Raw genomic sequence first — 144,179 nt, forward strand, 5'->3', positions numbered from 1 at the left:
AACTCTCAGGTTGCATCTTCACTAGCCAGCAGGGAGATTCAAATTAAAACCACATTGAGATACCACCTTACACCAGTTAGAATGGCCAAAATTAGCAAGACAGGAGACAATGCGTGTTGGAGAGGATGCGGAGAAAGGGGAACCCTCTTACACTGTTGGTGGGAATGCAAGTTGGTGCAGCCACTTTGGAGAACAGTGTGGAAATTCCTTAAGAAATTAAAAATAGAGCTTCCCTATGACCCTGCAATTGCACTACTGGGTATTAACCCCAAAGATACAGATGTCGTGAAAAGAAGGGCCATCTGTACCCCAAAGTTTATGGCAGCACTGGCCATGGTCGCCAAACTCTGGAAAGAACCAAGATGCCCTTCAATTGACGAATGGATAAGGAAGATGTGGTCCATATACACTATGGAGTATTATGCCTCCATCAGAAAGGATGAATACCCAACTTTTGTAGCAACATGGACGGGACTGGAAGAGATTATGCTGAGTGAAATAAGTCAAGCTGAGAGAGTCAATTATCATATGGTTTCACTTATTTGTGTAGCATAAGAAATAACATGGAGGACATGGGGAGATGGAGAGGAGAAGGGAGTTGAGGGAAATTGGAAGGGGAGGTGAGCCATGAGAGACTATGGATTCTGAAAAACAACCTGAGGATTTTGAAGGGGTGGGGGGTGGGAGGTTGGGGGAGCCAAGTGGTGGGTATTATGGAGGGCATGTATTTCATGGCGCACTGGATGTGGTGCAAAAAAAATGAATTCTGTTATGTTGAAAAGAAATTAAAAAAAAAAACAACTCTCAGTTTGCTTTCATGGGGTCACATATAAATTGGATGATCATATACTTATATGGATCAAATCGGGACATTTCTGAGAGTAAAAAGGCATAATGTTTGAGATGAGACAGAAGTCTGGGATTGACCTGGACACACTGGATTTAGGATTACACATGGGCTGAGATCTATTTAATTCAAGTATCAATCCTCCTTATGAGATGATGAAACTGAGGGTCAGGAAGGTGACATGTATTCCTCAAGATCATCTGATTAGTAAGTACAGAGTCAGAAGGTAAATGCAGGTGTTCTGAAGCTGAAACCTGTAATTTCTCTAGGAGAATAAAATTTGTTCTAAAAAGGATTATGGGAGGTGTGCCTGGGTGGCTCAGTGGGTTAAAGCTTCTGCCTTCAGCTCAGGTCATGATCCCAGGGTCCTGGGATGGAGCCCTGCATCTGGCTCTCTACTCAGCAGGGAGCCTGCTTCACCCCCCACCTCTCTCTGGCTGTCTCTTTGCCTACTTGTGGTCTCTTTCTGTCAAATAAATAAATAAAATCTTTAAAAAAAAAAGGTTATGGGAATGTCTGCATTCTTTGTTTTGTTGTATTTTGCTGTATTAAATATTGCATTGGCTAGAATTCAAACACTTTTTCATATATAGCTTTTTGGCTTAGGCTTCATTGTAATTAGACTGAAGAAGCACCATAACTATCTTTGCCCACTGGGGTACTATTAAGAGCTGTACAGCATTATGGAAATGCAAATTTCCATAGCTGGAAGTAATCTTTGCTACTGAGTTGAAGTAAAATCTCTTAGCCTGATACTTAAGGCCTATTACTACTAGACCAGAAGTCCTTGACTCCTCTCTCCAGGCTTTCACAGAGAATGGAACTTCCAGAGAAATTGTGTGTATGTGTGTGTGTGTGTGGGGGGACATTTCTGATCTCTCTATTTCCACTTTCTTCCTTATACCACCTGGAGAGAGCCTTCTAGGTCTGCCTTCCAGAAGCAAGTATGTTTTCCAGATCAGACTGCTATCCTGACATCCTTATGGGCCCTACAGGCATGATAATGCAGCCATATCCAGACTCAAAAGTTCAGAAATATCAGGAGGAAGAAACCTTTCCTTTTGCCTCTGTTGCAACATTTACCAGAAACAACTGAATGGGAAGTTGCAGAGAACTTGCAAAAATGTATAAAATCGACACTTACTCCCTTATTGCTAACTTTTTATGTACATTGGCTTTATAGGTCAAAAACTTGGAGAGAAGGAATGGTAAAAAGATTGGTTCCTTGAAGCCCATACAGTTCCTCTAAGATATCCATCACTGTGCTTTGTCATCCAGCCCATAAAATAACTTGCCATTCTTAAGCATAATGTGGATTTTATGTTCCCAATAACTTGCTCCCTTTCTCAAAATGGCGATGGATGCCACTATGGCAAATTTATTAGTTTCCTAGGTATGCCAAAACACAATACCACTATTTGGATGTCTTAACAAAACATAACAAAACAAAACCCAGACACTTACTCTTTTGTCTGAAGACCTCAAGACAGATCAAATGGTGGCAAGGATGTGCTCCCTCTGAAGCCTCTAAGAAGAATCCATCCTTGCCTCTTGTTACCGTCTGGTGGTTGCTGAGAATCAATGGTACTCCTTGGTTTATAAATGCATCATTCCAATATTTGCCTTCATTGACACATGGTATTCTCCCCTGTGTGTCTCTGTGTCTTTACACGACCTTCTTAAAAGAGCACCAGTCACTGGGTTTTTAGGGCCCACCATAATCTAGTAGGATCACATCTTAACTTGATTACATCTGAATAGACCCTATTTCTGAGTGAGGTTACTCAAAAGTACTGGGAGTTAGGACTTGAACATGCATTTCTTGAAGGATGCAATTCAATTAAATACAGCTGGTATCTCTAATTGTATGTGAGATCAAGTCCCTTCCCTTCTTCCCAAGAATATCATGGCAACTCTTCTCCTCTTCATCCTACATCATCTATTCTCTCTCCTTTCCACAGGTCCTTGTTCATCAGAATTCAACATGTAGTTATTATTATTTTTTTTTACAGATTTTAATAAACAAACCAAAACATAAATCTCTCTTGACCTTTGCATATCAGGATTCTCCAGAGAAACAGAACCACTAGTAGGATGATAGATAGATAGATAGATAGATAGATGATAGATATATTGATAGATAGATAGAGTGGGATTTATTAAAAGGAACTGGCTCATGTGATTATGGAGGCTGAAAATACCAACATTTGCAGAATGAGTTGGTAAGCTGGAGACCCAGGAGAACCAATGCTATAGATTTTATTCCAAAGACCAGCAGGCTCCCAGGAAGAGACAATCTTTCAGTTTAAGTCCCAAGGAAGGAAAAGACAGTATCTCAGTTTAAGGCTGGCAGACAGGAAGAATTCTCTTACTCAGGGGATGATCAAGGACTGATGGCCTCCACATACTGAATCTTGTGGTCAGATCTTTGTTGACTAGGAGGAAAACTCCATTAAAGGCAAGGTACTTAATCTGTTTTGTTTGTTGTTATATTTTTGTCTCAGGACAGTGACTAGTATGTAGTAGGTCTTCAATTATTATTTGTTGAATTAATAAATAATCATTTCCAGACTTTTCATTGGCATTTGACACATTTGATTTCTCTTGTCTCCCCTTGGCTTCCAATCCTTTCCTATTTGTCTTTCTTACTTGCTGGCTGTCCTTTATTGATCTTCTTTGTTGATTCCAAGGGGTCAGTCCATGGTCTCCTCATCTGTCTCCCATTCCTGAGGGGATCTCATGCACTGCAGTGGCTTTAAATTCTATCCATATCTCGATGACTCCAAAGTTGGTGCCATCACTTCTTTCTTTAACTCAAGTTCTAGTCACTTAATGTTTAGTTGATCTGAAATTAAATATGTTTAAATATGAGCTCTCCATCTTTTTCCGAAGATTCTTCTGTTAATACCCCATTTTGATTTCATCAGCATTGCCTATCTGCTCTAACTTCAGAATGTATATCTGAACACTTCTCACCACTTCCATTGTTTACAGCCTGACTCAAACAACTTTTCCAGATTTTTAATCAACTATTACTTTCTTAGTGAGGTCTCTCTGCTACTGTATTTATAATTTCAATTTTTTATTCCCTGAAAACCAAGTGATGAAAATCCCTATCTATCCCCTGCTTTACTGTATTTTTCCCTATTCCACTTATCACTAACTAGTATATTATATACATACTACATATAAATATGTGTGTGTGTGTGTGTGATCTATGGTTTGAATGTTTGCATCCCCTTAAAAATCATATACTGAAATATTAATGCCCAAGGTATGGCATTAGGATGTGAGCCTTTGTGAGATAACTGGGTCATGAGAGCAGAGCCTTTATGATGGTTATTGGTGTCCATATAAAAGACACTCAAGAGGACTAGACCATTTCTTCTGCTATATGAGGCTTCAGCTACAAGGAATCTTCTAGGAAACAGGTTCTCACAAGACACCAGATCTGCCAACACCTTGATTTTGGAATTTCTAGCATCTAGAATTGTGAAAAATAAATGTCTGTTCTTTATAAGTTATCTAGTCTGTGGTGTTTTGTTATAGCAGCTCAAATGGACTAAGACAATGCATAAACTTAGTTGTTTATAGTCTATTTCTACCATTAGAATGTAAATTTCATCAGGGGTTACACTTTTTCATTAATGACTGTATCCATGGCACCTAGAATACTGGAGCATAATAATTGTTCAATAAATAAACCTTGAATAAATACATGCCATTCTACTCCTTTTAGAAATCAAAGTCCTACCTCATCTTTCAAGGTCATGCTTATATAATTACCTTTTTTCTAAAGACTTTCCAAGTGTCTTCAACTGGAATTAACCACTCCTTCTTCTGGCTTTCCAATAAACTTTGCTTTTGTATTGTATTGAATGCCTTCCATGACCTTAGACTCACATATGTTCTTTCATTTAATAACTTATTCCTACCACTAGTCCAATGCCTATGAACTTATCCTCTCTTCGCAGAGGATAAATACATTCTCACTAAAGCTTTGTAAGATGAAAATAATCATTCCTAATGTAATGAAGAAATGAGTTTCAATAACATTAAGCATCTTGTAGAAGATGCTTATAGATGGTAAATGAGACTCAAAATGAAAATCAAGGTCTTTGACCTTAATTCTAGTGCTTTCTTCACTTCTGCACTCTCCTTCAACCATATGGGTCATAGTTTCTGTCCTAGATCTACATGAACGTGTTCCCTGCTTAGACTCTCATACCACTGTGCTTTATACTATAGGTAAAAATATAGAGCCACTTTATGACTTGGGAACAAAAGGATATGAATTTTGTATTGCTAAATCAGAGCCTTATATTACTTACCAGTTTGGCTTTATGATTTTCTCTGGTATTCATTTATTGTTATGAGAAAACATAAAATTAGAAGCAATGAGTGTGGTAAAGAAAGGAAGATTGGTACTGCCAGATGTCAAAGCACCAAGAAATGGAAACAAAACAAAACAAAGCAAACAACAACAACATCAAAAATAAAAATAATGAGGGGTGAGAAGTAAGATCAACATTAAGAAAATTATAATAGAAAGCATGTTCAAGAAAGGAAGCTAGGAAAAAAAAAAAGGAAGGAAGCTAGGGCACCTGGGTGGCTCAGTGGGTTAAGCCGCTGTCTTCGGCTCAGGTCATGATCTCAGGGTCCTGGGATCGAGGCCCGCTTTGGGCTCTCTACTCAGCAGGGAGCCTGCTTCCTCCTCTCTCTCTGCCTGCCTCCCTGCCTGCTTGTGATCTCTCTCTGTCAAATAAATAAATAAAATCTTAAAAAGAAAGGTAGCTAAGTCTTACATATTTCTCAAAAGTCAAAGGGCAATTTTGTACTAGAATACCATACGATAACTGGTTTAAAATATTCTGGTTAATGGTACAGATGTATGTATAATACAATTTTCCAAAATAATCCCATTCCATTATCTTTTGACAGGTAACATGCTCTTCTATCGCTAACTCTTGTTTTAATCTGAACAGAAATCAAGTCTCCAGGTTATGGCTAAAAATAATATAATTTAATAGTATCTCAAAATCACATTGGAGAGACTTCTACATCTGATCTAGATGGAATAATAAAGACAGACCTACCCACTTTTCCAGAAAAGCCAACAATTTCTAAAAATGACACAGTGGTCTTCAAGACATTTAACATCAGGCAAAGTAATCACTGCGAGACCGGGAATGAATGAAGTTAAGTGCTACTAACCTCATTACCTTGCCTCACCTTACCACAGGAAGGATGTTTTCCACTTAGTAATTCATGTTCCTAGTGTATTCAACACTGGGTCCTGTATTTTTATCCAGTTTACAAACACACACTGAGCTTCTACTATGTAAAAGACACTGCTCTAAATATTTGGGGAAAACCATGTACAAGCCAGAAAGGTAGGAAGGTTGCATATGCTTTTGCCTTTCGTTCCTTGTGTAAGAGTGACAAGGCAAAGGTCAAATATGGGCAGAAATTTCACTGGTCCTCATACTCCCAAATGGGCTCTTGCTGTGGGGGCTTCACCCATTTAGGCTGACCTCTACTTCGACTGCCAAAGGACCTGTAGCAGGATCTTACAGACATGGTTCAGTTTCTATTCTTATTTAGCTTGCATGTTAAATGGCAGAGACATATAAAAGCATATAAAGAGGACCATAGTAAGTGATAAGTGCTATGCAGATAATTACAACAGGGTAGTGAGAAAGAAAGTCATTAAGGACTACCTGATTTATTCTTTGACTAATTTCTTTATCTTTATATTTCCAATTCTTTGTTGCTATTAAAACAGCATGGAGGTTCCTCAAAATGTTGAAAATAGAACTGCCCTATGACCCAGCAATTGCACTATTGGGTATTTACCCTAAAGATACAAACGTAGTGATCCAAAGGGGCATGTGCACCCGAATGTTTATAGCAGCAATGTCCACAATAGCCAAACTATGGAAAGAACCTAGATGTCCATCAACAGATGAATGGATCAAGAAGATGTGGTATATATACACAATGGAATACTATGCAGCCATCAAAAGAAATGAAATCTTGCCATTTGCAACAACATGGATGGAACTAGAGCGTATCATGCTTAGCGAAATAAGTCAAGCAGAGAAAGACAACTATCATATGATCTCCCTGATATGAGAAAGTGGTGATGCAACTTGGGGGCTTAAGTGGGTAGGAGAAGAATCAATGAAACAAGATGGGATTGGGAGGGAGACAAACCATAAGTGACTCTTGATCTCACAAAACAAACTGAGGGTTGCTGGGGGGAGGAGGTTTGGGTGAAGGGGGTGGGATTATGGACATTGGGGAGGGTATGTGCTTTGGTGAGTGCTGTGAAGTGTGTAAACCTGGTGATTCACAGACCTGTACCCCTGGGGATAAAAATATATGTTTATAAAAAATAAAAAGTTATAATAATAATAAAAAAAAGATAGCATTATATACGTTTAGAAGTCAAATGGACAAAAGAAAATACAGGAAAAATTAATCCTTTGCCCTCCCTCATGCAAGATCTTAACTCACCACTTCTCCCTTCCAGTAATAATTAGGGTTACCGGTTTCTAATGCAGTCTTCTATAGATAGCCCGGGTATGTAAAACCATACATGTGGATGTTTGAAAACTTTCTCTATAGATACAGAACACGTGGTTCTTCATCTAGATTTCCCCTCTTAAAGTCCTATATTGCAGGTTGTTTCAGATTAGCTTCCTCATAGACAGCAATCTCATTCTTCTCTTTTCCTTTTATTTTTGAAATTTGTATTTTAATTCCAGGTAGTTAACATACAGTGTTATGTTAGTTTCAGGTATACAATAAGAACTGCCTCATTCTTTTCAATGTCTGCTTAATATCGCATCGAAGAAAAGGTTCTGGATTTATTTGATTTGTTTTCATTTATTTACTTTTAAGGATTTTATTTATTCATTTATTTATTTATTTCAGAAAGGGAGACAGAGAAAGGGAGAGTGCACATGCAGGTGGAGGGGCAGAAGGAGAGAGAGGATCTTAAGTAGACTCCCTGCTCAGCATGGAGCCTGACATGGTGCTTGATCTCATATCTTAAGATCCTGACCTGAGCCAAAATCAAGAGTTGGATGCTCAACTGGCTAAGCCACCCAGGTGTCCCTTGATTAGGTTCTTATTAACGGAATTTGAGGTTATATTCAATTCGTTGCTGTTTAAGAGACAAAGCAGAATTGGGTATTATTGAACATATGCTGTTTCAAATCTGTAGAATAGCTTCCTACATGAAATTATGGACTCCAAATCTTTGTGGGGTCTCACTTAATCTGAATTGTCCTCAATTTCTTCCTGAAGTGGTGCCAACATGAGCTTCTATTGCCCATGTATGGAAGTTTGTCACCACGTGCAGGTCTCACCAAACTTTTAAATCTTTTCTCCCAAATTAGGTTTAGAAATGATATTCCTTGTTTCAATTTAAGTGCATTTATTGAGGTGGTTTCATACTATTTGGAGCTTTTTGATCTTCCTTTCTCAAAACTGTCTGTGCCTACCCCTTATTCATTTTTATACTAGGTCCTTGGTAATTTGTTCTTCCTTTACTGAGTTTTAGTAGATCATGCCCTATCTATGATACATTCTGCCCGTGTTTCCCCAGTTTATCAATTTCCTCTTGATCTCTGTAGATTTTTTTTCAGGCAGGATTTTAAATGTATTTTTATATAGTCAAATATTCATCTTGAGTAAGCCATGAACAGAGACAAGGGGAGATGCCAGGGGTCTGTAGTGGAAAAGTAGTTCATTGATGGATTGGTGATCAATGAGGCTCCAAGGATGAATTACTGGATGAGGGATCACAAGATTAAATGGGCTGATAGATCGAGGCAGACAGAGAGCGAGATGATGTCCTACTCCAGCTGTAAGAAGAGTCCTGGTGATGACAGGGTCTGGATGTGACTGTGGTAGCTGCCCGAACATAGATGACTAGAGATGCCAGGGGGGGAAGAATGGAAAAAAAAGAAAACAACAACAACTAGGTGTTAGGGAAAGTTTCTCTGCGGACACCGAAGTGACTACTGGCTGAGTGGAAAGGTATCAGGGAATAGCGATGGAGGCAATGTTGAAAGCAACATAACAGTATTCAGTAAATGCTCAGTTGTAAGGAAAAGTTAACAAGAGGCAAAAGGGCAGAGTTTTATTTCATTTCCCTATTTTAATCCCACCATGGTGTAGTAGTATACCGCTCCAGATCAAGGACTGGATGGCAAGTCAGAAAACAGATTTCTGTATAAGACTCTGTTCCCTAAGCCTCTGTATTCTCATCTGTAAAATTATCTGCTGCACTAAGTGAATTATTCAGTCACGTCTGGCTCATCGCCTTTGAGACTCCAGTGCCCTGGGCAGCAGCACCACAGACTGATGCTTTTCCTAGCAGACGCATGATGGGGACAGGTCTGGAATCCCAGCATGCTCACCAAACTATCAGACTGGGTAGACAAGTTCTCCTGGTTGGCATGGGGCCATCTTCTTAAGTAAGGCTCTCTCCAAGGGAGCCTTTGAATTATTGACAGCCAAGTTGGATCGAGGCCCAGAATTGAAAAGAGATCAAAAGCATAGCCTTAAATAAAACCAGCTGGAAACACAGCTACGAAAAAAGAAGAAGAAAAAAAAAAGAACATTTTTTTTTTTTTCCCTGGTAGGCTGGGACCTTATTTTAACATGTAAAACACAAACACTGGAGGCCGGGAATCAGACCCTTTGCAGAGAGCATTTATGGAAGAGGTTGAGCGAGCATTTTGATTTGCGTAATGAGAGCCGGCTGTTTAAACATGTTTAGTCTCATTAACCATGAGTAGGAAGAGATGTCTTTTCTCTCCTGCTTGACAGGACTGTGGCAATTTTTTTTTTCTTCCAAAAAGGACTTAGAGGTGAAAGTGATAAAGCTGCCTGCCCATTATCTCATTTAATTTTCTTTCATTTTTTCTTAAAGATTTTATTTTTTTATTTGATAGAGATCACAAGTAGGCAGAGAGACAGAGAGAGAGAGGAGAAAACAGGCTTTCTGCAGAGCAGAGAGCCTGATGATGTGGAGCTCAATCCCAGGACCCTGGGATCACGACCTGAGCGGAAGGTAGAGACTTTAACGCACTGAGCCACTCAGGCACCATCATTTAATTTTCATAAGAAAACTTCAAAGATGGGGCAATAAAGCTCAGAGAGGTTGCATGTGTTTCTTAGTAACTGAGGATCAGAATATTTTAATAACTCAGTGAAATAACTGGCAGAGCAGAAAACCTTAACAGGACAAATTAGGCAGCAAGGATGTGAAATAAATCCTGGAGTCGTGTTAGTACAGCATCTGGGAAAGGGTGAGCTCCTGGGGCAAGGGGAAAGACCTAGAGGGTAGGGTGCATAGCCTCCACAACTAGTGACCTCGGAGCCAAATCATTCCTTGTCATGGGGACTGTCCTCTGCATTGTAAGATGTTTAGCAACACCTCTGGGGTGGTCACAATCACTCTCTTCCTGCAGTGACAACCAAAAATGTCTCAGATACCCTCAGCAGAGGAGCAAAATCACCTCCAGCTGGCAACCACTGAGATGGGGAGTACAGGAACTCTCTCACACGGTGTGAAAAGATAAAAGGCACAAAAACAGGCCAGGTGGTGGGGACCAGAGGGCTCTAAGGAGGGAGAAAGTTGGATGCTGGAACAAAGTCCTCATGAACAAGGGCCTAACACCCCCATCTCACTAGGTTCACTTTGGAAACTGGCTCAGGGTTGATGCAGGCTTTGTTCTCCTGTGGGCTATGATGAGTCCATCTGTCTGTCTGCATGCCAGGGTCTCATAGGGTGTGCAGCGCTAGTCAGGCCACGCACCCGCCGTTCCCCACTTGTTCATATGTAAACTTGAAATAGGAACATGGGCTTTCACCGTGGATGAGAGCTTTAAAAAAATAGATGTATATAAACACACGGGCATCTGATAGGCTCTCAGTGAACAGACTGTGTCTGTGTGTGTTCGCTTGTTTATTCAATTAGAGGACAGGTTGTATAGAAATAATGTCCAAGTCATTCTTATAGCTCCTTTTCCTTGCCTGGTGCCTTGTACATATGTCAATGTTAAAAACAATGTTAGTAATAAATGTTAAGAAAATAAGAAAATGTTAATAAGCGTTAAAAATGTTAAAATAAATATTAAACATGTAAAAAGATGTTGAAAGATGTTAAATGTCAAGATAAATGTTAAAGTGTTGAAAAACAAATAAGTTAATGTGAAATAATAATAAATGTTTAAAAATGTTAAAAAAATAAATACTGTAAAAAATAAATAAGAACTCGTTTCCTGCCAGCCTTAGAAGAGTTAGTTTTCTAATCAATACTTAATATATTTTTAATCATCCTTTTGAAAGAGAAAATGCCAGTATCATGCCAATAAAAAACCAAACCAAAACAAAACAGGTTTTTACATTTTTTTCATTCTTGAGGATTTTGCTTAAATTGTTCTCCTCTCATGTGGGCGGGCCTCAGTTCATGAGGACATAAGGACTGGTGTGTACAGTGGGGTTCTTCAGTGGACAGCAACAGGTTCCTCACTGAAGTCAGTTGGGTGGGAGAAAGCCAGAAGATGCTGAGGCCTCAATGAGGGGCTGAAGTTTACCATCACCACTGCTTGGGGGGGGGGCAAGATCTTGCCAGGAGAGGCACCCCAGCTGTCAAAATCCAAAGACACAAGACGGCACATTGAAATTCAGCTAATTTAAGTGAGGCTTACTTACAAGTAAATGAATTTAAGGTGCGTATGTGGCATAGGGGCCTACAAAGGATAGTTCAAAGACTAAAACTAGCATTGGTGAGCCTATTACCTTCCCAGGTCCAATGCACAAGAGGAGAGAGAGCTTGCTGGAATCTGGAAGACTGAGAGAGAGTCTGTGTATAGAGTAGGCTGCCTCAAGGGGTCCTGGCAGAGGACACAGCTACTCTGAAGGAACCTCACCAGGAAAAAGAATCAGTGGAAGAAATGCTTGCTTCCCTTCACTCTCCTGCCAGGCCTCCCTATTTGGCTGAACTCAATCACAGGCCAGAGTGCACAGGAGGTTGTTGGTATCACCCCAGAGATCAAGGTCCTAGATAGAGATGAAGGGTCTGATGGGCAAACGGAAGATATCTACAGAGTCACCAGGTCTGACAATGTACCTGGAAGAGGAAATACACTAGTAAGTAATAGAGTGAGTTTGGGAGTATTTTGAGCTAATATTTAGAGTCTGTCTTATGAGCCAAGTAAGAGTTCATTGCTTGGTTTGCCAAATGTAACATCTCAGGGGTGGACAGAAACCTGGTCTGTTTTATTTCACCTGAGGTCTGTCCTTTAATTTTTAAAAATAAAGGCACCCACATAATGCTGGAACTTCCAAGTACTGGCTGATTGGGGCTGTATTTGTGGACAGATTCTGAAAATCCTCAAATAACTCTGGGCCATGTGTTTTTATGTGTCTTGACCATTTGCAGAAAGCCTTTGCAAATTCATTTAAAAGTAATTGTAAGCAAATTCTCAACAGATGCAATTTGAATAGTTACTGTTAATTGAGTCACCGCTAAGCTTTAATGGTGTCCTCAGATACACCGATGGGATATTTTGCCCTTTTCTCTGCAAAGTCAGTCCCACTGCTGTTGATAGGAATGTCTGTAAATCTGGATGGCATACAGCTCTGTGGCACAGGGCTGCCATTTCTGTATCCTATGTCCATGGCAGACATCTCTAATTATTCTACCATGCCCATACTACTCCTAAACCCAGGGCCTGCATGCACAATGGAAGTAATTTGTAATACCTGCCTTAAATTGTGCTTAAAACAGGGTAGTGTTCATTTGGCCTGCTTCTTCAATAGGGAGTATATGTGTAGATGGTCCATACTTGAGAAAGTAAATTTAAAAACCCATTTATGAAAATGAACACTTAGTGAACACCTACTGTGTGTCTGGCTCTGGAGTGAGAGGTGTACAAGTGATGAGAGGTATACCAGTGAGCTGTGCTGAAGCTAGCTACGTCCACGAGTTTAACGCAACTTTAATAAAGATTTGTACAAGAGAGTAGACTCAATTCTACCTAGAAGCTACACCCCAGACATGGTGCTTTTACCTCCAAGAATACTATTCTTGATCACTATTAGTATGATCTTATTCTTTTAGAGCTTTATCCTTTGACTTTAAGAAATTGAGTATGACTTAATCATGTATGAGGAGGCCAAAAGACATTCCACTTGACCCCGAGAGATGGTTTTTCTCTTATTCTGAAATCGTAAGTGCAGACAATCTGGAAAGGCTTAAAAAGGATTATTTCTTTTTATTTATTTACATGGTCATTATTATCATTATTATTGCCACATTTAATATTTATTGAATGTCAAGCAATGTTGGGTTAAGAATAGAGTAGAATAAAGGAGAAAGCTGGTGGTTTGACCTACAAAATGAGTTTTCAAAATGGAAACTGTGAGATTCTTCTGTGATGCTTGTGCTCGTGCACAAGAGTGGTAAGTGGCTTCAGAGCAAGAACAGACCACAGAATGGGCTTCGCTCCTACTATGGACAATGGTGCTCTAGCTGGATTCCTTTCCAGAGCCGCTTTTCATTACTTTATAAAGTGCTAGTGTCTTTTAAGCCAATCTCTAACAAAATGATTATTATATGCTTGCACTTTGTCTAGGAAGTCAGGCTAGTTTTATATAAGATAAAGCAAATATCTATTTCTCAGAGGGGAAGATAAGAATATTGTAATCAGGCAGAAAAGGTAGAGAATAAAACAGCTACTTTCACTGTGATTTCATTACTTAAGTTTTAAGTTTCTAAAATGTTAAAAAAATGGAAAGAAAACAAGCAAACACAAAGGAAGTTCAGTTCTTCCTCATCAAACTGGTAAATGATATCCAGCGTGTCTCCACTGGCCATATTTCAGCTCAGGGGTTGAAGCAAAACAGAATGAAATAGAGAAAACTGTGTGAAGACTTTCAGGAGAAGATTTTTTAAAAACCAGGTTAATTCACCTTCATAATGTACAACATTGATGCATGCACTCTTCACCAAACACTGAAGGGGTTGACTACATACAGTACACATCTGTTGGTTGGCCTGGAGCTGCCAATTTTCTCATTTTCGCTCTTTGAAACCTTTTGATTTCCACTTGGGGACCATGTAGCTTGGGGAGAGCTGACTCCCCACCTGTCTTCAGGAGTCTGGCATTGTATTTAGCTGACATTTGATTCAGGGCTAGAGCTGTGACCTAAGCTAGCGTTCATATTGGAACCCTTGCTTATGCTTCTGAAACACAGGGGCCAACTCTGTCTCTGAGAGTCGTAGGTTATGAACACGCAGCCTGAAATTGCCATAGCCAGTTTGGGTAGGAATCCAGCATCCAGCCTGGGGAAGAAACCATAAGAAAAGTCAGAAATTCAGAGTTGCTAAGAGAAATGAAGCTGTAATCTTGATAACATGGTAAACCTTTGAACCAAACTGTGCCTGAAATTCTCCCAATTTTTAGGGTTCGAAGTATTGTAAGTTAAAAATTATATTTATTTCTTAGTCAGTTTAGATACAGTCTTTATTAGTCATAGCTAAAGTGGTCCCAACCAATACATTTTAGTAATGGTAACTCAATTTATGCAGACTTCACAGTGTGTCCTCACCTCTGCAAATTAACAGAACTTACAGGAAATAAACTATATGGTTCCATTCTCTCTTATCTTCTTCAAACACTTAAAAAATTTCTACTTACTCTTTATGGCTGTGTTCAAATCTCCATTCCTGTGTGAAGCTAGCCCAATCTTACTCCTGAGTTTCATAAAATTAATAATTTCGTGTTTGTATCCACATAGTATTACAATTATTACAATTCACATAAAACACTCACCTCAGTGTCTTCTGGTTGGTTGGTCCCATGACTATTTTCTTCACAGTATTATATGTCTCTGAATCTTTAGGGTATGGAATAAAACTGCGTAACAGTATCTGTTCAACAAATATGTTCATATCTTTTGTTTATCCCTTCATTTTTTCCAGACCATGAGACATTACACCAGAAACTTGAGATTCAAAGACGAATGCCTTCATCTTGACTTTTAAAAAGCCTACTCTCTAAGAACACAACATTTTTTTTTGATTGTACATTTTTAGTAGTTTCTATGTTATCTGTTTCTACATACCATAGTAATTAAAACACAACTGCAATACATAACCTCACTTATAAATTATATAGCTGTACTACTATGCTAATATATTATTTACATTACAGAATTTAATGTAAACATGATATGCGCTAGAAATAAGTGTAAATCAAAGACCTACTAATTTATCATTGCATCCTGATGTATTACCTTGTGTATGCCCTGGATCTTTACTCCCACTTTGAGGACCTCTGCCCACTGGGGATGAGATCTGTGGGACACAGACAGGATGGGAATTCCATATGAGGTTTATCCAGTATGAAAGGGAAGAAATGGAAAATGAACACCCGTGCTCCGAGTCTGAGGCTTCAAGGAGATTGGGAAGAGCTCACAGTGCGTTATTCAGATGGCTTCCCTTCTCAATCTTCATGTTCCTAGGCTGTAAAGAGGGTAAGGTGGGAGTCCTCTTTAGAAATGCATCATATTTCTCCTCCTCCCAGGACAAACCCCACAAAGCAGGCTTCTTGTGGGATGAAAGGAAAATAACCTCTGGTGAGAATTAATCCTTTTCTTTCTACTGATTTCTCCCTGCTCAGTTCCTGGCAATACAGATGGCAAAATGTGTCTGTGTTTCTACACTGCTGAAACAGGGTCTTTTCCCATTTAGCCATTAACTCTGTCCATCACCCGTGGTAAACACAAAGGGTTTGACTTTAACCTTGACGCCAAGAGATCTTTATTAGCTCCCTAACTCCCAATGTCTCCAACCAGGCAGAACTAAGGGGTTCAGGATTTCATTCGCCATATGCTCACTGGATGCTTGTAGAAAGGCAACACCAATGAACTAAAATGTACTATCTCATGTAGATTTCTCCCCTCATATTAGTCCCATATAAATTAGTCCCATTTTAAAAACAAGACAACTGAGGCCAAGACAATTAAATAACTTCTCCCATTAACATGCCGAAGCCAGGGTTCAAACCAGAGTTCTCTGGCTGTGGTTGTTTTAATTTTTCCTACCACGTTGCACTGCTCTATTTCATTACTGATGGTGGAATTGATTGTTAGAAAAGTACACAATTCTATTTTATTTAGAATGGGTAGTAGGTACATAGAAATCATGCAGCTTTAGAATTTTAAGGGATGGTACCAATAGCTTATTCTTCTTGTAGTTGCGTGTTATTTATTTACTTGTTAGATGAGTGTTTATTTCATTTGCAATGTGAACTAACTTAGTGTGGAGCTGGGATTATAATCACTTCAGGCTCCATACCCAAATTTCCTTTCCAATTTTCCCTATATGTCTTATCTGATTTTCCCATAGAGGACAGGGTGGGACAATTGCAACATACATTAACATTTTATAGCATCTCTGTATTTAACTAGTACTTTCTGATATGTTGTTATTATTATTTTTTTTTATCTCCTCACCACTCTGTGAGGTAACTACTATTTTTCTGCCCAGTGTGCAGGTTAAGACAACAGATTCTGAGACCACAGATACATTCAGGATTTGACTGGGAACCCCAAACTGTAAAACCACAGGATTCTTCTGCCCCTACCTAAGTATACTTAACAGTCATGTGTTCAACTTTATTTTCACATCAAAATTTATAATTCCATGTATTATTTCAGTTTCCAAAGCTGCGAGTATTGGCTCATGCATGAGGAAGTCTAAGACACAGAATCAACCTGATTTGTCCCAGATCATACTGAGAGTTAGTAATGAATCTGTCTTTTTATATAATTGGGAGAGTGAAGGGACTCAAGTTATCTGTTGATGCGACATTCCATTTAATTTCCAGATTTAAATAACCATTTAAGTTTAATAGATAGGAAATAAAAGCATGATAAAAATTTTGAAACTATTAGAGAAGCATAACAAGTAAGGATGAAGATGGGATAATCAGAAGAGCCTTGGCCTAACTGACAGGGATGAACCGAGGCATCAGTTGCTAGGATAGTCATAGCAACCAAAGACAAGTTTGAGAGGCCTAAACATGTTTTATATATTATATACTCACGTGCTCATAAAATCCTATGAAGTAGATTGATATTATGATTATTACTGTTCTAATTTCACAAAGACAATAATCAAGCTGATCCAGGACTCCCGAGAGTCTGTTGGACCATAGTCTGGACTGGTTAAACAGGGCCCAAGTGCTATGGGGCTTCCTGCACAGTTTCTTCCTTTGGTAGTGGGTTAGCTCCCCTTAGGCAGAAAGGGTATTACAGAGCTATTCACACCCTCATCTTCTTTAAAAGATCTCTTTGGTAGTTGAAGATGCAAAGAGCAATAGATTTAAATGCCAGTTGGGGGAGCACCTGGGTGGCTCAGTGCGGTTATGCCTCTGCTTTCGGCTCAGGTCATGATCTCAGGGTCCTGGGATCGAGTCCCACATCAGGCTCTCTGCTCAGCAGGGAGCCTGCTTCTCTCTCTCTCTCTCTCTCTCTCTGCCTGCCTCTCTGTCTACTTGCAATCTCTCTCTGTCAAATAAATAAATAAAATCTTAAAAAAAAAAAAAGCCAGTTGGGGTCATATCTTCATCAGAGAACAGGTAAGACAAAGCTTTTTGTTATTTTTTTCCCAATCAAAAGGGAAATGGAAATTGCTTTTATTGAGTGTTAAGGCCAGATACAGCTCTAGTTATTTAACACAAAACACTTAACTTGCTTTATAACTGTGGTATGTTCTGAGGCCCAGAGAGTTAATAGGGCCACACAAGACGGGAAAAAAAAAAAAAAAAAAAAAAGCGTGGGGGTAGAGGAAAGTCCAGAGTTTATTTATTTATTTTTTTTAAGATTTATCTATTTATTTTATTGAGGGGAGGGGCAGAGGGAGCTGGAGAGAGTCTCTGCGCTGAATACAGAGCCTGATGTGGGGCTCAATCTCAGGACCCTGAGATCATAAACTGAGCTAAAACCAAAACTCAGATGCTCAACTGACGGCACCACCCGGGTACTACAGAAAAGTCCATCGTTTAAGGAAGATCTATGTGAACTCAAAAACTATGCCTGCCCCTCTGCACAATACTGCTCAGCCGTGTTTTAAAACACAGTGTTCTTTCAATTAATTTCAGCAAACATTAGGCACCCATCATGTGTGAGAACAGTGCTGTGGGAACACACTGATAAGAAAGGACCAGGTTGAGCAAGTCATCCAAAAAAATCATGTTCAGTAGGATGATTACATGTATTCCAGGTCAAGTATGGCTAGTACTGTGAGAACCATCTCAGCCAATTCTGCTGGGTAAGAGTAAAGAACTATCACTTAATTTGGGTGAAGGGCACAGCATGGAGTGAGCTAAGAAAGGCTTTCCAGAGCAGACAGCTTTTGAATTGAATCAGGAAGAGGAAATGGGATAAAGGCAAAAGCCACCCTTACTGAGTACAAAGATATGGAAATGGGAGAGGGCATATTTAGGGTGCTAGAAGTATGAACGCAACTAGTAGCTGTCATAGTGGCAAATGGAGCAATTTCCTCAACAGCTCAGGACAGGGCTGGTTACAATCAGAGAACATTTAGCCTTTACCACTTCTTCCCCTTAAGCTCACTCTGTGGGCTGTTGTTATATTCTGGACACCCAAAATGTCACACCTCTCTTCCCTGTCTGAGCTTGGGACAGTTTAAGAAGTGAGACAGAGGGAAACACATGGAGACCAAAATATGGCCTTCATGTTGCAGAAAGGCTGATCATAAGGATCAGCTGAAAGAGAAAGCCAGATGCACCAGAGATGTGGCCTCTTTGTTTAAACAGATGTCCCCTACTGTCACAGCTTTGCTGGCTCGGGATGGGGTCTTGCCTGAGGAAGACTCATTGCGTGGAAGGGCAGAGGCCTGACCTCTGAAAGCTTGCTCCCAAGAGGAAGGAAGGAAGCAGTAAGGTGAGAGGCGCAGTTTGTCCTAGTCCTTGTCTTGTCATTGGGAGAACTCTGCTTCTTCTGTGAAAGGTGCTTAAGATGCCAGCAGTTTGAAATTCAATGACTCCTTCATCTGTGTGGAGGGGAGTCTTTCTTCTCACATGGACCTATGATTCTCTGACCCTGGACCAAGACTTAGGTGTCCCCAGATATTCTGGGCTTCTGTTAAGTCAAATTGGAGAACTTTTAAATAATTTAAATGTCCAGAAGGACATTTAAAACTCAAACCTTATTCAAATATCTTTCTCTTCCCTTGCACTGAATCTGGACAACCCCAGGCTTGGAAGTCTGGGGCCGTGTATAAGCCATGAGTGTCTTATCTGTTTTCCCATTATGCCTTTCCACCTCCTCCTGCTCCCTACAGTCTAGATATCTGAACTCTCCCTGGTCAGGAACAGCATAGATGACTTTAGGGAAGAAGGGACTATGGTAATGTGGCCATGGTGGGGGGCAGACATGTGATTGGGAGTTGGTTCTTGCTACACATGCATAGGTACTCCCTGTTCATCTCTCAAGGGATCCCCTTTTGAGGACATACTTCAGAGATACCCACAGGTCCCTTAACATATATGCTGCTGCATCTCTCGTCAGCCATTTTCAAATTGTCTTATCCCTTAGGCTTCCCACAATCCTCCCTACATAGACTCTAGGCTGGCTTCCAACTTTGAGGTCATGTCTGGTCCCCTAGAAAACACTGCTTGCCCATGGGTGAGACTCCATGTTTTTCCTATTCCCAGATATCTGAGATATATAGCCCTGGCCACAACTCTCCCAGATGAAGTTTACAAATTTCTCAAATCCCATGCACACAAACAAACGTAGTATTTCTCCAAAGTCCCTTTCACCTGATTTGAGGTAGGAGCAAGTAGCTTCCTCCTCCTTGTGGGTTTTGGGAAGAGACCCATAGCACACAGATACTCCCCTAAAAGGAAACACTTAAAAAAAATTATTTATTTAATTTATTTTCAGTGTAACAGAATTCATTGTTTATGCACCACACCCAGTGCTCCATGCAATACATGCCCTCCATAATACCCACCACCAGGCTCCCCCACCCTCCCACCACCCGCCCTTTCAAAACTCTCAGATTGTTTTTCAGAAGGAAAAAGTTTTCACCTATTTTTCTACTCATATCTTACTCCTTTGAGGTGGGTGATGGATATTCTCAATTGAACAATTTTGTAGCAGATAAAGCCTCATCTTTATTTTTGATCTGGCTCCTGTCTTGTAGAATTCTTCTGATGAAGAGACAGAGGGGGTCCCACTTATCAGACTTTATGCTAACACTTACTCAAGTCTTATTACACACCAAGCACTTACCTTTGCTTATTTCATTTAATCTCACAACAGACTAGGTAAGCGTTGTCTTATTGATGAAGAAATTTTGACATAATAATCCAAGTTAATGTGATTATAAGCATTAGAGCTGGACATTAATCTTGGCAGTCCAGTGATTCCCAAATGGTTAATCATTGCATCGAACTTCTTCCACCACAACAGCAGCAGGATTGGGAATCATGCCAGGACCAACTTCTTAGAAGGAAACTAATCACACCAGAGCTGAGCACAGTGGTTACTTTAGACAGAGTATAAAGCAATGAAGTGAAAGAAGGTAAGAGGGAATTATTGGGTAGACACACTTAGAAACCAATGAATGGGGCAGGGTGTAGAGAATGTGTATGGACTTGACATCCAACAGGCTTGGCCTTGACCCTGAGATTTTCCTTGCTAGAATGACCATGGGCAAATTATTTTGCCAACCTGAGTCTTGGTTTCAATTTTATAAAGTAAGGATAATAATATTTATTATAGGACTGATCAGAGAAATAAATGAGATGTTGTAAGTGCTCATAAAATAGGTGAAATATTAGATAATCTAGGGCTATGATGATGAGGAGGAGGAGGAAGAAGAAAAGAAAAGGGAGAAAGAGGAGGATAGCTAATGACAATAGCTAACAGTTATTAAACAGTTATTATACACCAAGTAATGGTCTAAGCACTTCACATGTGCTTGTTTAATCTTTACAAGGTATGATGAGACAATACTATTGCTATCTCCTTTCACAGGAGAATGAACTCAGGCACAGATGAGTAATTTGCCTAATGTTAACATAGCTAGTAAGTGGCAAGCTGGGACATGAACACAGACAGCCTACAAATGGAGCCCTTGTTGACCATCACTGCCATAGCAATATCTAGCACACGTTAGGGACGCCCATGATTCTCTTTAGCCACAATAAATAGTAATGGCATCACTATAATTATTTTTATACTGTCAAAAGGCAAATTAAAGTACAGGAGTTTTGAAGTATAGCAATATCATTGGAGTATAGTTGAGGAATAAATATTTGTGAAGTGAACTCATAATTAAGAGAAGGCCAGACTAGTTAACTGTCTATTATCTGACTCATTACACAAACTATTTGAAAATTATCTGGTGGATACAAAGAACTTATCCAACTTTTTATTTTTGTCACAAAAGAGGAAAAGAAAACAAATATTCTGTGATTTTGCAGAGATTCAGAGTTTGTTCTTGACCACTGCATTTGGAGTTTGTTTATCTGGAGGATGCCTTTGGTATAAGATCCATACGGTATAAATGCTTTGGGAAGCAGAATAGATTTCACTTTATTACCCCTTTCACCAACAGAACCTAATCTGCTTGCAATGATTTAATCAGCAGCAGTGAATTGTTTGCAGAAAACCTGCTACATAAATCAAAATCTTCTGATATGCATTTGCTCGTGACTTCTCTAGTGCCCTCTGACCAGATGGGTGAGCCATCTGCAACTCCGTGTGTGTGTGTGTGTGTGTGTGTGTGTGTGTGTAACAATAAACTGAATAATCATAACATCAGGACATATCCTTTTTTTTTTTTTTTGTAAGTCTAGTGATCACTGACAAACACACTGGTGTTTGGAAATGCATTTTCTTTTAAATGTGGCAATCGGAATCTTTTTTTTAGATGAGAGTTAAGAGCTCAATATCCTTCCTTATTTTTTTTTTCTTCCCTCTGTTTTGACCTTCTTTCCCTCTTTCTGGCCTGCTACAGTTATGTTTCTTTAGTCTCAAGCAACATACAGCAACGCACAGCAACTCAGATTAATTTAAATATAAAAAAAAGGAAGAATGTGTGTGGATTTGGAGTCACTCTCTGTATCAAAAGACATAGCATAGACAAAACACATCTTTTTCCAACTTCCACCAGTAGGCTGCTCCTCTTTTTCCAATCTCTGATGACACCCAACCCCAAAGCCATTTCTAAGTACCAATATCAAGTTATTATGCTTTACACCTTAAACATATACAATGTTATATGTCAATTATATCTCAATAAAAATGGGGAGAGAATTATCCATTGTTATGTAAATAACCACTCCAAATGTTAGTTACTTAAAGCAGTAGACAATTGTTAGCTTGCACTTTGGCTGGGGAGGTCATCTGGTCTGGGCCATGGTCAGCTGTTGTGAGGTAGACAGAGGTATTGTCTATGCACCTGGGAGAAAGAGGGAGACTCTGCCCTACTTGATCTCTCATCCAAAGGGGACTTATTGGGGCTTGATCAAAGCCAGTGGTTGGGGTCCAAGGAGAAAAGCAGGAGGGCAGGCAACATCTTACAGCCTAGGCTTGGACCTGGTGAGACACCACCTTCACCACATCCATAGGCCAAAATAAGTGCCTAAACCAGCTCAAGTTAAAGGTGAGGAGTGGAGAAAAATGTGTTACTTCTGTAAAGTCATATAGCAGGGGCCATGTTTGCAACCAATCCATAAAGACAGGAACCACAGCCCTCAAAGGATCTGGGTAACAGGGGGAAGAATGAATGCTTTTTTTTATGGCATCACACTGGTGTGAACCAATTCCACCGATTTCCACCTTTTCATTCCACTGAAGATTCAACACTCTCATCCTTGAATTAGTGGCATCAAAGGAATTCACTTAAGTTGGGAAAGGAGAACCCTAAAGGGAAAAAGACAAACAAACAAAAAACCTGAGGTTTCATTGCAAACTCAGAATGAAAAAAAGAGTACAGAGCAGAAAAAATCGAAACCAAAACAAAACAGAACAAAAAACAAAACTGCAAATGGCTCTCAGGGACCTGAGTCTTCGGGGAGGTAGAAATGTACAGCATTGAGCAATGGGATGTTATCAGGCTATGCTTGTGTAGGTCTTGATACACAAGTTCTATGGAACTTTTATTTAGAGAACTCTCTGTTGATGATGCTTGGGTGAAAATTTGATATATAAAAATTGTTTATTATAAAGATAAGACCACACTAGGAGTGATGTTGGTGAGGAACACTTCCTTCTCACGTCTAACATTTTTAACATGTGAAAGTAGCCCAATTAGCATAATTGGGGGCCTTCTTTTGCTTCTTTAGCTTAGGAGTTGGTGGAATGACCTACCTGGCTGGGATATTCAGAAGGAATAATCAGCTCAGTTAAACCATCTATATTGTTGGAGTTCTAAGCAGGGGACGCCTGGTCTGTCTAGCACTGCCTGAATTTGACTGAATAGGTCTTGTAGATACAGAGTTTGATTTTATCAAGTCTACTTGACTAATCCACCTAAGGATGTGTCTTCCATCTTGGCCTCCATGTTTAATAAATATGCTTAGGTCCCATATTTTTCTTTGCTGTACTTATTTCTGTACTTGTTCACAATCTAGATAGGAAAGGGGAATTTTGTGTGTCTGGGCGGGGGGGGCTTTGGCAACCTCAATAGAGAAAAACATGTAAACAAAAGATCAGCAGCATAAAATAATTCGGAGCATTTTGAAAACTCTATGATTCATATACTTAGGCTAGATAGAGGTGTGGAGTGGGATCTAAAGGTAGAAAGACATGTGAGAATCAGACCAAAAGACTTGCATGCCTTATAGGACAGTGTGGGCTTTATACTGACAGCATTATGTAAGAGCCTTTGTCTGTTGTTGATGTTGTTTAATTCTGGGGATGGAAATTAAAATACCAGTGTTTTGAAACACCCACTCAGGCACAATGATCGAAAATGTTGTGCCAGGGTTTCAAACACAGTGCAATGGAGTCATAGCAAAAAGGAGGCAGAGAGATAGAGGGTTTTCAAGTAGTACAGATGATTTTACTTTCCATTTTTACCAATTAACACATTGAGCTTAGGAGGCTTCTTAGGGCTAAGTTACAAAGACCAAAATATCAGGGTGCCCACAACACCAAATTCAACATGAAATCATTGATCTCTGGATCCAAAAGAGCTAAAGGATGATTCAATCCATTCCTCACACAGGTTCAGCGATTTTCCCAAAGTTCCACAGTTTACAGTTTCACAGTGTCTTTTTCAGCTCTTTAACCAGCTTTGCTTCCCACATTCAATATGCCACATCTCTGTTCTATAGGCCAGACTTATAGGTATTATCCTCCACTCCATCTCCTTCTCTCCTCTGATTAGATTAGTTACCTTGTTACTTGCTTATTCTGCCCTAAGAGAGCTGCCACGCACTTCTCTTACAGTAAAGCATGATATCAATCATGTCACTTTTCTGCTCAAAATTTATTGTTTAACAAGGATGTGAGGGTATTGAGATAGGAGAGTTCCAGAATGTCTTTTACCCCAGTATTGCATGCTTCCTTTTAATGAGCATATCATATATGACTAAGCTCAGGCTGGGTGCTTGGAGGATTCCTGATGAGGTCATTGCTCTCAAGTAAACACCAGACTTGCTCCAGACTTCTCCCAATCTTGCCTCTGTTTATGCCATTCCTTCCATTGCTGTTGTCATCTCTCCAGAACACTGCAGTTTTACTAAACTAGTATTCATTTCTTTTTTTTTTAAAGATGTTTTTTTTTTTATTATTTATTTGACAGAGAGAAATCACAAGTAGATGGAGAGGCAGGCAGAGAGAGAGGGGGAAGCAGGCTCCCTGCTGAGCAGAGAGCCCGATGCGGGACTCGATCCCAGGACCCTGAGATCATGACCTGAGCCGAAGGCAGCGGCTTAACCCACTGAGCCACCCAGGCGCCCCAGTATTCATTTCTTATAGCCACCCTTCCCATAATTGTCCATTTAGAATAGGAATTGAAAAACTATGGCCCACACTGGCCTCCTGTGTTTATAGACCTATCATAGCACAACCACACCCATTCATTTAAACATGGTATATAGTTTCTTTCATTCCGCAACAACAGAAATAAGTCAACATGAGACAGACCCTATAGGATACAGAGCTGAAAATGTTTACTATCTAGCCATTTACAGGAAAAGTTTGTCAACACTTAATTTAGAAGTTTGACCACATAGCACTTTGCTTTACATCTCTTGATAATAAATAAAGGCTATTAACAATAGTCATCACTGAATGAGTGAGTGAGAACTTAAGTAAAGGTTGAGTTCTTCATTTTACGCGATAGCATTCAGTGTTCATGATCCATCTGAGGACTAAGTGTAATTTTTTACGTAATAAAGGAAAGTAAACAAAGGCCTAGAGTAGTTTAGTAATTGGACCAACAGAGTGCAGGCGAAACAGCAGAAGTGGGATTTGAACTCAGATTTTTCCTGATGTTGAAATCTGTGCCCTGTTCTACTCTACAGCTGATTGCATGACTCTTCTGTCTTGGGATGAAATTTAATTTCCTCTTTGCACAGTACTTAACAGTGTCTTGAATGGGGTATGCTGTTAACCTATTCAGTTACTAGATAAATGAATGGCTGCTTTCACACATGCAGAAGGAAAGGTAGATAGGAAGCATGTAACCATCAGCTATCTCTTGGTAATTTGCATGTGTCTAGGGGTAGTTCTTGGTGTTGTTTTATTGGAATCTAAGACCCTTGAAGGCACAGATGCATGTCTCCATTGAAGCAACCAGGACATAGGTCAAATCTGGGCTTGGGGAATGCCTGTGAACTAGGATCCTAGAGACTATGTCTACCAGCCCTGTTTCAGCTACAAATTAAGTACTGTCTTGTGCGAGTCATATACATTTCAAAGCCCATTTACTAATTCATACATGAAGAAAATTTGATTTGTTGACCTCCAAGTTTTATTGCAAATCCTATTCAAATATAAGAATTTGTGAGAATGACTATAACACTTATTTTAGTATATTTATCATACAACTATTGGTCTAAGACAGAGTGGGTTAAAGGAAGAGAGTAGATTTTACAAAGTGCCTACTATGTGCAGGCTCAGGTCTGGGTGTATTTCATGCATTATCTCTTTGAATCCTCAGAACAGTCCTGGGAGGAACGTGTAATAACTATAATAATTTAAAAAGAAATTCACAAGAATTAACAAAGTTTCCTTAGATCAAGCCAAAATAAGATCCTCAGGAGGAATTTGAACCTCGGTCAGATTCATGACAAACAATATACTATTTCCACCACATCAAGGCTTTTTATATCACACCTTCTACACCAAACTCCAACATGCCATTCCATACCACACACTAACACACCATTCCACTCCAGATACTAACATGCCATTTTACACCATCATGCTATTCCACACCAGTCATTAACAAGTCATTCCATGTCAGGTGCTAAACAAAGGCTGTCCCTCATTCCTTTGCTTTCAGTTCAAGATGACTGATCCAAAAACACAGACGAAGGGAAAACTATAGCAAAACCATAAAGCATTATTGGTGAGAGACTTCAAATTTCTGATCTTCTGAATCACAAGTTGCCTGCTACCTAAGTCTGTTGTGTTAAGTGATAAAGCTTATCAAATGTCTTAAAAGTAATACATTTATTTTTATCATCACCACTAGCATCTGAGTATAGGCCTTCATAGTTCTAATCTGACAATTATAGGCTGAAGGAGCCTCTGCTCATTTCTTTATTTTATTTATTTATTTATGTATTTGACAAACAGAGATTACAAGTAGGCAGAGAGGCAGGCAGAGAGAGAGAGAGAGAGGAGACAGCAGGCTCCCTGCTGAGCAGAGAGCCTGATGCAGTGCTCTATCCCACGGCCCCGGGATCATGACCCGAGCCGAAGGCAGAGGCCTTAACCCACTGAGCCACCCAGGCGCCTCTCTGCTCAGTTCTTTAAAAAAAAAGCTTCAAACTTTTCCAACAGTTTTCATAGTTATTAATTCTAATTACATCACCCCCAAATTAGGCAAAATCTAAATACCTAAGCATTCGTTTCATGTTCCTGAAAATAATGCATTTTTAAAAAGCATTTTATTTATTTTTTAAAAGATTTTATTTATTTATTTGACAGGCAGAGATCACAAGTAAGCAGAGAGGCAGACAGAGAGAGGGGGAGGCAGGCTCTCTGCCAAGCCAAAAGCCTGATGTGAGGCTTGATCCCAGCACCCCGGGATCATGACCTGAGCTGAAGGCAGAGGCTTTAACCCACTGAGCCACACAGGTGCCCCCAAATAATGCATTTTTTAAAAAGATTTTATTTATTTATTTGACAGAGAGAGCTCACAAGTAGGCAGAGAGGCAGGCAGCGGGGCCGGTGGGGGGTGTGGAGCAGAGAGCAGGCTCCCCACTGCGCAGAGAGCCCGATGTGCGGCTCGATGCCAGGACCTGGGATCATGACTTGAGCCAAAGGCAGAGTCTTTAACCCACTGAGACACCCAGGCACCCCAAAATAATGCAGTTTTATATGATCAAATTTTCTGCTGGTATATAGAGGGTAACATGTTCCTTTCAACTTTGGTATAAAAACACGGACTCCAATTAAAAGTAAGAACAATAGCCAATTTGTAAATATTTCATAACTTCCATTCTTATATATCTCTATATTTAATCCTTCTTCAGTAGCCTGTGAAGTAGATGCACTGATTCATATTTTATAGACAAGGAATAAAACTTCATAGAAGTTGAACAGCTTGCCAACTCTCACTAACCTTTGCTGACGTTATTATGGCCAGGCAAGTTTCCCGATAGTTAACATGTATTGACTCACTGTATTCCCCTGAGGGGTAGATTCAGACTAGAATCCAGACTCCCCAAATCAAATTTCATAATTTTCCTTCCTTTTGATCCATTTTGTTTGGTTTGTAGGCTATTTTGTCTTATAATCACAAACAAAATAGAGGTGCCTGGGGGACTCAGTCAGTTAAATTTTTAAGATGGAGTACCACACTGGGCTCCACACTCAGCAGGGAGTCTTCCTGAGAGTCTCTCTCTCCCTCTCCCTCCACTTCCCCTGCATTCTTTCTCTCTCTCTTGCTCTCTCTCTTCCCCAATAAGTAAATAAGTAAATAAATAAGTAAAAATCTTAAAAAAAAAAAAAAAGGACACAGCATGATCAATAATTTCATGGTGCTTTGTAGTTTATAAATCAATTTTGGTAGAAAATGTATCATGTTTTCTTTTTCCTTATAATAACTCCAGGAGATAATTATCATTATATTCAAGATTTACAGATTCAAACAGACAGACAAAAATGAAGGCTTAGAAAAGTACCAACATGAAGGTTTATATACCTTCAGTGCTGGTCCCTATCTTTGCCTCTCTTCTTGTCATCTCTCTTTGCCTACCCTCTCCAAATAACCAGTAATTCATCTTGACTCCATATTCTCATCAATGTTCAGATGCTGGTTAGGCAAAAGAGAAGACGCCATCCAGACCAAATAGAGTGAATATTTAACCTGCTACTTCCTTCTTGCTTCTACCTTGGTGCTATATGATCAGGCAGCACAGGTTTTGAAGACTAAAATTAGAGAGATTAGATTTTATGATGATGAACATTTTACTCTGGAGGGTTGCATTTTACTTTGTGTGCACTGGAAGCCTGTTTTGACAGTTTCAACTGTAAGAAACATTCTACCACTAACGGCTTGGCCATGACTCACCTCCAATAGTTTCCATCTGCAACATCTGTCCAATTTGTTTTTCTTTTTTAAATCGTGATTTTAATTTTATATTAAGCATGCTTTAAAGCAAAACCCACATACTGCTGTCCTACCAGGCAACTATTTAAAAAAAGCATGGAAGTTGGAATGCGAAAAATATGTCATCTTCCAAAGTTTTGCTAAAGAGATTCTGGTCTTGTGCATCATTAACAGCAGAGGAATAGAGATAAGAGTTGGATTTTATGCTCTCAGCAGCTGTGAACATTTGGTAGACAATGTGCATGCATTCATAAACTATGGACCTACCAGGACAATTCATCTCTTCCTTCAATATTTAGATACCTTCCCTTAAGTTCTCAGAGAGGCTTTAGTGTGTAGTCCCCCATCACATATAAGAGCTAGTTTTCCAGTATAATATTCTTCTGCCTTATGTCTACCATGATTTATGCATTGCCTCTACCACAGGATATATTCTCTGAGATTTTCTTAATAACCATTCCTGAAGATGGTATGGATTTTCTCCTTCTTCTTCTCCATCTCCTCCTCCTCCTCCCTCCCCCCCCCCCCGTTCTTCTTCTTCGATTTTATTTATTCATTTGAGAGAGGGAGAGAGCACAAGCAGGGGGAAAGGCAGAGAGAGTGGAAGAAGCAGATACCCCACTGGGCATGGGCCTGGCGAGGGGCTTAATCCCAGGACCTGGTATTGTGACCTGAGCCAAAGGCAGATGCTTAACCATCTGAGTCACCCAGGTGCCCCAACGTATGGATTATCTCCTTAAAAATTTAAGAAATACTACCATCTTATGTAGTTACTTAAGAACTTTAACCTTAGGTAAAACTAATCCTGAATAAACTTTTGCTTCAAAAATCACTGATTTTCAGACCAATGTTTATTGTGATAGTGCAGTTACTTCCATACTAAACCTTATTTTAGAGGCCATGTAAGCTAGATAAGTACAAGGACAATGTCTTATTCACCTCAGAATTCCCAGAACCTAAACTCAACTATACCCCATGTAGTCGTGGCCTTACTAGTTGGATTGCTTAAGAACAACTTCTGGACCAGTCTCTAACTAGCTATGTGACCTTAGACCAGTTTCTTAACCTCTTACGCCTCAGTTTCCTCATCTATAAAAAAGGACTAATAGTGGCACTTAATACCTTTTGGTGGTGGATTAAATAAAACTCAGTAAGCTCATTTATGTTGTATTTATGTTTATAAATGAGCAGAGGATTTTGCCTGACACATAGCAGTTGTATTAAAATGGTAGTTATGTTATTGGAGAAGGAATGCATTTAAAATATGCTGAATTAATCTTGAATAAAGTTGGGAAATATTATATTCTACAAGTCTAAAATTTTCTGCTAATATAAAATTTCAAAGTCTCTGAGATGTAGTAGAAAGAATAAATGTATTTATGATCAGACGTCCTACCTGTGAGTCCCTGCTCAGTGACTTATTAGTGAGCAAGTTTTTTCATCACTCTGAGGTTTGCAGACCTTTGTTAGTAACAATGGATAATATTAATTACTACTACATGAGTCTGTCATGAGGAATATATCTGTGGCAATGTTCTCTAGGGCAGGGGCTTTCAAATTTTTTAACCCCAAAAGCTCTTTCTGAAAGGAATTTTCTTCACAAATAACCCAAAGAATAAGCAAAGAAAATAAGTAAGAAAATAACTAAGTTTGTGAACTTGAACCAGGCGTAAGTGAGAGTTTAATGCACTGATTCTACCCATCCCCCAACCCCCGTCTCATCTCACACTTTCTCCAGCTATCCCACAGTTAGAAAATTATTTATCTAGGGTGAATAAATCCTAAACCAATGAAAAGATTATCATGCCACAAGGAATGAGTATGCTGGTAAATTTTTTCTTCTCTCTTTCCTTTTGTGGTTACAAATATTTCTTGTGATGCATCATATTCTTCCTGGATTTGGGAAGAAGATCCCAGTGACCCTAACCAGGGGGTCTTTGTGGAAGGCCAAGACTTTCATTGGCTTCAGGGTGACTAAGCATCGCACCAGTAATAACCAGGCTGTAGATACTAATGGAGTAAATGTGGAAAATTGTTCCCTGGGCTCATCTCTGAACTAAGAACATCTCATATAATTAGGATTTGGGTGGTAGAGACCTGGTATTGGGGAGTAGTTTCCTTCTGTTTGCTCTATCTGATTGACGTTTTACTGAATATCAATTCAAAGATGATTGATACATTTGATAGAGAAGGAGGGGGATGGTAGAATGAGAAGATTTGACATCGAAAGGGTTTCCAAGACACTCATTTTACAAGTAGAGATGTTAAGTCCTAAGGAATTCAGAGGTTTTCCCAAGACCACCATATGAAATTAAGTTACTGAGAACTGGAGACTGTATGTTGGCAACACTCTCAGCCATATAGACATCAATGAAGGTGGGTCTGGGTGGGTCTCTCAGTGTCCCCGCACTTGTCAAGATCCACCTCTACCTCTGAGACTAACGAGTTGTTACTATTTAACCTTCCCACATCCAACACTAGTCAGGACTGTCCTCTGGGAAGCTCATGACCAAGAAGGAGTTAGAAGAAATGAGTCAGGGAAGTCTTCTGTGAAGAAAAAAAGGAAGAACGCATGAGTAGGTGGGAAAAGTCTGCCAACTTTAGTGTAGGTCTGGCTCTTGCAAGGGCTCAGATATCATTGCAGCTCTGAGAGAGTCTCAGTCAAGAACTGGGAGCCTCAGAGCAAGGGTCCTGCATTGTGCAGATTGGCCATTCACCATTAGCCCTGGGAAGTGTAGCCATTGACTCAGAGCAGCCCCAGGGGGTGTAACCTCAGATTCAAGCACTGCAGCCCATTCCAAAGGTGTAGCCAATGGAGACTGCCACTAACTTGCCTCCTTGCCCCAGGTTCCATCTTGAAGGGAACCCTAGGTGGTGACATGTCTCCACAGCTGCTAGAAGGACAAGGAAATAATGCCTAAGATAGCACCTGACCTTAACATGTAATTGTGTGGCCACAGTGCTTTGGGTAAACTGCCCGGCCCACAATCCACTATTATTTCCTGTGTTTAAGAATTTCCCCCTCTTAGGGGGCCTGGGTGGCTCAGTGGGTTAAAACCTCTGCCTTAGGCTCCAGTCGTGATCCCAGGGTCCTGGGATCCAGCCCCACATCAAACTCTCTGCTCAGCAGGAAGTCTGCTTCCTCCTCTCTCTCTGGCTGCCTGCCTCTCTGCCTACTTGTGATCTCTATCTGTCAAATAAATAAATAAAATCTTTTAAAAAAATTGCCCCCTCTCATGTTGGGGACAGATGAGCTGAAGCATTACCATGACATTTTTCCTATACATTTTCCCCTTAACACAGGACTAGGAATGGAACCCTGGACCAACTGTGTTAAAGTGTTTCTCTATTTGATAATTTGAAAATGAAAATCTAATAAAATAATTCAATACATTTTTTATGTGTCTATTTAGAGTTATTGCAGCACAGCGGTTAAAGACACAGACTCTGGAGAAAGGTTGAGTGACAGAAAATCCTATTTCAGCTACTGTAATGTGTAAGCTGGCTCAGAGAACTCATCATAGCTGTATCCCCAATAGGAAGAATACCCAGTCTGGGGGATCAAAGAGTGGAAGCAAGAATGGCCTCACTTTCCTTTGTTCTCAGTGACCAAAGGGGAAAATTTGTATTTCTTATTCTTGCAACTCTTGACTTAGTAGGTTGAAAGGTTTTGTCCCCAGAAGAGGGAGGACTCTCTTTCTAGAGGACACAGCAAGGGTCCCATTGAACAACGTGATTTAGCTGCTGCCCAAGCACTTTGCCTGGGATCCTGTATGAGAGAAGAATTACCATAGAGGCAAGAGTAATTGATCCTAACTAGCTGTACTTCCTATGGCTATCTTTGCACAATGGAGTAGGGATACAGGTATAGACCTCAGGTGAACCACATGTGGAATTTCAGTAGTCCCTATTAGCTATGACTGTGCAGTTCCAGCAACCCTAGTCAGAGAAGGGAGTGGTTTCCAGAGCTCAGGCACCTAGGAAGTGGATTCTGGGTCACATTCACATGTAAACCTCTGTGATGGTTAACTTTTTTTTTTTTAATTTATTTTTTATTTATTTTCAGCATAACAGTATTCATTATTTTTGTACCACACCCAGTGCTCCATGCAATCGGTGCCCTCTCTAATACCCACCACCTGGTACCCCAACCTCCCAACCCCCGCCGCCACTTCAAACCCCTCAGATTGTTTTTCAGAGTCCATAGTCTCTCATGGTTCACCTCCCCTTCCAATTTCACCCAACTCCCTCTTCCTCTCTAACTCCCCATGTCCTCCATGCTATTTGCTATGCTCCACAAATAAGTGAAACCATATGATAATTGACTCTCTCTGCTTGACTTATTTCACTCAGTATAATCTCTTCCAGTCCCGTCCATGTTGCTACAAAAGTTGGGTATTCATCCTTTCTGATGGAGGCATAATACTCCATAATGTATATGGACCACATCTTCCTTATCCATTCGTCAGTTGAAGGGCACCTTGGTTCTTTCCACAGTTTGGCGACCGTGGCCATTGCTGCTTTATGTGACAACTCAACTAAGGTTTTATAATCAGTTACTTAAACATTGATCTAGGTATTGCTTCAAAGGCATGGGATAGATGTGGTTAACATCTGCAACTAGCTCACTTTAAGTAAGTAAGACTACTGTTGATAATGGTGATGGCCTCATTCAATAGTTGGAGGGCTTAAGAGCAAATAGTGAGGTTCCTCTGGGGAAGAAGAAATTCTGCTTCAAGACTGCAACAGCAACTCATGCCTAAATTTCCAATTTGTCATCATGCCCCAAAGAGTCCAGACTTACACAGTCAGCCCTGCAAACATGTAAGTTAATGAGAATTGTGTCAACTGATTTCTTCAAAGAAATTTCTTTTGATAGATGGTGATAGATGATAGATTATAGATAGATAGATAGATAAATGATATGACTCACAGTGAGACAGAGAGATCTCTCTAGATCCAGCACCTATTGGTTTTAATTCTCTGGAGAGCCCTGCCTAGTACAGCTACTGAGACCTATTGATGTGGTATCTGAAGGGCTATAGGGAGTTTAGAATGGGCAATGGGGTGGGAGTGATGGGGATCAGTTGCAGACTAAGACCAATCACAATAAGGAGGTTGCTCATGCCATGGTCTTCTGACCATCTCTTAGCCAATGACTGAGTGTCATGGATGTACTAGAGCCAGGCCATTTCTTTACAACCCAGGACTCCGCAAAGGGGAAATACTAACTCCAGATTCCCATTGAATTGGCTGAGACTTTCAGATCTGTATCACTCTGAGACTCTCCCTGTTCATTCTTTTTCCTCCCCCTACATTGTCACATGCCACCCTGTCAGATGGTCCTCCTCCACCTGAAAGCTTTCCCTGTTCAATCCTCTTCTCACTCCTTTTTTACCTTCACAGACCTTATCCCCTAATAAATTGCTGTACTCCTAACTCCATCCCAGCATCTGCCTCACGGAGCACCCAGTAGACACGTGTCCTTCCATCCTTATCATATATTTCCCATTTCTGTGAAAGTCAGCTCAAGCTACTGTCCACTGTTTGCAAGGCAGAGTGGTTTGACTTGGATATGTAGTATATTTCTCTGCCTTTGTTACATTTCTGGGAGCCTCTAACATTCATACGCCCTTCACTCATCTTAAATCTGACATGACCTATACCTACAAAATCTTGTAGTCAGTGACTGATTATCTTATAGTGCTGTTAATCATTATGCTTGCTTCTTCTACTTTTTCTAACTTTTTCTAAGGCTTTAAGCACTAAAATAAATCTGGATACAACTGCTACTTTTTCTATATTTCTCTTAAGGCCTGGAGCTCTGTGTGTGTGTGCATGTGTGTGCATGCGTATGTGTGTGCGTGTGTGTATCTAAATTGGAGGGATGAGACTAAATAGAGGAGGTAAAGTCATATTTGCATCTTTGCTATATCAGAAAACAGTCTGCACACAGATTTACAGATGGGACATTCTGGATGTTTTTTAGAAAAAAAATTTGGAATGTCCTCCTTTTGGGAGAGGATTCCAAAGATTTATTGCATACTTAAACCTTATAGACTAAATATCGACACCAGCTACCTAACAGTAATATATTTTTAAGTGCAAGAGTTCATGCAAACACACCATATTATCAGAGCTGTATGTTCTGGTTTTATCTTTTAGAGGAAGGACTGCCCGCGTTTTAGGTCATGCAGACCCAAGCTGAGTTTAGGAACTAGCTTTATGCATTCTATTCCAGGTTTTATCTCTGTAAATAGAGTTCAGAGCATTAGGGATGTTTCTAGAACAGTGCCATAGTTCAAATGGAGCCTCCACTCAGGGATTATGTCATCAACAAATATATTGGTTATCTCCTATGTACTAAGCATTTTTCTGAGTATTGGATATGAACATGTTATCAAATGGACACCATCTCTTAACTTCAGGGGATGGGCAGTTTATTAAGCCAGTTTTAAAATTAGGTGCATGGTTTCTTTTAATTAATAAAAATGTTCAGATTTAGAGTTAATAATAGATTATGTTATTTATCTGTGCCACATACTTAGAAAGTAAATTAATTTGTCTGAGTGTCTTTCTTCATCTTTAAAATTGGATAGAAATATTTATTTTTCTAAGGATGTGGTGAACACAAGATGAGGTAACACTACATGAGGCGAATGATAAAATATCTGGATAAACAAAACATACTCTTTCCTAAACTTTTATTTTAGTTTCCATTCTTCACCATCTAATTTGCCAATTAACTCTATATACATTATATATTGTATAATTATATAATTAAACCATATGTTATATATATATAATAGTTACATATGAAATTGTAGATGGGTTAATTATGTATTATTACAAATATATAATTTTGTGTGTATACACATAGATATATATATAGATGATAGATGGATAGATATCTATGTGTGTATATATGTGTATAACTGAATTTTGGGGGAGGACACTATATACGTATAAATATATAATAGAATTGTAGATCGATATATATATTTGTTCCTTAGAAATATATATATATATATATATAATATATATATATGTGTATACACACACACACACACACACACACACACATATATATATCTCCCCTATAAATATAGCATTTTCCCTATAAATCCAGATTGGTATAATTGTCACACAAAATAATTTTCTAATGAGAAAATACTTCTTCACATCAAAAAGGGGACATTTGGTCTGTAATTATGGACTGACTAAGAGCTCATTCTCTCCTTCTAATTCTGGCAATCTGTTATGGTTGGAGAGGTCTGGAAGAAAGGAAGCAAAATTTGCTAACATCCAAACAGAATGATATTGGGTGATATACTCCTAGAAGAAATATTGTGTTTACCAATGTCCCAAACTGACTGAACATTGTATGGTCATCTGCCAGTTTTGTTGTTGTTATTTTAAGTAAGTTCTGTACCCAGTTTGGAGCCTGAACTCACAACCCTGAGATCAAAAGTCAACATGCTCCACAAATTGAACCAGTCAGCCATCCCTTCTGTCTTTAATTTGGGCAAAAAAATAAAATAGCATATTCTGTGAATATGCTATAAATGGAGATATCTAAGTGATTGGGAAGATCTCTCGATCTCTCTCTCTCTCTTTTTAATAATTATTATTTTCTTTTAAAAATTATTTTTTTCTTCTTCTTAGTTTCGTTTTTACTATTAATTATTTAATTAACATACAATGTATTATTTGCTCCAGGAGTACAGGTTTGTGAATTGTCAGGCTTACACACTTCACAGCACTCATTCCCCAATGTCCCTAACCTAACCACTCTCTCCACACAGCCCCTTCCCCCAGCAACCCTCAATTTGTTTTGTGAGATTAAGAGACTCTTAAGGTTTGTCTCCCTGGGAAGATCTCTCCTACAAGCACAATGATTTGGGTTTGTGGAGAATTAACACTGTCACTTGCATCTTCTTGGACTGGCCTCTCTGAAATGCATGTTCTTTAGTAAGACATGGATAATATGCCTCCCTTGCAGAAGTGTTATGAAGACCTAATGAACACTGGAATGGGGTAACCTGAGGGTAAACACGGGCTCCACCTAGTGCATAACACTCAGAAGATGTTACTTTCCCTGTCCCCTCCCTCTCTCTGTTTTTCCATGGTTTTATTATTATTTATCTGCTGTATAACCCAATCACCAAAACCCCATCAGCATGGGATAGCACAATAAAGTTGCAAATTAGAATGGCTTAAAGTTCTATTTACCCAGCAGAAATTCAGCATTTCACTTCTTCAAATTCGTAGGATTCCTCTTAAAATTGTTTTGCAGCTGGTTAGGGTTCTGTGTTCTTACTGAAAGTTGCCATTAGAATTGGCTCCTAGGACATGGGGAGATGGAGAGGAGAAGGGAGTTGTGGAAAATTGGAAGGGGAGGTGAACCATGAGAGACTATGGACTCTGAAAAACAATCTGAGGGTTTTGAAGGGGCAGGAGGGTGGGAGGTCAGGGTACCAGGTGGTGGGTATTATAGAGGGCATGGACTGCATGGAGCACTGGGTGTGGTGCAAAAATAATGAATACTGTCATGCTGAAAATAAAAATAATAAACTAAAGAAAAAAAAAGAATTGGCTCCTATACTCTGATTACTCTGATGTTCATATTTGCAGCTACTAACCCTATGGACAGTCCCTCCTTCTGCTTTTGGTGCCAGGGCCTCCTTTTTGCAGCTTGGTGTTGACACCTGGTACCCCAAATCCCTTCCTTTCTGCTCCTGCCTCTTGCAGGCCATGGCAAGTCCTTGAGTTGAGGGAAACACATCTTCTCACTGTGTCCTGTTTAGTTATTCTGCTTAGGTCATTAGGTACATCTTTGATAAGATAAAATTTTAGATTTATATAATCTAACCATTTTCTTCAAAGATACATACTTGCAGTACCACAGTTGTGATCTGGACAGCTTTTCATACCTAGGCACATTGGAGAGAGAGCAAGCTCCCACAGGTGTCCCAGCCTCATAGTCTGCCCTCTGCCTCTTCTCATTGGTAGTGGTGGTGGGGGGGTGCTCCTTGTTCTTTCTGTGACTTGGGTCAGGGACACTCTAGTCTATCACACTTTTTATTACTTTGAACTTCAAAAGGAAGTGAGCAGAGTTCTGATAATTTTCCCCCTACCAGGCTCCTCTATTTCTATATAAATCGACTGAATGCATAAGATATGTGCTTTGGATTCTTGCCCTATATTATTCAGAAAAAGTCTCTAAGCCCCAAATACCAGTGAATACATTGGCTTTGGGTGAGGACAGTTCTCCTCTGCCTGCCCTGGAGTAGCTAAATTCCCTTGATCTAAATGCATCTTAACTTTTTAAGACTGTTGTATTTGAGGGAATGGAAGGGCAAGTAAGCCACTAAGCAGATGCAGGCTGGAATGCTTTGTGGACAAATGGAATGTACAGAGATGAAAACTCATAATGTACTGGGAGAACAGCAAATATTTCATTGCTTGCAGAAAGTAAGGTGAGCAGGGACTCATTAGCAGATAAGGCTGAAAAAGTACCAAATCCTATAGAACTCAGAAAGATTATGAATACTGCGTTAAAGAACTGAGAGTTTGTCCTGTGGCTAGAGGGGTCACTGCAGGAGATTACTTGTAGGTTACTGTTAAAGTGTATGTTTCACACAGCAGTGGTACCCACTGAGAGGATCATCATAGGCCTTTTTCTTTGCACGTAAGAAGTTAGAGTCAAGGCCTATTCTATGGATCACCAGTTCTGCTTGCTATTCTCCCATTCTGCTGGCCATTGTGACTCCTGTCTACCACTAGATATTCTGCTGCACATTCACGGAAGTAGATGTATGAAGCAGTAATGTCTTGTGCAGACATCTATGCCAGCCTCCTTCACAGCCCAGTCCAGTGCTGGGTATCCTAGCAAGAGCTTCCCCAGAAAGCTCTGACTCACTCATTCATGTCTGGGCTGGTTAGGGAAAATCATTTGTCTAAAGTCTAGTTATTATAAAACTATAATTCCAGAAGGCTCACAAAAGTTCTGCTTCTCGGGGGAGGAGTCAAGATGGCGGAGAAGTAGCAAGCTGAGACTGCTTCAGCTAGCCGGAGATCAGCTAGATAGCTTATCTAAAGATTGCAAACACCTGAAAATCCATCGGCAGATCGAAGAGAAGAAGAACAGCAATTCTGGAAACAGAAAATCAACCACTTTCTGAAAGGTAGGACCGGCGGAGAAGTGAATCCAAAGCGACGGGAAGATAGACCCCGGGGGGAGGGGCCGGCTCCCGGCAAGCGGCGGAGCAACCGCGCACAAAATCAGGACTTTTAAAAGTCTGTTCCGCTGAGGGACATCGCTCCAGAGGCTAAACCGGGGCGAAGCCCACGCAGGGTCAGCGTGGCCTCAGGTCCCGCAGGGTCACAGAAGGATCGGGGGTGTCTGAGTGTCGCAGAGCTTGCGGGTATTGGAACGGGAAAGCCGGCTACAGAGACAGAGCTGACAGTAAGCTCGCAGCTCCGTGTTACCTTGAACCGGTCGCAGGCTCGGTGAGCTCGGAGCGCGGCCGGAGGTCAGGCAGACGGGAGTGACTGGGCGCTGTTCTCTGAGGGCGCACTGAGGAGTGGGGCCCTGGGCTCTCGGCTCCTCCGGGCCGGAGACCAGGAGGCCGCCATTTGTATTCCCGTCCTCCGGAACTCTACGGAAAGCGCTCAGGGAACAAAAGCTCCTGAAAGCAAACCCGAGCGGATTACTCACCCCGGCCCAGGGTAAGGGCGGTGTAATTCCGCCTGGGGCAAAGACACTTGAGAATCACTACAACAGGCCCCTCCCCCAGAAGATCAACAAGAAATCCAGCCGAGACCAAGTTCACCTACCAAGGAGTGCGGTTTCAATACCAAGGAGAGCAGCAGAATTCCAGAGGAGGAGAAAGCCAAGCACGGAACTCATGGCTTTTTTCCTGTGATTTTTTTTAGTCTTGCAGTTAATTTAATTTTTTCGTTTTCATTTTTTTTTTTCTTTTTTTTTTTTTTCTCGCCTTCGGGTAAAATTTTTTTTTTTTTTTAACTGTTACCTTTTTCTTTTTTAACGATTTTTTTTACTAGTTTATCTAATATATATATATATATATATTTTTTTTTTTTTTTTTTACATTTTTCTTAGGTGTTTTCTTTTTTTAAAATTCTTTTCTTTTCTTTTCTTTTTTTTTTTTTTTTTTTTTTTTTTTTTCTCTTTTTTTTCTCTTCCTTTTTGAACCTCTTTTTTATCCCCTTTCTCCCCACTCACGATTTTGGATCTCTTCTAATTTGGTTAAAGCATATTTTCCTGGGGTTGTTGCCACCCTTTTAGTATTTTACTTGCCCCTTCATTTACTCTTATCTGGACAAAATGACAAGACGTAAAAATTCAACACAAAAAAAAGAACAAGAGGCAGTACCGAAGGCTAGGGACCTAATCAATACAGACATCGGTAATATGTCAGATCTAGAGTTCAGAATGACAATTCTCAAGGTTCTAGCCGGGCTCGAAAAAGGCATGGAAGATATTAGAGAAACCCTCTCGAGAGATCTAAAAGCCCTTTCTGGAGAAATAAAAGAACTAAAATCTAACCAAGTTGAAATCAAAAAAGCTATTAATGAGGTGCAATCAAAAATGGAGGCTCTCACTGCTAGGATAAATGAGGCAGAAGAAAGAATTAGTGATATAGAAGACCAAATGACAGAGAATAAAGAAGCTGATCAAAAGAGGGACAAACAGCTACTGGACCACGAGGGGAGAATTCGAGAGATAAGTGACACCATAAGACGAAACAACATTAGAATAATTGGGATTCCAGAAGAAGAAGAAAGTGAGAGGGGAGCAGAAGGTATACTGGAGAGAATTATTGGGGAGAATTTCCCCAATATGGCAAAGGGAATGAGCATCAAAATTCAGGAGGTTCAGAGAATGCCCCTCAAAATCAATAAGAATAGGCCCACACCCCGTCACCTAATAGTAAAATTTACAAGTCTCAATGACAAAGAGAAAATCCTGAAAGCAGCCCGGGAAAAGAAGTCTGTAACATACAATGGTAAAAATATTAGATTGGCAGCTGACTTATCCACAGAGACCTGGCAGGCCAGAAAGAGCTGGCATGATATTTTCAGAGCACTAAACGAGAAAAACATGCAGCCAAGAATACTATATCCAGCTAGGCTATCATTGAAAATAGAAGGAGAGATTAAAAGCTTCCAGGACAAACAACAACTGAAAGAATTTGCAAATACCAAACCAGCTCTACAGGAAATCTTGAAAGGGGTCCTCTAAGCAAAGAGAGAGCCTACAAGTGGTAGATCAGAAAGGAACAGAGACCATATACAGTAACAGTCACCTTACAGGCAATACAATGGCACTAAATTCATATCTCTCAATAGTTACCCTGAATGTGAATGGGCTAAATGCCCCTGTCAAAAGACACAGGGTATCAGAATGGATAAAAAAAAACAAAACCCATCTATATGTTGCCTCCAAGAAACACATTTTAAGCCCGAAGACACCTCCAGATTTAAAGTGAGGGGGGTGGAAAAGAATTTACCATGCTAATGGACATCAGAAGAAAGCAGGAGTGGCAATCCTTATATCAGATCAATTAGATTTTAAGCCAAAGACTATAATAAGAGATGAGGAAGGACACTATATCATACTCAAAGGGTCTGTCCAACAAGAAGATTTAACAATTTTAAATATCTATGCCCCCAATGTGGGAGCAGCCAACTATATAAACCAATTAATAACAAAATCAAAGAAACACATCAACAATAATACAATGATAGTAGGGGACTTTAACACTCCCCTCACTGAAATGGACAGGTCATCCAAGCAAAAGGTCAGCAAGGATATAAAGGCCTTAAATGACACACTGGACCAGATGGACATCACAGATATATTCAGAATATTTCATCCCCAAGCAACAGAATACACATTCTTCTCTAGTGCACATGGAACATTCTCCAGAATAGATCACATCCTCGGTCCTAAATCAGGACTCAACCGGTATCAAAAGATTGGGATCATTCCCTGCATATTTTCAGACCACAATGCTCTAAAGCTAGAACTCAACCACAAAAGGAAGTTTGGAAAGAACCCAAATACATGGAGACTAAACAGTATCCTTCTAAAGAATGAATGGGTCAACCGGGAAATTAAAGAAGAATTGAAAAAAATCATGGAAACAAATGATAATGAAAACACAACGGTTCAAAATCTGTGGGACACAACAAAGGCAGTCCTGAGAGGAAAATATATAGCGGTACAAGCCTTTCTCAAGAAACAAGAAAGGTCTCAGGTACACAACCTAACCCTACACCTAAAGGAGCTGGAGAAAGAACAAGAAAGAAACCCTAAGCCCAGCAGGAGAAGAGAAATCATAAAGATCAGAGCAGAAATCAATGAAATAGAAACCAAAAAAACAATAGAACAAATCAACGAAACTAGGAGCTGGTTCTTTGAAAGAATTAATAAAATTGATAAACCCCTGGCCCGACTTATCAAAAAGAAAAGAGAAAGGACCCAAATAAATAAAATCATGAATGAAAGAGGAGAGATCACAACTAACACCAAAGAAATACAAACTATTATAAGAACATACTATGAGCAACTCTACGGCAATAAATTTGACAATCTGGAAGAAATGGATGCATTCCTAGAAACATATAAACTACCACAACTGAACCAGGAAGAAATAGAAAGCCTGAACAGACCCATAACCAGTAAGGAGATTGAAACAGTCATTAAAAATCTCCAAACAAACAAAAGCCCAGGGCCAGACGGCTTTCCCGGGGGAATTCTACCAAACATTTAAAGAAGAACTAATTCCTATTCTCCTGAAAACTGTTCCAAAAAATAGAAATGGAAGGAAAAACTTCCAAACTCATTTTATGAGGCCAGCATCACCTTGATCCCAAAACCAGACAAGGATCCCCACCAAAAAAGAGAGCTATAGACCGATATCCTTGATGAACACAGATGCGAAAATACTCAACAAAATACTAGCCAATAGGATTCAACAGTACATTAAAAAGATTATTCACCACGACCAAGTGGGATTTATTCCAGGGCTGCAAGGTTGGTTCAACATCCGCAAATCAGTCAATGTGATACAACACATCAATAAAAGTAAGAACAAGAACCATATGATACTCTCAATAGATGCTGAAAAAGCATTTGACAAAGTACAACATCCCTTCCTGATCAAAACTCTTCAAAGTGTAGGGATAGAGGGCACATACCTCAATATCATCAAAGCCATCTATGAAAAACCCACCGCAAATATCATTCTCAATGGAGAAAAACTGAAAGCTTTTCCGCTAAGGTCAGGAACACGGCAGGGATGTCCATTATCACCACTGCTATTCAACATCGTACTAGAGGTCCTAGCCTCAGCAATCAGACAACAAAAAGAAATTAAAGGCATCCAAATCGGCAAAGAAGAAGTCAAATTATCACTCTTCGCAGATGATATGATACTATATGTGGAAAACCCAAAAGACTGCACTCCAAAACTGCTAGAACTTATACAGGAATTCAGTAAAGTGTCAGGATATAAAATCAATGCACAGAAATCAGTTGCATTTCTCTACACCAACAGCAAGACAGAAGAAAGAGATATTAAGGAGTCAATCCCATTTACAATTGCATCCAAAACCATAAGATACCTAGGAATAAACCTAACCAAAGAGACACAGAATCTATACTCAGAAAACTATAAAGTACTCATGAAAGAAATTGAGGATGACACAAAGAAATGGAAAAATGTTCCATGCTCCTGGATTGGAAGAATAAATATTGTGAAAATGTCTATGCTACCTAAAGCAATCTACACATTTAATGCAATTCCTATCAAAGTACCATCCATCTTTTTCAAAGAAATGGAACAAATAATTCTAAAATTTATATGGAACCAGAAAAGACCTCGAATAGCCAAAGGGATATTGAAAAAGAAAGCCAACGTTGGTGGCATCACAATTCCGGACTTCAGGCTCTATTACAAAGCTGTCATCATCAAGACAGCATGGTACTGGCACAAAAACAGACACATAGATCAATGGAACAGAATAGAGAGCCCAGAAATAGACCCTCAAATCTATGGTCAACTAATCTTCGACAAAGCAGGAAAGAATGTCCAATGGAAAAAAGACAGCCTTTTCAATAAATGGTGCTGGGAAAATTGGACAGCCACATGCAGAAAAATGAAATTGGACCATTTCCTTACACCACACACAAAAATAGACTCAAAATGGACGAAGGACCTCAATGTACGAAAGGAATCCATCAAAATCCTTGAGGAGAACACGGGCAGCAACCTCTTCGACCTCTGCCGCAGCAACATCTTCCTAGGAACAACGCAAAAGGCAAGGGAAGCAAGGGCAAAAATGAACTATTGGGATTTTCATCAAGATCAAAAGCTTTTGCACAGCAAAGGAAACAGTTAACAAAATCAAAAGACAACTGACAGAATGGGAGAAGATATTTGCAAACGACATATCAGATAAAGGACTAGTGTCCAGAATCTATAAAGAACTTAGCAAACTCAACACCCAAAGAACAAATAATCCAATCAAGAAATGGGCAGAAGACATGAACAGACATTTCTGCAAAGAAGACATCCAGATGGCCAACAGACACATGAAAAAGTGCTCCATATCACTCGGCATCAGGGAAATACAAATCAAAACCACAATGAGATATCACCTCACACCAGTCAGAATGGCTAAAATCAACAAGTCAGGAAATGACAGATGCTGGCGAGGATGCGGAGAAAGGGGAAACCCTCCTACACTGTTGGTGGGAATGCAAGCTGGTGCAGCCACTCTGGAAAACAGCATGGAGGTTCCTCAAAATGTTGAAAATAGAACTGCCCTATGACCCAGCAATTGCACTATTGGGTATTTACCCTAAAGATACAAATGTAGTGATCCAAAGGGACACATGCACCCGAATGTTTATAGCAGCAATGTCCACAATAGCCAAACTATGGAAAGAACCTAGATGTCCATCAACAGATGAATGGATCAAGAAGATGTGGTATATATACACAATGGAATACTATGCAGCCATCAAAAGAAATGAAATCTTGCCATTTGCAACAACATGGATGGAACTAGAGCGTATCATGCTTAGCGAAATAAGTCAAGCAGAGAAAGACAACTATCATATGATCTCCCTGATATGAGGAAGTGGTGATGCAACATGGAGGCTTAAGTGGGTAGAAGAATAAATGAAACAAGATGGGATTGGGAGGGAGACAAACCATAAGTGACTCTTAATCTCACAACAAACTGAGGGTTGCCGGGGGGAGGGGGTTTGGGAGAAGGGGGTGGGATTATGGACATTGGGGAGGGTATGTGATTTGGTGAGTGCTGTGAAGTGTGTAAACCTGGTGATTCACAGACCTGTACCCCTGGGGATAAAAATATATGTTTATAAAAATAAAATATTTAAAAAAAAAAAAAAAAAAAAAAAAAAAAAAAAAAAAAAAAAAAAAAAAAGTTCTGCTTCTCTGATTGAACCTTGATATGCACGTATATCATCTTATATTTATAATATAACATATGTTTATGTGGAATTTTATTATTCATAAAAGGTGATCATTTTCACAGCGTCACAGACTAAATATGTTTAGCTAACCTTCAAAGATAGAAAGCTCAAGACTCAGAAAGGTGAAATGAGCACATGTCTCAGGGTAGTGGCAGGCAAGTACTTTGTCTTAGAACTCCTGACTACTGATTTTCTTCTGCATACAACCCACTGGAAGAAAGAATCATCTCTATAGCTATATGAGCTACAGCTGTAGGTTCTTGCCCATTTTCCACTAGGCCTCTCTTGTTATGTCCCTGGGGTCTTTATTTAGGTCATTTCACAAGGAAAGAGTAGGTCCTGAAAGTTGACCCTCTGATTCAGATCAGGAAAACCACAGCTGAGCACTTCTTGTAAGCTCTCAGGCATGTGTTCATTGTGGTCAGCCACAAATATGTTCTCATAGCTTGGTCACTGAGGAAAGATCAGGGAGATGGTGGTGGATAGGCATTGACTATATCAGATATTGAAGGGCTAGTCTTTGAGTCAGAATTAGGCTATGCAAACACCAAATGCTGGTGCACACAAGCATTAATAAATGCTCATCATCATTAGCCATCAGGGAAATTCAAATCAAAACCATATTGAGATACCACCTTACACCAGTTAGAACGGCAAAAATTAACAAGGCAAGAAAAAACAAATGCTGGAGATAATATGGAGAAAAGGGAACCCTCTTACACTGTTGATGGGAATGCAAGTTGGTGCAGCCACTTTGGAAAACAGTGTGACAATTCCTTAAGAAATTAAAAATAGAGCTACCCTAAGACCTGACAATTGCACTACTGGGTATTTACTCCAAAGATACAGATGTAGTGAAAAGAAGACCGTATGTATCCCAATGTTCAAAGCAACAATGTCCACAATAGCCAAACTGTAGAAAGAGTTGAGATACCTTTCAACAGATGAATGGATAAAGAAGATGTGGTTCATATATACAACGGACTATTACTCAGCCATCAGAAAGGATGAATACCCAACTTCTGTATCAACATGGATGGGACTGGAGGAGATTATGCTGAGTGAAATAAGTCCAACAGAGAAAGACAATTATCATATGATTTCACTTACTTGTGGAACATGAGGAATGATATGGAGGACATTAGAAGAAGGAAAAGAAAAGTGAAGAGGGGGAATAGGATGGGGGGATAGACCATAAGAGATTGTTGACTCTGAGAAACCAACTGACAGTTTTGGAGGGGAGGGGGCTCGGGGGATGGGTAAGATTGGTTGTGTTATTAAGGAGGGCACGCATTGCATGGAGCACTGGATGTTACGCGTAAACAATGAATCTTGGAACACTACATCAAAAACTAATGGTGTACTGTATGGTGACTATCATTAGACAATAAGGGAAAAAAAAGTTCAGTCAGGGAGTCAGAACTTCAATGAGTACTATGAAACAGGATTTTATAATAATTACAAATTAGACAAATAATCTACACTGGCCAGACCTAACATGAGTGAACGAGTGGAAGCTTGTAAGGATATCTCAGAGCTAGCATATGTACTAGATTGAAACTACAAAGGAGGTTAGAACAGAAGTCTGTGAAAGGTGGTGACTAAGCATGTTCCTTCTCTGAATTTGCAACAAAACAACTCATACTTCTATCTCTTCAAAGTTACTATGAAGTGCTCATGCTTTTACTATTGGTTTACCTTTTCTGTTTTGAATATTTGACATTAGATTTTTCTGTAATTAAGAACTAATTTTCCCAGAAACCAGAGTAATGAAATTATCACAGGAGCTTCAACTGTCAGACCACTCCCTGTTCATCAGAGGGGAAAAACAAACAAACAAACAAACAAACAAACCAAACAACCAAACAAAAAAACCAACTTCTACTTCTCACCTGTGAATGTTGGTGAGCTTGAAGAGATAAAAGCATCCTGCCTTCCAAGGGCTCTGAACACAGCCTGCACCCCTCCAAGAACTTCTGGCTGAAAAGGAGGAAGTCCTAGGAAACTTGTAAAGATATGTTATAAAGGTTTTACCTAGGCTATTGCAGTAAAATTGGATATTATGTCATTTGCTTGCCTTGTGCACATTTCTAGTTTTTTTTTTTTAATATGATACATCATTTAATATTTGCATCAACTTGGTGCAGATGGCAGTTTTTGTCCATTTATAGAGGAGCAAAATGAGACTTGGAGAAGGAAGTTGTTTTCTCTGGACCCAGTGGAGAGACAAGGAAGGTGTCTACTTGGCTTACAACTATTCACAGTGAAGACTCCACCATTTCTGATAGGCCAGTGATATGATTTGATTTTGATCTCTTGTTCTCATAATATTTTGTAAGGAAACAATCTTAACTAAAGAACAGGCATTATCATATGAGATAATAATGACTTTAGGGAAAAGTAGGAAATGACCTAAATATTGTTTATTAAGTAAGTTTACTCCATACTCTGCTTATACATTTACAAAATGTTTAGTGTATCATAGAAAAATTCTTTGTTTATAACTAAGCAAAAATAGCAGGTACAAAATTTTCTATATTAAACTCACCTATGTAAAAAATAATAGTAATAATTTCGTCTTAGCTAGAAAAAATAATGGTGTGCCTGGGTGGCTCAGTTGGTTAAGCATCTGACTCTTGATTTTGGCTTAGTGAGGAATCTGCTTGGGATTCTCTCTCTCCCTCTCCCTTTCCTCCTCCCCCCACACTCTCTTTCTCTCTCAAATAAATAGATAAGGACACCTGGGTGGCTCAGTCATTAAACGTCTGTGTTTGGCTCAGGTCACGATCCCAGGGTCCTGGGATTGAGCCCCACGACGGGCTCCCTGATTGGCTGAAAGCCTGCTTCTCCCCCTCTCACTCTCCTGTTCATGTCCCCTCTCTCTCTATTTCTCTCTCTGTCAAATAAATAAATAAAATCTTAAAAAATCTATAAATCTTTAAATGAAAAAAGAAAGGTAACAACATATTTAAAGTATGTGTTTTTTTTTAAATTTTATTTGAAGATTTATTTATTTATTAGAAAGGGAGAATGTGGGAAGTAGGGAGACAGAGAAGGAGAATCTCAAGCAGACTCCCCATTGGGCATGAACTCTAATGCAGGGCTCAATCTCATGACCTTGACATCATGACCTGAGCCGAAATCAATAGTTAGATGCTTAACCAACTGGGCCACCCAGGTGCCTGTATTTAAAAACTAACATAGTTTTCATTCTTTCGATCCTTGAAAATATCATGGGAAAATATGGAATGTGTGGGGATTCAATGGCATCAGTATTGGGTATCTAGTGTGTATCATTGTTATGGGTTCAGTGTGTGTCCCCAAATTCATATGTTGAAGCCCTAACCCCCTATGTGGAAGAGGCAACTTTGGGAGAGACTTAGGTTGAGATGAAGTCACGAGAGTGAAGTTCCCACAAAGTGATTAGTACTTTCCTTAGAAGAGGAAGACAGGGAGATACCTGTCTCCATGTGGTGCTCACAAGGGATGGCCTTGGGAACACCCAGTGCCAAGACAGCTGTCTGCAAGCCAGGAAGCAGGCCCTCACCAGGAACTGAATGTTCTGGCACCTTGATCTTGGACTTCTCATCTCCCAGAACTGGAGAAATAAAATACCTGTTGCTTAGATTTGCCAGGCTCTTGTGCTTTGTTAGCATAGCCTGAGCAAACCAAGACAGCCAGGTATCCATATAACTACTCCATATGTATCAATTGACAAAGACTCTTTCCTAGTCTAATTTTAGTCAGTCTCTTCTGAGCCTTCTTCTTGATGAGACCCCAACCCTGGCCCTTGTCCTTGAAGGGCCCGTACAGCCCAGTTTTAGCAGGAATCTTACTAAGCCAGTTTGGTTAGAATCCCTTCCACCAACTACTGTATGATGACTCTTAATGTCTGATCAAATTTCTCATCTCCTACACTTGGAATCTGATCACATTGGCCTGCCTTCTAAAGGAGCTTTGTTAAGTTGGTGCAGGAAGAATCCTCCTACTCTGTCTCCTTTTTATTAAAAAAAAAAAAAAAAAAAAAAAAAAAAAAAAAGTCTATCCACTGACCTTCTCATTCCTCTAAGTGAATGCCAACGTCCACTGTCTTTGCTGTATTCAGGGTTGAGCCAGATCTCGTTGCTCTTCAACAATAGCGTTGACATCTATTGCAATGGTCCTAAAAAAGTCTTTATCATTTCGACAGTGTCAGAATATTTTTTTCTTTAACAAAATTTATCTAAGCCTCTAACATTATGAGGTAAGCATTATTATCCCATTTTCTAGAAGAGAGAACTAAAGAACAGAAGCATCACATAATTTTCAACATTTACTTGGCAAGTAAGTGATAGTGCCAGGATTTGAATCTAGTCAGTCTTCTCTGCACAAGGATTTATACTATGCTGCTTATTTTATCTGGGCCTTTTCTCCGACTCTACTGTTCCTTTTCCTGTCAGTTCTTTCTTGTGGCTCATTTATACCATGTAGATATTCATAAGCTTGTTCTTTGAGTACACCCATGTCTCTGAACTGGCTTTTTCCCATTACATGTATATGCCTAGTATTAAGTATGATTCCTGACACATTGGAAATCCTCAACAATTGCTTGCTTACTTAGAAAAAAAAACTACATCTGGAATCTAAAAATGCATATTATCACAGCACTTGGGACATATTAAATGACTAAAACACAGATCTGTTGAATTGTTAAAGTTGATTTTTTATTTTTAACAGTTTTTTGTTTGTAGAAAAAAAACAAGGAAAGACTATAGGCAGCTCCCATGGCATCGCTCTCTCCCTTCTAATTTCCCCTAATCTCATGCTTTTTCTTGAACAAAAAGCAAATGGGATGAGGATGAAGGAGAGTCAGGAACGCATCTCGATTTGCTCCTGACTCACTAATGTGTAGTAGAGAAGACGCTAGGACTTCTCTGAGGTCAAGACTGCTATAGAGGAGTTTGTTCAGTCTTTGGGCTCACATAAGTAAGTGTTTAAGAAACATTTATTGGATGAATCCACTAGGTGTGAAGAACGACAGGAAGAAGGGGGACAGAGACAGCTCCCTGGGAAGGCAGGAAATTGTGTTAGTTGAGCTCACTTTATTGCTTCCCTCCCACATGCTCCTACTCTTTAGTGAGGCTGGGTTGGGTGGGGAGAACTTGGGGTCATGGCATTCCTGGACAACTTTCCTTGTCACTCAGCAAGAAAAAGACTTGGACTTGCAGCCAATCTGAGTGAGCACGTCAAAAGACGCTCTCAACTGTCTGTGAAGCTTTGTATTTTTGCAAATGCCCTCCTTCTGGGGATCTGAATAAATAAACAAAAGAACTGACATGAAAAGGAACTTATGAAATCAAGATGAAATATAACCAGTGTCAAGTGAAGTATGGAAAAATTGAGGGGACACAGGATTTCAGAACAGGAAGGTGTCCAGCAGGACTGGCAGGGAGGAAGAAGTCGAGGTAATCCAGGCCTTGAGATACAGCATCATTGGATCAGAATTGCAAATTGCCCTTAACAATAGCTGCCTGTGTCTCAAATCCCTCCAGCCGGATGCTCCGTGAGCTGCCCAGACAGCATGCACATGGGTGGTTCTCAACTGTGGTTTCTCATTAGGAACTTCCATGGCCTCTCAGAAGACTAAACGATTCTCACAGGAGACCAGGAGAGAGAGGAGCTGAGATGGGAGAACGGTAGAGGAAGGAGAGGATTCTGGTGTGGGAACTGGTGTCAGCCGTGCGAGAGGTGAAGACCAGTGTGAGTGGAGGAAAGAACATTTGTAGGGCAACAGTAGGAGATGAGTCTGGAAAGGGAGCTCGGGGCCCAGTTTTATACAGGCAAACATGTTCCCTTCCTCATCTCATAAAAGGAACCCCATTTTTTTAAGCACCAGCTGAATCCCAGGCACAGACCTTTCACTTTATCTTGTTTATTCTCTCAAAGTGTTCATTTGTCCATGCAATCAATATATATTTAGTACCTATTATGTTCCAGATACTAGCCTCTATGGAGAATCAAACAGACACGCTCCCTCCTTCATTCTAGAGGGGAAGATAAAACTAAAATCAAATTCATTAATATAAAAATCGAATAAGCAAGTAAACAAATTTTTTTCCACTACTGGTAAATGCTATGCATGAATAAGTAGTGTGATGATGAAGAGGTTTCTGGTACTTAAAGCAATCTTTATGCCATCTCTTAATATACCCTTAAGGACAAAATCCAAGCTCCTTTGAAAGTTTCCGTGATACGTTCCCATGACCTTCGCAGTGCACAGCACAGCAGATACCCTAAGAGGCTGTTCCAAGGATGAAAAAGCATGAACTCTGGGCTCCAGTTTGACCTGACATGCACTCATCAGCTGAGAAACTTTGAGAACACTGTTTCCTTATGGCAAAAGTGGAGAGATCTATCTTGTTTCATAAATCTAATTGGATATAAAGTGGGATGCATATGCAGTTTATATCATGTTCTCGGTACACAGGGGGTGCTTAAAAAGTCTCCTTTCCTTTATCCTCTCCATGTACATACATATAGCCAAGTTTGCCCCTCCCCAACACATGCATACAACTGTTGGGACCCTGAGAGCAGGTCTCATCTCTTTTAAAAGATAGCTGTGAATATTGGGAATACAAAATAAAGCCCACTAATTTCTGTTTGACTGTTCCAAAAAGTAATTGCAAATGAGATCATTTACTGAGCAATATATACCTTGGTGACATCCCCAGGCAATCCATTCTGCACACTAGCAGTTTTATGAATGTGTGACACCTGTTGCCCTGGGTCTGGAGAGGCCATCTGCCCCACCGGGAGAGTGGCGTGAAGACAATGATTCACAGCCTGACTCACCTTAAGGGTGATCCTCAAAGATTTGTTTACCATGGGTATAACAAACAGTGTCCTCTAAAGTTATACATGCACCCCTGTGAGTGCAAGGATCCTGGCAGTGATTTGCTGGAGAACTAATAGGATCTCAAGGAAACCAGACCAGCCTGCCCATATTCATGCTGGCCTGTGTTTCTTCAAGGTGAGAGCTGAGCCCTTTGGAAAATCGGGGATGTGACCATAATTAAATAGGCAAGCATGCATTAGGGTACCCCTATCAAAGCATCCTTGAGATAGTGTTTTTCTTCCTACAAAAGAAGTAAAGATAGACAAGATTGAATGAATTCAACAAGAACAAAAATAGCTTTTCTTAGTTAACCACTATTGTTTTATGAGTGTTTTTTTTCCTTTTTTTTTTTTTTTTTTTAATGCTGACATTTTTTTTCAAAAGTCAGCTTGGTGACGATATCCATTGTCAAGATCCTGATGTGAAACTTGAAACTGTTCTCTATTCTGCAAAAAGGAACCATTGCAGGTGAGTGGCTTGAGGATCGCTAGGATCTTTCCTGGATTATCTCACAACTTCATGTGATGCAATGATTGCAGACACAAACTGTGAAAGGGCATTTTTGAATCAACCAGGAAAACAGAGAATGGGACATCTACTGTTAGAATATTGAGTTTATTTTCTGAGAGATAATAATGGCAAGGCAGTAATGTTTTTTTTTTAAATCCCTTATCAGATATGCATACCAAATTATTTATAGATTAAAAAGACATTGTATCTAGAATTTGATTTAAAGCACTCAAGGGAGAAGTACGGGGGCAGGAAGATGAAAAGAGATTGACAAAGTGTTGATAATTGAAATAGCTGGGTGATAGGCGAGTACATATCGATTAATTGTATTTTTCTCTCTGCCTTTGTATGTGTTTAAGAATTCTATGATTTAAAGAGTTAAGAAAAACAAACAAAAAGCCATCAGCTCAGGGCCAAGCACAGTGTGTCTAAAGTCAGCCAGAAAGGCTGAGAGTGTATTTGCCTGGCTGGGTATTCAGGGTGAAGCCCAGAGGTGATTGGTCAGCCGCAGTCTACAGAGGAGCTGTTTCCCGAATGTGACAGAAAGGAGTCAAGCTGAGTGAAGGCACATGACTGCTCTAATATTGACACCCAGGGTGTTACTTCATGGTAATATGTATTAGGGCAGACTCTTCATTTGATGCGGTTATTTCTGATCACAGGGACTAGCACCATGCCTGGTCCACAGCGAGTTCTCGAAAGTCCTCTATTGAATGAATGAATGGAAAAGGACCATTCTTAAGTGCACAGAGGGGAATAAAAGTTGGAAAGGAAAGTTGGGGGTGACTTTAGGTGGTTGAGGTCATTTCCAGCAATGAATTCTAATTAGGCAGGAGGAAACATGTGTTACCAGGAAGCAAGAACATGGGTGTGACAGACCAACAGTAGATAGGATGGAGTTTCACGTCGTTCCCTCCCCTCTTGTCCATAATGGGGGGATTATAGCACCTGGGCCACCATTTTCTTATAAGCACTAAATAGCTACTAACAGTTTCTCTAGGAACCCTATTACTTGTCTTCAACACCATCTCTGTTATTTTTGACCCTGGTTAAGTTCTTTACTTATCCTTTCTGCACTTCACTGCCTTCATGTCTAAAAAAGTGACAAATAAGAATGTCTGCCCCAGAAGGTGCTGTAAGGTTAATATTTCATGCCAAGCACTTGGCATTGCACTTGACACTTAATTAAGTTCTCCAAAAATGAAATCATCATCATCCTCCTCAGCATACTCATCATCACCATAGCACAATGGCTAACATTAGAGCAGTTGAGAAAGGTCAATTCCCTTTTCCTTCTAACTCGGGACAATAGAGTGAGGTTTCTGTTTCCCAGAATAAGACACTGGGTTTCAGAAGAACTGAGGGAATGCTCCTCACATGCTTAGCCCTTTACTTGGCACATTTATGAAAGCAAACAAGTAAATGAACAAACCCAACCTTTCCAGCAGTGACCAGTGCTTCCAATTCCAAATGGAATGCTTTTCCCTTTATTGTGCATCCTGGGCATTCTGAAATTATTGCAACTTCAAATATGTCATCGTGCTGTTGAGAGAACATCTGTCAGATGTGTTCTTTCCTAAAATCTGACCACAGGATTCACAATTTCCAGGATCCAAGTGGCTAAGTCACTTCTGCTTTGATTTCCAGGGGTCTTTGGAGGAAGGGAAGGAAATGAATTTGTTTTTCCCTCTGGATAATAGGTTTTGTCTCTGTCTAATCCAGCAAAAAGAAGGCACACATACATATGCACACTTAAGAATAACACACAAGTGTTCATACACTCACAGGCACACATATGTGCACAGATACACACACATACAGGAGAAGAACAATAGTGGAGGGGCTGTCCCCTTGTCAGTTTGGCAAACAGACTCAGAGGATGAGATGAGAAGAAAGTAGTTGGAGAGTACATGAGCTTGCAGGAAATCTCTCCTGAACCATTTTACTTCTTGGCTAATAACAGAAATGCTGGCTTACAGGCAATTTTTGCCCCCCTGGGATGGCAAAGTCCTCTCTGTAGTTATTCTGAGAGTTGCTGGTTATATAGGCTGAAGGAGTCTTATTACAGCTTCTGAAAGTATTGGCCCAAACGCCTGGAAACTCATGGCTGCTAAGAAAGGGGCTCAGATCAGCAGGTGTCAAGAGTCCACATAGATCAAACTACATAGGGTGCCTGTGTTTGGAAGAGGGCAGGGTTGATGGAATTGGTGTCAGGAGACCTGGGCTCTGCCTCTAACTAGCTCTGTGGGTTTGGACAAACTAAATCTAAAAAGAAATTTCCAGATACCTCTTATTTAGTAATTCTTGAAAAGAGCTTAGTATATGTATTTCAGGGCACATAACAAAAATCCAATAAAAGTTGGGTTTCATGATTGTGTACACAGTGCCATGCTAAGTTATTGAGGAACTCACAGTCTTTAAGGAAAGAGGGTCATTGAACATAAATACAAGAACAAATATGACCAAAGATATACATACAAGACACAAAGGAAACAATGTGAGGGAGGATTTGATCTTTCTTAGTGGAAGTGGGAGAGACATAGACATAGGGAGGGTTTCTGAGGGGTGGATCTATCTACATTGAGCTACAAAAAAAAATCAATGAGGGCTCAGCAATGTAGGCTTGGGCATTCCAGACAAAAGAAAGGGCCCATTCAAAGCCCAGAGTTTTGAAATGACCTGATTCCTTTGGGGATATCCAATGATATGGTATCATGAAGGAGGGAGAAGGGACAGGAGATAATGCCATCAAGAATCAGAGTCCAGCTATGATCTCCAACATTCCAGCCCTCACAATCCACGTGGCTCTAAAATTCCCCACTTGCATTTCTGTTTGCTACGTCATTAACTGGTCAGCCCCTGCCTCCTACCCCCTTGAACTCCTTCATTTGGAAGGACCCTCCTCCCCTTCTCTGTATCTAGGCAGTGTTCCCCAAATAGCTTGCCCTCTTGCTTTCTCTAAACTCTTCTCGCCTTTTCTCTAATTCACCTTCAAATTAATTCTATCCCCCTAAATCAGCTAGTTTCTACTCAAACTTCTGTTTAAAATTTTATTTTTAAGTTTTAAAATATTGTCAACATACCGCACCTGCATGGCTCTGTTCATTAAGCATCTGCCTTCAGTTCAGGTCATGATCACAGAATCCTGGGATCAAGCCTGTATCAGGCTCCCTGCTCAGCGGGGAGTCTGCTTCTCCCTCTCTCTTTGCCTCTCCCAACACTGGCACACGCTTTCTCTCCCTCTCTTTCTCACAAATGCACACTTTTTCTCCCTCTCTCTCTTAAATAAATAAATAAATAAATATATATATATATATATATATAGAGAGAGAGAGAGAGTGTGTCAATGTAGAAAACAGACAAAAGGGAATATAATATATATGAGTAATATTAAAAATAAAGAAATCACCTTCTTTATTCCCATAATGCACCTTAAGATATTATATCTAGGATATATGTCTTAGAAGCCACTGGGTGTTTAAGCCATGATGCATGATCACCAATTATACTTAATATTATGCTGGTGATACTAGGCTGCATGGAAGTAGACAGTGAAATGAAATGTATAAAGATTGGAAATGAAGAAACAAAAATCTTATTATTAACACGGATGATATAATTCTTTATGTAGAAAACTTAAAAAATCAAAAGATAAATTTTTAGAATTAGTAAGAGAGTTAGCAACTTTCTGAATGCAAAATCAATATACTAAGGTAAATTGAATTCCGTATACAGAGTTTTAAGATGTAATAGTCAAATACACTCACACACACACACACACACAGATAACATAAAACATCTAGGAAAAAGTCCAATAAACTTTATGCAAGCCCATTGTGATGAAAATTACAAAAATCTTTTGGGAGATATTAAAGATGTGGTGGAAGAGAAACTCCGTATTATAAAGATGTTGAACATCTCCCCACATTGAGCTACTGATGTAATGCGATTCCAATGAAAATGTCAATAGGGTATTTCATGGAACTTGACAAGTCAAAACCTGAAATATAATTGGAAATGCTAAGGTCAATAATAGTCACAAAGAAAAAGAAAAAGGAGTTGCATAGTCTTTCCTTTGCAGAAATAATGAATTATTGTCAAGTCAAAGTAATTAAATCACAGCACTACTAGGCATAGACAAGTCGACAATGATCAGAATAGAATGCCTGCAAATAGTCAAAGCAAATATGGCACCTGATTTATGGGAAGCTCATTTTGCAAATCTGTGGGGAAAGCAGAGACTTTTCAAAAAATGTTGGTAGGAGTCTAGGCTATCAATGGGTGGTTGTGGGGTTGAGGAATAAATTGAACTCCTAAATCACTTACACACCGAAATCAATTCCAGGTGGAATAGAGACTTAAGTATGAAAGACAAAACTATAAAACTTTTATCATAGGAGCAAATCTTCAAGCTCCTTGAGCAAGGAAGGACTTTCTAAACAAGACACCAAATGTGCAAACATAAAGGCAATGACACAGTGACTGAGGGCTATCTGGGGACTGCATGGGCTCCATCACCCTCTATGCAAGCATGTAGTGCCCAGGAGACAGGCTGGGGGAAGAAGGCCTTTGAGAGGCACACAAGTGGCATCCCACACTGAGTGTTTGTGAAGGCTATTAAGTTAGTGTTGTAAAGTGATTAATCAACATTTATAAGTGATTACATACAGAAATTATTTGACAGTTTTCACAGACATTAAAAGAGTGCATTTAGTTAGATTAGTTTTTAGCATTTAGCATAATTAACATTTAGTTAGATTAGAAAGAACATCATGTTCTGAGCCTACAAATGTTAACAAAAATTTTAACTAATAACACAAAAGATTAATCAAGATTAGATTATATCACAATTCTGACTTTTTACAAACTGGATGCACTAGTACTCACACCACTGACACACCCAGTGTGTGTATGTATATACACACAAATTTGTCAGTTACTCCATTGACACTGTTCTTTGCATACTTATGTTCAGCACCCAGGACAGCAAAATTTGTTGATCTTTGCTCATACTTGATATTACATTTTATTTTTTTTTAAGTTTTTGTTTATTTATTTGAGGCACAGAGAGTGTGAGAAAGAGCATGAGCGGGGTGAGGGGGAGAGGGAGAAGAAGACAGTGAACATGGAGCCTGACATGGGGGTCAATCCTAGGAACTCCGGGATCATGACCTGAGCTGAAAGCAGACACTTAACCAAGTGATCCATCCAGGCATCCCAATATTACATTTTTATTAATCCTAATTTTGAAAAATTTCTTGCACAGATAATAATAGACATATACAAAAAAAGCCTTAAAGATAAGGTTAAATTTGGCAGAAATCCATGAACAATAAATTCTAGAAATTACAATACTGTATATATATATTGAGATTGATTCTAACAACTTTTTTTAAATTTAATTTTAATTTTTCAATATCCCAAGATTCATTGTTTATGCTCCATGAAATACATGCCCTCCTTAATACCCACCACCAGGCTCATCCGACTCACCCCTCCAAAAAAAAAAAAACCCTTAGTTTGTTTCTCAGAGTCCAGTCTCTCATGGTTCATCTTCCCCTCCGATTTCCCCCAATTCACTTTTCCTAATGTCCTCCATGTTATTCCTTATGCTCCACAAGTCAGTGAAACCATATGACAATTGACTCTCTCTGCTTGACTTATTTCACTCAGCATAATCACTTCCAGTCCCATCCATGTTGATACAAAAGTTGGGTATTCATTCTTTCTGATGGAGGCATAATATGCCATTGTATATAGGGACCATATCTTCTTTATCTAATTGTGCTGGGAAAATTGGTCAGGTATGTATAGAAGAATGAAACTTGACCATTCTCTAACGATTTTCAAATGTTTCCTCTGAAAAAATGCTACCTGACAATTTATTATAAATTTTGGTATATTTAAAGATTTTATTTATTTATTTGACAGAGAGAGATCACAAGTAGACAGAGAGCAGAGAGAGAGAGGAGGAAGCAGGCTCCTTGCTGAGCAGAGAGCCCTTGTGCGGTTCCATCCCAGGGCCTTCGGATCATGACCCGAGCCAAAGACAGAGGTTTTAACCCACTTAGTCACCCAGGTGCCCCCAATTTTGGTATATTTAGTAAAGACATTCAAAAATGTTCTGCAAAAATCAGAGAAATGACTGACTGTTAGAAGACATTGAGATCATTTCATCCACTGCTTAGAGAGAGTGTCAGGTCTTGGTGAAAATGATGTAAATGCTCAAATACTGTTTAGATTTCTTTTGGTAATGTAAGACCAGCATCTTGTTATTTCTCCTGGCATTCTTCTTTGAAATTCGACTTTTTTTTCTAGGTAAATTCCCATAATTTGTGATTGTTTTTTGCTCTGATTAACTTCATCTAAAACTTGACACCCATATGACAAGATAACTCAGAAAAGAAAAATCTTATACAGCTGTAACTGACTATTTCAAATCTACTGCTTAAATACAGAAATACACATTAAGCCACAGGAATTAGAGGAACAAACATGACCCAACACAAGCTTAATACATTTCAAAACATTAAGAAATTATTTTCTAAACAAATGCATCTAGTTGAGTTTGTGATTGGGGTGACTCACTGTGTTAATGGGAGTTTTCCATACTAACCCCCATGTAAATTTATTTTAAATGTATTAAAGCATCTCTAATAAAAATATTCTACTTTGAAATTTACATAGTATTGTTAAAAACCAGCAGTAAACACACCATTTATTTAGAACTGAGAACAACAGAAGATTTTTTTCAAGGAGGAGTATTTCATCACCAAGTTTGTAGAGTTGCTAGCCTTTGGTGATACAAAGAAGCATATGGACCTTCAGTTGGTTTTATTAGTAGTATTAGCATAAGTTCTGTATATACAATACATTGCTTTATTCTTACCCCTTGATGGACCAGTCCTACTGCCCACTGTTGGTTCACCAGTCTACATAACATTAAACAAAATAACCTTGAGACATATAACTATATGCTGAATTTTTAGCTGATATTTATATGTTGAATTCAATGTAGGTCCTGAGTCTTTCAATTAAAGTCCTGTTTTGGAATTTGTTCCCTCTAGTGATGTTGAACTAAAAGCAGAATGTCAACTTTGCCTCCTCAAAATGCCATAAGGAGGAAAAAGCCCAAAATCAAATAACATCTGTGATAAACTGTTTTCAACTCAGACATAAAAAGACTATAAGGAGTGGAAAGGAAAGAAGAAAGTGTTTTTTTCTGGTTTTGTGCTGTGTTGTGTTGTTTTATTGTTGTTTTAAAGACATAACCACAAGGACCTTGTCCCTCCACAGGCTTCAGTGGAAGGCTTTCATGTCCTCAGTACAGCCCTGGGGCTCCTGGGATTCCCACAGGGGAAGGTTGCTTTTGTACTGCTCACCCTCAGATTTTCCACTTTTACTCTGTACTTGTGACCTCCGCAAATTCCTTACTTTCTAGCCAACAGAGAGAGTGATTAAAACGATCTTCAAAATATTTTCTGCCTTAGTTGGCTTTTAAGCTGTTTGCATTTGAAGAGCTGTTCAGGGTATCTACTCAGCCAGTCCCCGGAACGTTGATGCCTTCCAGAGAATGTGGTTTTGCTTTGTTTTATTTCTTCCCTTTCTCCAGCATGACTCTCTGAAGTCCCTGACTGGGTCTTACCACTTTGGCTTATGCTTTCATAGCTCTGGGCACTCCCTGTTTCATAACTGGGCTTCCTAATACTTGTCTCTGTCCTCAACAGAGGGTCAGCCTCCTGAAGGTTCTCTGTGTTGTTTGCTATAATACCCTCAAAGCTTTGCCCTGGCCCACTATAGGTTTCCCTTCCTTTCTTCTCCTCCCCCTCTTTCCTTTTTCAATCCTCCCTTTCTTTATCCATTTCTTCAACCCAGATTTACTGGGGCCAGTCATGCATTGATCTCTTTGCCTGCACAATTAAAATACAATTTCCTAAGTGTTATGATAGGAGATTTAGAAGGTGATACAGGTAGGGTGGGTCATGTGTAAGTCAGACCTGAGAAATTTAGGGAAGGTCCCTCTAAAGAATTTAACAGCCACCCACAGCAGTTATTCACACATACACACTCCTTTTGCTACTTATCTCCCTTCTCCATCTTACTGTCTCCCTCACACTTCCTGGAATAATCTCCCAAAAAATCACCTGCACCAATCCCTTGCCTCAGGCTCTACTTTTGAAGGGTGCCAAACGGGACATAGATGGACTCCTTTCTGTACTGCGATTTTTAGTTTCAGACCCTACTGCTAACTACATCATTTTCATCAAGTTTTCAAATAAAATTCCTCCAAAGGAATCTTATTTTCCCTAATTCTCTTTTCTAGAGCTGACCTCTTTCAATCACTGGAAGCCTACAGATTGGCTGCTTGGCGTGAAGTGCATGTGTCCAGCCCCATTCAGTACACTGTGGTTGGCTATGTAGAGTCACTGTGAGTGGGGTCCACTGGCAGAGCAAAGGCTTTAGAGATTGGAAGACGCTCTGAAAATGTATGAATCGAATGATCCCAGCAGTCCTGATTAGGAGGTGCTGTTGTTCCTACTATCAGATGGGAAAACTGAGACTTAGGTTAAGTGACCTGGTCAAGATCTCACCCAAATTAAGGTGATCTCTGGGCTTATATTCAGAGCTTTATAACCCTAGCATTCTTTTCATTACCCTGTACTCATTATTACCCTATACTCATTATAACTTCAACATGAATAGTCAGGAGTCAGTAGATTAGATGTAGAACCATTATGCCTTTTTTACTTAATTATAATATATAAAAAGGGTAAACTAGTGACTAAAATGAGCTTATGCCTATCTCTTACCTTTCTCATTTTGAGTGCATATCCACAAAATAAAAGTTAAAAGAAATAAGCAAGAGATTACATCTTGGCAGTGAAAACGGCAAGGTTGGGGGTTAAGTGGCAGGACAGGGGATGGTTTGGCTTGAGGTCAAAAGATCACAGGTAATCAGTAGCATAATTGGGATCCTAACAGCAGACATTATAGTTGAAAGAGCCTGTAAGTCCAAGGCCTCTCTCACTCAGAGGTGACATCTCACCATCTCACCACATCAGAATGAAAGCTTATAAGCAAAACTATGTCTGTGAGGTTCCCTGTTGACCAAATATCTTTTTTTTTTTCCCTATGTGAAGCAATGACACTTCAAAAATGTACAGTACCTGGCAGGACATTTATTGTTTCAAGTGGAAAAGGAATGCATGGCCTCAGTGTAATAGAAGACCCTAGGGGGGCAGATGAAGCTTCAGATCTGTCTAGAGTCAGAATCAAATAACATTATTGAGACTCAGTTCTTCTAACTCTTTGCTCTGCCTTTGATTTTAGTCTCTGCTGGAGTGAGGCAGCCATTTCAGACCCTACCCACCCACTTTTCACATCCACAGGATCAGAACAAAAGTCTATTTCCTGGGAGACTCAGCACAAATCTCAGGGAATCCCATTCATTCTGATGTGATGGTTTGCCCATCCCTGAACCAATCACTCTGGCTGAAGAAATGGGGTTGACTGATTGCCTGAACCCGATTCCTGGTTTGGTTACAGTGCTAGCTTTACCTGAAGCACTCTAATGGAGCCTAACAAAATCAAGGTCCTTTTATCACAAGAAGAGAGAGTAAACTCTGGGTGATGTAAATACATGTGCATGAGCATACACACACACACACACACACACACAGCAAACAACCCTACACACCCTACATGATCCTCACGAAGAAAACTGATTCTAATGCTCTAGGATACAAACACGTCCAGAAGTTTGTTGGACCTTAGCTATCTTCAGATATTAAATATAATTAATGGATTGACAAAAATCACAGATGGAATATAAAAAGCCAAGAGTTCAACCTACCAAGGCAAATCTAGATTGTCCTCTTTATGCTGATCTGACAAAGTTCTACTTCTTTATTCCCAGCTTATTTGCTGCCTCCTCTTGGAAGTGTCCCCTTACTCTCCAGTCAAGTTTCTTTCCTTTCACAATTATAACAGTCATTTATTGCACCACAAAGAGTGTCATTACATAACAACAAAAGTGTCAATGGGAAGATATAACAACTGTGAATATGTATGCACCCAACATTAGAGCACCTAAATATAAAAAAGCAAATATTGACAGAGTTGAAGAAAGAAATTGATAGCAATACAATAATAAGAGGAGACTTCAATACTCCACTTTCAATAATGAATGGAACTCCTGTAAAGAAAATTAACAAGGAAAAAATGACGTTGAACAACACTGTAGATCAGATGGAACTAAAAGACATATACAGAACTTTTTCTTCTTCTTTTTTTTAAAGATTTTATTTATTTTGACAGACAAAAATCACAGGCAGGCAGAGAGAGAGGAAAGGCAGCGGGCTCTCTGATGAGCAGAGAGCCTGATGTGGGGCTCGATCCCAGGACCCCGGGATCATGACCTGAGCCAAAGGCAGAGGCTTTAACCCACTGAGCCACCCAGGCACCCCTATACAGAACTTTCTAACCAAGAGCAGAATACACGTTCTCAAATGCACATGGAGCATTGTCTAGGATGGATCACACGTTAGGTTACAAAACAGTCTTATCAAATTTAAGAAGATCAAAATCATACCAAGTATTTTTTTTCATATACAATGTAATGAAACTGAAACTCAGTAATAGTAAGAATATGGAAAATTCACATTCTTGAACAGTTGTTGAGTCAAAGTGGAAAATATTTAAAGGGGAATGTATTTATTTATTTATTTTTAAAATTTTATTTATTTGACAGAGAGAGAGATCACAAGTAGGCAGAGAGGCAAGGAGAGAGAGAGGGGGAAGCAGGCTCCCTGCTGAGAAAGAGCCCAATGCAGGGCTCGATACCAGATCCCTAGGATCATGACCTGAGCCAAAGGCAGAGACTTTAACCCACTGAGCCACCCAAGCACCCCTTAAAGGGGAATTAAAAAATATATATATTTCAAAGCGAATCTACCAAAGTTACAGGATTCAGGAAAAGTAGTATTAAGAGGGAAGTTTATGGTGATAAACATGTACATTTCAAAATAAGAAATCTTACATAAACAACCCAATTTTACTCCTCAGGGAACCAGATAAAAAGGAACAAGGTTTGTAGAAGAAAGGAAATAACAAATGCTGGAGCAGGAATAAATGAAATAAAGAATAGGAAAACAATAGAAAAACAATTAATGAAACTAAGTTTTGGTTTCCCGAGAAGATAAACAAACTCAACCACTCTTAGTCAATGTTCCATGCTTAGTCCCTGCTCTTCATCTACTGGTCCCCAAAGTCTCACCCCTGCCTGGGGCTGGATCTGAAAACACTCATGTTTAGGGGGCAAACTTACTGCAGTACAGTGCCCACCAGAGCACTGGTCTGAAGTAGTCAATGTGCCAAACATATTGGGCACAAATTTCCCTGGACCAAAACATCCCCACCATTTACTGGTGCCAACATGATTATGTGTTTTTATTTGACATACAATGATGCAGATGATGTATCATCAGCCAAACCTCAGACATCTTGTTTACCTAGCATGGTCTCTATCTCCTCAGGCAAAGGAACAGTTCTGGGAGCTTCTCCTTGCTGAAGTGCATGGGTGATAACACATACTTAATTATGATTTGTTTTGGCTTCAAAGATTCATTTGTGGTTTATTTCTCACTTGACTGAGGTTACTGATGAGTGTGTACAGGATATACTAAGCCCAGCATTTCTAGTCTGATGTCACACATAGAGCAAAATGCCGAAAAACACTGCCATTGTCACCACACAGATCAGGGGTGAGCCCTGACCTTTCTACACATGAGTAAATTCACACAGCTTTTGTGCTCCTTGGACTGTTCATTGTCATCCATGAGCTCCAATTTGTTTACGTGTAAAGAAAGGAAAACAATCATAGCTAAGTCCTAATGAAAATTAGGAAACTACATTTTTAAAACTCCTACCCTGTGTTTAATGAAAAAAAAAAAAGAAATAAAATCACCTTTTACTTCAATTCTTTCAACATTTATTGGTACTTTGTCATCTGCTCAACATTCTGCCAAGTATTGTAATGAAACAAGGGGGAGCAAGATACCGGCGTTCTTCTCTTAAAGAACTTTCAGCCTTGTGGAGAAGAAAATCCATGTGAAGGAAGAGAGAGAAGGAGGAAGGGAGGAAGGAAGGAAGGAAAGAGAAAGGACACACAACACAAACAAAATGAAATAAATTTGAGGAAGATTACCAGCGAATTTTATTTAGGCTAAACTGAGAACTTTTATATTCCTTTGGCAAGTTTTTAACTTTTCTTCCTCATGTTTAAAATGCAAATCAAGCTTCCGTTCCTGGCCTTCATGTCTGCCCGTTCTTCCCCCTGCTGGGCTCCTTGCTCTATCTCCTGTGATGACCTGACTCCTCCTTTCCACACTGACACTGTGGCATCCTGACTTGGTTCATGTCATTCCAATTCCCTGGGACTCCTTCCTGCTCCTCTTTACCAGATGAGAAGGTCCTTCCTGTCTTCCAGGACTCAGCTCAGGTGCTATTTTTTCTGCCCACTCCAACCTGAGTCCTAGGTCCCTGCTTTGCTCCCGGGGCACCCTGGATAGAATTCAGACCGAGCACCCAACTTTGCCTGTATTTATTTGTGTGTTTATCTCTCTGGGTGAATTATCTAAGACCTTCCAGAGCAGTGTCTATTGCTTGTTCATTTCCATGTCCCTGGAACCCAGCCTATGTCCTCGTGTGGGGTTGGTCCCAAAGGAACCTCTGTGCTGCTGAGTTTTTCTGCTAGGAAGTTTGTCTGGCTGCATGATTCCCATCACGCCCCAGGTTTTGCCCAGACTCTGGTGATGGTACAGAGTTTGCTGCTCACTTTCAGGGGAAGACGTTGGGCTCTCTTATCTTCACAAGAGAGACCAGACCCTGGGAATTGGGTCACACTCAAGCAGCAGAGGAGGAAACCAACATGTTAAAGTATTCATTTGTTTGGAGAAAGTGTAAGGCCAATATTTTCCGCAGCCAGGTTGGAGAGTCTCCTTGGGATAGTGAACTAAGAGCTGTGGCAGCTTGCTTGGAAGACAGTAAAGGAGAATGTCATTAATTAATGACATCCTTTTTCCACCAGCGGAAGTGTGGCATTTGGAGTCAGACAGATGGGAATTTAATTTTTATCTCAAGTTCCACCTGTGTGACCTTGAAAAAGTTGCTTAAATTTTCTAAACCTCCACATTATCGTCATCTATAAAATAGGAATAATTGTACCTTCCCAAGAGAGCTGTGGTGAGGAATCATAGACAGGGAACAGGAGAACATGCACAGTGTCTGTCTATGGTAGGCAGTGTTTGGAATGTGCTCTCTAAAGCAGAGACCTTTGCTCAAAGGCAGCAGGTGTTACTGAGACAGACGCACTCATGACACTGGAAGACTTAAGTCAGTCACGGCATCTGTGCTGGAATCACAGATTCCATGGACCTTGACTCCCTTCTTTTCAAAACTCCATCACTTTCCAAAGAAAACTTCACTGCCCCCTCGATACTTCTCAAAATTGTCAGCTGAGTGATTTACATCGGGGCTCCTAGAGGTTGGCAGGGTCCTAGCAGTGTGAAGCATAACTTCAAACAGGTTATTTCTGGAAAATTCTTAGCAAGTGGCTAACTGGATGTAACAGTGAGAGTTCTAGAAATGTCCACTTTGATGATAATGCTTCTTGATTTTCTATCCTTGATGTTCATATTGACTGTTTCCATAATGTCTTCCAGACTCCTTTACCTGGTTTATAAAGCCAGTCTCAGGCTCAGGCATGTGAATAACTTTGCCCTCTGCCTGGGGCTCTGGAACTCACTCAGTCACTGTTCTGTCTCCAGTCCTGCATCGGTTATGGGCCCAGGGTAGCCTGTTCTACCCATCATGCATCACACTTTCTATCACTTCTGGGTTGTGAATACCCAAAGTGCAGTTACCTTTTCTTGATTTCTGGATTAAAAAGGAGATAATCCAAGTTTATATAAAGAAGGGCTGTACCTGTTTCTTGGCCCGTGATTTCTGGCAGGCATACAGTGAATATTATATAAACAGAAATAGAATGAAGGGATGAGCTGGTAACAGTCCTTCTAGAACATCCTCGGGGGCACACATGGTAGGACGGAGAGAACTCTGGCTTTGAGGTCAGCCCAGCTTACGTGGAAATAACAGCTCTGCTGCCTCTTACCTGGGTCACCACAGGCAAGTTACTTCTCTGACCATAGTCTCCTCATCTATAAAATGGGACCAAAAATCCCTCCCTCACAGGATTGCTGTCAGAACAAATGAAGTAATAGTGAGTTATTTCAAGATTCCAGCCTCAACGCACCTTCTAAATGCCGCCCCTCACACTGACCAAGGTGAAAGCTAGTGTGTGTCTACCGGTGTGTGAGCACCTGTCTTTGTCATATGAGAAGATGGAATATTCATGTAGTTGAAGGTGGCACACAGGAGTTAGGAGACATCAGATAATATAAATTTGGATCATTACCATGTTGTTCCCTTAGCTCAGTATTGCTGCTCATGGGACCTTTATGGACCACGTCTTCCTTCCCCAAGTTTAATCTGAGCTGCTCCAGACATTATCACAAATATGGGGTAAAAAAAATAATAATTTTTAAAAAGTCCAACTTAGTTGATTGAATCATGTCAATACCTACAGATTTCTTTTTTTTCCTCTGGATTTCTTCAGACTTCCATTACCTCTGATAAAAAATGGGATAGTAACATCTACTTGAGATAATTTCATTGGATCTTTCTGAGAATTAAAGAAGTTTACCTAAAAAAGAGAGGATCCAGTTACCGCATTCTTTTTTGTATCCATTACGTTCCACGGGCTGGGTTGCCTGACACCTCCAAGCCTCTTGGTTCTTCCACAGAACAGAGAGGGAAACCCGCTTTCCCTGTTTCAAGGGTTTGTACAGGGATCCGGTGAGGACAAATGGTCTTGAGTACCATGTGCAGAATGTTAATATAAGCATGGGTGACGCCTGCAGCCTACATGCCTTTTGTCAGAGAAAGGAGCACTGCAGACAGAGTTCTGATAGCTAAGCCTCTCCATGAAGTTCCAACTATCCAGCAAGATGGGGGAGTGTGACATGGATCTTTTAATGACTAGATTTGTGAACTGCGTGGAGAGAGATATGAGGGCCAATATTCCAAGAAGCTGATTTGGTCTCCAAGCCCAAGCCCGAGCATGCAGTGATGTACAGGCAGGGAAGTTGCAAAGAGTGTTCTCCCCACCCTAAACTTTTGACTCATTTTTGCAGCTGTTTTGTTCAGAGCTTAAATCTTCAGACTTTAGGTGAAGAGGAAGCACTTTTTTTTTTGCTTGTTTGTTTTTTTCCTCAAACTCATGAATGCTCTTCAAGCAAAAATTATTAGTTTTACACCATTTTCTTGGCACAGAATTGCAGTTAAATGACAGATCTAGGGTAGGGCTTTGCCAGTTCCATGGCAGAGATTTGGCCTGCATTTTCTAAAAGAACACAGCAAAGGTGGCCTGTACCTTCCACTGGGCTGCAAATAGGCATCTGCTTACTTACCTGCTCATTTTCAGCTGAAAGCAATACTAGGTATCGATTTCAATCTCCTCAATGCATCCAACACTTGAGTCCTTGACTTGTGGATCCTCTCTGTCCCTGGGTGCCTGGTATTACAGGGGAAAAATGACTACAGTGAACTAGAACTAAGTCTCCTTATACACTGGCTCAGGGAATTCTGTTTCCTGATCTGCATAAAAGAGGATGATGACTTCCCTTCCTGAAGCATTCCTACCTGTACACTTGCTCCTGGACATCCTCTTAGGAGACTGTAATGGACCCACCCATCCACAGCTGGAGCACTTAACTCTTAATTCCTGACTCTAGTTGGATGGGGTGCCCCTGAGAGTTCTATGGCTTTCTTAGGGTTCCCCTGTGGGCAGATGAGTGGAGAGCTGCTGGTGCTTGAGTAAGGATGCTATCAGCCTCCAAGAAATCCTGTCCATCTGGACCACAGGTAAGCAGAGCATGGCTGAGGGAATGGGTGTGGCACTGACTGCTCTGTCTGCTGCAAGCTCACCCCAGGTTGGAAGGGGTCAGGCATGAATAAGCAGAAGCAATGAACCAAGGGCCGAGCACACTAGCATGAAGGTAGGAGGTGAGAGGGTAGCAGACAAAGGGAGACTGTGAAGCAGACAGGGCAGCCTAGGTGGTAAGCACAGATGGTGGATTTCCCTGCCGAGGGGCCTGCAGTCTCCTTGGACCTGCCCACACGCTCTATCTACAGTCAGTAAGGCCAAAACAACTTCTGTCGAGGATGTCTGTGAGATTCTGTCATTTCCTTCAACTTCTATTCATCCTTAAACTAACCAACCTCTTCCTCCCTAAACTAGTTTGCGTGAGTTTCTAACCACCAGAGGAGCCCCAGGTAAAACAGTCATTAAGACCATAGTAACCACATTCCACGTAAACCAGAGTCCCAGGCTTCATCGTTCATCCTGCACAGAGTCTGTGTCTGGACTATAAGGTAGTATAGGGATGCTAAGAATGCAGATCCAGAGTCCAGCTCCCTAGATTTGATTCTCCGCTCACTCACATTTTTCTGTGTGACCTTGGCCAGTTACTTCACCTCCCTGTGCCTCAGTTTCCTTACCTCTTAAATGGGAATAATGAAACCTACCTTATGGTATGATTGTGAAAAGTTTATAAGCTAATACAAGATGTGCTTAGAACACAATCCAGCTCAGTCAGCCAGTAATGGAACCCTGCACCCAGCAGAGCCTGGCTTGCAGAAATGGTCAGTATTAATCCCTAATATATACCCAACGTGAAACATGCAGTTATTCTGTTCCAAATCCTTGCTGATAAAAGGGTCTGGGGCACCTGGGTGGCTCAGTGGGTTAAGCCTCTGCCTTCTGCTCAGCTCATGACCCCTGGGTCCTGGGATAGAACTCTAAGTCGGGCTCTTTCCTCAGCAGGGAGCCTGGTTCCTCCTCTCTCTCTCTGCCTGTCTCTCTGCCTACTTGTGATCTCTGCCTGTCAAATAAATAAATAAAATCTTTGAAATAAAATCTTTGAAATAAAAAAGGGTATGAGATTGTTACTTCATTTTTATTAGTACCTCAATAGATAGGAGGAAGAGGTTGAAGTGTGATGCGCTGGATTTAAAAGCCAGTGTTCTTTCCAGAAATTGATGTCTGAAATATAATCTGGGGACTAGTTAAGGAAATAACAGTCCCACCTTGGTGGGGGGACAATTTTGGCACTCTTAGATTCTCCTAGCAGACTCGTGTTATTTCCAGGTCCTTGGGATTTCTAAGCATAAAAACTAGAGCCAGTCATCCTAGAATATATCCATTCTCTGCTTCAGGACATTTTGCTTATGCCCAGCTGGGAGCTTAGTTAAGCCTCTGGGTGGGAACATATTAGAGGTGTCTCTAAGAGTCTGCTTAGTGAGAACCCCCAGCAGCTGCTCCATAAAGCAGGCGTAATGTTGAGGCTGACAACTCTAGCAAGTGGGAATGTGTTGGCATTGTGTTTCTATGCCCAGGGACAGCACTCTATTACCCTACTAGAATTTAGTCTCTGTTCCTGCATTGTTCCTTAAGATTGGTAAGGACAGAAAGGAGGTCCCTGAGACTGGAACTCTGCCTGGTTCCTTGGTCTCTACTAGACTATGATACTCTTCAGGGCTGAGACAGATCCTCTTCCCTCTGTTTGTCTTACTGATTTATGACTCCTGTAGACTGAGACAGAACTGCATGGGGAGAGTATTTGGTGCTCAAAGAGCATTTGTTGCATGTACACGCAAACAATTATATGTGAAAATAACACAACAACACACACAACAACCCTTACCCAGAGGAATTCATACATGCTGTTCCTCAGCCCCAAAGTAGACCACTTCTTCAATACCTGGTTACCTATTAAAATTACCAACCCTTTAGATTCCAGCAATTAAGAACCATCTCAGAGGAACAGGGCAAAGCTCTCTAATTAGCCAGATCCTCTCATTGTACTTTAATGTTGACCTCTGTACCACATGATGATCATGGTAATTCATTAGCCAATTCTGTGATTATATTTTCTACGACTAGCTCCCTTTCCCCACTATAAGCTTCATTACAGCCAGAAAAGCATCATTTTTGCCCATCGTAACATTTTAAGTGTCTAGAAGAGTGCCTGGAAATAGAAGAGCTCAGAAAATATTTGCTATGTGAATGAATAAATAAGCAAATACAAATATGTTTACTGTCATCCTGTTTATAAAAAGAGCAAAAAGCCAATAGTTGGCTTTTGTAGATTCCAAGGTTGGCAGAAACAAAAACAAAAGCAAACAAACAAACAAAAAAACCCCAAAACCAAAACCAAACAAACAAAAAACCCACCAGCTCTAAAAGAAATGTTTTAAGAAATATAAGAACTCTCTACTTATCTTTGTTATGGGCATACAATTATGTTCCTTTGTTCTTTTTTTTTTTTTTTTTTTTGTTAAACGGTTTTCAAAAAAGGAGGTGTATTTACAAAGATATTTGCTGATTCTATAGATTTTTTTTTCCCTATAGGTAAAGAATGAATGCTTATAAAAAAAAGTAATTCAACTGGTGGGAGTTTTATTCCACTGAAGCACATGTTTAATGTAGTATTTTTTCTTAATTGCTCTGAGAAAAATAGAGGCTTTTATGTAATAATTGGAGTGATGTACCCATTACTGTCCTATGGAAACTAATGACTGAAAATGTACCAGCAAGTGATTTTGAGAAGGTCCAACCTAATTTTCTTTATTACTGTTCTTTTTTTATGTGACATAATCCCCACAAACATGGGTTGCTCTGAAATATCATCCATGCTGAGTGCAAACTCTAGATCTTAACTGCAATGTTCCTGCAATGCACTGGTGGGGTACGGGTCATGACTTTATCTGTTAAGTGCAATACCACATCTTCAAAGGATTTTCATCCTCACGTTTGGTAGTACATAGAAACCCCTAGCCCAAGTATGTAACCATAACCCAAGAAAACCCAAGATTTTTCTTTTTTTCATCTTATTTATGTTACTTGGAGAGAGTAGACTTTGTAGATTTTTACTCACCTACACCAGTGTTTTCCAGCTGGTGCTTTATTGAAAGTATTGTCTGATCTCCTCTTTTGACAGATTTAATGGTAAAACAGGAAGTTCAGTGAAAACCACTCACTCATTTCTTTGTTCACCTGTTCATTCACCCCTCTTTTTGTTCAAATATGTTTCCGTATAGCCAACAAAACTTTGTTTAAAATTGACAACCTGTCAGGAATGGTGTCAGGCTCATCAAGAACTCTGAGGGAGATGGTGGTACCATGCCTCAAAGTGCTATTCATGGCACTGGGATAATCCTGCTGGGGCTCTTTGTCACAAAACCCACAGACACTGCGGTCCTGGTAGGACTGATCATTGCATTGGTGGGTCCCTTTTCTTTCCACCAAAGTCTTGCATCAAATATGCAGAGAGGAATAAACTAGAGAGTCTGACTTCAGGTAGAAAAGACAGGTACATTGATGATGTGGCATTTGTTAAGATGGAGCTAAGTGTCAGTGTGTATGTGACTACAGATGAAGGGGAAGTCCTCCAAGTTGATAGATAAGTGGAAGTGAGCATGGTGAAGAGACAGAGAAAAGGAAGGACCTTCTCTATCTCAAGAGAGGGTCCTCAAGGGAAGGGACAGGTGTACACTGATTACTGAAAGTTCTTTGACAGAACATTTCATGAAAGGAAAAAAAAAAGACTATTTTTAGAATTGGGAATACATATATTTTTCATGACTCAAAAAGGGCATGGGCCTAAGAGAGACTGTGCAGGCTTTTCCCTTACTTTCCCTTTTATTTCTCCACATTCTGCTCTCATCTCCCATCGGACCTCCTCTGCAGAGCTTCTAGTCCGAGCTGGAGCTTAGTCACTGAGGGTGCCTGGAGCACAGGTTCAATAACAGACTTCTCAGCCAGCTCGCTCCCAGGCTGTATCCCTTGCTGGCCAGCTGCTGAACTTGGCCAGCTGTGCAGATTCAACACCGCTAGTGGAAGGTGGATGGCTAATCTTCTGCACACAGGAAGCACCCAGCTCATTCTGCTGATGCTGCAAGATGGGGAAAGGCACTGTTTTTCACAGTGACAGCCGGAAATAAAAAGGCAATGAGTCCAAATGTTCAGTGGGATGGAGCATCTTGATGGGGAAGTTGAAACTGAATCAACTTAATGAGGAGAGGAGGTGGCTTTAGGCCCACAGCCTGTATTTGGGCACCATGTGTAGGCAGATAAAACCACAAAAGGTTGACTTAAAAGATATTTAGGAAGGAGATAAGGCCTCTAGGAAGGCTTCTGTGCTTACTATCTACATATAAGATTACTTTCTCTGCACCAACTCACTTGTAAGCCAAAATCTGAAATTCAGGAGCAGAAACTGCCTTTTCAGGCAACTTCTTAACCATAGGACCCAATTAACTAGGGACAGATAGAAAAGGGGAGATAAAATAGTGTATAATGAGATCATCAGGGGTATGCAAATGAAATCCCACAATCCTGTAATACTTTGATAGAAAAGATATTTATATGAATCATTATATTTATATGTGGAACAGTCAGGAGCTGCTCCAGTCCAGCGCTTGTGTGACTTGACCTCTGGGTCACAGAGAATTCCAAGTGCCCTTTGAGGCCAGTTCAGAGTGGCTCCATCCAGGCAGATCTGGGGAGAAGGTGTCACACTTTCTGAGCCTGAAGCTGCATCCCCGTTTCCGGGGAAAATGTAGGTGAAGGTTCTCAGCAATGCGTTCCCCACTGCCTGCAACTTTTATTACTCATGGTGCTGCAGAAAGAAATAACAGGGAAGGGAAAACCAGAGTTTTCATGAACCCAGAACTTACAAGATAATGCTTTCCGTGTATTGTTTTTAAAATTTTCTACACATTCTTCCAGGAAAGGGTACATGGTCCTTATTTTACAGATTGAAGCCAAGCCAACACGGGGGGGAAGGTAAACAGCTGCTTAAGGTGCATGGTGAGGGAGTCAAGTCTGGGTCAGTGTCTCAGAAATGCTAAAAGCAAACTGCAAGACTCTCCTGCACGGATGGAATCAGGAGTGTGTTCCAGGTACTAGCCAGAAGCAGGGAGTTTCCTCCTTCCAGATGGTCCCTGGGAGTCTGCGAAATTCTTTGAGTCTCTGGTTCTTTGACCTCTGGCAGACATTTTTTTTTTCTGCTTATGTACCTATGGGGTTATACATAGTGGCTGCCTTTTCCTAAACCCCAACTTCCAGACACCTGTTCTCAGGTGCATTTAAGATGGGAGGAGCCACACAGAGGCCCTGTGTCTTCCAACAGGATTCAGGCACATTTTGGCATTTCCTTGTGATATCACTCCAGCCAGCCAGTCTGAAGTCAAGTTTCAATTCACTCTCTGTACTTTCAATATTACACATTTGAAAAGAATTAGTTGACAATTCCAACTGCTGTCTTTAAAATTATCATTATTATTATTATTAATTATTGCTATTTATTCTAAGAACTAAAACTAAACCTTTATATTCTCCTATATTTTCCTATCTTGGTGAGTCCAGCTTGGTGTCCCAGACCGAAGACAACTCTAGGGATCTATCTACCTTATATCTTATCTCTGACTAGGTATATGGATACAGTATTTATTTATTTATTTATTTATCTGAAAACATGTGAGTTGGGTGGAGGGTGGGGAGAGGAAAAGGGAGAGAGAGAGAATCTTAAGCAGATGCCATGCCCAGAGTCTAATGCTTGGCTCGATCTCACAACTCTGAGATCACGACCTGACCCAAAATCAAGAGTTGGATACTTTAACTGCTAAGCTACCTAGGCACCCTAAGTACATCTTTTAAAGTCAATATCCTAGTGAGCCTCAGTCTTTTTGTCTTTCTGATCCTGCCCTTTCCAGCAAGCAAAACGTAAAATAAGTTTCCTTCCCTTTGATGTGATCAAAAAGCCAGATGATCTCAGAAATAGACAAAGACCAATGAATGCTTTTTAAAAAAAAAATTATTTATTTATTTGACAGAGATCACAAGTAGGCAGAGAGGCAGGCAGAGAGAGAGGAGGAAGCAGGCTCCTCGCAGAGCAGAGATCCTGATGCAGGGCTCCATCCCAGGGCCCTAGGATCATGACTTGAGCCAAAGGCAGAGACTTTAACCCACTGAGCCACCCAGGCGCCCCACAAGTCTCTAAACTTTAATGAATTATAATCTGTAGTACGCTGGTTGATTGCTTGAAGTGCCAGGTCCACCTCCTCTGCGTGATCTCTATCCTACAACTACAGTCATGAGCAGTCGTAAGAGCTGTTAAGACCCAGCATGAGGGCTGCTTCTCATTTGGTTCATTTTTGTATATATCTGGCTCCAGATCTATAGATTTGCACAACAGTCATTTGTCATTGGTCATCAGGGTTTCAGGCCCATTCACAGCAATGGTCAGGTGTCCTGGTGTGTATTTCTTGTCCTTGTGATCCCTTATTTATGGGTTATTTGTTTCATTTATTCATAATGTCTAATACTAGTTTCCTGATTTTTATGTTAGATGAAGCTCAGGGAACATGCATGAAGTTGTATTACTTCCCTGCTTCCAGGCTGGATTCTCTTCACTAAGTAAGGCTGAGACCCAGTCTGGCTCACATCAACCTACATGCAGTAGTGTAGTGTTCCAAGAATACCTATCAATGTCATGATTTGTTTAGACCTTGTTTTTTTAGAGATTTTATTTATTTATTTGACAGACAGAGATCACAAGTAGGCAGAGCAGCAGGTACAGACAGAGGGGGAAGCAGCCTCCCTGCTGAACAAAGAGCCTGATGCAGGACTCAATCCCAGGACCCTGGGGTCATGACCTGAGCCGAAGGCAGAGGCTTTAACTCACTGAGCCACCCAGGCGCCCCTAAACATGTTTTTGTTCACATATCTATCTCCTGTAGTATGCTACAGACTGTATCCCAGCTGGGGTTGGGGCCTCATTTACCTTCATTCTTGAATTTTTTTTCTTTCCTCTGTATACTCAGTTCCCAAGCACTCAATAAATATTAACCATATCAATGAAAAAAATGTATGAATGATGAATGAATAAATACACGTTTCCAGTCACAAGGGATAACAATGGCTACGTGGTCTCTGTCTTTGCCAAAGTTCAGCACATTTAAATCTATGACTGGAGGCCTGGATCCACAGCCTACAGGTGCATCTGCCAGGGCACCTTTAAAGGATCTCAAAGAATTTCAAGGTTGGAAAAGGCCCAAAGGAAAACCAGCTCTTGTAAAGGCTCATGTTTGTGGGGATAGTGTCACACAGCATCTTTCCCCACATCTTTCCTTCTATAATGAACAGTGCATCTCTTGAAAACCAAACACCCCAAAGGGTCCATTGGTGAGAAATAGATCCCACAGATGCTTAAATGACTAACAAGTGTAATATTTCATTTGAGAGATATATGTAGTCATCAGGTTTCCACATGCTTTCCTATGTAGTATTTTATCTTAATCTCATAATAATCTCAAGGCATGAGCAGAGAGGGAGTTATTAACTTCTATAATTAAGATAAAGAAATAGGCTAAAAAAAATGGGTGACTTCAGCAAGGGCCTGGTGACAGTGAATAGTGAAGACAGAATGCAAACCTGGATGCTCTTTCCATACCACAATGCCATTGTTTAAATGAAAATAAAAATTAGAAGCAAGAAAACATCTATTTACTTATATCTTTCTACGCATATGAATTAAACCAAGTTTTTCTGTCAGGTGGCAATAACTATAAATGGTGTTTTATAATTAAAAAAAAGCACATGGAATTCAAAACAGGCTTATATTTAATTCCCAGATGCACAATCCATAATGTGGAACCTCAGGGAAATGGTTCTCAAAGTCAATTTTTTCCAACATAATATTAGAAGAAGAACACATACTGCAAACATTTCTGAAGATTCATTTAGTGATATTGTTGTGCATAATGCCTGGCACACAGTAGGTCTGCCAACCACAGTACTAATTTTTATTACTCTAATTCCCCCATGTGAACCAGACCCTAGATAGAATAAATGCTTATTTTATCAAATTTTTGATTTATTGACATTTTGGGGGCTTTGTAAAGGTGAAAAAACATATCTTGCTTGGTTATAAGTTTAGTAAATTGCCTTTACTTGAAGAAAATAAAATGACATGAAATACTTCATTTAGTACTTAATGGCACAGCAAATGAATGGTAGAACTGAAGGTGTTGAGATTATTCCCATTCCAAAAAGCATAGCTTGATGTGCATAGACGAGCGCTCTGCCTTTGTGCAGCCGTATCTCCCATGGTTGTCTCAGTGCAAAGTCAACTTGCATACATTTATTCATGCATGGGGCATGGGCTGCACATGTTCCATTGTCCTCACTGGCCCTTTTTATAGACTCAGCACTCCTAAGGGTTTAGCTGAACTCCCATTCCTAATGCTCCACCCCACTCCCAGAAAAGGCAGTAGCTCTCCAAACAGCTAGACTGTGTGCTCTCCATAGCCAACCTGAGTCAGGTAGGGGGCCTTACACAAATAAGAGGTTAGAAAATATTTGGTTGTTGAATTCCACTTCCATATGAGATAGCCTTCTAAAAATTAAATCCATGAATCTACACATGTAGTTTTTTAACTTCAGTGATGTGATTTGTTTTCATCTCTTGAGTCCTCCCTTAGCAAAATTTAATGCTCCTAATCATGTTTCTGATGTTTCAGTCCCCTTTGCCATTCTGAACCTTCAAAGTTGGCTGTATCTCTAGTTTGCAGTGGGAACTTCCATCCCATAATGGAAGTTCCCATGCCAGACTTGCTCCTCATGAGGCTGCTTGAGCCCTGTCTCCAGGACAAGGAATGGAGAAATGAGTCTGTGAACACTCTTGCTTCTGAGACCTCTAAAATTCCCACCTCTGGTAAGATCTATGATGTGAGTTTGGAGCTAAACCTCAATACATCTACCTGAGTAGCATCTTCTAGATTCAAAGAAGAGACTTTAAGCAACAGAACTGTTTGATTTCTGTGTGTCTAAGGAAGGAGCACAACTACTGATAAAAGCAGAAATTGGCAGCTTCTACATCAGTAGTAAATTATAAACATCAAAGTTGCACTTTTTATCACTTCTAAGTTTTTTTTTAACATGTTTGTTTCCATCTAAACAGGTCAGAAAATCAAGAAGAATGCATTTGCTTTAAGATGAGAACATAGTTTTTGCATTGAGTGTTAATAATTTCAGCCTGTGAAACACCTAGATCCTTTGATCCTTTATTGGGGCTGTAAGAAAAGTGGTTTTGCAGGGCGTGTTGGTACCAGTTAGAAGAATCTCTGCAGTGACTTGAAAACATCTCAAATTTTTTGACAGTCTTCCTACTGGTGAGTGGGATTTATGTCCCCTCATCCAGAGTCTGGGACTTATGTGGCTCACTCTTAACTCTTGACCAAGAGGAAGCAGCAGAGGTGACTTCTGGGGCTGGACCAAGGAAGGTGAGAGCAAGGAAGCATGCACTGTGCTAGCTGGGACAATTGCCCTTGGAATCCAGAGCTGCCCCATGATGAATCATTCTACTTTGAAGCTGCCATGTTGTAAGGAACTCTAAGTGCTGGCAAATATTCTGAATAGTGGTACACTGGCATATAACTTCCATATGCCATTATCCACCAGAGGAAATGACACAGAGAGGCCTGAAGATTTCATGAGGAGGGGAAAGATGACAATTCAGCTGCTCAGTTTCTCCATTCCACTTCCACTTGCTGCCTGACTACAAACATATGAGCATCTCTGAGGCAAAACTGCCTAGCTGAATCCTTCCTAATTTCTGACCCAGAAAACCTGTGACAGATAATAAAATGTCATTTTAATTCACTGGCTGGGAGCTAATTATTATAAAAAAAATAGGACCCAGGACATTCTCTTCGTAAAATTTTCTTCCAACTTACTTCAAAAACAATTCCTACAATAGATATCACCTAGGCTGCAGAGGCAAAGTTGAAAAAGACAATGTTCCTGGCCTTTGAGAGTACACATTCTAGAGTTAGAATCAGCTATCCAGATAGCTGAGAACTAAATATTTACAGAGTTCCTGGCACCCTATTGCTATGACTAAGCTGAGAGTTTACCAAGCAGAGAGCCTAGCGATGAGCATTCTTTTAAAAAGATGGGCCACAGGCAGACTCAGAGAGGTACAATGGCTATGTGTCATCTAGGACGGGCATGCTTTCCACTGTGGTTGAAGCCCAGAGTGAACTGTCAGGATGAATTAGTCTAGAAAACATAAGACTTAAATGGGACACTGAAGCAGTTTTTTCAGGGACATGAATGTCACACTAAAGTGTTTAAAATATATTCCGTTAATGATGGCAAATCAAGCTATGGAGGACTATTGATCAGATTTAAGCTGAACAACTGGACACATACATACACATAAATTTATGCTCTCTCTGAATATATATATATATATATATATATATATATATATATATATACATGTGGATATTTATATATGAGTAAATAAATGAAAAGAGATTTTTATAGGTGGAAATATAATCACTATACTATTGATGCAGAATTGCATAAGAAATATATGAGAAATAAAATTTAAAATTATCCAAATCCCAGTAACCAGAGACAACCATTGTTAACATTTTAGAAAATATCTATAGATATTTCTTCATGTGTACTCATTCACTTAAAAATATTTATTGATCATTTAACAGTGTCAGGCAGTGATGAATGAGAAATTTTATGGTCCTTGGCTTCGTTGTGTTTCCAGCATAGTGATAGAGGTGGATAATAAATAGGAAAACACTCAGCACATAAACAGTTGAAGGTTGTAACACGTGCCATGTGGGGAGAAAACAGTGTGCATGGATACAGGCTGGAAAGGTGTCCACAGAGCAGAAAAAGCAGGCTGCAATAAAAAAATATTCCAACTGAGACATGAAGTGTACACAAAGGAAGGACCTGGTATAGGAACTGAGTGAGAAAGGTATATGTGGGGTATCCAGAGACACCAACCAGTGTTTCTGGGAAAAATGAGGAAGGGACTATGCCCTGACTTGAGATAAAGAGGAAAAGGAAAACCAGACAGACCAGAGCAGCTGGAAAGTGGGCTGTGGGACACTCTACAGAGTTTAAGTAATGACCCAGGGAAAAGCCATTGCATTGATTTTAAATAGGTGACCATTTTGGAAACTTTTTACATGAGTGTGTGATGAATGAATACAGTCTGAATATTTTGTCCCCCACCTCCCAAACTCATGTTGAAACCTATCCCCCAAAATGATGATATTAAGACGTGATTAGTGTGGTTAGTGCCCTATCAAGGTAACCTGAAAAAGAGCCCCTGCCCCTCCTCCATGGGATGTTACAGGAAAATATGGACATCTAGGTATAGGACTCTCACCAGATACCAAATCTGCCAGCACCATAATCTTGGACTTTCCAGCTTCCAGAACTGTAAAAAATAATTGTAGTTTATAAGCCACTCAGTTTATGGTTTTCTAGTCTACAACCCAAATGGATTAAGACAGTATATAAATCTAAAAATAACTTTACAGAAATAGTATTATAATACACTTGCTACTTTATTGCTGTGTAAAATGTTCTTAGTGTTTTTATATGTGCATAAATATAGCTCTACACTATTACTTAAGTGGCTATAGAGTATTCTGTTACATGCATTTATCATTCATTTAACCAACCCCTTATGGATGGACATTTACTTTTTGCTATTATAAAAAATGTTGTATTGAATATGTGTAGATCATGTGTTACATACTTTTGTAATTTTTTTAGGAAAGAGAAACTACAAGTGGGATGGGGGAAGAGAGGCAGAGAAAGAGAGAGAATCTTAAGTAGGCTCCATACTCATGAGGGAGCCTGACCTGGGTCTTGATCTCATGACCTTGAGATAGTGACTTGAGCTGAAATCAAGAGTTGGACACTCAACAGACTTAGCCACCCAGGTACCCTTTAGACTTCCTGAGTACATTGTGAGGAAAAATTAACTGAAAAGGCAGTCTGAGTTAAAGGAATATAATATACAAATTTTGAGTCTTGTTAAATTCTTCTCCAAATACGTTACACCAGTTTTTCCTATAACATTGATTGAGAGTGCCCCTTTCCCTTATCCTCCATAGTCATTGATGCTGTTACTTTTTTTAAAAAGATTTTATTTAATTGACAGACAGATCCCAAGTAGGCAGAAAGGCAGGAAGAGAGAGAGGGGGAAGCAGGTTCCCTGCTGAGCAGAGAGCAAGATGCTGGGCTCCATCCCAGGACCCTGGGATCATGATCTGAGCCGAAAGCAGAGGCTTAACCCACTGAGCCACCCAGGGGCCCCTGTTACTTTTAATATTATCAACATTACAGGATACAAAGTATCTCATTTTATTTCGATATTTTTTCCTTTACTTAAGGGGTTAAAGTTTTTTTCATAAGGTTCCTTTTTGTGATCCATGTTTTGGGAATTAGATATTTATCTTCTTTGCTCATTTCTCCATTGACATAGTTTTTTTTTTTTTTTGTTATGTTTGTTATAGCTCTTAGTACAGAGCTAATTGAATTATTTCTCAAATTTCAGATTTTAACTTATTTTTGGTTTTGTTTTGTGTTATGTTAGTCACCATGCAGTCCATCATTAGTTTTTGATGTATTGTTCCATGATTCATTGTTTGCATATAACACCCAGTGTTCCATGCAATCCATTTATGTGGTCACCCTCTCTCCTCTTTTATGATTTCTGTCTTTTGAGGTCAAGGAGGTAGAAAACAACAATGTAATGGGGATGATATGATGGCATTTCTTTCAAACCTAACAAGACCTCCCAAGTCACCAGTGCATACAATAAGTTCAGTAATCTTGACAGATATAAAGTAAATATACAAAACTAAATAGTTGTCTCTTAAAAACAAGATGAAAATAGAAACAAAAAAATCCATTCATACTTGCAAAAGCATCAAACAAATACAAGTAAACTTAATAAAAAATACATAGGATTTTCTCCAATGAGACCTGAAAGAACCTCCTTAGTGGAACATGAGAGGATGGGCAAGTGAGGAAGCTTACCTGGCTTGAGATGAGGGGCACTGCCATGAAGGTTAGCCCATACTCAATCTGTAAATTCAATGCACTCTGATCAAAGTCCCAATGATTTTTTAAATTGACATAATTATTCTAAAGTTTATCTTATAAATAGGAAATACAACTTTCTGCAATGGGAAAGACAACTCTAAAATGGGATAACAATGAAAATACAGAAAGGGAAATTAGAGAATCGATTCCATTTACTATAGCACCAAGAACCATAAGATACCTGGGAATAAACTTAACCAAAGAGGTAAAGGATCTGTACTCGAGGAACTACAGAACACTCATGAAAGAAATTGAAGAAGACACAAAAAGATGGAAGACCATTCCATGCTCTTGGATTGAAAGAATAAACATTGTTAAAATGTCTATTCTGCCTATAGCAATCTATACTTTTAATGCCATTCCGATCAAAATTCCACCGGTATTCTTCAAAGAGCTGGAGCAAATAATCCAAAAATTTGTATGGAATCAGAAGAGACACCAAATCGCTAAGGAAATGTTGAAAAACAAAAATAAAACTGGGGACATCATGTTACCTGATTTCAAGCTTTACTACAAAGCTGTGATCACCAAAACACCATGGTACTGGCATAAAAACAGACACATAGACCAGTGGAACAGAGTAGAGAGCCCAGATATGGACCCTCAACTCTATGGTCAAATAATCTTCGACAAAACAGGAAAAAAAAATATACAGTGGAAAAAAGACAGTCTCTGCAATAAATGATGCTGGGAAAACTGGACAGCTATATGTAGAAGAATGAAACTCGACCATTCTCTTACACCGTACACAAAGATAAACTCAAAATGGATAAAAGTCCTCAATGTGAGACAGGAATCCATCAGAATCCTAGAGGAGAACATAAGCAGTAACCTCTTCGATATCAGCCACAGCAACTTCTTCCAAGATATGTCTCCAAAGGCAAAGGAAACAAAAGCAAAGATGAACTTTGGGGACTTCATCAAGATCAAAAGCTTCGGCACAGCAAAGGAAACTGTCAACAAAACAAAGAGGCAACCCACGGAATGGGAGAAGATATTTGCAAATGAGAGTACAGACAAAAGGTTGATATCCAGGATCTATAAAGAACTCCTTAAGCTCAACACACACAAAACAGACAATCATATTAAGAAATGGGCAGAAGATATGAACAAACACTTCTCCAATGAAGACATACAAATGGCTATCAGACACATGGAAAAATGTTCATCATCACTAGCCATCAGGGAGATTCAAATAAATTGGAAAGGGAGGTGAACCGTGAGAGACTCTGGACTCTGAAAAACAATCTGAGGGTTTTGAAGGGGCGGGGGTTTGGAGGGGGAACCAGGTGGTGGGTATTAGAGAGGGCACAGATTTCATGGAGCACTGGGTGTGGTGCAAAAACAATCAATACTGTCATGCTGAAAATAAATAAATAAATAAATAAATAGCTATTAGCTGAGAAAAAAATAAAATGGGGGAATAATAAAAGTGAGCTTTAATGTCGTAAATACATAAGTCTTTTCTTATTGAAACAGGAATCAATATAGAAAGTGGTAAAATCATGAATGAAGGAGAATCCACACAAATTAAAGCCGAAAACACATAGAAAGTTAATCTATGGTGAAAGCAGAACTGAAATCAGTATAGCAATATGAATTATTCAACAAATAGTATAAGGTCAAGTGGCAAAACATTAGAGGGAAAATTAATCAGGATCACTTCTACACTTTTTACTCAAAATAAATTCCAAACAAAGATATATCATGTAAAAACACGTAAAACAAAAATGCAGCCATACATATACATGATTAAAATAAGGTTATTGTCACAGTTTAAATAATAAATGAGGGTGGCCATGCTGTAGGGATTTTTAAAAATTATTTATTTATTTATTTATTTATTTGAAAGACGGAGATCACAGGTAAGCAGAGAGGCAGGCAGAGAGAGAGAGGAAGAAGGAGGCTCCCCACTGAGCAGAGAGCCTGATGCGGGGCTTGATCCCAGGACCCTGGGATCATGACCTGAGCCAAAGGCAGAGGCTTTAACCCACTGAGCCACCCAGGTGTCCCTGCTGTAGGGAATTTAATGGAGAAGGTGGCCATGGGTGGATAGGCTTGGTGATGGACCCATGCAGAGTAGGAAGGCCAAGGAAGGAAAGAGGAAATGTGATCAGTTTCTCTCTGGGAAGATACTGAAGGCCTATCAATGTCATTATCACCTTCAGAGATCTTCCTGCCTTGTCCAAAGCCTGATCTAGACTCTGATTCCTTGACAGGAAATTCATGAGGACTTGAGTTGGAGATTGATTTTTTCTCAATTATTAGTTCATATTTCCTTATTTTGACTAATTGTGACTTGAGCCAACTCACTCAAATACTTAGATTCTAGACCCTTGAGACATTGCCAATCAAAACTTGCTTAAATATTTGGATTTCTAACAACAGGCTTATACCTAGGTTGCTATCAGTCAACCTCTCTGCCCCTGAAATAATTTCTGGTCATAATATACTTTCTATCTTGACTGATTGAACTAGAAACTATACCATCACCTAGTTATTTGATTGTCAGTCCCTTCAGAGTCCTAATGTCCCAGTAGTGCTTATGACCCCAAATTCGTATATTAAAGTTTAACCTCCAGCACTTCAGAGTGTGACCTTATTTGGATAGAGGGTCTTTACAATGTAATCAGGTTAAAATGAAGACATTAGGGTAGACTCTAATCCAATATGGCTGGTCTCTTATTACATAACTCATGAATCATTGAACACTACATCAAAAACTAATGATGTACTAAACAGTGGCTAACTTAACATAATAAAAAAAGAAAAAAGTAAATAAATAAAAAGGGCAAATCTGGACACAGACAGGCACACAGGGAGAACACCATGTGTAGATGAGGGCAGAGATCATGGTGATCCTTCTACAAGCCAAGGAAGACCAAGTATCGCCTGCAAAGCACTAGAAATGACAAGGATCTTAGAAAAAATCCTCTTTCACAGCCTTCAAAAGGAATCAAACTCCCCAAGTCCTTGGCTGGGACATCTAGATTCTAGAACTCTGAGATAAATTTATCTTTTTAAGTCACTCAGTTTGTGCTACTTTGTTATGGCGCCTTAATTAATGACTATAGGTACCGACACATTTTCCCCTTTTTTCTTTTTACTTTAATGATAAGTGGAATGTAAGGAAGGAGTTAATATTCAAAACTGTCACCACTTTGTTACTAATCATACCTTGGGAGATGAATTACATAGTAGAAATAAATAAAATTAATCTTGAGGAGTTTTCTGATAATTCCAATTTTATTGGTCAGAATTCTTACTTGCAAACAGTAGAATCCCTTCATTAATTATACAGAGATGAAATATATTAAAGGATATGAAGTAATACCAAATGCCCCCAGGATGGCCAGAGAGTGGACCTCAGGGCTGTAGGACCAGGCACAGCATATAATCATACCATGAGGGACAAACTTGACTCTTACCCAGGCACCTGTGTGGAGTGGATGCCAGAAGTCCTAGTGTCACCCTGCCAGAAGGAACAGCTGACTCTGTGTCCAGATGTCACCTCCTCATGTGGTTTATTTCCAAAGCCAATTCCAACCCAAGGAAACCAGGTCACATGCTCCAACTGTAGCTGCAAGAGGGTCAGGTGGGAATTTCCTATCTTCTACTTTTGGTATGGCTAGTCTCATGAGGTAAAAAACTTATCAAAATAAATGGTGAGTGCTCAAAAATATCCATCAAGAGTTCCAGTCCCAACTCCATCATTAGCATGCAGGGGAATCTGATTTCTGAACTTCCATGTCATCACTATTAAAATAGATAACTAGATAGAATGATAGGGAAAGTCACTATCAGATTTATAATCCCTTGAAAGCTACAGTTTTGGTTTTCTGGAAATTTGCGGGTTTTTTGTTTTGTTTTGTTTTTAATTTTTTTGTTTGTTTTTGATACTACATTGTAGTTTCTGAGAAATTGTATCAAGAAATGTATCAGAATTTTTTGTTTGTTTAGTTAAAAACTAAACTAATTGGAATAATATGGTATCATATATGGGATTATGGAATAGAAAAAGGACATTTGGTAAAAAACTAAAACATGGATGAATTTTAGCTAAAAATATAATGAAACAAGTTCATTGCTTTTGACAAATGTGTTAGTATAAGATGGTAATCATAGGGAAAATTAGGTGTGGAGTATATGGGAACTCTATAATTTTCAAAATTTTTTTTCTATAAATCTAAAAAAAAATTCAAAGAGAAGTTGATTATAAATTAATGAATCACATTTTCTTTCTGAGAAGGGATATACATTTGTGATAGTTTATATAAGAAGGAAAATAAATCTCCAGTTACAGAACCTGGAGAGGGAGAGGGGAAGATAAACCTGTCCTGCCATGGTCTCAGGCAGTCTTGCTGTGCCTCTTAGGTGAGATGCAGAATGCAACAGTGTGGGTGAACACTGAGGACATCATGTTACCTGGAAACAGCTGATTGCACAAAGACAAATAATCTATGATTACAATCATATAAAGTATCTACCATAGTCAAATGCATGGAATCGGAGTGGAATGGGGTCACTGGGGGCTAGGGGAAGGGAAGTGGGGGATTACTAATCAACGGGCATGACATTTCAGTGAGGCAAGATCTGGAGGTCTGCTGTACTACCGGGTACCTATATTGTATCTTACACTTGGAAACTTTTTGAGAGGAAAGATCTTGTGTTAAGTTTTCTCACCACAATAAACTGAAATTAAAATACAAAAAACGTTAAGACACAGAACTGAGGATATTTGGCTCTAACAAATCATGTGAGCGAGTCATTGGATGGTTGGCACACAGCAAGATATTTCTGAAAAATAAATTCAGGGAATCTAAATGGAACAATCTTAGAAGGGCAGATGGGGTTCAGCCACATGGTGGTGTGGTGGAGAAAGCTCTTCAATGAGGAATGTTTCAGAGTAACATGAAACATATTAGCATAGTAGGAAATAAGTAACATAGTAACATAGAACAAGTGTCATAGAAACAAGTAACACAATAGCATAGTAACATGTAGAAAAGCCTCCATGGGTCAAGCTCACTATGCTATGCTGCAAATGCTGAGTATGATTTTCCTTTTACTCAATTCAAAGCTAAGGGGATGATTTCCCTAACTTATAAATTTCAGAGTAGATAAAAAAAAAAGAATTATGAATGTTAAGTCACAAAACGAAAGCAAAAGTCCCGCAAACAAAAACAAGAATACATATGAAGCTGTAAGAGTGATGGTCTTTAGAATACTTGGGGCAAAGATTGGAAGTTTCTGTGATTTGAATGTGTCCCTCTGGAATGCATTTGTTGACATTTTAACTCCCAGTGTGATGGTATTTGGAGGTGGGGTCTTTGAAAGCTGCTTTGCTCATGAGAATAGAGCTGTCATGAATGGGATAATGCTCTTTTGAAAGACACTGCAAAGAGTTCCCTAGTATCTTCTGCCATCTGAGGATGCAATGAAACATCTGAAAGCCAGAGGAGGGCCCTTATCTGACCATGCTAGAATCCTGACCTCAAGACTTCCAGCCTCCAGAAGTGTGAGAATAAATTTCTGTTGTTTATAAGCTACCCAATTTCTGGTATTTTGTTATATAGTGTCCTGAATGAACTAAGACAGAAGTCTCACAAAATCTGTGGCTTCCACAACATAAGAATAGGGTGACCTTTGCTGACACTGGAATTATGGAAAACCAAAGGCTTTTTTTGTTTGTCTTTGTTTTTGTTTTTAAATTTTTTATTTCTTTTCAGAGTAACAGTATTCATTTTTGTACCACACTCAATGCTCCATGCAATCCGTGCTCTCTATAATACCCATCACCTGGTTCCCCCAACCTCCTATCCCCCGCCCCTTCAAATCCCTCAGATTGTTTTTCAGAGTCCATAGTCTCTCATGGTTCACCTCCCCTTCCAATTTCCCTCAACTCCCTTCTCCTCTCCATCTCCCCATGTCCTCCATGTTATTTGTTATGCTCCACAAATAAGTGAAACCATATGATAATTGATTCTCTCTGCTTAACTTATTTCACTCAGCATAATCTCTTCCAGTCCCGTCCATGTTGCTACAAAAGTTGGGTATTCATCCTTTCTGATGGAGGCATAATACTCCATAGTGTATATGGAGCACATCTTCCTTATCCACTCGTATATTGAAGGGCATCTTGGTTCTTTCCACGGTTTGGCGACCATGGCCATTGCTGCTATAAACATTGGGGTACAGATGGCCCTTCTTTTCACGACATCTGTATCTTTGGGGCAAATACCCAGTACTGCAATTGCAGGGTCATAGGGAAGCTCTATTTTTAATTTCTTGAGGAATCTCCACACTGTTTTCCAAAGTGGTTGCACCAACTTGCATTCCCACCAACAGTGTAAGAGTGTTCCCCTTTCTCCATATCCTCTCCAACACAACACATGGCTTTTCACTATAACTGTCCAACAGCTCTGTGGTCAGGCAGGGAATATTTAAACTTGCCTCATTGAGGTGGTTTCTCATCTCTTGTCCCCAAGAAATAAGTGAACATCAATTTCTGTCCTCTTGAAACTGGTTATAGTTTACAGTCATTTTTGTAGTTTCAAGGTAGCATTTTGTACCAAATCAAGGAAGTGCTTTCCCATCTTTGTGCTTTCTATTGCCCGGGTTTCTAAAACCATGGATCCTCAATGGTGTAACTGAAAATAGTTTTCTAAGAAAAAGCTCTCATTTACTTTAATATTTTAAACATATTCATCCCTAAATTATTGTTTTTCTAATGAGGCCATCTTCCTAATGACTGGAACAGCTGGAGTGCTTTACAGTCACTGTCCAGTCCAAGGTGACTTTCTTGATGTAAACACTTTCATGAGAGAAAATCACGTAAGATATGATCTCTATGCAGTCAATATACATCAGTTGTTTCTGGCTCTTGATGGGCAGTTTTGTGGACAAGCACAGGGCTATGATATTGATAGTAACCTATTAAAAGTGCTCCTTTATCTATTATCTGATAAAATTCTCAAACTATTCTGACAAGGTAGACAGAGTTGGGGCAATTTTTCTTCTGTTTGCAAACATTACACTGAAGTTCAGCATTTACTAAATTATTCAGCACTAATAGAGCCAGAAAATGAACACCAAGATTTATAAAGAGAAGAGTTAATTCCCTTTGGATTAGAGGTGCTGTTTGCACAATGTTTAAAATTGACATACAATTGGTATTTTCGTGGAAGAGTTTGTTTATGAGAATAAAGAGATACTTATATTGACTTCTTGTAAAATTTTTGTTATTAAAATGATTTAACAAAATCAAGGTTAGAATGTGGTCTAAAATTTTGTTTAGCTACCTCCAGAGAAATGTAGTTTCTATTTTCAAAAGCTTAGGGAAGATTTGGAAGCATTCTACAAAAGAAGAAAAACAAGAATCTGGACTAGAAAGACAATTGTGCTTATTAGCTTCCTTAAATTGATATGTTAAGTTTTATTGGAGAAACAGTTCATATTAATTAACTCGTGCTTTTTCTTTTCAAGAAAGATTATATTCAAGTTAAAACAAAGGTTAAAGTAGTACATACTCTTGAATGTGAGTACAAATTAATTTTATTTGTCCCTAATTAAATGTTATCAGCAATTGTCATCCAAGCATTCGCTTTTATTTATAACTAGAGAAAAGCTATTATTTTTGTCTTTCTTATGCCTCTCAGGTTCCTCTAAGCCATATTACTATTGGGTGTTATTTTGAGGGAAAACATGCAAACATTAGTTTTCTTTTTAAACTCTGATTCTTAATCTGTGACCATTAATTCTAATTAGTTTTCCTCCTATAAAGCATTTCTTTTGGCCAGGAGCACGTTTTTTTTTTTTTTTTCTTTTTTAAAGGAGCACCTTTTCTTAGAAATAGGTTCCCACCTGCTCTCTCCAGATGAGATCTGAGTTCATATTTCATTTGAAAGCGCTAATTCTTTCTGTGAAAGCTCAGTCCATATTCTAACATTTATTTCCTAAGAAGGCCAAAATTTGTAATTATTTATTTTCACTTGCGATATCCAATGCAAACATCTGTAACAGTATAATTGCTTCAAATGGTTTAAAGTTCTTATTTGAATTCAATTAGCCAACATAGAGTATACCATTAGTTTCAGATGTAGAGTTCAAGAATCCATCAACTGTATATGAAACCCAGTGCTCATTACATCATGCGTCCTCCTAATGCCCATCACTCAATTACTCCCATCCTCCCACCCACCTCCCCTCCAGCCACCCTCAGTTTGTTTCCTGGAGTTGAGTCTCTCATGGATTGTCTCCCTCTCTGATGACATCCCATTCAGTTTTCTCTCCCTTCCCCTATAATCCTTTGTGCTGTTTCTTACATTCCATCTATGAGTGGATATGATAATTGTCTTTCTCTTTCGATTTATTTCACTCAGCATTATACCGTCCACTTCCAATCATACTGATGTAAATGGTAAATATTCATTCTGAATTTAGACATTTCCAAAACTCAAAAGGAAATCTGTAAGAAGAATAGGGCAACATTTTTTTTTTTCTGCAGAAAATAAAATAATATCATGACATTAGATGGTCATTACCTCACTCTAGAGGGACTATTGTTAAGGAAATAATAGTGGCTTTCGAGCCAGGCAGGTCCTAGTTTAAAATCTGCTTCTGTCACTTGCGGATTGTGTGACCTTCTTAATGTCTTAGAGCCTTGCATTCTCTGTATTAGAGGATAGTCATAATTGTTTTAGAGATACCTTTTCTCTAGCATACTTGTGTTTTCCTTCTAGATTGTATTATTCCCATCAGCGTACAAGATCCTTAAAAAAAGACCCATGACTGACCTCAGTTTTCCCCTTCTAATGGCCACATCACTATTGCTTTCTTCCATGTACACAAGTTAAGGAGTTTCATTTTTTCATCCTCCATCCAGTATGCAACCAGCCCACCTCTTTTCCATCACTAGACTGAACACACTCTTGTCAGGGTCACTCCACAACCTGCACATTGTGCCACTTGATGAACTCTTTATCATTTTCTCACTCTCAGTGGTAACTGATGTAGCATACTACTCTATCCTTCTGGAAACTCTCTCTTCTCTTTGCTGCTGTAATATAAGCAAGATAATTGGCTTTCTTTCATACCACCGATGGTTCCTTATGGCTCTCCTATGCAGGTTTCTTTCATTTCCTACCCCTTAGAGTCTGTAGTGCCTCCAGGCATGGACTTGGCCTCTTTCCTTCTCAATTTTCCAACCCTATGTAATCTCAAAATTCTGAGGCTTCACATGTTGTTTCTATTTGCTGAATGCAAGTTGAGATCTCCACTCACTACTTCTCTCATCTCTGGACTCATGCATCCAACTGTCTGCATGACATCTCTATTTAGACATGTCAAAGGCATTTCAACCACACTTCCTCAAAAAAGAGCACCTGCTTCTACCATAGTCTTTCCCTTTACTGTAACCACGTCATTTCTAAAACAGTTATTAAATACCAGATTCACGTTCACCCTTCCTTTCCTTATTCCTCATTGGTCACATCAATGCACTGGTATCACCCCAGCCTTACACATCCACTCCACCATCTCTTCCATTCTGGGTTAACTTTGGTTCCCCAAAATTCATATGTTGAAGTCCTAACCCCCAGTACCTTGAATGTACCTTATTTGTAGCTAGAGTCTTCCACAGGTGGTTAAACTAAAATGATGTCATTCGGGTGGGCCCTAATCCAATAGGAGAGTGGCTTTATAAAGAGAGGATAATGGGGCACCTGGGTGGTTCAGTGGGTTAAGCCTCTGCCTTTGGCTCAGGTCATGACCTTAGGGTCCTGGGATCAAGCCCCTCATCGGGGTCTCTGCAAAGCAGGGAGCCTACTTCCCTGCCCTACCCCACCCCCTGCCCGCCTGCCTCTGTGCCTACTTGTGATCTCTCTCTCTTTCTGTCAAATAAATTAATAAAATCTTTTAAAAGAGAGAGAGAAGATAAATGGAGACATACACATATAGAAAACATCTATAAACCAAGGGGTTCTACAGGTTGCTGGTGACCCCTAGAAACTAGAGAAGACACATGGGACAGATTCTCTCTCACAGAGGAGATCAACCTTGCCCACACTTCAGTCTCAGACTTCTAATCCTCAAAACCATGAGACAATACATTTTTGTTCTTTAAACCACCGAGCTTGTGATACTTTATTATAGCAGTTGTCAGAAACCAAGGAGTTGTCTCTCCTCCATTCTTGCAATGACCTCTGTTTCCATCCTTGTCTGTTTCCAGTCTATTCTCTTGCACAGTAGCAAGAGTGACAGTTTAAAAAATACAAGTTATTCTAATTATGCCATCCCCTGTGTAGATGCTTTCTCATCTGATGTAGAATAGAATCCAAACACTGTACGGATATGATTTCACCTCCACCACCACCTTCTTCTTCTTCTACTACTTCTTCTTCTTCTTCTTCTTCTTCAACACTATCTCCCACAATTCTTTCCTTCATTCACTAGTCAGTCATACCCATCTTCCATTGTTCTTAAGAATATTACAAAGCTGGGGTGCCTAGGTAGCTCAGTGAGTTGAGCATCTGACTCAGGTCATGATTTCAGGGTTGTGAGATTGAGCCCTATGTCAGGCTTGTGCTAGGTATTGAGTCTGTTTAAGATTCTCTTTCTCCCTCTATCCCTCCTTCCCTTTCTCTCTCTTAAAAAAGGGGAGACTATTACTAATTTACTTCCTGCCTTAGGGCTTTGTGTTTGCTGTTCCTTCTGTGTGAGGGACTAATCCTAGTTCTTCACATGACTAGCTATTTCCCATGATTCAGTTTTCTGCTTAATTACTGAATACATTTCTTGATTGGATTATTTGTTCTTTGGGTGTTGAGTTTGCTAAGTTCTTTATAGATTCTGGACACTAGTCCTTTATCTGATATGTCGTTTGCAAATATCTTCTCCCATTCTGTCAGTTGTCTTTTGATTTTGTTAACTGTTTCCTTTGCTGTGCAAAAGCTTTTGATCTTGATGAAATCCCAATAGTTCATTTTTGCCCTTGCTTCCCTTGCCTTTTGCGTTGTTCCTAGGAAGATGTTGCTGCGGCTGAGGTCGAAGAGGTTGCTGCCTGTGTTCTCCTCAAGGATTTTGATGGATTCCTTTCGCACATTGAGGTCCTTCATCCATTTTGAGTCTATTTTCGTGTGTGGTGTAAGGAAATGGTCCAATTTCATTTTTCTGCATGTGGCTGTCCAATTTTCCCAGCACCATTTATTGAAGAGGCTGTCTTTTTTCCATTGGACATTCTTTCCTGCTTTGTCGAAGATTAGTTGACCATAGAGTTGAGAGTCTATTTCTGGGCTCTCTATTCTGTTCCATTGATCTATGGGTCTGTTTTTGTGCCAGTACCATGCTGTCTTGATGATGACAGCTTTGTAATAGAGCTTGAAGTCCGGGATTGTGATGCCACCAACGTTGGCTTTCTTTTTCAATATCCCTTTGGCTATTCGAGGTCTTTTCTGGTTCCATATAAATTTTAGAATTATTTATTCCATTTCTTTGAAAAAGATGGATGGTACTTTGATAGGAATTGCATTAAATGTGTAGATTGCTTTAGATAGCATAGACATTTTCACAATATTTATTCTTCCAATCCAGGAACATGGAACATTTTTCCATTTCTTTGCGTCTTCCTCAATTTCTTGCATGAGTACTTTATAGTTTTCTGAGTATAGATTCTGTGTCTCTTTGGTTAGGTTTATTCCTAGGTATCTTATAGTTTTGGGTGCAATTGTAAATGGGATTGACTCCTTAATTTCCCTTTCTTCTGTCTTGCTGTTGGTGTAGAGAAATGCAACTGATTTCTGTGCATTGATTTTATATCCTGACACTTTACTGAATTCCTGTATAAGTTCTAGCAGTTTTGGAGTGGAGTCTTTTGGGTTTTCCACATATAGTATCATATCATCTGCGAAGACATTTTCAGAGGGACCCCCATTCCCTATCTCAATATTATACAGGCTGTCCACTTATTTAATAATTTATTGGTTCATTTGTTGTACATAATGACTGGTGGTCTGAGAAATACAAAGGATCAGAGTGTGGGGTCCTTGCCTTCATATCCACAATCTATTCCCAGTGTCTGACACACAGCAGCTTCCAAATGCTTGTTGAATGAATGAAGATTGGTCAAAAATGATGTTTTTCAAAACTAGTCTACACACTACATACTTCATTGACTCAACACATATGTATTGAGTTCTTTTAATATATTTGACACTGTTTTAGACACTAGGAATTCAAAGTGGACAAGACATGTCCCAGACTGGGGAAAGAATGAAATTAGAGGCCCTGAGAATGTATATATGAAGAATGGCATAAAGCTTACTGAAGTGGGAGAAGATTAAGGGTAAGCATTTTGAAATATGGAAAACCAGAAGAAAGGAAAGACAAAAACAGATTTTTTAAACCATGGGTGAGCAAGGGCCAAAGGAGAGAGAACAGTTAGGGCTATTTTTAAAGAGTGAGAGAGACATGATAAAGGTTTGAGCTGATGATAGTCATGCAGGACAAGAAAAATGGTGAGGCTGTAGGTAATTTCCGAAGTAGAGTCCAAAGGAGTAGCTGATGAATTGGATGTGGGTCGTATTAATCGAAAGAGAGCAGTTATGGATAATTCCCAAGTTCCTGACCTGAGCAACTTAATGAATAGAGTTGTTATTTATTGAGATGGGGTCACCTAAGACAGAAGCAGGTTTCAAGGGAAAGATTGGAATCTCAGTTTTGGAGATGTTAAATTCAAAATGTCTATTAGATAACCAGATGGAAATACCATGGAGGCAGTAGGCTATGTGAGTTTAAAGTTCAGTAAAGGTGTCAGTTCAAAGAAATAAGTGAATTTTAAGACACTGAAATAAATCAGTGCCTAGCATAGTTTGCAACCAATAAATCGTCATTGTTTGTGGGAATATTGCTAATTTTTTCTCCTGCATTAACTGTGAAGTCATGTTCAAGAATGATTTTGATTTAAATAATTGTACTGACATCGTATGCAATGGTGGTCATTTATTTGATTGATTAAAAGAGAACAGAAAATGCTACTAAATTTCTATAATAGCTTATGGGCTATGCAGGAGGATGGCATTCTTTTCTAAATGTTTATTGAATAGTCTATAGCCAACAGACATTTATAGAAACCCTATTATGTGTCAACCACTGACTGTATCCAGATTACATAATGAAAAATAACAGGCAGTCTCCAGACTTAAGGAATTCAAAGTCTGCAGAAGGAACAGGCACCTGGGTTGTTGCTAATTGTCCTTGCTACAACCACTTTAGCAAGTTATGAAGTGCAAAAGAGGTCACTGATGTAAACTGTTGAATTAAGTCCCCTTATATCAATTGGTGTCTTTTTTTACAGAAGCGAATTTAAGACTGAAAATGTGAAGTGGCTTTCCCAAAGCAAAGCTGGGTCTCAGATCCCAATTTCCTATCTCTAGATCGGGACTCGTGACAATATCCAACTGACCCTCTTGATCCCCTCATAAAGCTGACATTTTGGAATGATGATGCCATGAGTCTTTAGCTCTTCATTTGAAAAACTGAGAAAAATAAAGCAAATGTTTCCTGGTTGTTTATATGCATTTTTAATGAACATTGGATAAGTCAACACATATGTGAAATGCTAAATCACATTGTTCTGGTTCCTTCTGAGTGGCCTCAGACAAGTAAATTAATGTCCTTGAGTATCATTTCTCTATCTGTAAAATGGGAAGAATAATAGTGATTATTCTGTGAATTTGGTGTGAGGATTGGAAAACCAAAGCACCTTGAGCAGGGTACAGATCACACCCCAACTCAGGGATGTTTTTATTGCTATGGATGGTATATAACCCAGGTGGCAGGATTTCAGTGCTCACTGAAATTCAATTGTTTGTAGTTTCCAATTAGCTAGCCCACTGATCTGAAAAACAGAAGAATAAACCGAGAGACTTCTTCTAAAAAGGTTTGTTTCTATCATTTGAGATGCATGGTTTTTCATGTCATGATGTCCTCTAATTGCTCATCTTTCTTCCAGAGAAAAATTTATTTTTAAAAAATTATTTATTTATTTGAGAGAGAGATTGAGAGAATAAGGGGGAGGAGGGGCAGAGGAAGAAGCTGACTCCCCATCCCCCATCAGGGACCCTGATGCAAGACTTGATCCCAGGACCCTGGGATCATGATCTGAGCAGAAGGCAGACACGAAAGGGACTAAGCCACCCAGGCACCCAAGAAGAATGTATTGATTAGAATTTACGCCTGGGTGGCTCAGGGGGTTAAAGCCTCTGCCTTCGGCTCAGGTCATGATCTCAGGGTCCTGGGATCGAGCCCCGCATCGGGCTCTCTGCTCAGCGGGGAGCCTGCTTCCTCCTCTCTCTGCCTGCCTCTCTGCCTATTTGTGATCTCTGTAAGTCAAATAAATAAAATCTTAAAAAAAAAAAAGTGCTAAAAAATAAAGCATGGTATCCCCCCCTTCAAAGTTCATACTACACAACTCTGCCTTTAGGAGAGACTGAAATTTAGAACCTGTTTCCTTAACCAAAAGAAATTGGGAGAAGATTGTCGCTTTTATGAAAAATGGCAGAAAGTAAAATTAGTCTTTGGCAATGGTTTTGCAGCTAGATGAGCCAGTATTGATGAGGGGTGCACCTGAGCAGCCAGTGACGCCCCCCCAGCGCCTTCCCCAGGAACCACACTCAGCATCTTGGCATCAGGATGTTAGAGCTCTAGAATTGTGAACGTCTGTGCTGTATCTCAATTTATTTCTTGCCTCTGCTAGCAAGATGTGTCCTAAGATATCAGAAAAGCCTATTAAATAAATTAGCTATTAAATAAGTTGACAAGCCTATTTAAAATTAGAAGTGGCCAAATAGTGACCTAATAATGATGTTTCACTAACTGGGAGGAGTTGGGGGAAGGTTGTGAGAAAGAATACTTAAGGATTTACTCTATGCCCTTTACTCTGCCTATGTTTTATGTCTCTCCATCACATGTTTACACCCACACGATTTTGACAGATAAAAAACCAAGGGTCAGAGTGGTCATGCCTTGTGCCCTAAGGTCACATGGATAGTAAGTCAAATAATTAAAAACCAGGGGCATTTTCCTCCAAGTCCTATTCTCCTTCTGCTGCATGATACTGCTTGATGGTCAGCATGGATCACATGATAGTGAATATTTATTTAGCCTCTCAGCATCTGCTACATTGTGGCTTTGTGTTGGGTACTGAGAGGACACAGCAAAACAGATGAGCTTAAATGTTGCAGTTGTAATGTTAAAGCCCATTATTGTGCTCTTTCCTGCAAGATTCAGCCTGAGCCCTGTTGATGTTCTGGGTCACATCGTCCTTTATCATGGGGGGCTGTCCAGAGTCCTGTAGGATGCTGAGCAACATGTTGACCTCTAGCCATCAACAACAATACCTAAATGTGACAAATGAAATGTTTCTAGATTTGCCACATGTCTCCCAGGGACAGAATCTCTCCTGGTGGAGAATTACTTTGCTACTTTGTAGTCCTGTGGGGTCAGGGACCACTTCTGGATAGTTAGCTGTGGAATCCTTTGCCTGGGGACCCACCACAGAAAGTATTTAAGTACATACTTGTTAACTGTCTAATTCCTTTAGCGATGGATTCTAGGTATTCATTCCTTCCTTATTATGCACTCTTCACGCCTCTAGAAGATTGAAACTCCTTAGAACAGCAGGAGAGAATTTAGTGCCAGCTAAAAGCCACCACTTGCCTGCCTTTTAAAAACACTGAACTTGCATGTTTCCCCATTGTTCTTCAGGGTGTTCCTTTCCCACATTCTGCTTCCACAGAAATAAATTCAGTTGTGCTCCAGGCTCAGGGTATCCCTAGGATTCTGAGTCTCTGGGTAAATTAAGTCACCTTCCTTCTGTGTAAGGAATTATTCAACAGGGCTCTAAGTCTCCTTCCATTTTCACACACATCCTCCTTCTTTCCTTCATCACACAGGTCATGTTCTAATGTTTCTGTTTGTTATATGTCTCCTCTCTGCCTCCCTCAACCCTACCTCACTCTCACTCACAGGCCATGCTGGATGGTGGCCAGCCTCGGGTCTGTCTGGCTCATCTGGGTAATCCCCAAGCCTTGAACACACCCTGGGGGAGGAATGTATGTGCGGAATTAAATGGTGCTGCCTTCATTTATTGTGCAATTAGTGTTTGTTCACCATTTTGACAGCAGATGCCTTCACCACCCTGCCCATGTGTGCTGGACACTCATCGATCCCTTGGCTCTGAAGGATTTGTACCGCTCTGGCCTGAGCAATCTCTCTGATTTCAGGATATGTCAGCAGGTGTGGTTTCTTCTGTGGCCTGTTTGTCCTGCAGAAGACTGTATTCTCCATGAGCCCTCCCTCTGCCCTTCTGGTCCTGATTTTCTCCCTTCTAGAGATACCAGTCATATTGGATTAGAGCCCACCCTAATGAACTCATGTTAACCCAATACCTCTGTAAAGATCCTATCTCTTATAAGGTCACATCTAAGAAACTGGGATTTAGGACTCCATCAAATTTAGGGGGGTTAAAATTCAACCCCTGATACCCTCTTAGTCTTTTGTATCCTGCTTCATCTTCCAAACTAACTTCTTGTCCCCAAATCCCTGTCTATGGTTTCTGAGAGAACCCTAAACTAGAACAATTCTGCTATGGAATATATATATATATATATATATATATATATATATATATAATTTTTCTGTAAGTGCCTAATCTTTCTAACACTGTGTCAAGGTGTAATTTCTTACATTGAATACATAGGGAAATGGAGACCCAGAGAGGCTGCATATGTTCCCAATAATCCGTAGAGAGAAAAGTTAGAGAGCTGGGAGGGAACACAGATCCCTGTGGGGGCAGCGTCCTCACTTCCCTTCCTCTTGCCTGAGCTGAGGCTCTTAGTCATCTCCAGAGATTTCCAGAGAGTTCATGATCCTGCAGATAAAAGCCCTAACTGCTCCAATTTTCTTTTCTTTTCTGAATGGTAGGAGTACTGATAAATGGCCAGAACTGCATCCCTATTTCTCAGTTCAACCTAACTAGCCTTCCTGAGCACAGACTCTGGGGGTGCACCAGCATGGTTTGATGGAAATGTGAAATGAGTAAGATCTTGTCCCTGAAAAGTCCCCTGTGAAAATGTGTAGATTTTAGTACTAAGAACAGCTTTGTTCCCGATGTGGAAAGACATGGTTCCTTTTTGGAGACTCAGAACTAAATAACAGCTAGTATTTTCCATTCAAGCAGGCTGCCAGAAAGCATTAGGTTTACCCATATTATTGGTGTATTTGAAATTTATTCCCTTCTCTTTGATGGATTTTTAAAATTTACATTCTGGTATTTTAGGCTACTGACAACCAAACAACAGTGGCACCACCAACTACAAACAACAGAATGTATTATTACCAATATTAATTAAACACAGTATGTTTTAGGCTCTATGATTTATATGCATATTACTATTTTATACAACAATCCAGCGAAGTTTTTGAATAAACAAGCAACAGTAAATGAGGTGTTTTACAGAGGAGGACTGAAGTTTGGAGAAGTGAGTTCATTTTCTCAAAATCATGCAACTAAGAGATGACATACTGGAGATTCAAACCCATGTCTGTATGTCTCCAAAGCCTGGAGTTAACCTTGGTCCTATGCTCTGCATGTTGTATTTTAGGTCACTAGAAGTTTCTTACTAAAAACAGTGCCATATATATGTGTATAGCATGGGTGGTACAGAGGTGTCCTGTGTGGAATTCCTTTCACAGAACCTGCTGCAGAAAGCAGCATTGACCTTTAGTCCAAGGTTATTGGGTTGTATTTTCAGACATACCCCAGGTGAGGCCATGTTTCCTTTGGGCTGATTGGATATGGCAGGATTCCTGCCCAATGATGGGTGGCTCTTCCAATGGGTAACTTTGGCTCAGAGATGCCTCACTATCCTGGACGAGACTTTCACCAAACTTCTGTGTGGTCTGAGGCTCTTTCTATCCATTCTTGTCTCTTTTCCAGGTGTTAGATTGATCTGCATCAATCTCTTCCTACCCACTCCCATTATCTACCTCTTTATCCTTCCCACACATTTTCCCCAATAAGTCTTTTATATTTCTAACCCCATCTTTGCATCAGAGAGAAGAAGGGAGAGAATAAAAGAAGTTTATTATTTTTCTATTTATTTAATGCAATCCCAGAGCTAACTTAATCCCTGGGAATCTTCAGTGCCCGATAAGTATTTGTTGGATAAATCCTTCGAATATTCAAGCTGCTTACTGTTTTTGAATTGAAAGACATGTATGCTAATAAATAACTGAGACAGGAACCATGATGGAAAAATAGTTTGTGATAAGAGCAGAATAAATCAGGTGCTCCAGTTCTAGAAGATTACAATTAGACAAACTGACAGAAAGCCTCATGAAGGGAAGGGCATTCCACATGATTTTTTTTAAAAAATTAATTATTAATTATTTATTATTATATATTATATTATTATTAATTATTAATCTCCTGCATGAGCAGGAGAGAGAGGCAGAGGGACAAACAGACTCCCTACTGAGCTGGGATCCCAATGTGGGACTCGATCCCAGAACCCTGGGATCATGACTTGAGCTGAAAGCAGATGCTTAACCATCTGAGCCACCCAGTCTTCCCATCCCACATGATTTTAAAGGGCATATAAGATTTCCATGAGGGAAGAAAAGTTAGTCATGCTACAACAAGTGTGAATGAAGTAGGGAAGTATGTTCCGTTATATAGCTCATCCTGGGAAGTAAATGGTGCCATATGACTGATATAGCTTTTACAGAGCACAGATGGGGAGTGGAATGGAGAGCAAATTGGGACAAACTTTGGTAAGAGTAAAGTCATACTTTGACTCCTTTGATGGGAAAAGGAGTCATACTCTTTCATGAGTCATACTTTTTCAATGACCAAGGAATGAGAATAAAGACAGTTGCTCTACAGTGTTATCCAACAGAAGCACAATGTAAGCTAAATCACATATGTGATTTCTAGTAGCTACATAGAATATGTGAAGAAATAGGTGAAATAATTCAATAATATGTTTCATGTTATCTAATATAAACAAAATATTATCATCATTACATGTAATAAATATAAAATATTAATGAGATATTTTAAATATTTTTCTACTAAATCTTCAAAATTGGATGTATATTTTATACCTCAGTTTTATACCTCAGTTCAAACTAGCCACATTTAAGTTCTCAATACAACTTATGTCCAGTGATTCTTTACTGAAGAGCGCAATTTTATAATGTCTAATCTGGAATTGCCTAACAAAACATTTTAAGAAATTCGTATTTATGAGAGGAAACATTTCTCAAAGACATCTGGAAAAATTCCACAAGTTTTATGGACCATGTCAGGCCTTCTGCTTGGTAGCTTCAGTGGGGGGCATGACGTTTGAGAAGACTGACTTTGAAGACCTACAGGAGTTAGCTTTGAATCCAGTTCTTGCCATGGCTGAACAGGCTGAGTCTCAGGTTCTTCACCTGTACAAAGTTGATAGCTCCATTCAGCTCTTCAATTGCTTGCTCTTCTTTTCCCATCAAGCTACTGCTAGTGCTTTCTGCAGGTACTATTCTGTGTGCCTTACAACATTGATTCGATTCAACTGAAAACCCATGAGGTAGGTACCACAGTTATCTCCTGGTGCTCCTAGACACAAAGATGCTAAGACATAAAGAAGAAACAACTCACCCAGACTCAAAAGTGAGTTGGTGCTTATAGGATTCAAACCCTGGCAGTCCAGTGCCAGGGTCCAAGTTCTTATCATCCTATCATGCTGTCTCTCTCTTTAAGGCCCCAGTAAGTAATAATGGTAATAACAGCAACAACAAAAACAACAAAATCAACTGCTCATGCTCATAAGGCAAGTGTTTCTTTTTTTCTAAGTTTTATTTATTTATTTTAGAAAGAGAGTATGTGTGTGTATGGGTGTGTTCAGGGTTGGGGAGGGGAGAGACCCTCAAACAGACTCCCTGATAAGTGTGGAGCCCAATGTGGGGCTTGATCTCACAACCCATGAGATCATGATCTGAGCCAAAACCAAGAGTCGGACACTTTACCAACTGAGCCATTCCTGGTGCACCAGAAGGCAAGTGTTTCTACCAGGGCATGACTGTAGGCTGTAGAGTTGAGTTCTGTGCCAGAATTTATACAAACTCTATTATCCCTAATCTTTAATATGAACCAGCTGTTGTTTGGTCTTGGAATTAATTACTACTTATTTATAAAAAAAAAAAAGTTATATTCTTTAACATTTCCTAGCATTGAACAAATATGTCCCTATACATTAACTCTTTCCATCACTTAGAGGGAGACATTAGTTTTCTGTGAAGTGAGAGGAAATTTCAGAGTGGCAAAAAGACTTTTCACAGTCGTAAAGTAAGTGGTCTTGAAGCAAATCTCTGAAATCAAGATTGCTGATCTTCCTTGGCATTTTTAGTCCTGTGAATAATCACTTGAGGAACATTATGGTATTTTGTTTTTCCAAAGAGATACATGCCTGTGAACAAGTGTTTTGCCATTGCCTAAGGACCTCTGCACATGGCATCTCCTTTATTTCAACAGTAAGTACTACCCATTGTTATGGTTAAATGATCTATCAAGAGATGTTAAAGTCCTAACGCCCCAGTACCTGTGAATGTAGCCTTATTTGGAAATAGGCTCTTTGCAGATGATCAGGGAAGATGGGCTCATTAGGATGGACTTAGATGCAACTGTGACTGGTGTCCTTACAATAAAGGGAAATTTGACCAAAGAAACAAACACATAGGGAAGATAATGTGAAGACACAGGGAAAAGATGGCCATCTACAAACCAAGGAACACTTGAGGCTCTCAGAAGCTAGGACGAAGTCATGGAATAGATTGTCCACCACAGCTCACTGAAGGAACGAACCCTGCTATCCTAGTCAGTTTGGGAAGCTGTAATAAAGTATTACAGATTGGGTGGCTTATTGAAAAATAGAAATTTACTTCTCACAGTTCTGGAAGTACGTAATCAGGCACCGGCATGCCTGGGTGCTGGTATGACTCTCTTCCAGGTTGTAGACTGACAATTTCTCTCTCTGTTCCATGGCAGAGAAAAAACAAGAGAGCTTTTTGGAAGGAGAAAGTTCTCTGTTAGGGCACTACTCTCATTCATGTGGGCTTCACCCACATGACCTACTTACTTCCCCAAAGCTTCACCTCCTAATGCCATCACATTGGGGATTAGATTTTCAACATAAGGATCTGAGTGGACACAAATGCAGACCATAGCACCTGTCAACACCTATTCAGCTTTTTAGCCTCAAGAATGGTGAGGTGCTAAATGTCTGTTGTTTAAGCCACCTCTTCCATAGCCCTTATAAAGCAGTCCAGGCAAACCAATACACCCTTGATCTTCCCACTGGTGGCTCTGGGAGTTCAAGTGTGACCCCTCAGAGATGTTCTCCTGAATGGTACCACAGCTGTCCCTGACTTAATGCTACCAATTCATTTGATTATTTCTTTTCTCATCATAATCTGATAAATACCTTGTTTAATATGTTGTTTATATAAAGTCTACCTTCCTGCATGAGACTGTTAGGTCTGTGAAGATAAGTACCCATAGTGCCTTGTTCATCAAGAGTACATGGCATGAAGTACAATAAATATTTACTGGCCAGGTAGGAAGAGGGAATGGGAAGCAGGTAGAAAGGGAGGGAAGGGTCCTGTTTCTTCTGTGAAGGTGCTTTGCAGATATTACATAATAGGATACAAATATCATTATTGAAATTATCATCATAATTATTATATTTTTCTTCATGATGGAACCCATTTGTATCCTATTATATCCATATTTTCATCACCAGTTGAAGAAATCCTACTATCTCCCTGGATGTGTTTGTCCACGGTTTTATTCCATCATCAACTGTGGATCCTTTTGACCTTGACGTATGCTAAGTCCAGGATCTCCTAAAAATAAATATTTGCCTTATTAACATGCTTGCTCATTTACTAATTGCTTTTTTTAATACCAGAGACTCTTCTACAGCTGGGGTTTGTGTAACCTTTATCGATCTTACTTTACTTCTAATTACATGTGTTCTTCATCTGCAGCTAAAAGTAACTCTTGTCACCATTCCTGTCAAATTTGATCCATGACACTTTAATTGTTGTAATTTCTTTTTCCTGCAATGGTAGCAAAAGGGTGCACATATATATTTATCAGGCCAATTCCTCATCAAAGAAATGACAATTTGGATTTTAAAGAAGCAGATCTTTAGCAGTCGTCCTTACCCATGCTCTTCCCATAGCTGCAGGCCCTCACTCCTTTCTGCATGGGGGTTGGTGCACCAGGGATATAATGAATACTAAGGAGTAGAGTTAGACATCGAAAGCTCAGTTCAACCTAGAGGTTCATAGTGTGCTCCTGTTGTGGGACCTTGAACAAGTTGCTCCAGTTTTCTGACTTGGGGGTTCCTCATTTCTAAGATGGACACAGTGATATCACACATCTGACAGCAGCCCAAAGGCGGTCTATAGGTGCACATTAACATTCTGTGGTTTCCCCTAAAATAGCAGCTGCTGACTTTGTGTTATTTCCTTCTTTCCTTAAATCTCTTTCTGTCTTCTCCTTGATTCCAGCTGGTGAGATTAGAGAGGGATAAGAAAGGCAGAGAAAGAGGTCTCATCCCTCTGTCATACCCTACAAGGAGCCTGGGACTTTGGGTGTTCTTCATAGCCTGGCTTTTCCCCATGTCCACAGAGTTGGTGGGTACATCCAAATCCATTTACTAATTAGTCTTGGTTCATAGGCTGATCTAGGGATATTGACAAATAGAGGTTCACCCAGTAAGGACACAGGATTAGACATCAGAAGTGGGGAGCATGGACCTCTAGATTCCAGACTTTGATACCTTACCTATGGGGAAGGCTTTGACAACATCAAGAAAATCCAGTGAGGCAGGTAAGGTGTGGCCTGGAAAATGTAGAGAGAGAGAGAGTGAGTGAGTGAGACAGAGACAGAGAAGAGAGAGAGAGAGGGTCTTCGGGAGGTGGCCCACCTCCCTACTCACAGTATGTAAGAAGAGGCCAATAGCCCTCCATTGTGCTCTCCTGATCCCTGTCAGGGGATGTGGCTCTGGCAGGAAGCAGAAAGGGACTATAATTCCCCCATAGCTGGAGGCCCCTATGCCCCTGTGTGTGTGCTTCACCTCCCCTCCCCTGCACGCATGCACATATGTGTGAATTTGTGTGTGTTTGAGAGAACTCAGCTACAGATGTGTACATGGAGGAATGAAGGAAAGAATACATTTTATTATTTATTTATTTATTTATTTATTTAAATTAAAAAAAATATTAACATATAATGTATTATTTGCTTCAGGGGTACAGGTCTGTGAATTATCACTCTTACACAATTCACAGCACATACCATAACATGTACCCTCCCCAGTGTCCATAACCCAACCACCCTATCCCTTACCCCCAAACCTCCAGCAATCCTCAGTTTGTTTCCTGAAATTAAGAGTCTCTTATGGTTTATCTCCCTCCTGATCCCATCTTGTTTCATTTTTCACTCCCTTCCCCCCACAACCTCCCACCCTGCCTCTCAAATTCCTTGTATCAGTGAGATCATATGATAATTATCTTTCATATGATATCATATTATATGATATCATATCATATCATATGATAATTATCTTTCTCTGATTGACTTATTTCATTTAGCATAATACTGTCTAGTTCCATCTGCATTGTTGTAAATGGCAAGATTTCATCCTTTTTGAAAGAATGCATTTTTAAAATTTAATTTTATTTTTTCCCTGTTCCAAGATTCATTGTTTATGCACCACACGCAATGCTCCATGCAATCCATGCCCTGCTTAATACCTACCACCAGGATCACACATCCTCCCACCTCCCCTCTTCTCTTAAACCCTCAGTTTGTTTCTCAGAGTCCACAGTCTCTTATGGTTTGTCTCCTGCTCTGATTTCCCCCAACTCACTTCTCCTTTCCTTCTCCTAATGTCCTCCGTGTTATTCTTTATGCTCCACAAGTAAGTGAAACCAAAGAATATATTTTTAATCACTCCCTATGTATTAGGAACTGTGCTAGATGGTGCTCTGTTACTAGGTGGAGGTGACTTTCTTGGACAGCTGGAGGTTATTATGTGTGAAAGTCTGTGTGTATGTGTGTGTATGTATGTGTGTGTTGGATTGGGAGTGTACAGAGTGAACCAAGATTCTTGCATTAGGACATGGGGTCTCTGGCTTGGTCACTAACTCGGAAATGTTTGAAGGAGTGATGGAACTTCTCACCTCTTCTGCTTCCTTATTCGAAACAAAGTATGGGGTGAAAAGAGATGTATGTAACAAAAGTTTCAAGTGCGTGTGTCTAATACATTCCAGTTGAAATTTTCTTGACCCCTTCTGCTCCGGGTGTTGGGGACCTTTGGGTATTCTGTGGATTACTAGGAGTACTCGCCCTTGGTCTCATCCAGGTTAAAGGTTCCAGTTGCTTGAGAAAGCACTTTGATGCTGGGGTACAGTTGGGAATAGGTGAGCTCTGTGGAAGCCCCTGTGAAGTGAACATAATTATGCTTAGCCTGAAGTGTTTTCTGAACCATGGGGAAGCTCCTCACCTCCCAGAGTCCCCTCATAACATGCATCAGCCAATAGATATGTGGTGCCAGTGCTGTGCCCTAAACACTTCTGTTCACATGCCTGCCTATGCCCTTTCCAGAAGAGGGAGCATAAGAAATAAAAAGTAGTCACAGAGCTGCCTCAGGTGACCTCCAAAGCCTTGCAGTCTAACTTTATTTTCTGTTTTAAGAACATAGCATTTGTGTTGAGATGCATTTCTCCTATCTCCCCCTTTCACTTTGTTTCACATTTGTCCATCTGTTCCGGGCCCCGAGGCCACCCTGCATGTACCTTTGGACTTCTGGGCAGCTCAGAGAGCATGAGGCATGGTGTGAGGTTGCATGGAGTGAGGGCTAGGTTGAGTGTCTTACACTTGGCTTCCACACCTTGTGTTCACTTGACCAAGGACTCCTATTCTTGCCAGGCAGCTGCTCAGCCCTGTTGTCTCTCCCTCTGAATTCTGGGATCCACTTCCTCTCTGGCCCCTTCAAGCATAGGAATGGTAAACTCCCTTCCCCCACACACTGGCCATAACCTTATCCTTTTCTTGAAACCTATCAACCTCTTGATAAATTGTTCCTTTTTTAACTTCTCTGCACATTTCTCCTTCTGAATGGGCCACCCATTGTTGCCTGCAATGGCCCAGTTGATGCAGATAACTGTTAGCTACCAAATGTCTGTTCTCCTTTACAACAATGTAGACTTGTTTCTGGAAAGAAGACTTTCCAGGACTTTCCTTCCAACCTTCTTGACTCAAGGTGATGTGACCATTTTGGGCCAATGCTTCTGTGAGGAAAGCTCCATGGTGCATTCCCGTGCTCTGATCCACTTCTGGGGCAATCTTGGAGGCCACTGCCTGATGGTAGAGATGTCACAAGACAGGGATAAAAGGCTGAATTCCAGAGTCACTGCTTGAAAGAAAGACCCATGACCTCAAAAATGTGGAGAAATAAACTTTTAATATGTTAAACCACTGAGCCTCAGCATTGTTCCTTTGTCTACCCTACACTGAGAATATACAAAGAAGTTTATTCATATATATTATTTCTAATCTTCATGGGCATCATCATTGCTAGGAAATGAAAACTCAGAAAGTTACTCCTCTGAGGTGACATCGTGTGGTATCTTTTACGGAGTGAATTACATCACCTGAGAAATACATATATTAAAGTCCTAACCCCAATAAGCCAGAATGGGACTGAATTTGGAGACAGAGACTTTCAAGAGGTAATTAAGGTAAAATGAGGTCATCTGAATGGACCCTATCCAATCTAACTCATGTCCTCATAAGAGAAAGAGACTGGGACCCAGAAATGCAGAGCGGGATGACTGCATGAGTACACAGGAGAAGGTGGCCATCTACATGCTAAGGAGAGAGGCCTCAGAGGGAACTCCCCCTACCCACACCTTGATCTTAGATTTCCAGCCTCCAGATCTGTGAAGAAACACATTGCTATTGTTTAAGCCATCCAGTCTGTGGTGCTTTGTTCTGTCAGCTAAGCAGACTAATACGGTTTTCATTCCTACACAGGAGCCTAGTAGGATCCTGCCACTGGGAGCTCCATGCGTTTGCTGGAAACACACACAGTCTCAGCCCTGGATCCTGAGGTTACCCTAAACAGCTGAGCATGAAGGGGAGTTGCTGGGTCAAATTACTAAGTGAGCTACACAGATCTGTGAGAGTCCCCATCTCTCTGTTTCTTTACAGAAATCTTCCCCCACCACGAGAAAAATCCCCCGAGTTGGCACCTTGGGGCCAATTTTCAGGATCCTCTGGGAGGCAGAGACACTTTTCCTGAGGTATCGGTGTAATGTCCCAGATCTCTACTGTCCAGTGGTAGAAACAAGAGCTCGCAGAGGTTAAGAGTTGGCCTGGGACACCAGACAAGCTGTCTTTTGACCTTGCCATTGTCTCTCTTCTTTTCAGAGTAGGCAGAGGCAAAGTGTTCTGCAAAGGATGACATCTTTTCCCAATTGCTATGAATTACAAAATATTTTCATATTAAAAATGATTCTGTGCTGTTTAGAGAAAGGACAGAATTGATACTGAGTGACGAATGAATGCCTGCCAGGTTCCAATGATGTCAGTGAGCAAGGCTTTAATATGCTGGGTACTGCAGGGAGAGGGCTGACAGTCTCTCCACAGTGGGAGGGACTAGTGCCTGGCAGGAGGCTGATGGCCTTTATTTCCAAAGAGGCTCAGCTTTTGAGTAACATGTGGGTGACTCTGACAGCTTTCTTTGTCTCCGTTTTGATTCATCATTTTGATGACATCCATTGGTACAAAGAGTCACTTACAATTAGAATCTGACAGTCTGGGATTTTTCTAGTCGTGTGACTTTGGACAAATCCTTGAGTCTCACTGAGACTCAGTGCCCTTTTCCACAAAATGGGCATGATAAAAACGACTGTAGTGTAGGTTTGTCAGGAGAATTAAACATTTTAGATGCCTGGGACATAACTGGAGATATCAGACTAAATCCATCAATTTGAATTCCACCTGCCCTATATATCAATTTTTCTCTCTTCACAATGTACATGACACTTAGATTGGTTAACTCTCATGGCAGGTGTCAGGGTTAAATTAGGTGATGTCCTTGCAGACAACTAGATTTTAAGTCATTTTTGCATGTGAGGTTATGGTAGTGATTCTTCCAGCTATTATGCCCCCAAACTCTGCTTATGAGAACAAATGCTTATTGGATTGAATGACATTAAATTAAAATCCCTTGTTTAAATTTTATGTTTTTATCAATCAAAGAAAAAAATGTTTTTCTGAATCAAAGTCATAAAGGTGTTAGTATTTGTGTTTCAAAGAAAGGAAGAGAAACAACCTATTGACTTACAGTTGTGAGGCCAACTGTAGATGGCAGGTAGACAATATTGTCTGTGGAAATACATCCTACAAATTGCAGATCCACCATTTCCCAACATGGAAATCATTCTGCTGCTGTAGTTTCCAGGAAGCCACAATAAATAATCCTGGGGACCACCCATTTGGGGAAGGAGAAAGGAAACTCATTTATGCACTTGTTCCATGCCTCTGATTAAAGATCAGCTATAGCCTCTTGTCCAGGCTGCATAGGTAGGACACCCAAGACCATGGAAAAGTCTGGGCTAGATGGGAAATGTCTAGCTCATGGACTGATGGAGATACCATCAATCTGTACCATGTTAAACCTGTCTTGGTACAGGACTGGTCCCTGAGGCAGTCAGTGGTGGAAACAAGAGGGATCAGAAATGGTGCTTGAGAGATGCCTGGGAGAAAGCCTACTCCATCTCATCTGCCCTCACCATAGTATTGGACTATGACTCAAACCTGCTCAGCCTCAGTTTTTGCAAGGGCAACTTGGAGCGAAAGTACTTACTTTGTGGAGTTGTAGAATAGATCCACCAGAAAATGCTTAACTTAGCATGATTTCCAGCATACAAACCAGGACTAGGAAAAAAAATGTGAGCTTGCCTTCCTGTCCTTCCCCTTTTAAATGCATAGAGCTCTGGATCTCTTTGAGAAGCTTGGCCTCCTCCAGATCCCTGTGGGGATCCTCTGTAAGAATCTCTCCCCTTACCTATTGGGAAGAGAAAATGATATTGGAGATTTGTCAAAAGATGAGAGAGATGGCTGCACTCCGAAGCCAACAACACAGAAAGTCACCATGTTTGTTCTGTGGAGCAGGGGGTGAGGCTTCATCTTCAAATGCAGTTTATCAATCAGAAAAACAACATAGGATAAAAGCTAGTATATTTTTTAACATAAAGGGCTAGATCAAGCCTCAAACATATGTATTCAAAGGAGAGAAAAATGAAAGAAAGAATAAAACACGCACTATGAGGGCTTCTGACACACAGGTGGACATACACATTAATTTTAGTTTCTATACGTCTTAGACTGGAGAGACAATAAGATTCTAGACAGCTGCACCAGGTGGATGTTAGCGTTTCCTGGGTTTAGAGGTAAAGTCATGCTCTGAGTGGGAACATTCATGTGAATCTCCACTCTAATGGAGGAGGACATTGACCAGCCATAGCTGTCCTCCAAAAATTTACTGAGAAAAGAAGAAAGCTGGACAGGTCCAAAGGAAGAGTAGGGGACAATCTTAGGAAGACAGAATTTAGATATAACTCCTTCATCAAGCCAACTCACTGATTCCATCATTGTCAGCCACTTGCTAGGGCTGGGGACACAGAGGGTGGGCAGGATCCTATCTGTTGCCTTCCCAGATGGCTGCTCTTGTACATAATTTTGTTCTTTAATGGTCTACCCTAGAGCCTAGCCATAGTAAACTCCTCCTGGCTCTTTCTAGCTTGTTTGTAGGTATGTGCATGTACCACATTACATTGCATATTTCCATTTACTTGTCTGGGCTGTTCGTGAACCTACAAAATTTTGAGGTCAAAGCCTACACCTTGTTAACCACTGTATATCCACCACCTGCTAGAATCCATAGCATATCTTGTTGTTAATAAATATGTAGACAAAAAAGCTATGTTTATCCATATCCTATGTATTTGGTTAGAAACAGCCTGTCTTCTTGAATTTGATCACCTGGAGAAACCCAGTTTCCAAACTTAAAATGTTGAGGATTAGGCACTAAAACTTTATGATCTCTCTAAGGCACAGGTACTCAGTGGAAATGTTTCTCATTGGCTCTCAGACTCCTCTTGCCCATTTCTCTCTCTCTTTTTCTTTCCTTAACATCAGTACTTGTTACAACCAGAAAACCAACCAGGAAAAGATTTATAACTCAACAGGATCGCCTAAATGATGCTTTTCCCCTTTAATTGAAAAAGTGAAAACAAAATGTTCAATTTTGTACTTTCCATCAGCCCATCTGTTTCTTACAGGCCATCATGGTGACAGCTACAAAAAAGGTTGGCCATGAACAACACCTCCTGCTGTTTGAGAAAGACACATCTGTATGTGTCTGTGTTCAGAAACAGACAGGAATTTAAGAAGAGTACATTTTTCAACAACATGGCACAGCAAACAGATTGAATGCCTGTAAACAGGTTCAGTACATGCTTGTGTTTATTTCGAAGGATAGAAAAAGACTTGGTGCTTCATTAGTTGGTCTGGAGGAGGTATAGAAGAGATACATAAGGAGGAAGGTCAAACTTAAACTCAGTGGAGAGAAGCAAATTAATAATTAATAATAATGATGATAAAAGGTATGTTGTTGGGGACTAGAGAACTGATGGGATTTGGTAGTGGCAAGATAGTTTGGAGATCACTGTGTTCCATGATCCTGTAACGGTACACATGGACATGGAAAACCAGAGCGGGGAAAGGAGTCATCTAAGGTTGTGTGGCTTAGAACCTAGTGACACCCAATCAGTCTTAATTGGGAGGCAACTCTTCTCTAATACCCTCATTGCACAGGAAAAATAGTTAACTCTCCCAAGGTCACCTCACTGGGATAATTCAGCTCTGGGAATTAAACCCCATTCTTCATAGTCTCTGAGAAATTTTCTTTCCCTATTATGCTTCTTCCTGGGTATCTAAGCAATCTTCTGGATCATGGAAGGCTCACAGTCAAGTCCATAGCTTGATTCCAGAAAAGACATGAAAAGACCATGGACTTCAACATCAAAGAAGCTGGATCCGAATTTCATTTCTGTCTGCAGAACCTGGAGCGAATTTAATCCCTTACATTTCCAATTTCTTTTTCTGTGCCATAGTGGTCATAACCCAGCCATATTGGGCAGTTGTGGAGTCTAAATGAAATTGTGTTTCTTGAGAATCTGGTACAGAACTTGGCACACACTCTCTCTCAAATAACGCACATACTCCATCGGTCCTTCTTAGCAATGAAGGTGATAGAATTGAGGCTAATTCAGTATTTTGAAATATAGCTTTGAACACTACTTTTATATTATCAAGCGATAGGAAGTTGAAAATTTTAAAATGGACTTAAGTCTGTATGACCAACAAACAACACATAAATAATCCATAGAAAGCACTTAAAGTTGAATCTCGCAAATGTGTTACTCTGTGCAGAACACCAGTGTGAAATCTCAGCAGGATATCAAGGTCAAAAGGAACATTAGTTCCTGAAGAAGTTACTGGACTTTATTGACTAGAAAAGCTCAAAGTCATTTGTACTTTTTATATATACATACATATATACACACACACACACAAACACACACACACATATATAGATGTATATACAAACACATGCATATATAATTGGTTTTATTTTAAATGAATTTATTCCATTTAAAGCCAACTATTACAAAGGAATTTAGAATCTGAGTGACTATATTTTTATATCAGGTAAGATGATCATGGGACCAGTGGACATAATTTCTTTCTCTCTTTATTTCCCCCAAAATGAATATCATGATAAAACTAGCAATCAAAGAAGATCACATTATAGTTCTTGTTCCATTTCTCAATGCACTGTGAACTCACGCTTGCCACACACACTCTCTGACTCTCAGTTTGCTCACTGGTGAAATAGGGTTAGTTAGATCTCTTTCTACTTTCCCATCCTGATTGTAAGACCTAAGTGAAAGGCCTAACACAGAGATGTGAAGCACTAAATGAGCATTGATACATTCTTTTGTTCAGGCTCTGAGGTGCGGCGATGGAAGGACCCAACAGGCCCTATCCTCCCAGAGCTTACAAGCTGGTGAAGGACACAGAGGAGAGGGAAGTACCACGTGAGCACCTGGACAGGATGCGGGGAGTGCAGAGGAGGTCATCGGTCTCATTCATTTCCAGGGACACTTTCCAAAAGAATCATCTAAGTTGACCTGTAAAGCAGGGATGGAAGAAATCAAGGGAAAAGGAGTGTTGGGGGCAGGGGATGGGAGAAAGTGTTCTGGGCAGAGACAAGTTGCAGCACATACAGTAGAAAGACAGCACATTATTTGTACGGGAGAAGGAAAGAACTGTGGTTCAGGTGACTCATAGATTCCAAGGGAAGAAGCTCTGAAAGCGAGGTCAGTCCCGCTGTTTGCATGCTCACAAGCCACCTCTAGTTTAGATTTTGCAATCAGAGGACGACTTTACAGGATTTTATACAGTCTTATTATGAGTGGCATCATGAATTATACATCAATTCATTTGGCAACCTGAATGGGAAGAGTTCCCTGTGTCAGGAGCAACGTGCTTCTCAGAATTAGTAGCTTCTGCTCCTGTTCCCCGTCCCCTCCTCTTCCCTCAACTCCCACACCTTGTCTCTTTGTCTAGGTTTTCAGTTTTGTGAACAGCTGCAGTCTCTGCACACCCTTGACATTGGTTCTGTCTTCAAAGGGAAATAGTTGAGAGTTCCATATCTAAGACTGAAGCTTCTATCCGTGGGCTAAAACCTGTCTCTTGGGCCAGGGCTTTCGGGAGCATCTACCTCTGTTCCTTAACTTGGAGCCGCTCTTCCACATGCTGATGGCTGCCTTATAAAACTCAGAACTGTAGAAGATTAAAGAGATTTTAGAGACCACAGTGTTTACCTGGCTATCTCCTTCCCGGTGCCTCAGTGTGAAAGACTGGACTTGACTCATCTTTTCACCTCAGTTGGGTTTAAAACAGTGCCTGGCTCCATCAGTGTAGGACCCAACCACAGAGGTGGAAGCTGAGGCCCGTCCATGGGTTAGAATCATGCCTTCCTGACTGCTCCTCGGGCTACCCTGAGCATTGGGGAATGACAATGCTTCCTCTGCACTCCCACAGTCCTAGTCCACAGGTGGGAAGGGCCATGACTCTAATCTTCTGGCCCCTCCCTGACCCCTCGTGCTCTGTCCCCTCCTCATCAAGAAGAATGGCCCAATTCTACTGAGGAGGGAGCAGCAAGGTGTGTCCAGCCCAGCCCCGTCCTCCTTGTTTCCCCCTGGTCAGAGACCACGGGCTGAGCACCTGCTTTTCCTCCCCTGGGGAAACCTAGAAGGTAGGGTCCTGTCCTCCCTGAGGCGGCCTGCGCATTTCTTCCCCTTCCTCCCCACTCTCTCTTGGGGTGAGTCTCTGCAGGGAGAATGCCTTCTCAGTGTTTTCCCAGGCTGCAGCATCTTTTGCCCTGTTCCAGGGGGAAGCTGTTCTGATCCAGAATGACCTGTGCCTTCCGAGTGAGGCTAGCTCATTCTGAGACAGATGCAATCTCATTCCCCAAGATGATCTTTACTTGTAATCAAGGCAGTGCTTTGTTCTATCTGACTTAAGATTTGTTTATCTCTCAGTGGGTCCAGAACTCAGGTTAAATAAGTAGATGCTATTTGGTGGGTCCCCAGCTCAGAAAAGTAGACATTGCCTGGCTCCTCTGGGGCTCCCTTCCATGGAGAGCACTGGCTGCCTCACTGTCAGTTCTGGGTTTCATGGGGAGTCATCACACAACTTCTCCCTGCTGGTCAGAACCAGTGAAGATTGGCAAAAGCCACAAACTAGCTAAGAACCAAAATCACCTGTCCCTGGGACTCCCTGGAATGTCATAAGCAAAGCCCTACAAACCTGGACAGGGCCAGCCCTCCCACTGCAGGCTCTAGATCCTGCAGAGGCAGCTGAGGGGCCTTGGCTGTGTTGAGACAGATGTTTGCAGGTCACGCAGAGGAGTTCCTAGGCTGGGATGTTCTGCACTGAGCTTCATCTGTCAGACTGCTGGGTCTGCTGACATAGAAGGTTTGGAAGCCCGTGTGACCACCTGGGAATTAACTGCCTTGCATTTGACAAAGTAGAACAAGCTCGTGTCCAGCTCCTTCCATTCCCTCTGTGATGTGTGTGGGTCAGCATTGGGTGTGGTTTTCTGTACTAATAGCCAAAATTGAATCATGTGAAATGTTCCCATTACATTTTTTCCCTGCAGACATTACAGTGTTAGAATTAATGAACAGCATTCCTTAAGACAGTGATAAGGTAGAATTAAAAATGAAAATGTTAAGCGGTGATGTTTGATAATTTAAAAAAGAATTACATATAGCCCACTATGCATACCAGGATATTTCAAATAGCATCTAATTTTGGGTTCTTCGGCCTCCTTTGCACTCTTTAAAGCAACACCTAGCATGATTTTCTGACAAAAAGTAAATAAGCTTATTTATACAAAATGTGAAAAATAAATAAAAGCACACATACACATGCACACACACAAATCAACCCGGATCCTACCATCACAGTCAACTACTTTTAATCAGAATGTGTTTTATTTTGTAATCTGCCTTTTTATCACTCCCGTGTAGAATGCAAACACACTGTCACCCTTCAAATAGTTTTAAATCATGATTTTCAATGGCTGAATAGAGTTACATTGTAAAGCTAGAAAGTGTCTGTTCCCATAGAACTTTTATTTTCTCTCACTTCATTATCTCCAATACTCTAAATAAATAACTCCTGTGGTAAGATAACCATCTAAAGTAAGAAGTAAGCCTAATCCCACAATCAAGAGATAAATGCTTTTAACATACAGTGTCTGCTATTTTGCTGTCTGTACTTTTTCACCCAGAGTTGTTGCATCAGAAACATTTTGCACACTATTAAATAATTTTGAAACATTATTTGTATTGGCTGATCAGCATTCCACTATATAGAAGCAAATTCTGTGTTCCACTACAGTCTCTTGTTTTTCTCCTTAAAACAAACTGTGGGCAAAAGGAGTAAAGATGGCCACTTCTCTCAGTAAGTCCCTTCTAGTGAATCTGGGCAGGATATGATTTGACTTACAGAATATAGGGCCATGCCACTGTGTCACTTTCCAGGCCTGGGCTGCTGGAGACTAGAAGCTTCCACAACCTGTCTGTTGGAAGGCTTGACTGAGGGAAGCCAGCCATCACAAAAGGAGTCTATCTTTTCTTTCTTTCATTTTTTAAAAAGATTTATTTATTTATTTTGAGAGATGGAAAGAGAGAGTCCAAGGAAACCTGGGTGGCTCAGTGGGTTAATCCTCTGCCTTTAGCTCAGGTCTTGATCTCAGCATCCTGGAATCAAGCCCTGCATCAGGCTCTCTGCTCAGCAAGGAGTCTGCTTCCCTTTCTCTCTGCCTGCTGCTCTGCCTACTTATGATCTCTTTCCCCCTGTAAAAAAAATAAATAAAATCTTAAAAAAAAAAGAAAGAAAAAGAAAGAGAGAGAGAGAGTCCTTGAGCTGGAAGGCAGAGGGAGAGGGAAAGAGAATCTCAAGGAGAGTCCAACAATACGGGGCTTGATCTCACAAACCTGAGATCATGACTTGAGTTGAAACCCTGAGTAGGACAATTAACCAATTGTGCCACCCAAGTGCACAAGGAGGCTGGTTATCTTATGACCACCATGCTGCGGCCAGACCTAGAAGGCATTATGCCAAGTGAAGTAGGTCAGACAGAGAAAGACAAATACCACATGATTCCACTTCTCTGTAGAATTTAAAAAACAAAACAAAAGAACAAGCAGACCAAAAAAAGCCCAAATGACACATTACTACAGAAAACAAACCGATGGTTGTCAAAGGGGAAAAGGCAGGGGATGGGAGAAACAGGCAAAGCAGACTGGGAGGTACAGGCTTCCAGTCGTGAAGTAAATAAGTCATGGGGAGTACATAAGTCATGCTGAGAGGTACAGCATAGGGAATATAGTCAATGTCCTTGTAATAGTGTAGTAGGTGAGCACAGCATGGTGTATAGACTTGTTGAATACTGTGTTGTACACCTAAAACTCATGTAACATTGTGTGTCAACTATAATTAAATAATAAAAAGAAGAACCCCATGCTGTAAGGAAACCCCATGAGTAGACTATGTAAAAGGAGAGAAATGTCCAGCCACACCTGAATACACACAGATGTGTGAGTGAAGACACTTTCAAACGATGTCTAGGTACAGTGGCCATCAGAGACATGCATGAAAGACCTCACACAGAAGCTAGAGGAGCCTAATAAATCCATACGCACATAGGGCATAACAATGTATTGTAATTTTAAGCCATTAAGTTTTGTAGTGTTTTGTCACATGGCATAGACATCCTGGGTAAAGGTTGTGGTATATTCAACTGTGGTCAACAAATAATTACTCTCTGCCCTGCACTCTGTGGATGTATTATAGCCCCTTCCCCATTACATGCTTGAACCAGAGGAAGGAAAGCAGGTGTAACTTTGCTCATATACCTTCTAGCCGATGAAGGGTCTGAGCAGAGGATTTGAGAGGTATTTGCGAGCTTCCACCAACCCTCTGTGTTCCTGACTCTACATAGAAGCAACACATCTTGCACAAAGGTTACTCCTTTAGCCTTGGTCCTAACTGAGAAGACATGTGGGACACTTAAACCTACTCTGTGAAGACACAATAATAAGCACACTGCCCCAAGAAATGAGCATTTGCTATAGGAACCCACCAAAATTTGGATAAAGTTTATGAAGCATTATCATAGTGAAAGCTGGTCCATACAGAAATTGGTTACAGCCATCTGAATGTTTGAGTGGGGCCGAATGATCTTCTTCCAAGATGTCTTATTCCCAGGGATATTGACAGGAAGATACAGTTTCTTGTCACATGGAGCCTTCTCCATAAGGCTGCTTGGTATGTCTTCATGACATGGGAGCAGGTTCCTCTCAGAGTGATACAAGAAAATAAGGCAAATGCCACAATACCTTTTAGGACCGAGTCTTGAAATGACACATCATCACTTTTGCACTATGGTACTGGTCCCATAGACTGACCCTGATGCAATGTGGAAGGAATAAATGCCAGACAGAATCTTTAGGGGACATCCTGGAGGATTGACACCACAAGATCCCATTTGTTTATGATCAGGGAGCATGCTGAGAAAGATGTAGTACCCCAAGAAAAGCATTATCTCCAGTGTTCTCTAGATGTGGTCAAATAGAACAATGAAAAGAGAAAGACTTCTCAGAGTTTGTATTTAGGAGCCAGAAAGGCAATGCATTGAGGAGTTACTGTCAGAGAGAAGAATAAGAAGTTAATCAACACACATTCCCTACCCTAAGACAGTGGACCTTCAAAATGCATGCCCAGGAGAATAGAAAAACTGCTACCCTCTGGTGTCTACTCTGTGCTAATCTTCTCCCTCACAAATGAATATGTTGACTGTGGGTATCCTGTCTCTATTTCTCCCAATGTACTTCTTCCCAATGTATCTATCTTTTTAGTTTATGGATCTCTTGATTGAGGAGCTGCCTTCAAGTCTGGCATAAAAACCATCATGAGACCTGTATCTGGAAATCCTGATGCCATTTTTAGGTGAGATTTTTGTTTGCATCTTTTGTTTTTGGAAGGAAGGGAAGTGAGTGTATTTGACTCAAAGTGTGAACTGAAATATATTGTACTGTTGTAAATAGTAACTTATCCTTTCCTACTGGTGTGGGGGAATGATTGTTGGGCTTGTGATTGCACCCAGTACTTTGGTCAGTGAGATTGGAGGAAGCACTGATGTGCCGTTTTTCAGGCAGAATCCCCCGGAGTCACTGGGGGCTTCCCCTATTCCACCAGATCCCTTGCATTCCTGCCCTCTACCTTGAGAATGCCACATTCAAGATTCACTCTCTTCATGTGTCTAGGAATGAGAAGACAGTTCAGGCTGTCCTGAACTAGCCCACAGCTTAGATTAGAACCCTAGCACCTGATATGAGTGAGAAGTAAACATTAGTTGTTGAAAGTCAGTGAAATGTTGACTTCATCCTGCAGGATATCATCACAGCAAAAACTGGAGGATGTAAAGGCATACAGGGAAGATGTTCAGAAAGGTGACTTGAGACAGGATTTAAAGGACCTTGGCCAGTTATCTGAAGAGCCATTTTTTATTACATATGATTAAAGAATCATGGAATATTTTTTTTATTGTGGTGAAATATACAAAACATAAAATTTTCCATTCTAACCATCTTTAACTGTTTAGTTCAGTGTCATCAAATACATTTGGATTACTATGTAACCATCAACACTATCCATCTCCATGACATTTCATAGCCCCAAGCAAAAATTCTGTAACCATCAAATCAGAGTCACTGAATCCTCTCTCTCTCTCTCTCTCTCTCTTTTAGGAAGGGATACTCATGTACTATTTTGAAAAAATATTTTATTTATTTATTTGTTAGAGAGAGCAAGCACAAGGAAGAGGAGCAGCAGCAGAGGGAGAAGGAGGCAGAAAGGGAAAGCAGGTCCCTGTTGAGCAAGAAGCCTGATGTGACTCGATCCAGGGACCCTGAGATCATGACCTGAGCTGAAGGCAGACACTTAACTGACTAAGCTACCCAGGTGTCCTGGTATTCATGTATTTTTGAGTGGCCAGAACTTTATGGGTGCCAAGGGAGATGATTAAAATATTTTTACTGATGTTTGTTTTTCCTTCATTTCTATGGACCCCAATTCAAAGTGTGGATAAGCCATCAGTATCCTTGGCTCAAGATTTTTTTTTCCATATAAGAACAGAAATTCCCAGAAACTAATATCACCTTTTGTCCTCTGTAAAGGTGTGGGTTCACTGAAAATCCTCCATGTGGAGGAGAAATGGGGAGAAGGCTGAAAGTTTAGGAGCAAGAAGGGAAAGTGGGGAAGAGAAGGTAGAAAAAAACAAGGAGAAGCAATTTCGTGGGCCTGGAAAGGAGACAGCCACCCCGGGGATAGAGATCATCATCCCTCCATGATGGTCCCTCCATTATCATCCACTGACCCCATTATGGCCAGCTGTGGTTTGCAGCAGCCCTTATCCGACAAGATGAGCATGTCCATCAACTAAACATTAGCAACTACCTGGAGAGAGAGGGGGGGGAAGCAGGCTCCCTGCTGAGCAGAGAGCCCGATGTGGGGCTCAATCCCAGGACCCTGAGATCATGACCTGAGCCGAAGGCAGAAGCTTTAACATACTGAGCCACCCAGGCGACCCATGTCTTCTTCTTCTAAGGGCCACTTAAACCTCCAGACTTCCAGAATACACCCAGTAGATGGTAGGTCAACACTGAGATTTAATTTTCCACCAAACTGGTTGAGGGGTCACATTTAATTTGATTTAAAGAAAGTAGGGTTTATATGCCTGAGTCTGGGAACAAAGTTTTTACCCTTCCAAATACATGATGTCATTCTTCTAAGGTTAGGGTAATGAACTTCCATTTTCTTTTTCTTTTTCTTTCAGAGATTTTATTTATTTATTTGGGAGAGAGAGAGAGAAAGAGAGCACAGAGGGAGAACGAGAGGAAAAAGCAGACTTCTCACTGAGCAAAGTCTGTCTTGGGGCTCAATCACAGGGCTCCAAGTTTATGACCTGAGTGGAAAGGAGACATGTAACCAACTGAACCATCCAGGTGCCCATGAACCTCAATTTTCACTGATGCAGAAATAAACATGAAGTAGGTTAGGCAGTTTGGCCAAGGAATTCCTCTCTTACATAGAAAGCATAATCAGAATTAGAACCCAGCCCAGTGGATTGTGCCAAAAAGTATGCTTTCCAGAACACAACTGGAAGAGTTCTAAAGACCCAACTGCCTGTTGGAACAGTGTTCTCTAAATATGGGAGGAGAAGCAGATGCTTATGAACAGGCAGAAATGTCCTGGCTCTTGCTTTATGTCTTTTCCAATATCATTTGCCTGGGAGCCTAAAGAGAAATCATTCTTTTTCTTAGAAACTGTCTTCAGTCAGCACCAACCAGTCATTTATAGAAATAAACACATCGACTGAAAATAATTGAAGGAAAGCATACTAAAAAGCAAGACAATAACACTAAAACCCTAAGGAATGTGGTAGAGAGGGAAAAGGAGAAAAAAGGCAGATTACTTATATAGTGGAAACCCCACAGAACTGCAAACAGCTTCAAGAGCTGAATCTCCTTCTGAAAAGATATTTGACAAATTTAATCATAAAAATAACAGAAAAATATTACACACAAATTAGAAGAGTAATACAGCAATGCATGACTTAATATTATAAGAAAGTTATATGTAGTGAGGTATCCTAAAATTCTAGGGATGAATAAAGTGTGTTGTATTGTAATTGTCAGTTTATTTGTTGGTTTTCCTTGATGCTAAGTCTTTGGAGATAGAGGCTCTGTAGTTGGTTCCTGTCATTGTAACTCCAGTATGAAACAAAACAAAATGGAAATGCAAACATCCTTTATTCCAGCACACAGGGGACATTCCATAAATATTTATGAATGACTTATTTATTTATTTATTTGCTTATTTTTATTATTATTTTTGCAATATACACATAAGTGAAAGTGACTAAGGGAACTGGAAACCTGAGAAGGACAATAACAAAAGAAGAAATTATTTCTACTTTATATGCTGTGAGTTATTTAAGATGCACAAAGAGAAACTAATATGTAAGTTATGTGAGTAGGTAAACAAAAGGTGAACTCAATTCATATCATAAAACTAACCTAATTTAGAATTTCATTATAATTTTAAACTGGTGCCAAGTAATAGACACTTTTTCAGCTGGAAAGTTGAGATTTTGCAGTACAAAAGTTCACAGCCTTTACTTTAAAAAATTCAATTCAATTATCCAGCATATAGTACAGTCTCTACATCTTACTAGTCATGAGACTGTATGATTTCCTGAGATTCTCCTCAGAGTCAGATCTTTCATTGCTAATATAATGACTACAGTGTTTTTTTGTTTGTTTGTTTTGTTTTTTTTTGTTTTTGTTTTTTTATCCCAATGGATTTTCCTAGGCAGAAATTACAAATGACAAATAATACTCGTACTTATTTAAAATAGACATAATTTTAATTTTTCATGTTTTATTCCATGAGCCTGAAATCATATGACATGTTTACACATTGTATCAGTGTTAGATGCTATAGACCATAAGCTCTCAACTCTTTGCTTTTAAGTAGCTGAAGTATGGTGGGTGGGCATTTATACTCCACAGCCAGTTACTCCATTAGCTAGCTAGGAGACCTCCAGTTTCTCCATCTATAAAGTAAAAGGACATTTTACTCATATCCGTATTGATTAGATCTATGGCAGAGAGTATTACCTCTGGTTCTTTCTTTTGTTGTGAATTCCTCCTTCTAGCCCAGAAAAGGAAAAAAAAAAAAGGAAACCAAAGCTGGTGGCATCACAGTGCCAGATTTCAAGCTATATTATAAAGCTGTAATCATCAGGACAGTATGGTATTGGCACAAAAACAGACACATAGATTAATGAAACAGAATAGAGACTCCAGAAATGGACCCTTAACTCTATGGTCAACTAATCTTGACAAAGCAACAAAGAATATACATAGAAAAAGGACTGCCTTTTCAATATATTGTTCTGGGAAAATTAGACAGCCATATATAGAAAAATAAAACTGGATCATTTTCTTACACTATACACAAAAACAGATTCAAAATGGATGAAAGACCTCAATGTTAGACAGGAATCCATCAAAACTCTGGAGGAGAACACATGCAGCAACTTTTTTGACCTTGGCCACAGCAACATCTTGCAAGACATGTCTCAAAGACAAGACATATCTCAAGACTTCTAAAGACATGTCTCAAAGACAAAAGCAAAAATGAACTATTGGGACTTCATCAAGATAAAATGCTTCTGTACAGCAAAGGAAACAGTCAAAAAGACAACCTACAGAATGGGAGAAGATATTTGCAAATGATATATCAGATATAGGCTTAGTATCCAAGCTCTATAAATAACTTCTTAAATTCAAGACCCAAAAAACAAACAATTCAGTCAAGAAATGGGCAGAAGACATGAGCAGACCCTTCTCCAAAGAATACATACAAATGGCCAACAGACATGAAAAAATGCTCCACTTCACTTGTCATCAGGGAAATATAAATCAAAACCGCAATGAGATACCACCTCACACCAGTCAGAATGAATAAAATTAACAAGACAGGAAAAAACAAATGTTGGTAAAGATCCAGAGAAAGGGGGACCCTCTTATACCATTGGTTTGGAATGCAAACTGATAAAGCCATTCTGGAAAATAGTATGGAGGTTCCTCAAGACATTAAAAACAGAGCTGCCCAAAGACCCAGCAATTGTACTACTGGGTGTTTAAATACATTTACCACAAATGTATCAATCAGCAGGGGCATCTACACTGCAATGTTTATAGCAGCAATGTCCACAATAGCTAAACTGTGGCAAGAGCCGAGATGCCCTTTAACAGATCAATAGACAAAGAAGAAGTGGTTCATATATGCAATAGAATATTACTCAGCCATCAGAAGGGATGGATATTTACCATTTACATCAATATGAATAGAGCTGGAAGGTATTGTGCTGAGCAAAATAAGTCAATCAGAGAAAGACAATTATCATATGGTTTCACTCATATGTGGAGCATAAGAAACATCACCGGGGAAAGGAAGGAAAACAGAATGAGAAGTCATCAGAGAGGGAGAAAACCCATGAGAAATTCTAATTCTAAGAAACAAACATGGTTGCTGAAGAGGGGATGGGTGGGGGGTTGGGGTAGTTGAATTATGGGCATTAAGGAGGGCATATGATGTGATGATCACTGGGTGTTATATGCAACTGATGAGTCATTGATCACAAACCAGAAACTAATGATGTACTATATATTGGCGAATTAAATTTAAATTAAATAAAAAGTAAAAGAAAACAAAAAAAATTTTATGGCACTCAATTTCAAAATAGTATGGAAAATATAAGTAGAATTTGCACCTTCAAAGTCATACTGTTTCCATCTGTCAGAGGAAAACATATTTTTATATTTAAGATTCTAGATATAGTCATTGAGAGAAAATGGCCTAAAATGAAGGTATCATGATTTCAACATTTTGTACTGTATTAGTCTGTTTGAGTTAAAAAAAAAAAAAATCTTAGACTGGGAGCTTATGTAACAGAAATTTATTTTCTGGCAGATTCCACAGATATGGAAAGTCCAAGATCAACGTGCTGGCAGATTTCATTCCCCAGTGAGGGCCTTCCTCCTGGTTTGTAGACAACTGACTTCTGGCTATATCCTCACATGAACATAACAGAGAGACAGAGAAAGCAAACTCTTTGGTGTCTCTTCTTGTGTGGGTCCTAATCCCATCTTGGGGGCCCCCAGGACCTCAGCTAACCCTAATCACCTCCCCAAGGCTCTGCCTCCAAGTCCCATCACATTGGGGTCAGGATTTCAAACTATGTACTTGAGGGACATAATTCAGCCAATGGCATGAACCTTACATAAGAAAAGTAACTCTTCTGAAATATTGTGAATGCTCAGGGTGCCTTTAAAAATCTTATTATTATTTTTTTTTTTCAACAGAGGTGAAGGCAAACCATAAGAGATTCTTAAATCCAGGAAGCAAACTGAGGGCTGCTGGAGGAGAGGTGGATGGTAGGATGGGTAACTAGGTGATGGGCATTAAGGAGGGCACTTGATGTAATGAGCACTGAGGGTTATATGTAACTGATGAATCACTACATTTCATCCCGGAAACTAATAATACAGTATATGTTAACTAGATTAATTTAAATAAAAATATTTTTAAAAATCTGATGAAATTCATGTGTTTATTTCTCATGAATGGGAAGGAATAGGTGTATAAGTCCATGCACATATCCATATTTATATATGTAGGTGGACATACATTACACATTCCCGAAGCATACCCATGGTGCTCCATCAATCTGTTCTCTGAGGGCGCACTGAGGAGTGGGGCCCTGGGCTCTCGGCTCCTCCGGGCCGGAGACCAGGAGGCCGCCATTTGTATTCCCGTCCTCTGGAATTCTACGGAAAGCGCTCAGGGAACAAAAGCTCCTGAAAGCAAACCCGAGCGGATTACTCACCCTGGCCCCGGGTAAGGGCGGTGTAATTCCGCCTGGGGCAAAGACACTTGAGAATCACTACAACAGGCCCCTCCCCCAGAAGATCAACAAGAAATCCAGCCGAGACCAAGTTCACCTACCAAGGAGTGCGGTTTCAATACCAAGGAGAGCAGCAGAATTCCAGAGGAGGAGAAAGCCAAGCACGGAACTCATGGCTTTTTTCCTGTGATTTTTTTTAGTCTTGCAGTTAATTTAATTTTTTCTTTTTCATTTTTTTTTTTTCTCGCCTTCGGGTAAAATTTTTTTTTAACTGTTACCTTTTTCTTTTTTAACGATTTTTTACCTGCTTATCTAATATATATATATATATATTTTTACATTTTTCTTAGGTATTTTCTTTTTTTAAAAATTCTTTTCTTTTCTTTTTTTTTTCTTTTTCTTTTTCTTTTCTTTTTGTTTTTTTTTTTTCTTTCTTCCTTTTTGAACCTCTTTTTATCCCCTTTCTCCCCACTCACGATTTTGGATCTCTTCTAATTTGGTTAAAGCATATTTTCCTGGGGTTGTTGCCACCCTTTTAGTATTTTACTTGCCCCTTCATTTACTCTTATCTGGACAAAATGACAAGACGGAAAAATTCAACACAAAAAAAAGAACAAGAGGCAGTACCGAAGGCTAGGGACCTAATCAATACAGACATCGGTAATATGTCAGATCTAGAGTTCAGAATGATAATTCTCAAGGTTCTAGCCGGGCTCGAAAAAGGCATGGAAGATATTAGAGAAACCCTCTCGAGAGATATAAAAGCCCTTTCTGGAGAAATAAAAGAACTAAAATCTAACCAAGGTGAAATCAAAAAAGCTATTAATGAGGTGCAATCAAAAATGGAGGCTCTAACTGCTAGGATAAATGAGGCAGAAGAAAGAATTAGTGATATAGAAGACCAAATGACAGAGAATAAAGAAGCTGAGCAAAAGAGGGACAAACAGCTACTGGACCACGAGGGGAGAATTCGAGAGATAAGTGACACCATAAGACGAAACAACATTAGAATAATTGGGATTCCAGAAGAAGAAGAAAGTGAGAGGGGAGCAGAAGGTATACTGGAGAGAATTATTGGGGAGAATTTCCCCAATATGGCAAAGGGAACGAGCATCAAAATTCAGGAGGTTCAGAGAATGCCCCTCAAAATCAATAAGAATAGGCCCACACCCTGTCACCTAATAGTAAAATTTACAAGTCTCAATGACAAAGAGAAAATCAATTCAAAACCCCACCTTCAGAAGTCTGGCCCTATGTTGTTATAGGTCTAGTCAAATCTAAAAATAGTTCTGAAAAATTAGAAATAATTATTTAGCGTCTGGAGAATTCAGAAAGGATGGTTCAAGGTATTTTCTTTATGAGATATTCCAAGCACAACTTCTCCCCAACTTCCAGCTAGGGTAGATGAAGTGGTCACATGATTATTTCCTGTAAGGACCCCGCCTTCCAAGGACAATCATTAATACATTCTTCATTCTGTAGATATTGGGCCTGGAAGAGACCTGAGGTCTCCCCTAGTCCAGAACTCTTGGTTGGCTAATAAAATGAGGTCACAGAAATGGAAGAGAAAATGGTCAAGCTCACAATTCATCTTAGACTTTACTAATGAGCTAGCTTTATTCTCTTTGGAAAATAAGAGGAAATTAGTACTCTTGTTATTTTCTAAAACGATTACTCCAAGACTATGTCTTATACCCTCTCATTTGGGATCTCCACAACCAATATAATAATTTAAGTTCTTCCAGAATAACAATATTCCATCAAATAGTTAAGATTTCTTTCAGAATGTAGCAAAATATATATCTATATTTCATTTTCCAATATATCCAGAGGACTGTAGGTTCTCTTTTACTTCTGATGGACCCAACTGAATTCTCCAAGATAGCTGAACAATTTATTGCTCCCATATAATTTCATATTTCTCAGCAGAGATAGCACAGTAATTATCCTGATTAGAATCATGCCGAGAGTACACTTGCACTACTTTTCTTTTCCTTTTTCTTTTCTTTCTTTTTTCCCTTTCTTTCTTTCTCTTTCTTTCTTTTCTTTTCTTGTTTTTTTTTTTTTTTTGGCTTTTAGCAAAGAGTTTTATTTGGTAAAATGCATAACAGCATCATAAAATTATTTACTTCTTCAAAACGTGTTCTAGTGTTCAACATCTTATGATTAACAGCCAAGACGGAGATGTTTGGTTTCTCCATTTTTGTTACTCTATCTTTGCTTAGATGGAAGAGCTTATATTCATCTACACATTGTCAGTCTTGCTGGAACTGCTGTCTCTGAGGACTCCTTGAACTTCCAAGTTTATGACAATGGAGTTAGTTGTATCATAGTGGAGGAGAAAGAACCCAAGATTTGGAACCAGTGAAATACTTATGTCACCTACATGGCTTCACTGACCGGAGAGACACATAAAAAATTCTCCTGGCTGAAGCGGAAATAAAGAGGTTCCTTGGAGAAGAAAGGAGGTCCTGGAGTTTGTGAAGAGATGGAGGCAAAGAGATGCATTGCATATGTAATTGGAGGAAAGATGGGCCAACACTCCAGCCTACAGACTTCTACCTTGGACAGAACAGAGCTTGGCATGTCCTTGAATGACTTGCCACTATTATGTGTGTTATTCTTCCAGGAAGGCTCAAGCACCACCTCTCCAGCTTCCCATTCCCCCCCGTCCCCTGCGAAACATGCACACAGAGTAAGGTGCAGGGAAAATCAGGCATTCCCAACACTAAGTAAAAAAAAGAGGAAAGATTCCATCAGAAGAAGAAGGAAAAAAAAAAAAAAGGAGGTAAACTGTATATGTATAAAGACCCCTGGACTCCAAACCTTCAGAGAAGCCCATTAGGACCACAACTAACAATTCTCTGGAGTGCCAACTGCTCTCCAACACAACTAGTTTATAATTTCAATGTAAGATTTTCCTGGGATATTAACTTGTGTTTTATTCCTTGTTCTTGTTGTGCTTTTCTCACCTTGGTTTAAGCCCTTGGGCCAATCTTTATTTAGAGGCAGTTGGTGCTGCACAACTAAAAGCAGAATTGTCTGAAGTTAGCCTCCTTTGCTAGCTCAGCCTTTGAATAAAAACAAAAGCACACATCCTCTCTTTGACCTGGGAACATAAAGGAGCCTCAGGAACGACAGATTAAAATTTGTACCCTCTTCCAAGCCCAAGAGTGGTTCCCAGTAAGGTTTACATTGATTTGAAGAAACTATTGCAACCTCTAAGTATTTGTAAGGTAAGAACCCTGTCTCTATAGGTTTTTTCTCTACTCTCTGCCTTCACCTCTTTTTCTGCTCTCACACCTGCAGTGTCTTCTGAACCACCTCTCCTTCCCCAGGAGCTAGGCAGGTATGTTCCTTAAAACTTGGAAAGAGGGTCTAGAAAACATTTGATCCCCACCTTAAACGTGAATGGAGACTTTTGCTGACTTATCCAGGACCACGGGTTGTGTTGTGTTAGGACTCTGGGTTGATATAACAAAAATCCTGTAAACTGGGTGGCTTATAAACCACAGATGTTTATTTCTTACAGTTCTGGAGGCTGAGTGTCTGAGATCAGTGTAACCAGCAGGTTTTGGTTCTGGTGAGCACCTGCCTCCAGGTTGCAGACTGCTAATTTCTCCTTCTTCTCCTTCTTCTTCTCCTCCTTCTCCTTCTCCTCCTTCTTCTTCTTCTTCTTCTTCTTCTTCTTCTTCTTCTTCTTCTTCTTCAAGATTTTATTTATTTATTTGTCAGACAGAGATCACAAGTAGGCAGAGAGACAGAGGAGGAAGCAGGCTCCCCACTAAGCAGAGAGCCCCCTAAGGGGCTCAGTCCCAGCACCCTGAGATCATGACCTAAGCCAAAGGCAGAGGTTTAACCCACTGACCCACCCAGGCGCCCCAACTTCGAACTTCTTATTGTGTTCTCCCATGATAGAGGGAGGCAGAGAAAGCTCTCTGGAGTCCTTTTATAAGGGCGCTAATCCCATTCATGGGAAATTCTGGGTGTGTTCCAAGTAGAACTAATGTAGAGATAGAATGCAAGCTGGGGACTGCAAACCTCAGGGATTAAGATTCTGGCTTCACTTAAAGAAAGCTTCCAACTTTTTGAGCTGTCTTGGGGAGCAATAAGCTCTCTGTCTGCAAAAATTTGTAACCCAATCCTGGAAAGTTATTTGATAGGCACATTACAAAGGAGTTCGAATACAAGAATGTTGGAATGTTTAAAAGAACACCTTTCGATTTTAAAGTTCAATGATTTCTCAACACCATCATCTATGGGCATATGTCTCTGTCATCCGGGTTCCCGTGGCCTTTTCCTTTACGGGCCTCACCACGTCTGGGTTTATAGGATCTGTTTTGTTTGCTAGCTCACCAAGGGACCTGTCATCCCTGCTATCAGCTACAGTTTCACCTAAACATAGACTACTTTGTTGTTTGGGCCTTGAAATGCACAGCTGAGTTTAGTTTAGGAATGAAAAAATCACTTTCAGTGAAGCAAAAGCAAAAGTCTTTGGGAGCCCCAGAACATGAGCTCAAGGCATGTGAAGAAGCTGTCTCAGAGTTTCCTTCAGGAGCTGTTGTTTTGGGGCTGGTCCTTCCCGTCCACCTCAGAGGATGCCCTGCCCACCTCCTTCCCACAGGACAATGCTCCTGGCAGCAGCCTTTGAGTGATACAGAAATACTTCTCCTCCCTCCCCTCCTTGAGAATGGCCAGAGGCCAACAGGGTTCTTGGGCACCTCTGGGCCCCATCCACTTCCACAGCTCACCTGAAAGGGCCCATGCATCAGGGCCTTCCTCCTACTGATGGTGCCTCCTGATGGACTCATAACTATGCCTCCCAGGAACAATGATTAAGCTCCACCAGGTTACACACAAGAGGGCAGGCTCATTGGCACATTCTCTTATGGAAGGAGACAGGCTTCAGAGAGCTCCCATTTTGTATAGAACTCCAATGTCATTTCAATGAGCAGATTCATAGGACACCAGGGGGCAGGCTCCCTGTCACCAGCAACCCTTGTGCCTGCTATGAAGGGACCTTGTTTCCAGGCCAGTACTTTGCTTCAGAGTACCAGGTTCTAAAGTAGCTAGGGCTTTAAAGCATGCTCCTTTGTATACCTTCCCCCACTGTAGGTCCAAGAAATCTCCTAGCTTCTGCTCAAAGTCTTCTGACTTAATTCCTAAGTTTCCCCTGGGGAGATATAATTGCAATTTTTTTTTAAAGATTTTATTTATTTATTTGACAGAGAAAAATCATAAGTAGACAGAAAGGCAGGCAGAGAGAGAGAGAGGGAAGCAGGTTCCCTGCTGAGCAGAGATCCTGATGTGGGACTCGATCCCAGGACCCTGAGATCATGACCTTGGCCACTCAGGTGCCCAATAATTGCAAATGTTGACAGAGCCCACATAATGCTTTGCCACTGTGACTAGTACTTGGCATATTTTGAATAATTAGTACCTATTATAAAATTCCGTGGATAGGGATTCTTAGCCCACTATTTTAAATGGCTACACCAAGGCATATAGAAATCATATGATTTTCCTGAGACTACACAAATGCTTTTAGAATAAGGTTTCAAACCCAAGGTCTTTATCTCCCAAATCCTGTACCCAAACTTGCATATCACATCACCTCCTGTGATCTGACCCCCTTCTACCCATGCACAGTGGGATTCCTCCTTCCCTTTACTTTTTTTTTTTTTTTTCATATTTCATTTCTTATCTGTGGTCTTCCTGTGTTGGATGCCAACCTTTTGAGTAGTTCCCAGTGGATATATTCTAATCCCAACGGATGGTGTGAGGAAGATCTGAAGTATATGGATGGTGCTATTTATCTGGCATCATTGTGGAAATGATGTAACTTCTTTTCAGATAAGGAAATTACACTTGCTGCAACAATTTCTCCCCTACTTCAGGATTTTAATTAAATTCAAGTTGGTTAACATTTAGTGTAGTATTAGTTTCAGGGGTAAAATTTAGTAATTCACCAGTTGCATATAACACCCACCAGTCATTACAAGTGCCCTTCTTAATGCCCATCCCCCAATTACTGCATCCCATCACCCACCGCCCCTCAAGCAACCTTCAGAAACTTTCAAAACACCTAAATGAATTTAAATATGTGACCCTAAATTCATATACACCACCCCTGATGGTCTGGTTAATGATCCTCCAGATGAATTCTTGCTGCTCCAGGACATAGGACGGTGTTGGTTATGGGCATGGATGGCAGAATTGGCCAGGCCTGACCTTAAATGCATTGCATTACTGATGTTTTTAATATTATTATTTTTCCTGTTACTGTTAGAAATTCTTGTCTCTTATTGTTGTCAGTTTTCTGCCTTCATCTTTACTTTGGGGCTGGGATGAGTCCTCTGCAGCCCCTGGAAATTCTCATATGTTGTTTTTGATCTATTTGTAGGAGAATGTATACCTAAGGTACTTTGAGTTCAAAACAAATGTGCATTGCTTGTGGGGAACATAGGATGGGCAGGGCCCTGAGGGATGTGCAGTCAGGGGGATAATAGATAAATTACTCATATAAAATAGGAAACTGGATGTGATTACTGGACTTGTGGAAATAGACGTTAAATCCTATAGGAACAAAGAGGCCCTGATAGGTATTTCTTCTCCAGCTCAATCACTACTCATAAAATGGTAGATTTTCCTCTAAGACCAAATCAGACTTAGCTTTCAGAGGCTCTATGTTTCTCTTTTGCCAATACTTTAGGGGAGTGATGCTACCCTCACCTGGTTTTCTCAACTGACTCAAAAAACTTATCAATTTTGATGGGCTCCATCTGTACTTCTACCCCAATTTTCAAAATCATTTCTACAGTGATTCACTGATGGTGAGAAGACAGTGCATAATGTTTTTTAAGTGTTTTCTCTGTGGAGATAAAGGCTGGAGACCACTTTGTAATAGGTGAGCAGTATGATAGTATTTATACTTTTTTTTTAACAGCATATGAACAACTTCATTACTCTGATGACTTTTTGATGTATCAACTCAGCTACAATCCCCAAGTACTTAAACATAGACTCACCTATGTGCCAGTGTAAAGGGACGTTTCAAAAGTGCTTAAAGTCCCTCATCAGTTGATTTTCAAGTTCACCAAAAAGGAGATCGCCACTTGTGGGCCTGCCCTAATCAGGTGAGACCAGCTCGGATGCTATAAACCGTTCGTTTGCAAAGTGTTCCAGACTGTTTGTGATCTTCCGTGCTGTTTCCACTCTTCTAGTAGAACCCCGATGGACACAATTATTTAATAGTTAAAAAAAAAAAGATGGTTAATCTCAGTTTTCTAATGTACCAACTGGGGATTTGCGAGGATGAGTGATTATACACAACACACACACACACACACACACACATAGGCTTTCCAGGCATTGGGTAGGTTGAAAGCAAACAAACAAAAAAGTTAGAATCACAATAGCTCACGGTCAGGAGGCCCAGTGAAAGATATTCTAATTTAAAATTTACAAGCCAGGGGTGCCTGGGTGGCTTAGTGGGTTAAGACTCTGCCTTCAGCTCAGGTCATGATCTCAGGATCCTGGGATCAAGCCCCACATTGGGCTCTCTGCTCGGCAGGGGACCTGCTTCTCCTTTCTCTCTGCCTGCTTCTCTGTCTACTTGTGATCTCTCTCTCTGTCAAATAAATAAAAATAAAAAAAAAATTAAATTTACAAGCCAAATTGTGGAAGGAGCCATGATGTCCCTAAACAGATGAATAGATAAAGAAAGTGTGGTTCATAGATACAAAGGACTATTACTCAGCCATCAGAAAAGATGGATATCTACCATGTACATGGACATGAATGGAACTCTAGGGTATTATGCCAAGTGAAATAAGTCAATCAGAAAAAGACGATTATGTGGTTTCACTCATATATGGAATATAAGGAATAGCACAGAGGATCATAGGGGAAGGGTGGGAAGTCTGAATAGGAAGAAATCAGAGAGCGAAACAAACCATGAAAGACTCTTGACCCCAGGAAACAAACTGAGGGTTGTGGAAAAGGAGGTGGGTGGGGGGATGGGGTAGCCAGGTGATGGGTATTAAGGAGGGCATGTAAAGTGATGAGACTGGGTGTTGTACACAGCTGATGAGTCACTGAGCACTGGAGATGTACTATATTTTGGCTAATAGAATTTAATGAAAAAGTTAAAAAATAAAAAGTAAACAAAAAAATAAAAATGTTTTGAAAGTTTGAAGAAATTACAATGTATCCAGTGGACTTTAAATGAGATGTGTTAATTTTCTGAAAGGAAGAGAATGAAACTAAGATTACATAATTGGGAAAAAAAAAATTCCCTTGACAGCAATAATAAATTCCTTGACTTCACTTTGATATTCAGAGAAAAATATATGCTAACCATGCTTGAAGACTCGCTTAGACCCTGCGCCCCAAACTAGGTTTTTAAAGAAGAAAATTCAGATTTATTTGTTTTTATTAGGAAATTTGTCTCAGACTCTTAGATACAAGAGATGCAACAAACATCAAGGACAGTTGATTGAGGTGTTCATGGTGAAAGGCTGTTGCCAATGTGAAATTTGCTTTGTTATTCAAAGGTTTCTGCCTGAGCTACCTTCTAGGTCCTCGAGCCTAATATATATGTGACTTTTAAAAAATAAGAGATATTTAAGAAACAAAACTGATGAATATAGGACAAGGGAAGGAAAAATCAAATAAGACAAAAACAGAGAGGGAGGAAAACCATAAGAGACTTTTTTTTTTTTTAAAGATTGTGTTTATTTATTTGACAGAGATCACAAGTAGGCAGAGAGGCAGGCAGAGGCAGGGGGGTGGGTGGAAGCAGGTTCCTGGCTGAGCAGAGAGAGTGATGTGGGGCTTGATGCAAGGACCCTGGGATCATGACCTGAGCTGAAGGCAGAGGCTTTAACCCACTGAGCCACCCAGGAGCCCCACCATAAGAGACTCTCAACTCTAAGGAACAAACTGAGAGTTGCTGGAGGGGAAAGGAGTAGGGGGATGGGGTAACTGTGGGATGGCCATTACGGAGGGCACGTGATGTCATGAGCACTGGGCATTCTATGCAACTGATGAATCACTAAATTGTATCTCTGAAACTAATAGTACAGTATATGTTCACTAAATTGTACTTAAAACATTTAAAAAATATATGAGGTATCAGTGTAATGAAATGATTATTAAGGCAAATTCGGCCCTAGCCTTTCTTTGAATGCATTTTAAATATTAAGGCTAACAGATTTTTTAAGTTAGTGATGCATGTGTGATGGAATGAACAGCAGCTTTAGACATGGGGCATCAGGGTTTACAATCTGAATACCCACATCCTAATAATTTTGATGTTCCTCTTTGACCCAAAAACACTATTTAGAAGTGTGATTAAAGTAAAACAAAAATAAGTAGATGAAGTCCATAAAAGTGTAGCAACTCACATACTCATGCATTCAATTAGAAAATGGCTTATTTATGCAAACACAAAAAGCCTCAAGACAACAGGTGGCATATGCATATCATGTGGAATGAAGAGAGGGGGCAGGATTGGAGGAAGGTGACAGCTAGATGACATTACTTCTAAAAAAAACCAGTGAAATGCTTAGATGCAAGACCTGTGCTTTCCGTACACAGAGCTAGGTCTAGGTGTCAGCATTTTGTAATGCTTCCTAGTGAATCTGGTGCTCTCCAAAGTCTGAGAAGAGGGCTGATTCTCCAACACACACATGGACAGAGAGAGGGGAGGATCCACAGGGTACTAAATGCTGGCTCTGGAACAAAGTGCTCGGGTTCATCTGTTACTTCCCCCTTACCAGCTGCACGACCCTGTGTGTGTTCCTGCTTCAGTATCTTCATCTGTAAATCAAGTATAGTGGCAATTCCCTCACATGATGGGCTGTGAGAAAATTGAAAGTTGAAAGTATTTTTGAACGATATTAGGCCCATTTTAAGTCCTCAATAAATGTGAGTTAATTATTATGCTTGTGTATTATTATACATAATAATACATTGTATACATTATTATAATTACACAGTATACTAATGCTAATCCTAACTTATAATAATAATGTGAATGTTATTATATTGGTGTAATAATGTGCAAGTATAATAACCAGTTCATATTTATTGAGGACTTGTATAATAATTATATACTCATATAAAATAACATACTTGCTGGAACAGGTAGGTGGGAACAGGTGTCCTTGGTTTGTGCTTTGCAGCCAATCATCGGCTCTCACTTGAATTAACAATCAACCTTTGACTGTCCTATACCCAACTACAAATCATCTTTTGTTCCTGGCCCCTCAAAGGAGCCTTCAGCATGGAGAATCCAGGCTGAGAGTGTAAGGTTCGAACAGAAAGGGAATAGATTTAGAGTAACCCTTAAACTCTCCCTGGCTACAAACCTGGATAGGATTTGAAGCAGCTGGAACAATTTTTTATATTTACTTGCATGATGAGAAAACTGTCCTGTAGCAGTCTGGGAAGAGTGTACCATCTGTTTAAGGTTAAAGTTCAGCTGGAATTTGTCTTTTTTTTTTTTTTTTTTTTTTAGATTTTATTTATTTATTTGACAGACTGAAATCACAAGTAGGCAGAGAGGCAGGCAGAGAGAGAAGAATGGAAGCAGGCTCCCTGCTGAGCAGAGAGCCCGATGTGGGGCTCAATCCCAGGACCCTGGGAGCATGACCTGAGCCAAAGGCAGAGGCTTTAACCCACTGAGTCACCCAGGTGCCCCTGGTATTTGTCTCGTAAGCAAACCTTGCACATTTGTGCTGTGTTGCCCTTTGTTTTCTCCCACACTTGGTTCAGCACTAAATAGGAAATGGATGTGGGTTGAGGTCGAGGATGTTGGTTGTCCCCATTTCACAAGAAGAGGAAACCATGGCTCAGTGAAGCACTGTCCCACCAGACCTGCACCCAACCCAGGGTGCCCTATGATAGAGGATCCCCGCCATGGTTCCAGGCCTTAGTTCTGACCGTTCATGATCTCAGCCTACCCTACAGCCCCTTCCCTCCAACCTGTGACCTTTTGAGATATTTTCCAGCTACTTCCCAAGTTTCACTTGGATTTTATTCTTTAGACTGAGTACTAAATACCATTTTTCTTGGCCTAGGTGTATTTCTATTCATGATTCTGGTCCTAAATCTATCAGCCTTCACCGGGTAAAACTCCCAGTTAGATGTGAAACCCAGATGCTACAATCCCAAACCCTCCCATGGAGATAGGCCTCATCAGCTTTCTCTGGCCCACTTAGGATCAGGAATCAATTATTTGCCAATTATAACATGTGTATTAAATTCTTTAGCTTCTGATGTCTTTGGTCAGAAGAGACAAGATTTTACTGTACTAGCAAACGACACCAACCTCTTAGTGGCTTCACAAAAAAAACACTTAATTCTCACCTTCTATGTTCCTCGAGAGAGGTGGGTTTGGTTCTCATGACATAGGACATGTTTGACCTGGATAATTGTTTTGGTTTACATCATGGAATGCATTTTGAGTCATCAACTTGGAAGAGAAAAGCCAAATCAAGGTGAGACTCTGGGGAGGGCAGAAATTACACATCAGTAGGAGGTAAAGGCATGGAATCTAAAAGCAAACTCGGACACAAGTCCATGTGCTTCAGAGGCTATAACCTCAAAGGGAGAAATTCCAAGGTCACCAGCAAGTGGGTTAAAAATGGAAAAATGTAGGAGAAACCAAGAGGATCTGAACAGTGATGGGTTCCTTAAACCCTAATTGCTGAAGTTACTCTCCTGGGACAAGACCTGCTCAATGAGGTGCACCTCTGTAAGGTGGGCAGTAAGACTGTAAGGTGCTTACAGGTCACCCTCCTCAGAGAAGAATGCCTGATTCTTTCCAGTATTTACATTCTCTGCTATATGCTCTGGAAGACAAGTAAAAGAGGCAAAATCAGCCATCTACCACCTGCTACATAGTTTCTGAGTAAATTTTATTTAATCTTCCCTATAATCTTTCCAGGTATTATTCTGTTTTCCTTCCTTCCTTCCTTCCTCCCTCCCTCCCTCCCTCCTTCCCTCCCTTTCTCTCCCTCCTTCTCCTCTTCCTCCTCCTCCCCTTTCTTCTTCTTCCTCTTCTTCTTCCCCTTCTTCTTCTTCTTCTTCTTCTTCTTCTAACAAATAAAAAGAAACAGAAATTCATGAAAGCCATTGGTATTAGGTGACAAGTTTTGAGTGAGTCTGTCCAGCTCTCATTAGTGTAGTTCCTGACACCCTTCAGTGTGCCTCCAGGTCACTGTGGGAGTCATGGGGTGGAATCTGGTTAACAGGAAGTGAGTTTCATGTATCTTCAGGTGGGCTGGGTTGGGGGATGGATGAAAACCCTTGTACACCACAGTGTAAATGTAAGCTCCTCAAATGATACTGATGACCTGATTCCAGAAAAGTTGGCAAAGTGACTGTTGCCACAGTTGTGCCCAGCTGTGGCTGTGATTACTAAATTCCAGGAAGATTCCTTGGGCTGTCAGCTCACAGACCTATCCTCTACAAGTGCCATGATATCTTAATTATGCTTGTACGGAAGGCAGAGTGTAATATGTTCTCTCAAGGGGACTTCACATAAATTAGTGCCTATTACCCTGAAATGACATGCATTTTACTCATAACAAATGAATATCATGTGTTGAGCAGTCTCTCCTCTCCGGTATCTTTCAGGCTACTGGAGACACTGTGCCCAAGTCCATCCATTCACTGCCGCTTTAATCATGTCTCCTGCTCAAATGCTCCCAATCATCTGTCATTGACCTCTCTGCTCTCTTTTCCATTTCCCATCTGTTTTTCACTTCTCCTTGTGTTCTTTCCAGCCGGAGTCTCTCGTTACCCATGCTCTTATCCAACTGGCCTTTCCATCTGTCTTTGAAATGTGTGTCCTGCTTTCCTCCATGATTTTGTGTGTTACTGCCACCTCTCCCCTTATCCAAATCCAGAATTTGCATTTTGAAGGATCATGGGGAGTCCCTAGTGACCCCTCACTCCCTTTAGACTTGTGTCTAGAGCCAGGAGCCTTGAAATGTAGCTGAAATTATATTGGGATTAATACGGAAATAGATGTAGTTATGGATATGGATGGGGATACACATACATGTATGCAAAGCCAGCAGTTATGACATGAGGACACCCTGGCAGCTCTATGCAGAGGTCCCTGTGGTGAGGAACTGCGTCCTCCTGCTAACTGCCAATGCACGCTTGTCATTGGCAGCCATCTTGGAGGGGCGGTCACCTTGGAACCAGATCCCTCACCTCCAGTCAAAACTTCAGATGAGCCCAGCCAACATCTAACTGGATTTGCATGGGACACTTGGAGCAAGAGTCACCCTGCTAAATAGTCCCTGAGTTTCTGACCCTCAGAAATCATGTTGCATAGCAAATACTTACTGTTTTTCCAAATCACCGAGTATTGTGTTATGTACATAGTGATATAACTGTCTAGCATTAATTAGGGACTTAATGTATGCCAAAGATTTTGCTAGCTGCTCTGCCCACTTGGATCGTATTCATCCCATTCCACTTCAGCAAAGTGTCCATTTTCCAGATGTGGATTTCAAGACCTAGAAATAGATGTTAAGTGACTTATCCGAGATCATGCAGAGATAGAGCCAGAATCTACACAGGCACCGAGGCTCAGGGCATGAAATATAGATTCTTACTTACCCCTCAGTGCTGTCTTGACATCCCATCTTGGGGAGCTTAAGCCATAAATCTTCTGCCAAACTTAAATACATCAGCACTTGCCTTTTGTCTTTATATGCAATGTGAGCATTTTGAAGGCAACATTGTTTCCTTGATAACCTTTATCTTATTTAATGTTTGCCCAGATGAGCTTGCAACTTGCCTGGCGTTGCATAGATAAGATGTGGTCATGTGAGACTCTGTGTGTGTGTTTCCCTCACACTGCCAGACCCACACATACAGACACACTCTGCAAACTACAAAATGCGATGAACATACTAACAGCTCTGCGTGTTGGGATCTCTGCGGACCCCCAACAAGAGAGCACGGATCCTCTCCTGCCATGTCTGAGCAATTTCAGAAATTAAGCCAGGTTCATACAGAAATCAAACAGGAGTTTTGTTGTTAATAGAGGCTGGAGGACTTAGCTTGGTGACACAGCAAAGTGGCTGAGTTCCCGGAATGCAGAATCAAGCAGGTGTTCACCTGCATTCCCTCCAAATCAAGGACTGTGACCAGGACTTGGGTGCACATGGATTATCTGGAAGGGGAGTCTAGGAAACAGAAACAAGGGAGTGAGGCTGGGAAGGTGGAAAATTTGGGGTAAAGATATTTCGGGAAGGCTGCCGTTCCTGGCAAAGAATGCTTGATTGTCCAGACCCCTAAGAAAAAATAAGGAATGCCTCATAGAATTGTAGCCTGAAGGATGGGAAGCTGAGGCATCCATCCCCTGGCTCTTTTTCCCACTGACCAAGTGTCACCTCCAGGGCTGTAGCTCTCTGGCATTTCTGCTGCCTGGGGTTGCTAGCTGGAGTTTTCCTTCAGCCCCAAAGACCCTGGGGTGGAGAATGGAAGGGCTTGCAGGGGGATCTATGCATCCTGGAAGAGGGATATGGCCATACTGGGTCTGTACCACCTCAGCAAAGGTTGCTACCAAAGATTGGCCAAAAAGACATGACAGAGAGCACAAAAATGTGTCCACACAGTACATTGCTGGGTAAGACTGGAGCTGGGAGGAGTTGGGTGCTCTCTGAAGGGAGCTGAAACCAATGCAGGGAAGGGACTGGGCGTAGCCAAACACACTCAGTTTATTCTTCCCAAACTTACCAAACTGGGAAGTCACCGCATTTCTTCAGGGAGGCGTGAGGAAAAGTGGCAGAGAGAAGCCCTTCCCTATAGTCAGGAAAAATAACCCCCTTCATGGAAACCACAAAGTAGAACGTGATATCCCTCCTGGAGTCCTACGACATTAGTGTCTGTTGGAAGGAGCAAAGATATAAATAAAACGCATGATAAATTTACAACTGTGGCTCTTCACCACGTGTGCCAGACGGGAGGCCCTCAATAACCCCCCTGACACCAGAGTCAATACAAATCAAATATGATAAAAGAGTTCTATCCTCCTTTTCCCTCTTCATTATTTTATTTTAGATATTTATTTATTTATTTTGGCAGGGCTTTGGAAAAGGTCATTGTAGAAGATTGCATTATATTTCAAAAATCGTTAGAGTTCCCCACAGGAAACATTATTACCAATATATTTGCTTCCATTTGATGTCTTTTTAGCAGTTGTTGCCAAAAAAAAAAAAAAATCTGTTGTTTTTAAACCAGTTTCCAAGTGAGCAGATCTTGGGTGATTAAGGGGAGAAAAAATAACAACAAGAAATAAATCATGGGGAAATGTTTCGGAGTGAGAAAGAACTGGAATATGCTGAAGCCCCTCTATTGTCCACAGTCTCCTGTGGTGTTGAAAAGCACATTCAGGAGGCTAAGGGCCTGGGCTACACCCTGGTAGCTCTGTGCACAGGCTTGGCTACCTCTTTGTGACTCCTCTTTCCCATAGAGAATTATAATAGCACCTAATTTAGAGAAGGAGCGCAATCATTACGTGAGTTCCTATAGGAACAGAGCCCAGCACAGACCCTGATGTGTGGCAAAGGCTGTCTAAGTGTGTGCTAGAGTCACGGCCTTGTAGGGCACAGGGTTGCCCCCCCAAGACCATCTTCAGAGCACCTCATGCTATTCAAAGTAACTGGAACAATTCATCATCCAAGGACTTTTTCCTCCCACGTGGGTCCTTGTCTCCTGGCCACGTTGGGCCATTGATAAGGGCTTTCTGAGCACCTTCTCTGGATGTGGTATTCAGTGTTAGCAACACTTCCTCAACTCCAGGCTCAGAGAGCTATAGCAGACTGGATCCTCCTTTGCTGCTAGGATGATATCTTAGCCTGCTAGAGCCACGTGACAAAGTATTGCAGCCCAACAGCTCAAACCATGTTTATTGTCTCATGGTTCTGGAGGCTGGAGGTCCAAGACCAAGATGTCAGCAGGTTGAGTGGTTCTGAGGCCACTCTCCTTGGCCGCCTTCTGCCCATGTCTCACCCCATCTTTGCTCTGTGAGAGATGTATGTCCTCATGCCCACTTCTTATAAGTCATATTGGGATAAAAGCCCCCCTTAATGACATCATTTTACTTAATTCCATCTTTCAAAACCTGATCTCCGAATACAGCCATATTCTGAGGTGCTGGGGGTTAAGACGTCAACATATGAATTTTGGAGGACAGGATTCATCCCCTGATAAAGGAGCTCAAGGAGAAGAGATCTTGAAAGGGAAGTTTTTGGTGCAGTGACGTTGGATAACGGGCATTTGTAGAGGAGGGTGCATTTTCAGTATGATCTTCCGGTCGGGGAACTTAGGAAGGTCAGGACAGGGGGAAGAGTGGGAAACTGTCTTCACTAATTTATTAAATAAGAACAGTGTGCCCAGGCATGTAATGGTTATAGATATACATTTGCATAGTATATAGTTTATACATATATGCATTTATTATATACATAATAATACATGACATATATAAATTCTATAATATTATATGGTATATATAGTATTACATATGTATGTAAATATAACATATAATCTATAAGGATAACATTATATTGCACAGTGTCGTGTGTGTGTGTGTGTGTATATAATATAATATATATAGAAATAGCATTACTCTCCTTGGGCCACAACAAATTACCATGAATTTATGGCTTAAACAATAGGAAGTCATTTTTCTTACCATTGTGGAGTCCAGAAGTCTGAACTCTAAGTGTTGGCAGAGCCATGCTCCCTGGGAAGGCTCTGAGGGGGAGTCCTCCCTCACCCCTTCCAGCTCTGGTCGCCACTGGCCATCATTGGCTTGCGGCTGCACCATCCAACCTCTGCCTCTGTCTCCACATGACTTCTTATTCTCTGTCTCAAGTCTCCTTCTGTCTTTCATAAGGACCTGCCCTTGCCATTGGATTTAGGGCACAGGTGCACAATCTGGGATGATCTCATCTCGAGATCCTTAATGTAATTACATCTTCAGAGACCTTTTTTTGTATAAGGTCACATTTTCACAGATTCTGGGGATGAGAATGGGAATGTATCATCTGGGCATGGTTCATTATTCAAGACACTATGTATCTATGTATTCTGTCCCTTGTATATATGTATATAAAGAGAGGGAGGGATGAGATTATGTGTATATATAAAATTTATATCAATGTTATATATAAGTATATTAAAATAGTTTGATTTAATCCTCACCAAATGCGCACACACACACACACACACACACACACACACACATCAGACTGGGAGAGAGACAGGGAACGCAGAAATATTCCTGTGGAAATGGACTGTGCTTTTGGAGAGGCCCTCCCATTTCCGGGTTCCCCTTGGGTGGGTTCAGGTGCAGAGAGCTGCAGAGCTGTGCCCTGGGAGCAGGGAGCAGGGGGTCAACCCTCTGTGCCTGACTCTCCCAACTTCCCTGGGGTTGGCTTGCTTCCACAGAGAGGCCAGGCTTGACATTATCCACATTTCTAATGAATATGCTCACATAGAAACCTGAACTTAGGAGTGGTATTATTTCTGCTTAAGTTAAATTCCAGCATACATATTTTGATTAAATTTCTTTTACCCGCGAACGACAATGTCAAAAGATCAGAGAATTAGAAAGCGCATTGCTGAGAAGTGTGACAAGAATGGGTGAGGCGGAGCGACCTGGGAAGGGTCTTCCCTGAGTTTGGCAGGTAGGAGTGGTGGTATCGCCACCTGTCCAGAAAACCTGACAACCGTGTTAATGAACTGAAAATGAATTCTGCTCATTATTTTAAGCCATTTGAACTTGAAACTATATTGCCTTTAATAAGCAACAGATTTAATGGGCTGCGGATAGCTAGAAATACTAATTAATATCCTCATTGCTGGTCTGTTTGCAATATTAAAATTCAAAGGCGGTGATTTGGCTACATCATCAGAGTTAAAGATGCCCAAGCAAATGCAAAGCACATAACAACGTGAATCTATTTTTCACTAATGCCTTAATTTTTAATTCTCTTTTTCCTGAAAAACAACGTCTTGCTTCTGCCTAAGCACCAGATATAGGAATTTCCTTCCAGATAACACACACATGTGGAATCAGAGCTTGGTTTTGAAAATTTCCCATCTAGAGAGCACATGTTAGCCTGGATGAGCTAGGATAGATCCAGGCTGTGTTCGGGCAAGACAGTGTTTCACACACAGCTGTGTAGTCCAATGTCTAGATGACCCACATCCTGATTTGCCTAGATGTTTCTGGTTTCCACTTGCCATCCCGGGGGTAGCACACTCCCCTCTCATTGGTTTCTTGGGTGAAGAAGATAGTTGCAGAACAGGGACTGCTATTCTTAGAAAGACCTTCTTGCAATGTTGGCCCTTGGCTGGCCTCTGGAACTTGGCTGGTATTCAGTTCCCACAGTGATGTAACACCTTCCCTAACTGATGAGTGTGGGCTCACTGTGGCTGGGCTGTGGAAACAGTGTGGTGTTTGCTGCTTTCTTTTTGAAAGGATGGAACTTGGCACGTGCCAGGCAGAGGGTGCCTGTGAGAGCAGACCGTAATCAAACCTTGAGCACTGAGCCTCTCGTGGGTTTCCCTGGAAAGGAACAACACACACAAGTTGCTGCATTTTCATGGCTGGGGAAGAGTGTGCTCTCTGTGACCCCTCACAAGAGGGAGAGAGAGCTTAAGGAAATGTCAGGTGGATTCTTAAAAACTTGGCCTGTGTTTCCCCCATGTTCCGGCTGTGCATCGTCTCTCTATGTCGCTGTAATAAATCTGAGATGCAAGTACATCTATATGATGAGTCCTGGTGAATCTCCCAAGGTGGGTGTGCCTTGGGGATGCCCAGCACACAAGGCATGGGTGAAAAAATCATACAGTCACTCAATTGACTTTGACTGAGAGGCACAGTGAATTCAGAAGCAATCAGGGCCAGGATAAAGATTTCACATACAAAGTTGAGAAATTGGAGCTCAGAGAGCATCTCCATGGCTTCCCCAGACTCATTAGAACCTGTATTCTTTTGTCTGCAGGCCAGGTGACCTTCACATGGATGGAACTGATGATGGGGTATCAAACTCCACTTCTGGTGGTGGCAGAAACAGAGTGCATGACTCAGAGG

This window comes from Mustela putorius, unplaced genomic scaffold, assembly GCF_011764305.1.
Source record: "Mustela putorius furo isolate JIRA1106 unplaced genomic scaffold, ASM1176430v1.1 tig00000083_pilon_pilon_pilon, whole genome shotgun sequence".
NCBI lineage: Eukaryota > Metazoa > Chordata > Mammalia > Carnivora > Mustelidae > Mustela > Mustela putorius.